The 116,697-nt window shown below is 55.4% G+C and overlaps 9 protein-coding genes across 15 annotated transcripts; 4 read left to right on the forward strand and 5 right to left on the reverse strand.

Annotated features, from left to right (window-relative positions):
* Positions 1-2,781: 2,781 nt before the first annotated feature.
* LOC125703106 (C-C motif chemokine 4-like) lies at positions 2,782-4,287 on the reverse strand. Its single transcript, XM_048967145.1, has 3 exons — positions 4,163-4,287; positions 3,547-3,658; positions 2,782-3,204 (listed from the first exon to the last, which is right to left on the reverse strand). The coding sequence occupies exons 1-3, from the start codon at positions 4,233-4,235 to the stop codon at positions 3,120-3,122; spliced, it is 270 nt and encodes an 89-aa protein (XP_048823102.1). The 5' UTR covers positions 4,236-4,287; the 3' UTR covers positions 2,782-3,119.
* Positions 4,288-10,398: 6,111 nt separating this feature from the next.
* Positions 10,399-11,436, forward strand: LOC125703105 (C-C motif chemokine 4 homolog). Its single transcript, XM_048967144.1, has 3 exons — positions 10,399-10,536; positions 10,721-10,835; positions 11,128-11,436. The coding sequence occupies exons 1-3, from the start codon at positions 10,467-10,469 to the stop codon at positions 11,213-11,215; spliced, it is 273 nt and encodes a 90-aa protein (XP_048823101.1). The 5' UTR covers positions 10,399-10,466; the 3' UTR covers positions 11,216-11,436.
* Positions 11,437-16,106: 4,670 nt separating this feature from the next.
* On the reverse strand, positions 16,107-21,637 carry LOC125703102 (E3 ubiquitin-protein ligase TRIM39-like). The gene is made up of 6 exons (XM_048967141.1): positions 21,130-21,637; positions 20,512-20,607; positions 18,772-19,002; positions 18,629-18,651; positions 17,994-18,106; positions 16,107-17,312 (listed from the first exon to the last, which is right to left on the reverse strand). Exons 1-6 carry the CDS (start codon positions 21,571-21,573, stop codon positions 16,744-16,746), a joined length of 1,476 nt encoding a protein of 491 aa, XP_048823098.1. The 5' UTR covers positions 21,574-21,637; the 3' UTR covers positions 16,107-16,743.
* Positions 21,638-22,189: 552 nt separating this feature from the next.
* On the reverse strand, positions 22,190-23,204 carry LOC125703107 (C-C motif chemokine 4 homolog). The gene is made up of 3 exons (XM_048967146.1): positions 23,132-23,204; positions 22,735-22,849; positions 22,190-22,289 (listed from the first exon to the last, which is right to left on the reverse strand). Exons 1-3 carry the CDS (start codon positions 23,202-23,204, stop codon positions 22,190-22,192), a joined length of 288 nt encoding a protein of 95 aa, XP_048823103.1.
* A 6,583-nt stretch (positions 23,205-29,787) lies between these two features.
* HIP1 (huntingtin interacting protein 1) lies at positions 29,788-64,019 on the forward strand. 2 transcript variants are annotated; one of them, XM_048967138.1, is made up of 31 exons: positions 29,788-29,963; positions 47,507-47,570; positions 48,124-48,266; positions 48,864-48,920; positions 50,101-50,181; positions 51,468-51,544; positions 51,752-51,813; positions 52,435-52,575; positions 53,098-53,155; positions 55,128-55,203; positions 55,566-55,697; positions 56,288-56,385; positions 56,617-56,689; positions 57,031-57,214; positions 57,291-57,379; positions 57,453-57,569; positions 57,698-57,799; positions 58,706-58,900; positions 59,014-59,161; positions 59,295-59,381; positions 59,562-59,669; positions 59,748-59,884; positions 60,009-60,119; positions 60,233-60,291; positions 60,482-60,575; positions 60,830-60,930; positions 61,089-61,194; positions 61,311-61,434; positions 61,594-61,655; positions 62,126-62,237; positions 62,383-64,019. In XM_048967138.1, the coding sequence occupies exons 1-31, from the start codon at positions 29,847-29,849 to the stop codon at positions 62,391-62,393; spliced, it is 3,126 nt and encodes a 1,041-aa protein (XP_048823095.1). In that variant the 5' UTR covers positions 29,788-29,846; the 3' UTR covers positions 62,394-64,019. The 2 variants fall into 2 exon arrangements, with proteins under 2 accessions (XP_048823095.1, XP_048823096.1); XM_048967139.1 differs by lacking the exon at positions 29,788-29,963 and adding an exon at positions 42,052-42,182 and having other exon boundaries at positions 62,383-64,018.
* Positions 64,020-64,381: 362 nt separating this feature from the next.
* Positions 64,382-76,103, forward strand: POM121C (POM121 transmembrane nucleoporin C). Its single transcript, XM_048966864.1, is given in 14 exon segments — positions 64,382-64,407; positions 64,409-64,696; positions 64,780-64,971; positions 65,074-65,244; positions 66,668-66,748; positions 67,061-67,232; positions 67,985-68,076; positions 68,904-68,974; positions 69,682-69,809; positions 70,205-70,307; positions 70,626-70,808; positions 71,097-72,740; positions 73,533-73,661; positions 73,840-76,103. Coding segments are annotated over 14 exon segments (3,375 nt in total). The 3' UTR covers positions 73,935-76,103.
* Positions 76,104-76,850: 747 nt separating this feature from the next.
* Positions 76,851-79,810, reverse strand: NSUN5 (NOP2/Sun RNA methyltransferase 5). The gene is made up of 10 exons (XM_048966865.1): positions 79,686-79,810; positions 79,476-79,598; positions 79,217-79,391; positions 79,043-79,151; positions 78,629-78,767; positions 78,076-78,191; positions 77,715-77,893; positions 77,418-77,622; positions 77,164-77,316; positions 76,851-77,043 (listed from the first exon to the last, which is right to left on the reverse strand). Exons 1-10 carry the CDS (start codon positions 79,776-79,778, stop codon positions 76,938-76,940), a joined length of 1,398 nt encoding a protein of 465 aa, XP_048822822.1. The 5' UTR covers positions 79,779-79,810; the 3' UTR covers positions 76,851-76,937.
* Positions 79,811-79,891: 81 nt separating this feature from the next.
* TRIM50 (tripartite motif containing 50) lies at positions 79,892-86,124 on the reverse strand. Of its 5 annotated transcripts, XM_048966987.1 has the most exons (8): positions 85,236-86,124; positions 84,100-84,491; positions 83,595-84,019; positions 82,639-82,734; positions 81,572-81,802; positions 81,211-81,233; positions 80,816-80,940; positions 79,892-80,574 (listed from the first exon to the last, which is right to left on the reverse strand). In XM_048966987.1, exons 2-8 carry the CDS (start codon positions 84,140-84,142, stop codon positions 79,976-79,978), a joined length of 1,542 nt encoding a protein of 513 aa, XP_048822944.1. In that variant the 5' UTR covers positions 84,143-84,491; positions 85,236-86,124; the 3' UTR covers positions 79,892-79,975. The 5 variants fall into 5 exon arrangements, with proteins under 5 accessions (XP_048822944.1, XP_048822945.1, XP_048822946.1 ...); XM_048966988.1 differs by lacking the exon at positions 84,100-84,491; XM_048966989.1 differs by having other exon boundaries at positions 84,113-86,124.
* Positions 86,125-86,680: 556 nt separating this feature from the next.
* FKBP6 (FKBP prolyl isomerase family member 6 (inactive)) lies at positions 86,681-104,885 on the forward strand. Of its 2 annotated transcripts, none has more exons than XM_048966765.1 (8): positions 86,681-86,906; positions 87,887-87,976; positions 88,503-88,705; positions 89,888-90,007; positions 90,592-90,807; positions 91,127-91,236; positions 94,236-94,323; positions 104,515-104,885. In XM_048966765.1, the coding sequence occupies exons 1-7, from the start codon at positions 86,735-86,737 to the stop codon at positions 94,309-94,311; spliced, it is 987 nt and encodes a 328-aa protein (XP_048822722.1). In that variant the 5' UTR covers positions 86,681-86,734; the 3' UTR covers positions 94,312-94,323; positions 104,515-104,885. The 2 variants fall into 2 exon arrangements, with proteins under 2 accessions (XP_048822722.1, XP_048822723.1); XM_048966766.1 differs by having other exon boundaries at positions 86,683-86,906; positions 90,613-90,807.
* The last annotated feature ends 11,812 nt before the right edge of the window (positions 104,886-116,697 follow it).

The raw sequence follows: 116,697 nt of genomic DNA on the forward strand, positions 1-116,697 counted from the left end.
CATCACATAGGTCAGAAAGGCAAAACTCAAAAACACTGAGCTGTAAGGTCGAGTTCAAACCAACAGCTGAAGAAGAGCTGCAAGAAGCGGCTGTGGCAGGATGTGCTTGCCCTAATACAGCAGGGCTTCCCAGAAGTAACCACGTCCCCAGTCCTTGTGGTGAGGGCAGTGAGGGCAAGCAGCCCCTGGGGCTGATGAAGAGAGAGATACAGAATGGAGTTAAGAACAACACGAGGGGACAAGGCTGCTTGGGGGCTGCTCACTGCCAGCCCCAGAGCTTTTCTGAGCTTCACTGGCACAAAGGGGGCAGCCCAATGTGGTTCAAGCTCCCCAAAAGTGAGGTGCTTCGGCTCTTTGGGTGGCTTTCTGTTTACTCTTAAAGCATTCCAACAGAACAGATAACTGAATCGTAGCTGACCACACAGTGCAGGAACAGTGCATTTGTCCGGGCTGTGCCTCCTCTCTGTCTCACCCAAAGAATGTCAATGGAAACAAGGAACAGCTGTGTAAGCTCCGAGGGCTTGGTGCTGTGCTGAGACTCAGCACCGTGAGCAGCTGCCGCACCTCCTGGGCACAGTGGAATCTCTGCCCTGCCCTGAGCCAGCAGGCAGCTGCCAGGTCCCCATTAGCAAACCGTGATGTCAAACCCTCCCTATTTCCCACTGCTCCCGCTTGCCTCATCTCCCTGGTAGGAGCCCTAGTGTGGGCTGGTAAGATGAAGCTCCGATAGCTCCAGTCAGGAAAACAAAAGAAGAGGCTGTGGGAAATTCCTGTGGCTGCATGGGCTGCTGGCCAGGGACTGCCCCGAGAGCAGCCAGCTCTGCACCAGGTTCCCCCCTCTGTGCCGGGCCTGGGCAGAACCCCCACACACAGCCACCAGCACAGCCATCCTTTGTTGTCCCCAGCAGCTCAGGGCAGGGTCTGTGTGGGTGCCCACAGGCCCCCTCCTGCACCAGGCACCTCTTCTCCATGCAAAAGGTGCTGAGCGCAGGTTTGGGTTCAGTAGAACCACAACCCCACAGCTCTCGGCCCCACCTGCTCTCTTCCTGGATGAGGGAACGGAGTGCACCCACAGTAAATATGCAGACACCAACCTGGGGGGAACAGTGGGTCTGTCTGAGGGTAGCAAAGCCCCACAGAGGGATGTGGACAAGCTGATCAATGGGCAGAGGCCAATGGGATGAGCTGCTACAGGACCAAGTGCCGGGTCCTGCACTTGGGTCACAACTGCCCCATGCAGTGCTATGGGCCTGGGGCAGAATGGCTGGAAAGATGCATGCAGGAAAAGCATGTGGGGGTGTGAGCTGATACCCACTGACCATGAGCCAGCAGCGTGCCCAGGGGGCCAAGAAGGTTGAGGGAGCTGGGATGGGTCAGTGTGGAGCAGAGGCTCAGGGGAGAGGTCAGGTTGGAGGCTCAGGGGAGACCTCCTCTGCCTGGGGAGATGCTCCTACAACTGCCTGAAAGGAGGTGGCGATTGGGGGGTTGGGCTCTGCTCCCAGATGACAGCGATGGAGAGATGGTGGCCTCACAGTGCACCAGGGGAGGTTCAGGTTGAACATTAGGAAAAAATTCTTCTCCAAAAGGGCAGTGATGCTGTGGCACAGCTGCCCAGGGAAGTGTCTTTGTGCCTGTAGGTTTTCCAGAGCTGTGGGGATGTGGCACTGAGGGCTGTGGTTATGGGCATGGTGGGGGTGGTCTGGGTTTGGATTTGGTGATCTTAGAAGTCTTTTCCAACCTTACTGATTCTATGATCCCAGTTCAAGACAGCCCTTTCAGCAGACTCTTCCCCCCATGATTATCCCCCAGCTTAAGCGGACAGGGGCCCTAGCACAGGACAGACTTTTTGCTGACCTACCCAGCCATGCTGAGAGTTGCCCCTCTCTGCCGTGCCCTCAGTGCAGTGCTGGGACTGTGGCAGGGCTGAGCAGAGCCCAGGCCTTTCCCCATTCCCCCAGCCCTGGCATATGGGAGCCCGTCCTGCTGCTGCTCAGGGCCCTGCAGCCTTCCTGCCTGCAGTCAGCACTGCTGCCGGGAAAACACAGAGCTGGCTGGAAATCATGAGGCAGCTGCGAGGTGCTTTCCCAGCTCTGGAGCTGCCAAGTCTGAGCTATAAGCTGTGGATTAAAAATATTAAACAATAGGAGAAATGTGTTTTGCATTAGGGAGAAGAAATGCTGTCTGAACAGAACAGATGTTGTGCAGACACGAGGCTGTGGGAGCACCTCAGTGTGCTGAGCATGATGCGAGCATGCTCCCTTGCAACCCGCTTGCTCCTATTGCAAAGCCACACATGAGCCACCCGTGTGCCCTGTGCCTGGTGCTGGATGTGGAGCAGGGCTGGCTTCCATCTGCAGCCCTACAGCAGCTCTCCTGGTTTGTGCCCTTTGTAATGTGCCCATCCCCATCCCATCCCATCACACACATAGTGCCCACTGGGGAGTCAGGCATTGAGCTGGGGTGCATGAGGAGCCCCTCCTTGTCTGTCTGGTTCATAGGGGATGTGGTGGGGAAACAGAGTCAGAGGATATTCATATGTCTGTAGTGTGGAAACTTCATGGGCTTATCTCAAACCACTTCCCATCATCACATGCCGTGTAGGGCGTGCTGATGGGCTAGCGGTGAGTTTGTCTCTGTGATGGTGTAAAGGACATCAAGGGACAAAAAAACAGAGGTTTTATCCACATTCTTTATTCTCCACAACACCTTCATATAAGTGAGCCGGAGCCACCCCTCCTTTGAAGAGGAGACTCTGTGTCACCCTCCCTTAAATACCCTCCCTGCCACTCTACCATAAATACGATCCAGATATGAGAATACTGCCTATCTCTTACTGTAATTTCTTAAATAATTTTAAATAACTTAGGAACAGTAGATGTGCCGTGGGCCGTTCTAGTCTGCAGGCAGGCAGAGGTGTCGAGCTACGTGCTGCTGGGGCTGCAGAGTGGGCTGTGCTAACAGCACCGACATGAGATGTCTGTAGTCCCCATCCTGCAGTCCCTGGGAGCTGCAAGCAGGAGACGTGGGCTCATGCAGCCGTCCTGAAGCCATGCTCCATGTCAGGAGCTCGTGGTGATGTGGCTGGCATGGCAGCAGTGTCCCATCCTGCCTGGCTCTGCTCAGTCCCGCTTGGCGCTCCGCAGGTAGCTCTGTACCCAGGGGTCGCTGGGGTTGGCACAGACTTCGCGCTTCTTTGTGACAAAGCTGTGGGATGAGACAGAGGTGAGACACTGAGATCACTGCTCAGAGCAGAAGCCTGGGTTTGGGGTTCACAAGAGGTTCTCCACCATCCCCAAGCTGATGCTGCGTTCACCACAATTCCACCACTCCCATTCTTCTCCCACATCAATTCCTGCAGGAACACCCCTGGGAGTCCCCAAAGAGCATCCCTGGCCACCCCTGCAGGAGCATCCCGGCAGTCCCCGTGTCAGCCCTTTCCCCTTGGTTCCCCCTGCCTTGTGCACAGCACACCCGCAGCCCCCTCTCTCTGACCCGCAGCCCTCGGCCGACCCCACACACCCACACCACGTCCATATCAGTACTTACATGATGGCTGGCTGCGAGCAGCTGGTGCTGCTGCTGTAGTGACTGCGGATGAGGTTCCGTGGGATCTTGTGTTTTATGTAAGAAGTGCAGCAGGTCGGGACGTCGGGTCCCACTGGAAGAGGCAGAGAGAGACAGCATGAGTGTGGGGTGAGCTCAGGAGCCATGCAGGGAGGAGGGAGCAGAGAACTAGGGGACAATTAAGTTTGAAAGGTGCACTGGAGATCACCTGGCTCAATGGAGCCAGGGAAGGGAACATGAGGGAGAATCCTACTCAGTTCCAGGGCAGAGACCGGAGTCTCTACGCTATGACCAGGAGCAAGGACCCCAGAATCAGAATGGTGGATGGATGAATGAACAGATGGACAGACGGATGGATGGATGGGCAGATGGACGGATGGATGGATGGATGGATGGATGGATGGATGGATGGATGGATGGATGGATGGATGGATGGATGGATGGATGGATGATTTTCCAGTTTGGAGGTTTCTAGATGAGCTGATCTAAGTGCAGAGCGGAGAGAAGCTGAAAAATTCCCTGCCCTCTGCCTCAAAGGAGAAATGACAACAAAGGCTCAGAGCTGTTCTTCCTTCTCAAACAATGGAGCAGGACTCACCTGGGGCAGAGGAGGCTCGGGAGCAGGAGGATGCGATGAGCAGAAGAGCGAGAACAACTGCAGAGAGCTTCATCTTCCCGTCGGATGAGGGCTGTTCGAGCAGGACCAGGAGCTCAGGCAGATGCAGGGCAGTCTGCAGCAACTGGATGCAGATCCCTTTTAATAGGAAGTCCTGGAGTCAGCAGGGAGACGATCCAGTGGAAATTCCAGGATGATGACAGAGGATGTCACAAAAGTGAAATAGTAAAAAAAAAAAAAAAAGGAAAAAAAAGGCAGAAAGAATGGGATGTAGTTCACACTGGAGCCAAGAATGCTGGGATACTAAGCTCTGAGTCAGCATTCGTTTTCGTTTTTATCAGCTCAAAAGGAAACTCAATTGTGCCAAGTGGCATGACCACAAAGAAGAGTTCTATTCATCATAATTACAGGAGGGATTTTCCCTATGAGTCTGGATAGCAAAAGAAACAATGTTTGGTTAAGATTACACAACTCTGGAAAAAAACCAAGCCCAAGGAGCGCTCGTGCTGCTGTTGTGCGGGTGCTTGTCAGGGGTTTGCTGCACGGCAGCATGAGGAGCACCGTGGGTCCGCATCACCCAGTGCCCAGCAGGGAGCAGTGGGGTTGGGACCCCCCTACCTTGTCCTGGATTGGGATCAAACTCCCTCAGGGGCAGCACATTGCACTGCTGAGCTGTGTGAGGTTCTGCCACCCCATTCCTAGCCTGCCCAGCTCTCTGCACAACACCACCACTCCTCCCAGCTCTGTGCTGTCTGCAGAACTGCCCAGGGTGCATGCTGTACCCTTCAGGTCATCAGGATATGGAACAGGGTTGCCCTCAGGGCTGCTCCCGTGGTGAAGCCAATGGGAGCCGTGCGTGCAGCTGGCCATCAGCCCACATCACTGCCTGCTGCAGTTTGCCTGTGAGGATGCTACAGTCAGAGCCTGGCAGAATTCAAAACAACCTCTGCTCCTCCTCCTGTGGGCTCTCAGGCTCTGCCTGCCCACAGCCCCCTAACAGCCATAGGCCACCACAGACTGCAGCACCCCAGGCATGAGGTGCAGGAGATCCCCAGCACAGGTGAGGATGTGCTCACATGAAGTTCCCTGCTGCAATCCGCTTTCCTGCATGTTCAATCCCAACATGGAGTTCGGGATGTCGGTGTGTGCAGCAGGCTGATGTACCCCCAGCAAAGCTGAGGACACACTTTCAATGAGCCAAAGTCTCTTTAGGAGCTGACAAAGGCATCAGGAAGGTGTGGGGCTTTGCTAGGCTCAGAGTGGGCAGGGCAGGGCTCTGCTTTCCCGGTGGAGCAGAGCAGATCCATATGGAGGTGCATGGCAGAACAGCAGGAGCTCCAGCCTTAGGATGAACTGCTGCAGAGTAATATCGAAATTCAGCTTTTTTGCCATGGAAATAAAGCGTGCATGAACAGACATTTGAGGCTTGTTCCCCTCTGCTTGCAACTCACGTGATAAGTGTGCACGGGGAAATCGCAGCCACCACACCCGCTGCTGGCTGCTGCATTTCCAGCGCAGGGGGGCTGTGGCTGGGAGCTCTGTGGCTAACACCAACGAGGGAGAGCTTTGCTCATGGAACTTCACACCTCCTGCAGTGACCAAGATGAGGGGCTGGGGCTTGCACTGTGCCGTCCTGCTTGGCACTGGGGAGGTGCAGTGGAAATACAGCACAGCGCAGAGCAGTGCCCTCGGTGCAGAAGCACTGAGATGCTCAGTGGAAAGAAAGGAGCCATCGTTTATGGCTGTTGAATTTGGCCAGGCTGAGCTGGAGAGAGGAGGAGACCCTGGAAAGAGCTGCTGCAACCACAGCTGATGCCGGTGCCACCAGCACAAACCTCCTGCGCCGCAGCCCCCAGCTCCCTGCAGCTCCTCCCGCTGCCCCTCGCCCACTTTTGCTTCCAGCTCTCAGTTCTCTGCCCTGTGTCTGCTGGTTGCTCCACCCTAGGGCTCTCTGCCATCAGGAGGCTCCTGCAGCTCAAGCAATTTCCAGCCAATCTCTCTATCAAGCTTTCCCTGTTCCTGGAACTGAGCTGCTTTTATTGCTTTGGGCCCACCCAGCCATGGGCATGAGGTTTGTTTGGGTGTGGGGACAGCCATAAAAGAAAGCTACCATTATTCACTAAGGAGGATTACGGGGAAGGATGCTGCAGGGTGCACTGCTCCTGGCACAGCGGAACCCTGGGGTCCTGGAGCTCAGCTCAGCCATCACACAGCACCCCAACCCTGGATCTTTAGGGAGAGCTGGGCTGCAGAACGGCTTCATGCAACTGCAGAACTTTCTTCTCCTCTTTGCTTGCAGATGCTGAGCGCACAAAGTCCAACAGGTTCATTGATAACCTGCCTGTACTTCCCATCCTGGAAGAGCTTTGGATTTTCTACCTGCTTTTCCTGGGGCAGAAATCTTCCTGTAAGTCTGAGCAATGCATGTCCTAGGGCTCCAAAGGCACTGCAATTCCGTTTTCCCTGTTTCTCTCTTTGTCCAAGGACTGAGAAGAGGCCAAAGCGAGGTGGATTTTTTTTATTACACTCTAATTTGGTTTGAAATACCTTACATTTAATCCTCTTTTGTTTGCTTTATTTCAAAACAAAGTCCAGGAAAAATCTGAGGCATGCATAGGGAAGCATTAGTTTTCCCCAAAGTATTTTTCCAGAAACTGCCCCTGCTGGAAGAAGCATCCTGTGATGAGATACAGCTTCTTATCAGCACAGTCAGCTTGCTGAATCCTGTCTGCACAGCTGGCACAGGCTGGGATTCCCACCACAACACGATTTAGGGGAAATGCAAAGCCCGGAGCGGCCGCACAGCCCCCAGCACTCACAGTGCTGCTTCTCTCACCAGAGGTTCCCACTGCAGTGGGTTGCAGGACATGACCTCATGCTGAACATTCCAATATTTCTCCACAAGTGTTAAGAACAGGGAAGAAAAGGATCTCTGGATGCTTCAGAAAAGCCATCTGCAGGCGAGCCCCGAGCAAAGGGAGATGAAAGTGCTGCAGGCTGCGCTGGGGGCAGTTTCCGAACTCAGGACAGCCGTGGTACTTCCTTCTCCAAATGAATGCCAACAACTCAGCGTTAAAAACTGCTAAAAACAGTAGCTTACATCAGCCTCATTTGCAGTGTTCCTCTTTCATTGGTCACATTAAGAATTTCCCTACTTCTGTTGTGAGTAAATGTATTTGGGGCTTTTTCTTTATTAGCACTTTCTCCTGGTAGTTCCCTGTGCCAGCAGACAAGCTCCAACACGCAGCATTATCCATGCAAATTAATGCAACACCACTCATTGCTCCAGACAGCCTGTCCTGCTGACTCCAAGCATCACCTGCCCATGGTGGGAGCATCGAAACCAGACGGAGCCAAAGTGGGAAAACATCACTTTCCACCACAGCCTCTCCTACACTAACCCAGTTTCCCCTCAGGAGCTCACCTTGACCCTTCCACAGCCATCCCTCCACCCCAGAGCATCACCAGGTAGAGGTCCTTCATCCCAGACCCCCGTGGCTTCTCATTTTCCCAAAAGGGGAAGAGTGAGAATAAAGGACTTTCTCATTTCATCATAATGGGGTTGTGGGGGTATGGGTGAGGACATGAGGACGCATTTTTTAGGCACTTGTTACAAAATCTCAGGGCATAGCTGATATGACTACAGCCTCCCACCTCTCTCCAGCACACGAATAGCTGGCAGGGTGGTGGTTCTGACAGATTTCTGGGGAAAAAACAGACTCTTAGGAAGTGAATACCCCACATTTGTCATTGTTTTTTGGCTTTCAGCAGTGGAAAAAAATTTGGCCTTTTCCTGGGCTCTGTAATAGTCATGCAATCATAGAACCATAGATTCACAGAATTGTAGAATGACTTGGATTGGAATGAACCTCGAAGGTCATGTAGTTGCGACAACTTATGTGGTTCGATAGTGATAGGATGAGGCGAAATGGCTTCAAACTAGAAGGAGGGAGATTTAGGTCAGATATGAGGAGGAAATTCTTCACCCAGTGAATTCACCCATTGAATTCTTCACCCAGTGCTGGCACTGCTGCCCAGAGCTGTGGGTGCCGCATCCCTGGAGGTGCCCAGGCCATGATGGGCAGCCTGAGCACCCGGCCCACAGCAGAAATGGGGCTGACAGGGGCTGTGAGGTCCCTTCCAACCCCAACCCTTTTATGACATTATGATTCAGTGACCTAATTTTTCAGTGTTAATGAGATCTTTTATCTTCCCCACCACTTCTCCCACCTGCCTTGCCTACGTCATGTACCTTAGGGAGCAGGACAGGACCAGATGGCTGTAGGTGGCAAATCTCAAGACACGACCCAGGAACGCTCAAAGTTACAGTCACAGGGAACAGCTCAGAGGCAAACCATGCTCTTACGTATGTCTGCAAGCTGCATTCCCTGAGCAACAAGAGAGAAGAGCCAAGAAGAACTCAGAGCTGGCTCCTGGTCCAGCTGGCTGAGCACCGGCTCCCTGCCGCCTGCCGGGCTGCGGAGGAACGCTCTCTCCTCATCTTCCAGCTTCTGGGGGCTGAGCACAGGCACAAGCAGTGACACATCACAAGGCTGTGCTCCATGTAACACGACCTGGGAAAACTGGAGAGTTGGGAAGGGAGGAACCTGATGAGGTTTAGCAACAGCAAGAGTAGAGTCTTGCACCCGGGAAGGAATAACTGCATGCATCAGTACAGATCAGGGGATGACCTGCTGGGAAGCTCTGTGGAGAAGGGGCTGGGGGGCTGGTGGACGACAGGTTGGCCATGAGCCAGCAGTGTGTCCTTGTGGCCAAGAAGGCCAGTCAAAAGGCTATGTCAAAAACTGTGACCAGCCGGTCAAGGGAGGTGATCCTCCCTCTGTGCTCTGCCCTGCTGAGGCCACATTTAGAATACCGTGTCCAGTTCTGGGCTCCCCAGTTTAAAACAGACAGGGATCTTCTAGAAGGAGTCCAGCAGAGAGCCACAAAGATGATGAAAGGCCTGGAGCATCTGTCATATGAGGAAAGGCTGAGTAACCTGGGTCTGTTCAGCCTGAGAGGAGATCAGTGTTTATCAGGGAGGTGAAAGGCAAATGGGTGAGGCAGGCTCTTCTCAGCACTGTGTAGCAATGGGACAAGGAGGTGTTTTAGGTGATGGCCTAAAACTTGAATGTAGGAAGTTCCATACAAACATGCAAAAGAACTTCTTTATGGTGAGGGTGATGGAGCACTGGAATAGGTTGCCCAGAGAGGTGCTGGAGTCTCCTTTTATGGAGGTCTTCAAGACCTGCCTGGACACCGACTTGTGTGACCTGCAAAGGGGTTGGACTCGATGATCTCTTGAGGTTCCTTCCAACCCCTGTACTTCTGTGATGCTGTTGGAGCTGGGGGGTGCCTGTGAGGTAGGCTCCAGAGACCCCTTGGTGATGAGCATTCCATGGGACCCATCCTGCTCACATCTGGGACTCCCCTGTTGGAGTGAGATTTGGAAAACATTCATCTTCACAGTTCCTGGTCTTAAGGAGCAGCGTCTTCTTCACCCTGCCCATAGATCTCTCTCCACTGTAGCTGCAGTCACAGTCAGCATTCCTGTGCTCCATTTGGCTCTGCACATCTTTGTGCCCAGCAATGACCAGCTGCACCTCACCTACCAGGAGTCACTGACATTCAAACATCTAATCTAACCTGGACATTTAAGGTCTTCTCCCCAGCAGTAGGAAACGTGCTTAAGCAGGGGGTTGGGCTTTACGATCCCCAGGAGTCCCTTCCAAACCCTACAATTCTGTGACTCTGAGACTCGTGGGACATGGATGAGGCAGGCATCTCCAGGAGCCCACGGCTGGCAGCCCCACATTGTGCTGCTGGGTCAGTGGGGGCTGTGCAGATCTGGGATGGAAGCAGAAGAGACCTCAGCCCCCTTTTTCCTAAGCTCAGTGTTCATCATGTGTGCAACTCCTGCTAGGATGCACTGTCATCTCTAAGCAGCTCATGCAGGTTAGGTAACACAGCCCTGTTGACAAATGCAGGGACCTCCAAAGCGGAACTTCTTACTAAAGGAAGATGCACGAGAGAAGCAAAAATAGATATGGCGATTGTTTCATATCCTGTGCCACTAGGGAGGCTGTGGCCACCGCATTGTTCCATCATGCAACCGTGCTGCGATCAGCTCCTTCTCAGGGGGAAATTCCACTGTTCTACGCAAGCAGCTGCCCAGAGCCACGCACCCTATAAATTGGGCAGTTGCTGAATGTCTCAGCATCACAGAGAAGAGAGACCTCCGAGCTCCACTTGCACTCTCCAGCTCCTGCCACCACTCCCATCTGACATGAAGGTCTCTGTGGCTGCCCTCGCCGTCCTCCTCATCGCCATCTGCTACCAGACCTCTGCTGCACCAGGTAAGTCCTGGCTCTCCAAACCTCTCCAAATGGGGACCAGGTAGACGCTGCTGCTGGGACAGGATCCTCCCTGCCAGCCCTTCTACCACAGCTCCCTTCCCTGACCCATGAGGGCTCTGCTCCCAGCTCCCTGCCACCTCTCCCTGCCCCATGCCCCTGCTCACAGCCTCCTTTGCCTTTGCAGTGGGTTCCGACCCGCCGACTTCCTGCTGCTTCACCTACATCTCCCGGCAGATGCCCTTCAACTTTGTGGCAGACTACTACGAGACCAACAGCCAGTGCCCTCATGCTGGTGTTGTGTAAGTGTCCCCCTGTTCACAGGGCTCTGCCTTTAAGCTGGGGATTCCTCTGCATTTTGGAGTTGGGAGGGAACAACTCCTTTCTGGGGGAGTAGGATGGATGTGCACCCAATGGGTGCAAGGGGATGCTGGTGGGGCTCACACTGGTCCTGCCCCAGGGCTCTGCTGCCCATGTGGCCAGCACCATGCGCCCAGATTGTGCCGACTATCAGCAGGAGGGGGTGAGGAATGGAGGAGGGGTCGCCTCCACGCAGGACTCTCCCATGGGATCTCACCTGGCTGCTCCCTGCAGGTTCATCACCAAGAAGGGCCGTGAGGTCTGCGCCAACCCTGAGAACGACTGGGTGCAGGACTACATGAACAAGCTGGAACTGAACTGATGCGCCAGGATGGGATGAGCAAGCAATGGCCGGTTACAGGCCCTGCCAGAAACACAACGTGACATTGAGAGCTGCCCAAGAGACTGAAAATGTCCCCGAATCTGCTTTACTATTTATGTATTAATTGTTTATAATGGAAGGGAGCAGGTGAAATAATACCACTCCAACCAAACTGGAAGATTATTTAACAGATATATTTTTTTTTAAATTAAGAGTTATGCTTGGATTATGTTTTCTGTATTTAATGAATTGTATTTTTGATATAATATTTAATTCAAACATTGAGAAATAAATATTTTTTGTAAGAAATTTCTGTCTTTGCTCTGTTTGCGTTGATCACAGCTGAAATCATAATTGTGATGACATCTTCATTTTTTGCCCAAGGAGGCTGTGGATGCCCCATCCCTGGAGGCATTCAAGGCCAGGCTGGATGTGGCTCTGGGCAGCCTGGGCTGCTGGTTGGTGACCCTGCACACAGCAGGGGGTTGGAATTGGATGAGCACTGTGGTCCTTTTCAACCCAGGGCATTCTACGATTCTATGATTGATTCTCTTTACTAAGCTGGCAAAACCCCACAAGTTTCCCTATCTTATGTTTTGCAAAATAAGCAAAAGAGAGAAAGAAAAAGAGAAAGGAAAAGGAAAAAAGAAAACAGTACAGAAAAAAAGAAAAAGAACAAGGAGGAGATGTGGGAGGAGCGCAGATGCAGGTAGTTTGGATCACTCATTTTAAGTTATTTAGTTACTGCTGATGTATAACTACTGGCACCCAATTAAATTCCTTTCAGCCCTCAGGGGTTGAAATCATAGAATTATTTTGGTTGGAAAAGACGGCCAGGATCATCAAGTCCAACCTCAACCCATCCCACCATGCCCTCCAACCATGTCCCTCAGTGCCATAATGTTTTCCTCCGTGCAGCTTCCAGCCGCCCTGCCCCAAGCCCGCAGAGCTGCGTGGGGCTGCTGTGCCCCAAGTACGGAGCTGAGCACTTGGTCCTGTTGCAGCTCATCCCATTGGCCTCAGCCCAATTCTCAGCTATTCCCAGAGCTGAGAGCTGAGAATGGAAAAAACATGCTTCACTGCCAAATTTGTAGAACTATTTGGTAAAACTCGTGTAGCTGGGACACGAGGCTTAGCAAGTGCATGTCTCTTCAGAGAGCAGCTGTTTTTCCCCTGTGCCACCAACACCTGCCCATCTCTGTACGGATCTGAAGCAGTGTGCTGTACATCTCCCCCAGCCCTTCTGCCAGACCCATACCCAAGTAGCTGGTGAAGATGAAGCCCATCAAGTGACTGCAGTGAGGCTGATGGGATGAGCTCTGGACACACACAGTTGTGTGAGAAATGAAGGTCTGAGTTCTGCTGCGCCTGGACCTCCAGTGCCCATCGCACATTCCAAGCAATTTGTTTGGATCTGGAGAACCCAGGTCCTTTCTGGAAGGGCTGTGCTCTATCATTTGTTCCTCAGCTTGTGTTGACAGTGGAGGTTGCTGTGACCCAGGTTAGTCGCACTGCATTTGTTGAACTTCACAAGGTCTCCTAGCCATGCTGCTCAGTCTGTCCAGGTCTCTCTGGATGGCATCTTATCCCTCGGGTACATCAACAGCACCCTCAGCTTGGTGTCATCCACAAACTGCACTTGATTCTGCTGTCAGTGCCATCAAGGAGATATTAAAGAGCACTGGTCCCAGTACTGATCTCTGAGGGACACCACTCGTCACTGATCTCCATCTGGACACTGAGCCATTGACCACCACTCTCTGGGTCCAGTCTGGCAAGCAGTTTCCCTTCCATCAAAAAGTCTGCCCACCCAATTCATATCTTTTCAATTTGGAGAGAAGGATGTTGTAGTGGACCACAAGGCCTTACCAAAGTTTGGATAGATGGCATCAGTGACACTTCCCTTGCCCATTGATGCAATTATGCCATCATAGAAATCCATATGTTGGTCAGACAGGACCAACATATTGGCGAAGCCATACTGACTGCCTTATATCACTTCGCTGCCTTCCATGTGCCTTACCATACCTTCTGGGAGGATCTGCTCCATGATCTTACCTAGCAGCATTCCAACACCCTCAAGGATGAGAGAAAACCTTGGCCGCCGTGTACCAGCCAACACCCTGCCTGTGTGCTGCAGCCTGTTCCTTCACCCACAGGCTGAGTCTGCCACAAAGCTGGGCACCAACAGCTGCCCTCACCCCAGGAGCAGGGGACAGAAGCCCCTATCCAGGACAGGGAGACCGACAGCAGGGATTCAGTTCTACACAGTCCCTTACGGTTGCAGCTCCCCAGACCTCACAGCACCAGGAGCCGTGGGGTCCTTGCTGAGGGTCAGCTACCAGCACCACCAGCCCAGCACTGAGTCCATTGCACACAACAGCATGCACCAGCATCCTTAGCTCCTGGGTCATGCTGGAGCCACCCACAGCAGACACCTACTCTGCGTACCTCAGCTAACCCACACCACTATTCTGGGAGCCCACAGGGAGCCCTGAATTGCTCATGTCGTTCTTTACACCCACCCACATGTGCCAGCTCAGTGCGTGCGAGGAGCGCAGCGCTCTGCTAACCCACACCCCTGGCACACGGCCGTGAGTCTGCACCAGCAAAGCGAGGGTGGTCGCAGCCCACAGCTGCCAGCAGAGCCTAGAAGCAGCATTCCTGGCACCGAGCTGGCTCACAGCAAGGGCAAGATGCAGCTCACAACAGAGTGGCTCATCAGGGCCACAGCTCTGCTTGTGCTCAGACAAACCCAGACAAGAGCGATAGCCTCAGTGGTTTCAGAATGTGCAAGATGCTGCAGAATTTGCTGCTCTGTTTTCTGAGCCTGCAAACAGAACGTGGTATTAACCACATGTTCTGTGAGATGCACACTTCTGGAGAGTCGGTGCTTTTTGTGCTCTGGTGTGTTTTGGACATGCAACAAAGCATCGTGTTTTCTTTGAGTAAAATTGAACTGTATTATTTGAAAGGAAGTCTACTGTATGTTTCATGAAAGTTTTTATGAAAACCATTTGAAAGCCTAAATGGGAACCAAGCTATAATCTCCATGGGCGTTTTGAGGTAGAAAGACACACGAGGAGCTGGAGATCAGGGTGCTTTCTGAGAGAACACATCTCTAGAACTGCCGGTCTGTAAATCTGACTGCAGAGAGTCCTACTGGGGACAAGCAGCCCCCAAAGCCACTGTGAGTAATGCACAGATTGCTCAGCAGAGTGGCACTGTGATCACACAGCTCTAGATGTGTCCTTCTGGTGAAGGGACGTGGAATCTTTAGGGTGCCTTCACTAGAAGCAGGCACGTGTCAGCAAGACACTCGCAATCCAAAGTGTCCCCACAAAGCACACATACATGCAGATCTGTATGTCCATCTTCCTTGGTGGTATAGAAATCAAAAGGAAACGGTGTGACGGTGATCATATAGATCTGCCTCTTATTAATAAATAACCCATGCCCAAGCATGAGGTTCACCAGGCTGCTTGGTGCTGTTTTCCTGGGAGCAGAAGCTGCAGGAAGACTCAACTGCTCAAGCCAGACCACGCTTTCCACATGCCTGAGGCAAGTGGGCTGAGCTGGGGTGGTCTTTGATGGGCAGGAGCTGTGTGGGGGCCAGAGCCAAATCGTAAGGAAGGAAATGCAAGGAAATGGTTTCAAGTTGCACCAGAAGATATTTAGATTGTACATTAGGAACCCTTTCCTCATAGAGAGGGTGGTCAGGCATTGGAACAGGCTGCCCAGGGAAGTGGAGTCCCCATCCCCGGGAGGTGCTGAAGGGCTGTGTGGATTTGGCACTGAGAGAATGTGGCTTAGTGATGGGACTGGGTAGGTCAGGCTGACAGTTGGATTTCATGACCTTGAAGGTCTTTTCCAATTGTCTATAAGCAGAAGTGCTTCCACAGAGGACTTGAGCAAGCTAAGTCATGACTTAGAAAACCAGTCTGCAAGCAGCTTTGGAAACAGCTGTAGCACGAAGTCAGCAGGGAGGTCTAAAAGCTAGGTCCCAGTGCTCCCAATTTTCTCTCTACCTGTGGCAATCTGGTCTGGGCATCTCAGGACAGAGGTGTCAACCCAGAGTGGTTTCTTACTTGCAGGTGATTCCACGAAATGGAAAACTGCACGGCATATTCAGAGATATCTCATGCCTTGGACCTTTACTCTCCTTCCATGGAGATGCAGATTCATGACTTCTAGGAACACGCTGGATGTTGTGACAGAGTGAGCTCACTTCCTTTCTGCTCAGCCATTCACTTGTTCCCTCATTGCACCCCTGCATATTTGCAAGACCTCTGATTGCATTTCCTCCTGTTTCATCTGAAATAGCTGCTCATCCCTCCTGCCCTGCAGCAGTGCTCCTCGTCCGGCACCTTGCTGCAGTGACATTGCTCTTGCTTTCTGGTGAGTTTCAACGTCACCATCTCCTGTCATCTTGGTGATGTTCAACCTGGTCTCTTCCCATCTGCCATCCTAAGCAGCGGTTTCCCCAGCTGTGCTCAGCTGCCTCAGCTTCCAGTCCTCTACCAAGCCCTCAAAGTCATATCCTTTCCATAGTTTTTCATACCCTCTATCTTTAAGATCCTCCTGGAGGTCAGAAAGAGGTGCAGAGTCCACCAAAACCCTTCCTGGAACGTGGCAGATCTGGTACTAGCCTCATGTACATGTGCTCTCCTCTCTGCTGCGCAGCCCCAAGAGAGAGATCCTGCAGTTAAGGGGAGCTGGGTGGGACTCAAAAAAAAGAAGTACCAAAAACCAGCTGAGAGGAATTGCAGAGCTGTATCCAGGGCCACTTTTCACTAGGAGTCTCCTAATCTCCAGCTAGACACCCCCAAAGAAACCATACCAAATATCTGAGACCATTCCTTATCAAATCTTATTTTATTCTCATTGAATCAGTCACTAAATTAAGATGCTTCATTATTTCTGTCTCCATTGCACAGGGCATAGCTGCTGGGCAGCACCTCCAGCCCCTGGATGCTTTCAGTGAGCATCACCAGCTGATGAAGCAGCTGAGCTGAAGGACAAGAGAGCTGCCACCTGGGAGAACACTGCTGTGGAGGTCCTCCGTGGGCCATGGCCAGCAGCACAGCACTCTTTGGACAATACACATGGTCCTCTGGGGCTGACAGTAACAGGGCTTCTTGCTCCTTAAAAGCCAGTGAGTGCACAAGGGCCTTTTCTCCAGAATTCAGCATTGAAATGCTGGGTGTCAGCCAGGGTTTGGGGTTAACCAGCAGGGATGGATGCACCACAGAAATGCACAGCTAATGGCTCAGGGCTCGCCAGATCATCTCTTTATTGCCTCGTGTCAGAACAACGCATACCCAAAGCATCACAACACAGCAGGCTGTGAGCCCCCACCACCAGAAGCCTGTGGATGAGCAGTAAGGCACCGGTGGACAACAGGTGCTACAATCCCAGCATGGTCCTGGCTGGATCCCCACTCCATGCTACACACATAGTAACTGCCAGCCAGCACCTCCTGCTCACCCGAGCAGCTCGTTGTGCCCCCACAGTTCTGCCTGTCCCTGTCACAGGACGATGCAGCTGGTCCCCTGCGTGTCCCTCATCCAGGAGATCACCAAGGGCTCTGCATTTTTGCCCCCCATAAAGGAGCCCAGGTAGAAGAAAGGCCGGAGTTTCCCCGAGAACTTGTCGGTGAAGGTGTAAAGGTGGGAGCGGTCGGACACGCTGTAAAAGGAGATTTCTCCTGCCTCATAGTCCAGGAAGATGCCAATGCACCGGGGTCTGACACTCGGGGTCAGGCAGGAGACAGGGCAGGTAAGGGCCTCATAGGCACCGTTCTGCAGCCGCAGCACCCAGTAGCCATTTTGGGGGGAAAAGACGATGTTTCCTTTCCGGCAGGCAGCCTCCTTGCACAGCCCCAGGCCCCACTCCGGCTTGTCTCCCACCTGCACCTCCCAGTAGCTGCGGCCCGAGAAGAAGGCCTGCAGCCCCAGCACCACGGGAACACAGCTGAACCTCTTGGGGCTGTCAAAAAACATCAGGAACAGCTTCCTGCTCCCGCGCCGCACGCTCTTGCGGTCCTCAGACAGGGTGAGCTCAAGGTGAGCCGTCTCAGGGTCCAGAGTCACATCCACTGGTGGGAGAGAAGGGAGGAGGACAAAAGGACTTTGTGAGTCCGTCACTGAGATGCTGAAGAGCCCCAGTCCCAGCTGCCAGCTGTGTGTAACCGCCTTATGCCTCGCATGCCACGTGGGGCTGCTGGCCTGGGGAAGTGTGATTCATAAAAATCATTTCAGCTGTAAACCATGTCAAAGCAAGTTGGCATGTGGCTGCAGAATGGGAACAACCAGGGCAGCCTGGCATTCAGGGTATAGATTAATAAGTAACAGTGAAAACAAGAGTCTGTAAGCAATGCCCTCCCAACCCGAGACTAGAAGGAGAAAGCTCTCCAACCATGGGAACCAGCCTGAACCCACCTGTAGCAAACTGGTAATGTCATCCAAAATCTGAGAAGAAAACTCTCTAACTCCAGTGTAGTGTTAGAGGGAAAAAAAAAACCCACAGCACTGGTGCTAACAAAAAAAAACCTGGTCTGAAACGGGGTCTGCTCTGAAGTCATGTCATTAAAGAGGAGCCTGAACCTGGATGGACTCCTGCACAGACTCTTGCAGAGCCTGCGGGGGCCAAAGGCTTCAGCCAGGATCCCACCCCAACCAGCAGCCCACCTGTGTGTCAGGGATGCACCCAACACTTCCCCACGTCCCAGGGCAGGGGCTATGACCACACACACAGGGAGCTGGAAGCAGATCCTCACCTTTGAACTTCCTCAGCATGTGTCTTATACCCATGCAGCGCTCTGGGATGCTGTAGTCCTCCTTCAAGTTCACAGACACAGGTTTGGGGGCCTGAAACTTCATTGTTTCACACCTGAAAGGAGAGCAATACTGGGGACCATATTCAGTGCCCACTGCACAACAACTCTTCTGCAGCATCATGGGGCTTTCTGATGCCTTTCACCTGGCTGCACAGATGCATTCCCTCCCTTGAACTCCTCAGCCATGACAAAGCACCAGGAATGACTACTTGGTAGTAAATGCGATGGGACCTTTGATCCAGAGTGAACTAGTGCACAAGAAGTGGATCTCAGGGAGGTGCAGAGCCACTGCCAAGTAGGGGTGCCTGGGAAATGGAGGAGACAGGCCAACCTGGCAGCACGGCCCTTAGGAGGGGACAGATCTCACATCTCACACCCCACAAGGCCAGACAAGACCTCAGTTCTGAGGCCCTGGAAGAGGAGGGTTCTGCAGCTACTTAAATTTCAGACCCCAGCCTTGTCAGCCCCAGGGCACTCTGTCTTTAGAGGACAAATGGAACACTGGGCTGGGAGACAGAGACACTGAGAGCCAGGAGGCAGCTGGGACTGTAAGTGGAAGGAGCACAGGTACCCACCTGCTCAGGATGCATCTCATGTCCTAGAAGAGAAAAGCCATTCTGGGTATGTCACTCCAGACTGACCCCAACCACCTGGCCACACAGCAGAGGCCTGGGGCTGAGGCTGGGAACAACTGAGAGGGCTGGTGGCAGAGCCTGACCTTGAGCAGCTCCTCAACTGGCTGCTGCATCTTCTCCTTTATCTCCCGGATCAGCTCAACCAGCAAGCACTTCTGCTCTGTCACCCTGGCCAGGTTTTCAGAGATCATCACCAGAATCTGTGATTCCTCCTCCTCCAGCTTCTGAAGCAGCAGCTTCTCCTCATCAGCCAGCAGCTGATGCAGCTTCCCAAACTCACACACAATCGTCTCCCGCTTTCTCTTCACTTTCTCCTTGTGATAGGAAAGATGCACACAGTGAAGGCAGGCGGTGTTAGCCAGCTGAGTCAGAGCCCAGCGCTATGCCCAACATGCAGGAAACCGCTGCATTTTTGTCTGTGTTTATTTAAAAGAAGAGCCAAGGGATAAATGCCGTGGTTTGACCTAGCCAGAGTTCCCACTTGACATCCAACAGAAGTACAGCCATGACCAGCTGGACCTCCGATGCCCACAGATATCTGAGTGCAGCACAGGGGTCTATGGAGACGTAACCAGGTGTCAGGTGGGGTTTTGGGCAGGATTTTATCAGGAGATGAAATCAACTTGCCTGCGTGCCAGGCTCAGGGTGAGCTCTGCTTTGCAATCCTGCCAAAACGTGACAGCACCCAGGGATGGGGTGGGTAGGGGTTGGAAGAAACCAGGCAGGACTTCCTGGGTCACTGAGAATTCTCGCTGAACACGGAGCAGTGACAGGTGGGGGCTGCAGTGCTTGAGAAAATTTTTTCCCAACACTTAATATTTGGCATCTGGCTCAAAACCTAAAGCCCAAAAGTTAACAAACTGCAGAAAAACATGCTGGGGTTAACTAGGACCAGGAAGCCTCAAAGCCCAGAGGGTAAATGAGAGGCAATCAAAGTGCATTTCCTCTTCATCTAAGCACGATTTCTTGGACCTGACTCACGAACTCCTGATAAGCCAGGACTGCAAGCCCAGCACTCGCTGGGGACATTTTTTCCTTTTTACTTAAGCAGGACGGAAGCAAGGGCAGCCTGGCGGTGACCCCACGGCCTCGACTCAGGCGGGGGTGAGACAAAGCTCTGTCACAACGCAGTGCCTGAGGGGGATGGTGGGTGCACTGCAGCACCCCCAAACTCCATCACTAGTGACAGCCCACACAGATAACTGGGAGAGCACTGAGAAACCTGTTTTCCCTGCCAAAGCTGATTAATCATCAGGTCAGCAAGGGTAAGCTCCAGCCAGAAATTTCATTTCCTCTTCTGCAGTTATGTTTCCTTCTAGGCCTAAACTGCCTCTGTTTTGCTGCTGTTCTGCCCCCAGGGCTGCTTGGGGTAAAGCAGAGGAGCAGTAATTTGCTTGTATTTTTGTAATGAAAACAATTTCAGCTCTAGTGCTGTGGAGCAGAGCTGATTGTGTGTCTCACACCTGCTTTTCACTTAAGCGAAATGCAAACAGAAAGCATCTATTTGTTGAACTGGCACACAAGCCCCCACAATTTCCTTGGAGCTGGAATGCTGTTTTTTTTTTTTCCCAAGCTGGGCTTTTTGATTTGCTCAGGATCGCGTTCACTGCAGTTTCCACACTCACTGATGCTGGTTTCTAGCACCGTGCTTGTGGCTCTGCCTGCTGTGATGGCTCAGGCTCCCTGGCAGATGTGGGTCCTCCCTACAGCAGCAGCACATGGGACATGTCCCATCCTGGATTCACAGCCCCAGACCATTCCGGATTTTTTAAATTCCTGATGTTATGTAAGCTCATGCTTTCACAAACAAACCGAGCACCTGCCTTGCACTCCTGGGTTTTCATCTTCGCCTCTGACTCACGCTTCTTCATATCCTCCACTTCCTTGGAAAGTTGCTCCAGTGATTTCTGGAGTTTGACCTAAAAACAGCAGAAGCGAGGTCGGCCCTCCCCACCCTGCATGCTCTGCCCAGCCCCTGAGCTCACAGCTGCTGGTGCCAGCATGCAGCAGGGGACACGGCCCTGTGCCAGGCAGTGCCATCTCTGGCACCCATTCCTAGCAGCTGTTCTCTTCACTCTGCTCACAGCATTAACCCCCTCCAAGCAGCTCGGGTCTTTCCCTATTTTCCTCGCTATTTCAGTTCAGAGAGCAAGCGAACTGCCTCCCACATCGCTGGGACGCGGCATTTGGGTACCCCCACGACACTGGGACATGGTGTTTGGGTGCCAGGAGTTCCACACCCCACTGCCCCGACTGTTTGCAGGGCAGGGAGCCAGGCTGTCCCACGCACACGGGCGGACGGGGGCACGGTGCCCCTTGCATTAGGAGGCAGCAAGTCCACCTTCAGCCCCGGCACCCGCAGCACAGTGGCTGCCACTCGCTTTGCCACCATTCTCACACCGCAGCGGTGCCCGGGGCCATTCGCAGAGGGGTGCCCGTACCTTGTACACCTGCGCGGCCTCCTCGATGGGATAGACGGTGTGCGAGCGGTGCTGCTGGGACTCCCGGCACACCACGCAGATGGGCTGCTCGTCCCCCTCGCAGAACAGCTTGAGGCGCTCGTCGTGCAGGGGGCAAAGCGGGCTCCCACTCCCCGCCCCCGTTCCCGTCCCCACGTCGCCCCGCAGCCCCAGCTGCCGGATGCTCTCCACGATGTTGGCCAGCTGCCGGTTGGGCCGCATGCTGCTGCGGCGGCAGGGCGCCCGGCATTGCGGGCAGGTGAAGGGCGCGTCGTTCCACAAGCCCTTGTCCTGGCAGTGCTTCCCGATGCAGCCGCGGCAGAAGTTGTGCCCGCAGTCGACGCTGACCGGCTCGCTCATGTACTCCAGGCAGATGGAGCAGACGGCCTCCTCGTGCAGCCGCTCCAGGGCTTCGGACAGCGCCATGGTGGGCGCCGCGGCCCGGCAGCAGCGCCGCGCGTGGCCTTGGACGATGCACCCGGCCGGGGCAGCGGCGGCCGTGGGCGGAGCGCGGCGCCAGCGGGGCGGCCCTGAGGGCTGCGGCCTTTCCTGCCCGGAGGGTGAAAGTGAAAGCGAAGGCCTGCGGGGAAAACGGGACAAACGGCCCGACCCCAGTGGGACGAGATGGGGCTCCGCCGGCCGCGGCAGCAGCAGGCCCTGCGGTGGCGGGGATGCCGGTGGTGCTGCCCAGCCCCTGCGTGGCCTGCAGCCATGGGGCAGCGACGGGGTCAGGTGCGGCCTGTGGGCCCTGGCCCTGCCTGACAGAGAGACAGCTGGACGAAGGGCAGCTTTCCTTTGCTTTTATATCGCAAAGCCAACCGAAAGACAGCCGGTACAAATCACAGTGACAGGTTTGTCCCCAAGAAGTAGAAATGCTTTTGCATACACTTAAATAGGTAAATAAATAAGAGTATGTACAGAGTCTGTAAAACAGTCTGCAAAACAGTCTGCCAAATGCACGGGTAAGGAGGTGACGGGGCTGTGATGGGAGGTGCCCATGAGAGGGCTGCAGCTGTGATGCTGGAAGGGATTGGAGCACAGCTCACTGGCTGCTGTCCTTGTGCTTCTCCACGCTCAGGATATCCTGAACCCACTTCTCTTCTGGTTTGGCACAGCACGTCTTCTTCTCAACCGTGGTGAATCTGCAGAAGGAAACACAGTTAATGGGTGGAGGAAAAGGGAGAGCAGGGCTGGGCGACTGCATGCTCCTTGCCATTGGGACTCCACCAAGCTGACACCTCTGTAACTGCACGGCGGCCCTGCAGATGCACAGGGGTGAGCTCAATATCATCATAGATGTCCTTGCTGCTTAGAGGAGAAAGCCACTCCCCCCCCAGCTGCCTTCCCCAGCCAGCACGCTGTCCTGCCTGGGACTCTCTATCTTGGTGGGGGTGACCTGCTCAGAAATAACAGGGAGGACCAGAAGCCAGCTGTTTGGGATGTGAGATTGGCCCCTGCAAAGTTTCCAGGTAATTCTCCTAACGTGGCAGAGCCCAGCCGGCTTATGCCCTTTGCCATGCCATGTGGGGTGTCTTGGTGCTGCCACCTTTCAGTGGGCAGCCCTGGGGTCTGGGCAGAAATACTCACATCACACCGCGGTAGGGGCACCCGCTTCCTGTGTACTCATACATCACCACCTTGCTTGGGGGAAGCGCTTTGTTTAAGAAATTGTAGCAGCAGGGTCTGCGGGGCCTGACAGCAACTGGGAGAGAAGAGAGGTTTTCTGATTAAAGCCAGACCAGGAGCAGTGCCGGCAGGGAGAAGCAGGCTTGCAGGACCTGAAGGGCCACACTGAAGAAGGTGCTGCTCCCACCACAGTCTACCACCAGTCACCCTTCCCTCAGCAAAGCAAAGAGCAAAAAGCAAAGATCTGCCTTTCCTTTCTTACAGCTGGTGTTCAGAAGAGAGAGCCAACAAGAATTACTGGGACTTGTACAGCAGAAAGAGCAAGAGAGTTCCTACAGAGTGGGGAGCTTGGACTCACGTGGACTTGAGGAGACCTGGTAGCAGAGAGCAGCCACAGTGAGAACAGCAATGGCAGCAGTGGAGGACTTCATGTTCCTGTTTGGTGGAGATTAATTGTAGGAGTCAGGCTAGACTGCTGCACAGGTCCTTCACTGGGCCTGATGTGGGATCCCTGGGTTCAGCTCACTATATAAAGGTGCACAAGGCTGGAAACATGATGAAATTCTGCAGAAAGACAGCATGATACAATGGAAGAAGTGCTGTGTCAAGAAATTCTATGTGTGTACAAAGAGTGTGGAGTCCTACACCATCCTGTGAAGGGAAGTACCCAGAGCCCTGACGGGCAGTAGTGCCCGGATGTGGCAAGTGATATGCCATGACAAGATACTCTGAAATAGGAGGGAACAGGATATGACCAACTCTTCTTTTTTTTTTCCTCAGACCAAAACCTAGAAGTCAAAAACCTAGAAGTAGTGTTTCATGAGATTTTGCCTAGAAGCCACATGACAACAGGGAATGAGCATGGCTGGCACACACATCTAGAATATCTGCATCACAGAAATACAGAGCAGTGGACTCTGCAGCCATGGCAGCAGGAAGAGCCATGGGTCACACCAGCTGTGCTGGCTGCCTGCTCAGCAGGTCAGCAAGGCACACGGCCACTGTGTCCTGCTTGCAGCACTGCGCAGAGTGAGGCTTTCTTCATGCAACCAGGACATCACCAGCACAAAACCACGCAGAGCAGAGGGTAGAGCACAGTGCTGTCCTAAGTCCGGCTTATGGATGACACCTCATGCAGGCAGAGGAAGAGCAAGAGCAAGGTATTGCTGGTGCTGGTGCAGTTTGTGGCTGCTGAACAACCACAGCTGCAGCCACTGGGCTCCTCTGTGGGGGAGGAACATTTAGACATGAGAAACCACTGCCCAACATGGTGGCCTTGTAGAGGTCCAGAGGAGGGACTCAATGAGTGAAGTGAAAAGATTCCCTGCAGCAGGTGAAGATGTTATTCTAGACCCAGGGCTCTTAAGTGCTTCAGGGTATCACCATCACCACAACTCAACTGACGGAACTTAGTGAGTCAGACCTTTCAGAAGGAGTGGGATAGAGGGCACTGAAAGATCTCTTATGCCCAGAGCCTTTTGCTTCACTAAAACACTGTGTTACTAAGCATCAGCAAAACTGGGCCAGGGTAAAACCACATGTGGGTGCTTCTCAGCTCCAACCCAGCCCACACCCTGCAGTCCCTCTGCAGCCTCACAGCTTTGCCTTTGCAGCGGTACAGGCCCTGACACATCCCTTTGTTTCTCTGTATCTCTCTTTCCCCTTTGCTGGGATTGCTGTCATCCTGTACTTCTGCTCAGGGATGCTGGGGAAGGGGTGGGTGAAGCACAGGCAGGAGCTGTGTGGACTTGGCAGGCCCCTCACACATCCATGTCCCCGTGAACCTGGCCACGTATGACTGACGGATGTGCCACCAAAGATGCCACATGGGATGCTCTGACGTGCCCAAGGTACCAGACCAAGCTGACTCACTTTCCTGCAGCAGCAGACAGCAGATTGAGGCTGGGGGTGCTGAAAACAGGCTTGGAGACAGATTTGACCAAGTGGCAGGCTGGGAAACCACATGGTGAGATGAGATGAGTTGAAATGAGACGATGATGAGAAAACCGTGACACTCTGGAGTCACAGTGACCTGCTAACCTATGCTGCACCAACACTTCCCACTCTCATAGCCCTGCTCCCGTAATTTCCACCAGTGCTTTCACACCCAGCATCTACACGCGTTCGCCATTCAGGCCAATCCGAGTGTTCCCGTTACACAGCTCCACATGGGGACCAGAACAAAATAGAAAAGGGAACAGGATGGAGGATGAGCTGGAGACATCCTCATCATGCAGCTCACAGTGACACAGCCCAGCTTGGAGCTGATTTTAGCTGAGTGTTCTGAATGTTCCTGCAATATTCAAATGTGATGTTGATGGAAATGTCACGATTCCTTTTGAAAATCAGTGTTTTCTATCAGAAGTATACATGAGCCTAGGCGTTTTGAATGAATTCTTGCTGCTGTGAGATATACTGGGCTGTGTTTCTTGCTCTCATTCATTGAGAGGGAATTCTTGGAGGTTTTGACACCTGTTATTCCCACATTTCACTGTTTTCCCCAACTCCATTCCTTCCTTGAAGGATGATTTTGTATTTCAGTCTTGGTTGCTCCTTCCTGCCAAGACAAATAATGCAAATCTCTAAATATTTTGATTTCTGAAGCCTCCTCCATAACATACATCCTAAACAGCAGCTATTTATGGAGTCTGTAAAACCTCTGCCGTATGGCGTTTCAGCTTTCAATAGAAACCACACATGGTGTCTTTGGACTCACTACAAGAAGAGCTTTGGGATGCAGGAGGAAGTCTTTTCTTAGCCCCGAGGCAGCCTGCTCCCCCACCCTGACTCACTTGTGGAGTTTCACCAAGGGTCCCCTGGGAGCTGCCCCATCACCACTGCAGGTTCAAACTGGGAGCAGATCAGCTGGGAACAGAAGGAGAAGGATTAGGGTAATTGGTGGCTGCAGCCCTGAGAAAGACAAGCAAGATCTCAGATGAGATCTCAGATGAGATCTTGCAGAGGGACGTGGGGATCTCAAGGAAATTCCCATGTGTCTGAGCCAGGGCACAGATTTCAAAGTAACAGGCTCGAGAAAATCTGTCAAATGAGAATGGCCGGAGGCTGTTTGCAGTCAACGGAGTCATCAGGAAGAGCTGGCTTTCTCTTCAAGAGATCTGCAGCGCCCACGTCTGGAGGCATCGCTGCTGGGCTGGATGGACCGTGAGCCCGCACGGATCCTGACTGCATGCAGGAACTGCCCGTGTTGGAATTCCTGGGCCAGCTGCTCTTTCAGGGCTGTAAGGTGCTCCTGTGAAACTGCACCGAAAGCCTTGATCTGGAATTTCTATATCAGGATATCTGCTGACATTTACCGAAATATGAATATGAATATTTGGGTAAATGTCAGCAGAAAAACACCAACTATTTCTCAACACGCAGCAAGGAGGAAATGCAGTTTCTGCCATTTCCCAGGGTACATGCAGGGCACCTAGAAAAGCCTCATTTTGAGACCAGGAACCTGGAGAGCAGGCTGCTGTGTTGGGATGTAGCCCCACAGGCATTGGAAGCACCTCCAACGCCAGGCTACCTTTGCCAAATTACAGCCATGTGGATGTGTCCCGGTTTCCCTGAGGCACCAACCTGCCCGGGGCTGGGCTGGTTTGCCCTGCAGCTGTAGCGCTCAGGGTCAGGTTTAGGATCAGCAGCTGAGGGTCAGAGAAACTGCAGAAAACCAGCTGAGCGCCAGCGCTGGGATAGCCGGGACCTGACCGGGTCAGCAGGCGTCTGCTGTCATGCGGTCCCACACACCACCCTGCACGCCCCAAGTCATACAGAAAACTTCTCTCAATGATCACGTCCTGATTTACAACAGAAGCAAAGCTGTCTCCTGCCCTGGGGGAGAGCAGCCTTTTGCACCCCTGCACAGGCAATGCATGTGACGCGCTCAGCCTAGGGTTGAACGCGAAGCTGCAGCGGCTGCCCTGCAGTGGAGAAGCTGTCCAGCAGATGGCAAGCACTGCTCACCTCCAGGCCCTGCCGTCCAGCGAGATCCTCACCTGGGCAGCCAGCCCAGCAAATTCCTGGCCTGAAAATGCAGCTGTAAGCTATGCTCAGCTTTGCTTTTGGATTCCTGGAAAAGGGAAGGCAGCTGCTGAGGCTTTAGCGCAGAGAACACACCTGATGATGCTTGGGTTTGTGTCCCTCCTTGTAGAACCTGTTCAGGTAGGGCAGCTCACCCAGGACGAAGGTAGGGAGCACAGGATGCCCTCAGGCTTCATAGCACCCTGTGCACTTGGGCAGTGACAGCCCTGCTAAGGGACAGCCATCCCTTCCCCTCCCTGCTCACTGCCCTGTGAAGCAGCCCAGGCCTGTTTCCTACAAAGGCTCTGTGATGGCTTTAGCTGACAAGGACTCAGCAGCAGCCATTTTGCCTGAAGTATCAAAAAATGGGATCAGAAGATAATAAAGCCTCATGTGCAGTCTCCACCTGCCTTAGAGGCTTCCACATGCCTTTTGCTTTGCGAAAAACTTTCCTGCTGGGTCTGAGCCACCACCCTGCACCCAAGACCCAGCCCTCACCTCACGACACATGGGAAACTTTGGCTCAGAAAACATTTTTGTCCCATATTTGTACACTCAGCCTCATCACCAGGTTTGTACTTATGGTGCCATTATTGCATTTGTGGGAGGACTGTCACAGCCACTTCCCTCCAGATGTGCCCTCCAGGGCTGGCTTCTCTGCTTTGGGAAGCTCAGGATTTTGTGTGTTATAGAATGTCTCCAGAAGCGTGGAAGCCTGTTACAGGGCTCACCTCCAGGGCAAAAAGAGCAGGATCTTTGCACAGAGCCCCGTGCCCGCCTGCTTCAGCCCAGCCAGCTGGATAACAGAGGAGGGACTGTGGTGCTCTCTGTGCCTCTATTTTCTTGCTGAAACAAGGGGGAATCTGTGCTCACTCTGAGCCGGGGCCAGGCCACAGGAGGGTGAGGAGCGTGGCAGCAGCACCCTGGGGCTCTCCCAGTTATGGCTGGGGAGGGTGGTTGGACAGGGAGCCTGCAGCTCCCAGCCCTGGGAACGGAGTGTTCCTTTGCCTGGTCAGGGCTCACAGCCCCTGATGTCCCTTCTGGCCATTCTCCTGCTATTTCCTGTCCCCTGTGGCTTGCAGGTCCTTTGGGTCAAGATTAAGCTGAGAAGTATCTGTCCTCACAGACACCGCCATGACAGGCTTTGCCCTTTGCCTCCAGGCTACAGCCCAGCCTCTTGGAGCTAGAAGAAGGAGCATCTGATCAGAGGAAACCCAGCCGTGGATTCTGAGGAGCTGCTGGGCAGCTGCAATGGTGCCCAGCCCATCTTCCCTCTGCCTTTCTTACTTCCAACTCTCCCCCATCACCTCCCCATGAAACACGAGGCACAGGAGCAGACCAACTCAGGGCAGCCCTGCGCCCACTCTGCGCATCTCATAACCTGCCTAACAGCAAGATACCTGCTCCCACCAGAAAGCAGACCCCCAGATTGCTGCGAAGCTCCAAGGCACAGCCCAGCAGCACCACAGAGTGCTCTTAACAGCCAACCGTGGGCTGGTTCTGGCTCCATGCTGCTCCAGCCCCTGCCTTGGAGCAGTTGGTAGGAAGAGACTGCTCTGGCTTGCATCCATCTGCCCTCCTCCAATCCTTCACAGACAAGGCACCTCCACAGCGGGCAGTCCAGGTCCCAGAATGGGGACCTTGCCACGGACAGAGAGAAGCACCTCAGTGAGAGACAGCAGCTGACATGAATCCCTCACATGGGCCCAAGGTGCAGCCAACCTCCAGCCCCAGACCTGCTTGCTGGGGGCCGTGCTGGAGCAGGGTGCTTCTAGCCAGGCAGAGTGGCGTGGGACTGGCAGGCATCCAATGGTCCGTTCCTCCCTTTTTCTCTGTGGTCATCCGTTCCTTCATCTCTATTCAGCAATGACTTCATTTATTCAATTATTAATCACCTTGCTGCAAGAGTGGCTGAACTAAACCCATTAAAGCTCCGTTGGGCGCAGCCCCAAGGAAGGAGGCAGGTTTCCAGAAAGCACATTAGAGGGAAGGCAGACAGGGAGAAAGAGACAAGCCGGGGAGCGAGGCGGCCTTCTGCACAGCACTGGCCATTTCCCAGCAGCTGGGAACCTGAGAAGCTCAGAGATGTGCAAATGTGTCACACCAGCAGCCTGCTCACGGCTGCGCTGTGTGCGCGGCAACTGTTCCAGCAGAAAATTACACCTCAGCACTGAGTTACACAGCCCACAACTGCTTGCACAATGGCTCGAGGCAACCCACATCCTACGCAGCTCCTCCTGGATCGTCCCTGTCACCTCTGCTGGGGCAGACAGGATGGCTTTGCTGTCGCCAGAAGTGGGGACGCTGATTTTACATCTGCTTTTGAGGTGCCAGAGCACGGCTGGTGCATTCCCAGCCCAGCTCCCCGCTCCTCCCTTGGCCAACGTCAGGGATCGACCACAGAGCGGCCACACAGCGCTGCACGGCGAGCCGTGCTTCCTCCTACCCCTGCTCAGCCGGAGGGGCCTGCAGCCGCCTCCCGCCCCAAAAACCCTGCGTACAGCCAGCTCACAGAAAGTTCCCGTCACCTTCCCACCCCGCTGCCCGCCGTCCCCCACAGCCCCGGCGCCCCGTGCCCGTTCTCAGCTCCCGCCCGCCAGTGGGCGCCACGCTCCATCGCCGCCACGCGCGGACGCCCGCGGACGAGGACGGAGTGTATGAGCGGCAGACGCCGCAGCCAATCATCACAGAGAGTTTGCTTGGGGGCGGGACCACAGGGCAGGGTGGGAGCTCCGAGGCGTAGCCCTTCTGGAGGGGCGGGATCTGGTGTTGAGCGGCGTGCGGACGGACCGATGAGCCTGGAGACGGTCACGTGAGCTGGCCGCCTGCACGGCTCGAGACCGGCCCTCCGGAGAGCTCGTTCTGATGGCGTTAGGAGCAGCCAATGAGAGTAAAGGGGCGGAAGCAGGGAGGGGAGCGGGCGGGGCGGGCGGGGCGGCCCGCTCCGTGAGTGGCAGACAACTTGGCCAATGGCGCGCAGCCCTGCCGGCGGCGGCGCCGAGCGGAGCGGTGGCGAGTGCGCGACGGAACAGGAGCGGCGCGGCGGGGCTATGGACCGCGTGAGCAGCTCCATGCGGCAGGCGGCCAACCCGCTGCCCAGAGTGCTGAGCCGGCGGGCGGGCGGCGGCGGCCTGGAGGCGGAGCGGGAGAGCTTCGAGCGTGCCCAGGTGCGGGCAGGGCGGCCCCGGCGGGTGGTGCCGCCCCGGGGGGCGGGGACTAGAGCGGGGGCGGGGCCAGCGGGTGGGCGGGGGTGTGGAAGGTGGGCGGGGGTAGTCACTGTGGGCGGGGCTTAGGGATGGGAGCGGTCGGGCCAGGTGTGCTGGAGTAGCTCCAGTGGGCGGGGCCTCTCAGGTGGGCAGGGCTACGTTGGATGAGCCAGGTGGTGGAAGAGCACAGCCCTGGGTGGGCGGAGCCGTTCCGGTGGGCGGGGCTGTCCCAAATGGGCGGAGCTCATGCAGCACCGCCAGGTGGGCGGCTGGCCGCCATCTTGGGTGAGGCTGTGGCGGTCTGGGCTATGCTGCCCATAGTGCCCTCGCCTTGGGGCCTGTTGGTGGGGCAGCCGTTGGGTTCACGGTCTGGGCCCCCACAGGTGTCACCCCTGAGGCTCAGGCACAGCTGGCACACCGCTGTGGTGGCCCTGGGCTGTGCTGCAGCAGTGGGGCCTGGCCCTGATCCTGCTGCGGGAGCTGCCTGGGGGAGCAGGGCTGTGCAGGCACTTTAGGGGGAAAAATTTGGGGATGAGGTGTGTGGAAACAGCTGTGGAGGTCCCCTGGTGAGGCACAAAGCACAGGGAGATGAAGGGACAGGGGGAGTGGGATGGGTCTGCTGGCTCCATGGTGACAGTGCACCAGGAGCAGCTCCAGCGGCCTCACAGGAGGAGAAATGTGAGGACTTCAGGTGGGTGAGGATGGCACAGCGGTGAGCGCGGCACAGGGAGTCCCTCCTGCACAGGACCCTGCAGCTGTTCTCAGTGCTGGCTTGGGCCCTGAGTGGCTCTCAGTTCCTGTGGGCGGTCAGCTCTGCAATTTCCTGCCCTGCTCCCTTTGCATAATTCTCTCTCTGTAGTTTAGGAACTTGGAGGCACCCCCCAGATCTTCCATGTTTGTCAAACTTCTTCTTTCTGAGGTTTTATTGTAGAAACCTCACGCTGTTCCTTTTTTTGTTGTTTCTTTATTGGAAAGTGACTTTTCTTAACCAAAGTTCCATACGCTCAGCAGCTTTCCAAGTGAATGTTTTCCCTGTATTTCTGCAAGCGCAGCCCCATCCCTTTCTTGCTTCCAAACCCACCCATCCCGTGGCAGCTGGGAAAATATTTGGGGCTGAAAGAGCCCCCCACAATCATGCCAGAAGGACTCGTGGTGACCTGGGTAACAGCTGCTGGGGTTGGGCACCATCACTTCATGTGGTCAAAGGGGAGATGAGAGCACCTCGCCAAGAGCTGCTGGTGGTTATGGGATGTCATACTATCTTTCTGTGCCAAGGCCCACCTGTGCTGGAGGTGTGTGGGGAAGGACTGAAGCCTGGACCCTCCCTTGGGTGTGTGCCTCGGGATCCTCCCTGCCTGGCTTCCCCTCTCCTCCCTGCTCCTTCTTCTGTGGGTGTTCCCATGCCAGCATGGGGCCGAGGAGCACATCTTGCTATCACAGTGCATGGACATGATGCACTGCCTTGGCAGAGATTAGATGTTCGACACTTGGGTGAGCCAAGATCTTGAGATGACGTCAGGAGGAGGAAGGATTTCTGTGGGATGCGGAGGACCTGCACAGATGGAGCTGAGCACGGGCATCACAGCAGGACACAAAGCCACCCAGAGCTTCTGCTGTGCCACCGGCTGCCCTGGCACTCCCACAGCCCGTGGCTTTGCCAGCCCCAGGAACGTATTCAGCACTGCGAGTAGGGATGAGCATCATCTGGAAACATCACTGTCTGGGAGAGTGTCCTGCCTCACCCTGAGCACAGTCTGCCCAGCTGCCTCTGGGCTTCTGCATGGCCTCTTTCCTCCTTTGGGAAACCAAATGCTGGAGAGGGGTGAATGGGCGTGGAAAGGGGTGATGTGGAGGCTTCCTCAATGGGTGTTGGTGTCCAGTGCAGCAGCGAGGAGTGGCTTGCTGTGGGAATGCTCCTGGGCTGCCTTAAGGCTCTCCCTCTGCGATGCAGCCTGGCTCAGGACAGCGCTGTTGTCATGGTTGTGGTTCTCATTGCTGCTGCAGGGCTGGAGCAGAATTGTGTTAGGAGTACATGTTGTACATGTACATGTCCTAGTGTACATCACTATCCTTGGGGATAGTGGTGCTGCTGGAGGTGGTGCCTGGCATTGGAGAGGGGACTGCTGTGTGCTTCGTGCCACATCCTGTGCCCATCCATGGCCTTGGGCATTCATTTTTTGGGCTTTCTCCTGATTGTAGCAAGTGTTAGGAGAAGACGTTTCTTGCTTAAAATTCTTCCAGGAAATCTGAAAAGTTTGCACTTCTCTTCTCTGTAAGTTGTTCCCGGTGAGAAGAAACGCAGATTGCTGATCACCCGCAGCAGCTGCCATGCTGCCTTGCATGCAGGTGTAGTGTGCTGGGTCCTTACAGCCCCATGCTGGTGCAGGACCAGCACTAATAGCAGCTTCTGGCTGAGAAATCCTCATGGAAAGACATCAGTGCGGCCACAAGTGGTGATTGAGCTCCCAAAACGAATCCTTGGGAGCTCTGTGCTGTGCCAGCTCCTGCTATACAAGCTCTGCTACCACCCCTTGCCATCCCAAATCCAATCTTCTGCTGCACCAAGCCTAGTCCATTACATCCTGCAGCCAGTTCTGCAGGTGGGCATGAGTGGGGAGCAGCCCTGTTCCCAAAGCACTCCAAACCTCATTGCATGCACTGCAGTGAGCACCATGACGTTCTCCACCCAGGAGCTGGTCTGTTGTGACTTGGCCTCATGGAGGAAATGCCATTTTGCTTCTGACATCTTCGCTTTTACAAAACAATTTTTGTGGTTCAGATGCTGCAGCCGCTGGCAGTTTTGCCAAGAACTTCAGTTCTTACACAGGAAATGAGGCTCCTTTCAAAGCACCAGTGTTGCTATATATATAGCCTCTCTGTACAGATATTTAAAGAAACATATTGACACTGGCAAGAACAGGAAAAAATAGCTCCTGCCTGTGGAGGGTGAGGGATGAAGGCAGCTGAGCCCATCCTGGGGGAGCCAGTGATACAGGGGATTAATTCTCTGCTCTTTCATCTCCAGGAAATCGAGCTCTTGTGCCTTGTCCTGAGTGATCCCCAATGCTCCCGGTGTCTTTTGTTGTAATAGGAATTAGAGGTGCCTGGGAGTGAATACAGCTTCAGCAGTGAAGAAATGAGTCATCCCGGCTCCTTTCAGTGAGTCTTACTTAGGAACTTATTTCCATCCCCACGGCTTCGCCTCTGTGAAAGAAAATAGTTTCTCTTCTCAAATTAGCTGCATGAGGTCTGCCTTTCCCTTAATGAAATCTAGGGTGGTGGGGTTTTTTATTTAAATCCATGCAGAAATAACTGAAGCTTTTCTGTGATGCTGGACTCAGAGAGTGGGTGCAGGGAGCAGGTGGGGCCACGGATGGCAGCACAAGGAGGTGCTGGTGGAGCTGGGTGTGTTGAGGCACAGCGAGACCCCGTGCTCCTTGGTCACCTCCAGTTTTACAGCTCAGTGTCTGCTATGCACAGGTGCAGAGAATCAATTTAAACCCACCCAATCCTAAAGGGATCTGGCTGGGGCAGTCGGGACACCCCAGTCCTGCTGCCATGACCTCAGCCTGGGTGATGCAGCAGCACGAGGAGCAGAGGAGGGCTGGGCCCCAGGCCCCTGATTCGTTTTGCCCAGTCACTATCTAGGAAAACTTCCTGGGGACAGAGTGTGTGGAGGAGGCAGGCAGTCAGCGGGGTTGCAGCCCGGATGTGCACGTCCCTGACGGCTGCTGGCCATGGCTGTGTGTTGCTTGCTGTTCGGGCTGACTGGGGTGGCAGGTAAATTACCCCCAGTAAATTACCCCAGCAAAGTTCCCGGCTCAAAGCTGTGTGCAGACATTTAATATTTTGTGTGCCAGCACATGCAGCTTCCTTTTGTAACGGCAGAATTTCAGTTCCTCCTTTGGTGGAGGCATTTTTGTGCTCATGCCCTGGGGATCCCAGCCAGGGACACCTCAGGTGAGTGTGTCTGCACCTGCCCGTGGGGCTCAGCATGTGCGTGCTGATCCCATCCTTGCCTTGCCTTCAGCCCCCTGTGCTGGTTTGGTGCTGGGACAGGCAGGCACCGTTGCATTCTCTCATTACCAGAGCTGCAACCATTGTTTTGCAGGACTTTCATCATTTTGCCTTCTACTTTTGTCTCAGCCTGACTGTTACCTGGTTTTACACTCCATCTCAGTTTGATGGCATCGCTCCCTGCACAGACCACATTTGTGTGCACATCCATCCCAAGGCACCCAGCGTTGCCATGGGCTGTGAGGTGTCCTTTGGGCCCCGTGGCTCTCACCCCTACTTTTTGCTTTGCCTCATGGTCCACAGACACAGACCCAAAAAGCACTTTTCTCCCAGCAGCCGGGCTGCCCGAGATGGCACATTAAATATTTACCATGCAGAACGAGGAGGCAAGTTGCTGCAAACAAAGGAACCCATTGGGAGCAGAGGCTTCTCTCATCAGGGCAGGGCTGGAGACTTGCTGTTATTGTTAACATTTGTCTCTTTTATTCCATGCAAGCAGCCCAGAGCTCTCTAGAGAGTGTATGGCATTGCTTTTTATTTTAATTAGCAGATGCTGGCTGGAAAATAGTGTTTTCCAGTCATTGTGTTCACATAAAGTGGACGAGCATACGGGGTTCTGTAAGCACAAAGCATGCTGCTGCACAGCCCAAGGATTGTCCCCATTCCTCCTGACAGCCCCAAGTCCTGGAGTATCCTGCTGTGGAAGGGACCCCAAGGACCTCGCAGTCCAGCTCCACGTGGCTGCCGTCACCCGTGCTGATGATTAGCAGCACCTGCAGTGTGCTGACATCGTGTCACATCCCGTATCACGTCCCATGTCACATCTCAAGTCTCCAGAAGTGCTCCCATCAGAAGTCGCCCTTCCTCTGGTGATGTGGGAAGGTCAGAAGGCATGGCTGGAGGGGAGGAGAGGAAGTCCTTGACTTCTGTGCTGCCTGGGAAAACCTCTGTTGGTGGCGTCGTTCCCAGTCTGTAACCTGATGGAGATCCCATGCTTTCCCAGCAAAAAGCACTTTGTTTACTTCACAAATGGGAATGAAATGTTCCTACAGAGCTAGCAAGGACTGGCTGCTTTTGTGGAGGTAAACACTTGTCTGGAGGGTGCAAAGGTACACACGCTTCTGGGTCCTTTGCTGCTGCTGCTGCTGCTGCTGCTGCAGAACCCCCTGCCCCCACAGGCTCTGCCCTTGTTCGTCTGCTCAGCAATGGCAGTCCCACTTGGGCTCTGTTTATAGCTCCAAAAGCAGTGCCTTGAATTACTGAGTCGCTGGGGAGGCCAAATGCACAGGGGAGGAGCCACAGCTAGAAATAGGCATCGTCTCACGCATTCCCGTTTTATTTTTTTAACAGAGATGTCCAAGTTTGCTGCAGATGCCCAGCTGGGGAAGGCGCCCTGTGCCTATTGCATCGTGGCTTCTTTCATCTTTTCTGGGGCTCTGCTCTGCCCGGGGTCCTGCTGGGGGTGCCCATGGGGACATCCCACTTTGCATCTCTTGTACTTTGCCAAAAGAATGCACCCGAGTCATAGCTGAGCCAAGTCTTCCTGCTCACCAGCCACCACGTGGAAATGGCAATCAGCCGCGCTGCGTGCATTGGATCGTTTATGATTTTAACCCTTCTCCCCCCTTCCTGCTGCTGCAGGATCAATTATTCTCTATATCTCCACCTTCTCTTCCCCTCAGGAGAAGGTAAAGGAGATTTTGCTGAGTGTGGAGATGTTAAGAGCTGCTGATTGCTATCGGAGATAATGGAGGATCGGAGTCTGCCGAGCTCCTTTCTTCTGATAAGTGAGTTCAGGGTGTCTTAGTGCCTCCAAATGCCCGTTTGCTTTTAGCCTGCAAGGCATGTGCTGTGCTTACAGCATCCAGGCACAGCCTGCTCTAACCCTGGGCAATTCCACCCTGCAGCCATGAGGAGTGAGGAGGTGCTCAGCTGCACACACCTCTGGGATGGGTGAGGCTGCACTCAGCCAGGAGCTGGCATCCAAAAATGTGCTCCAAGTCCCCATTGCCTGAAGAAATTGAGGAGGATTTTCTCAACAACAGAGCTGGGTGCTGCACTCCCTGGGGCCGAGCCCTCGCAGTGTATTTGTATGTCCCTTGTCCCATGGCTCTCCTCTGGACACAGTGCATCCCTTACAGAAGGATGCCCTGGAGGCAGTGAGGACCTGTGCTGGGACGGCTCTATGCCGCAGCCTGGGAGTGTCCAGAATGGCTTAAAAATAATTAAATTGGGCGTATTAGTATGATGATCTCAAGCAGTTGGAAGATTTCAGGGCTTCGCTGCAGCATCCCTGGGGTAAAGCCCAGGGAAACGCAGTGGGGTTCTCCCCCACGGCACCGCAGCGTGATGGTGGCCACACAAGGACCTCGCTGCCTCCAGACAGGCTCCTGATGGCTCCGGCTCCTCCGTGTGCAGTTCAAGTGCAATTTCCCACATCCTGCTGGATGGCACAGGCATGTGTTCCACACCCAGGGCAGGGTTTTGCCTTCTCGATTCCTCTCCAGCAGCGGTCCCAGGGCTGGAAGAGCACCACAGTGCAGCCCTTTGTTCTAGGGCTGGGAAGTGAAAGGGCTCACTAGCGCGCTCCAGGCCAGCGGCATTTGTTTTCAGAAATGGAAAATGAGTAAAAACTAATATTTGGATCTCAGGAAGGAACTTTGCAGCCTTTCGTGCCTGTGATTGCCCCGCTCGTAAGCCTCAGGCAGGCAGAAGGAGCTGTTTCCTCCCAGCACTGGGTTTTTTCCACCGCAGCGTTGGCTCTGAGGACGCCCTGCTCCACCCGCGTCCCGGCGGACGTCCCTTGGCACCACATGCTTTTGCTTTCCCCACTTGTAGCAAACAAACACACGTATCCTGAGCATGAGAGAGATCGAGCAGGGACTGTGGCCACTGCTGCTTCTGTCACAGCGCATGGAACGTGCACTTAGGTACCAGAGTGTGGCTGCTCTTCTATTCTCCCACTGTGAGTCCATCAGAAAATCAGATGTGAGGGGGAAATTCTTTACTCTGAAGGTTGTGAGGTGCTGCACTGCTGCCCAGAGCTGTGGGCTCCCCATCCCTGGAGGTGCCCCGGGCCATGGAGGGCTGTGGGCAGCCTGAGCTGGGGGCACCCAGCCCGTGGTGGATGGGGCTGAGGGTGCTGTGAGGTCCCTTCCTTCCCAACCATTCTGTGACTGTGCTGGGTGCAGGTCAGTGCTGCTCGCAGGGTCACCACGTGGGGACCACAATGCAGCCTGGGCAGCCTTGGCCTCGTCACTGTCAGCAATGCGAGGGGATTTTCTAACCTGAACCCAGGTTGTCTGTCCATCAGCTGATCTCACTCTGGTCGCTAATTCGAACTTTCACAGAGGGAAGGCAGAGGTGATGGTACCAGCAAATCTACACTGTAAAAGTACCGGTGTGTCAAGATCACTGTTACTGGGAACACCCATTTGTACCCATCATTCTGGAACCAGTTCCTTTGCCTTGTGCCCCATGGGTTTCATGGCCTCTGGCTGATGGCCAGAGGTGGAAGGGACCTACAAAAGATCGTAGAGTCCAACATTAGGGCTAACAGAAAGTTAAAGCATGTTATTGAGGGCATTGTCCAAATGCCTCTTGAACACTGCCAGGCATGGGGCATCATCTGCCTCTCCAAGCACCCAAGGACATGAGGGATGAGCTGAGGGATGGAGGTACTTTGGCTCTGCTTCCTCTGCAGCCTCTGGTGCTCCTCATGCTCCAGCCCTGCTGCCCTGGCTCTCTGTAAATAAAGCTGATGCTTCCAAGGCAAAACTTAAGTTTTGAAAGGAACTCAACGGGAGCCGCATTTAATCGACTTGTTTGCTGAATAATTTATGGCAACGATCCTGTTATGGACGGGCTGCAAAGTGGAGAAGTGAAGAGAAAGTAGGAGCCATTGATTTCTGCCTGGGAGCATTTAGCTGAGTACGCTCTGGGGGCACGAAGGGAAGACGGGGATGGATGAGCAGCAGTGGTGGAGGAGCACCTGGGGGATGGAGGAGCACCCAGTGTGGAGCACTCAGGTGATGAAGGAGCACTCGGCGGTGGAAGAGCACTTGGGAGAGAGGAGTAGCCAGGGGTCAGAGGAGCACCCTGGAGATGGGATGGAGGAGCACCAGGCTCCACGTGCCAGCTCTCTGACAAGGGGAGCAGTGTGAACGCACTGAGCTCAGCGCTGGTGTTCGGGCAGCTCATTGATGAACTCTGCTGACCCCGCTTCCTTTGCTGGGCGTTGTGCTTATCTCGTCGCATCAGCTCACAAAAAGGAAGTGCAAAACTCAAGCGGTGCATTGTGCAGAGTGGGCTGCATGCATGTAAAGGAAGACAGACTGTAGAGTCACAAGGGCTTTCCAGAGAACCCGCACGTACGTGTGGAGATGCAGGGGACACAGAGACATCTGCAAGTGCGAAGCAAGTGGCCACTTAATATTAGCTGAGGTTAGACGTGAGGTTTCACATCCTCCTGCTGCAATTCGGTTACACCCACGTGGTATTGATGCCACTGAATGCTGTCCTTTTGGCTCTAGCACATAAGCTAGTGCCTGCCCCATCTGCCCCCAGCAAGGCTCCATGCCCAGTGCCCAGTGGGACGCATGGTTTGCTCCTGCCCCGGTCCCGCAGAGCAGCCCTGCAGAGCTGGGATCCCTGAGGGCAGGCGCTGGTTGCTGTGCAGCTGCTGAGCTCCTGCTCACCCCACACCGGCCCCGGCTGCAGGCACTGGAACACGAGCAGACATCGATGGAACCGGCAGCTAAAAATAACACGTTATCAATAACAGGGGCAGGAACCGTGGCTGGATCATTTAATTTTTGAAGACAATCCATATATTGGCAGCGCAACAGAGCATGGTGCAGCCCCCCTGCCTGCAGCCCAGACTGCCCATCCCTGGCCCCTCAGCTTTGTGCCCTCACTTTCACATGCATGGGGAACTGCAGCATTAGAAAGCTTTTTGGTTTGTTTGGGCTTTTTTTAATGAGTTGAGCTTTTAAGTCCTGCGCTAAATAGGGTATTATCGAAAATCAAGATTTGCAGGTATTTGGGCATTAATAATCTGGCAAGATTTTCTGGTGTGTTGGAGCACCTGAACAGCTCAGAAATCTGCCCTAAAGTGCCACAGCATGGCTCATGCACGACTCGGAACTGGGAAGCAGCTGCTTCACCCTCGGTTGCACCCACTTCAGGCATACACTGTTCTCTAAATGGCTCCAGAATGGCACGGTGCAGCCAATGACCCCCACCCAGCACAAAGCATCCCCCAGCTCTGCAGACCAGAGCGGAAGCCCAGCATGGCTCAGCTCATCCCTGCAGCATGGGCTGCTGTGCGGAGCCATGAGAACAGGACTGGTGCTAAGAATGCCTAAAGCCTGCAAAGCAGAAAGCAAACGGTTTCCTATGTGCTCAGTGCTTGTCAGTGCCCTTCCAGCTCTGCATTATGCACAGGGCTCTGCCAAGAGTTAGGGTGAGCATCTGCAAACCCTTCCAGGCCCCAGCATGCCCAGGAGCCGCCAGCTCTGTACAAATGTTGGGTTGGGTGGCTCCTCCAGGCTGAGGCAGCTGGGAAACATTGCATCCCCCGAGGAGAGATCACTGAGGAGATAACTCCCAGCACGGGGACGGCATACGCTGCCCTCACACAGGGGAGCAGCCGTGCAAATTGGCTCCAACAACAGGAGTGGGGAAAAGACGACATCCCGAGCAATGGGAGATCAAAGTGCAAACAGGGATGATCCTGTTGTGGGTGCACTGTGAGGCTCTGGGGTGCCCGAAAGCTGCTCCAGCTCTGTCCTCCCAGGGCAATGTGGAGCTATCAGGAGGGAGCTCCAGACATCATTAGTCATGGAGCAAGGAGGAGGCTGCAAAAGAAGAGGGTTTAAAAGGTTTTGGAGTATTTTTAGACCTGGTAAAAAGGGCAGTGGGAGAGAAAAAGAGACCAGTGAACTCTGAGACACAAACGGTTCACATCGCAGGGTGGGCCCAGCTCTGCTGCATCTCCCCTTGGAGCGTGAGCTCAGAGAGAAAGAAGAAATGTCAAACCATGCAAACACAGCGACTCGTAGATCGGTGCTGGACTGGCCCTGTCAGCCCGCCTGCAGTGACACACAGCCCCGTTTGCCGACGTGTTTGCGCCTCACTCCCTTCATTTCGGTGGGAGTTGGCTGCTATTTTCCCTGCCCTGTCTCCTGTGCCTGCCCTTCCTCAGAGCCCTCCTTGCCGTGCAGCTCCAGAGCTGGGTCTCTCCATCCCCGGATGGTTCTGCTGTCCGTGCTGTGCTGGCACAGGAGGGGACTTGACCTGGACACAGGCTCCAGCAGCTCCATACAGGAATGTCTTTCATGGCACCAACTCATGCTATCCCTGATGGCAGCACCCATGGCAGGAGCTCACCCAAGACCGATCCAGCACTGTTCTGCTGGGTCCCTGCCTCCTCTCGGAGCTGGATGAGACTGAACCAGAGGAGGTTAATGGTAACGAGCTGATTGGGTTTGCTGTGAAATGCTGGGGATCTCGCAAATTATTTTAAAAGCTGTGTAACCCCCACGCGGGTGGCAGAGTAGGAAAATTCACATGCATGTCGTGGTGGAGGACAGAACTGGGCTTTTCTCTCAGTTCTCTTTGTTTTCCACTGTGCCCCAGGGCATGCCCATAGCACACTTACCTTAAGGTCTCTGTGTGGGTAAGTGAGGCATTAAAGCCCGGCTGGGAGGTGCTAATCGCAGGGCTGGGGCCTCGTGGTGCTCTGCATTCACAGGAGGAGCTTTGCACCATGGAGCCAGAGCAGCAAGCCAGGCACTGCCAGATCTGGTTCAGAGTGATGCTAAGCCCAGCTGGTGCCGAGTTAGTTAATCCTGGATCTCGTTAACTCAGGGGGACAGCAGGGCGGCGGTGCCACGTAGGCAGGGCTGCGTGGTGGGGACCAACATTCCCATCTTCCATCAACTCCCATGTTTCATTTTCCATGCAGCTCCCATGCATGTTCCATATGCTGTACGTCTTCCGAGCAGTTTCCATTTTCATGCTGTGTTCCCAGAAGGGGCTGCAGTGGATGCAGCATTTTCACACATCTCAGATGGTCTGTCTTCATTCATAACATCTACACACAAATTACCAAGGTTTTCTTGGGGCAGACGGTGGGCTATCCCAAATCCCATAAATGTTTGCTGAAAGCAGGACTCGCAGCTAGGAGGGAGCAGACCCAGCGTCCTTTGTCACCCCACGTCCCTCCATCCGGGCTTTGCCTCCTTTCCCTGAGCTGTGGTTGGTATCATGGAGACCTGACACATGGCTCCTGCCACGTGTGCTGCAAGGAGATGCTGGGACGGGGCAGGTGCCTGCAGTGGGGATGGTGCTTCCGCCCAGAGCGCTGCCTTGTGTGCACCTGTGGGCTGGGATGAGGAACCGGAACCAGAGCACCTTCTCCCGTAGGAACTAGGTTCATTGAAAGTGGGGATTTGCTCTTTGGGACTTTTTTCACGTCACCAGGTGTCTACAGGGTGAGGGCAACTGGTGAAAGCTGAGGATAAGGTGTGAAAACTGGGCGGTTGAGTCCCTTAGTGAGCGGCTGAGCCGTGAGCAGAGCGCAGCAGCCCGCGGCCGGCACCACACAGCATCTTTTCCCCGGGGCTGGGAACCTTCTGCACTGGGCCAGCTGCGTTTCAATGCTGCGATGCTTTTCCTTCTCCCTGCTTTGGGTTTGCTTTAAGGGAACGTAAAGAACGAGAGCGGAGTTGTTTGGGTTTCTTTCGTGCCTGCCGTGTGAAGCTGCTAAAGCGCTTCTCGACAGAAACGCGGACACCGACCCGCTGCCGCGTCCCCTGCTGCCCGGCTGCTCCCCGTCCCGTAGCCCCAGGCAGGGCTCGTGCGGAGCGGCCCCCCGCCCATCCCCGAGTTCGGAGCCGCTCCCGGCGCGGGGGGAGCTGAGCCGCGCGCCGACCCCGCGGCCGCCCTTTGTTGTTCGGCGCAGGGCTGAGCGCGCTCCCTCCTCCCTCCCCCCATTCCTCCGCGGGGCCACGCGGGAGCGCGCTTCGCCCCCGCCCCGCTCCCGCCCCGCGCCGCCGCCGTGGGAGCTGCGGAGCCGCGGGGAGCGGGGAGCGGGGCCCGGCCCCGCCGATCGGGCTCCGGCGAGGCCCGGCGGGAGCGGCCATGGAGGCGGGCAAAATGGTGAGCGCATCCTCCTCCGCGGGCCCCGCGTCCGTACGGGGCTCCTCGGGCCGCGGCGGGGCCGGGGGCGGTTCGCCGGGAGCCGCGATGCGGGGCGGCGCGGTGCCGGCACGGCGCTGTTCCGCCGCCGGCGAGACCCGGAACGCTGCGGTTCTGCCGCGCTCTGAGCGCGTTGCGATGCGAGCCGGGCTGCGGGGCGCCGCGTTCTCGGGCGGCCGATCCCCGCTGCCCGCGCTGCGGAGACCCGGCGCTGCCTCGCCCGGAGCCCGCGGGGCCGTGCGATGCCCCGGGCGCTGCGCGCGGTGAGCCGGGGCCGCGCGCGAGGACGGAGCCGAGCGGGGTGCGAGGGCCGCGCCCACCCGCGAGAGGGGCTTCGCGTCCCCCGGGGGCCGGGCGGCGGGCGCTGCGCTGGGGCAGGGCGAGGCCGCGGGGGCGCAGCGTGGAGCCCGAGGGGCGCGAGCTGCTCCCGGCTCCTTCCCTGCTCCGTGTGCCCGCGGAACGGCCGCGCTCAGAAGAGCGGAGCTCCCGGCGCCGGGTGGCTGCTGGTCCTCTAACGAATCCGTCTAAGGAAGAGGAAGGCTCCCTCAATTTTCTCTCGTCTGCCCACAGTGCTGAGGGACTCCTCGCTCCGTTCGCAGCTCAGCGGGTGGAGCTGCGGCCGGGAGGTTCCGCGGGAGCGCCTGTTGCTGCCGGCTCAGGCCGATTGCTCGCAGCCCGGCCCCATAGGGCTCACCCCACGGGGCTCACCTCGCCTGTGCGGTGCGAGCTGCAGCTTTGTCTCGAAGCTGTATGGCCGCAGCGCAGCGCTGGTGCTGTCACTGCATCCCGCAGTGCTTTGGGATGTGCTTTGCCATTGGAGGGACAGGTATCCTCGTGGTGACACCTGCACAGGTGTTACCGTTTCCCAAGCAGGTTTGGTCCTGGGATGGCTGCCGGTCACCTGAACGCTTGTCTGGGGATGAGCACAGGCCACGGGCGTTCAGGTTCTGCTCCTGCATCCTCCCCCATCCCATCCTGCTCCTGTTTTCTCCCGTTGCAAAAAATGCCCAAATGTTGGCAAGCGTGGGACTCCAGCTGGGGCCATGGGGAAAACATCATGAAGGCTGTGGAGGACCTGCCTGAAACTCTGACCCTGGGCAACCCCCACTGATATAAATCACTGCTGGCGGAAGAGATTATCTTTGTATAAAATCCCCACTTAAAATTAAAAGCCTGGCTAATGGGACAGCGCAGACGGACTTGTGGCCGGCACCGGCTGGGCCATGTGGGGCATGGGCACAGTTGGCTGCTGCTGATCTCATGCCCTTATCAATAATTAAGCACAGAGAGTAATGAGTGTGTGTTGGGGGAGCAGCTGCGTGGGGTGGGGAGGGGAGGGCTGGGGAAGCTTTTCTGTGTATTGAAAAAGTCCGTATTCCTCAAGCGGGATTAAAAAAAAAATCCAGAGTAATTGATCTGCATAAATTGTTTGTGGCATTTGAGAAATGGAACGTCCCAACTATCTGGGTTCTGGTGCCGCAGTGGTGCAGAATGCTGTGTTCTTTGCAGTGCGCTCCCATTCCCAGGGCCATAACCGGCCACCAGAGCCCCGCAGAAAGCCCAGCTCACCCCTGGCAGCAGCTAGGTCTCTGCCTCCCACAGCTCAGACATCCTGCCCGGTGCCCCAACGCCTATCACACCTGGGTGGTTTCCTTTATTCTTTCTGTTTGGCTGTCTCAAAGGCAGTGGTTCTGATGGGATCTCCCACCTCTGCCCTCTGCGGCGCTCCTGCTGCTGCTGAGCCGGAGGATCCCAAAGCCACCTGCCAGCAGCAGTGATGCATCCATTTCTTGTGCTGTTGGTAAGGCAAAGTGTGGTGTAGACCCAAATTACCAAGCCCAAGAGAGCAGAATCCAGGCAGAGAAGTTGAACAGCGTGGTGTCACCTTTGGCCACACTGTGTCCGTGCCAGCAGGAGCCCATGCGCTGCCCCTAGCAGGTGTCTGCCTGTGTTGTGCAGCAGCTCGTGAGCTGAGATGTTGTTTTCCCAACAGAGCATGAAGTACATCTCCAGCCCTGACAGCAGAGAGCAAACCCTGGTCGATAGAGCAAGGTTTCAGAGTACCTGTGTGCTGCTTTGGGGAGGATGTGGCTGTTTCTTATGGCCCAAGCGAGGGCAAACACTGAGGTTGGTGCCTGTCGGGGCATTATTCCCTGCCTGGTTAGGGCAGGTCACGGCGTTCGGTGCCTGGAGTGGCTCCAGCTCCCAGGCAGAGGGTGAGCGGCACTTTCTGAGTTCTCAGTCCAGCAGTGGAAGCTGCACACAGCGGGACGCTGGGGCCAAAAACCTGCCTGAAGCCCAAGGAGTCTGTGTTTGGCTTTTGGCTGCTGCTGGTGAGTGACGTTTAAAAAGATGCATGAGCTCTTCCAGCCGCTGTGATTTACACCTCTGGAAGGCTCCCGGGGGATTCCTGTGTCTCGTTCCTTCCCGCCCCATTGCCAGAGGCTGCAGCAGAGCTCTGCTGGACTGGGATTTGTGTTTTAATTATTTTCCCAGATTTTTTTCAGGCAGCTCTGTCCTGGTCAGATCTCATTTGCTTCCCCCAGAGCCCCTGTGTCTGCGGGGCTTGGTGGGGGGCAGTTTTCTGAAGGTATGCTCAATCCCAGCTATCCATTTATAGAAAGGAATTAAGGAGAAATGAGGAGCCATTACTAAGAGGATTTGCACTGCAACTTACTCAGTTTCTCCAAATAATTTGCAATAGCTCCGGATTCTTTAATCAACACTCATTTCCTTCTGGAAATGGAAGGCACTGCACAGCTACTGTGCAGAGCTGAACTGCTCTCTGCATAATGGGAGATTTGCAATTCAAAGGATGCTAAGCCTGTAATTTGGGGAAATCTGTAAGGGGAACCAGGGGGATGAGGCAGCTATCCACTGCCTGCCCCTGTACCCAACAGGTTTCCCACAAGTGCCCCTTTCCCAGTGGGATGCTCAATGCGTGGCTCAAGAGCCTCAAATCCATCCTGGGATGCACTGCAGGACCCGAGCTCCTGGGCAGATGATATCCTGGGGGCAGCAGGAGAGGAGCCCTGTGTGCCCCCAGCATCGCTCCCTCCGCTCAAGGTAACCAGAGCTGGCAGCGGCACCGCCGAGGCCATGATGTGTCCTGCAGGTCAGGGACAGCCGCAATGGCAGAGCAGCCCACAGTTGGCACATCATGGAGGCTGGGAGCAGCACTGTGCCTCTCGCTGCCTGGGTAACAGGAACGGGGCTCCATTTGAGGCACCTCAGCCTCCTGGACCTGGTTTGCAGCAAACCCTCCCACTGCTGCCCCACGTCTCCAATTGCTGTCACAGCTGCTGGCCAGCTCGCTGCCTGAGGTGAGCAGCACCAGGACTTGTGGCCCAAAGCCTTCCCACAGCCACTCGGGCTGGTGCTGGCCTCACAGGGATGGCGGGGCTTGAAGGTGGGGCTCCTGGAGGCCACTGCGTGGCTTCATGGCTGCAGCCCCGCCGCGCCGCAGGGCTCCTCGCTCCAGGCCTGCGCCGAGGCCGTGTCCTTGACTCGCCAGGAAGAGCCGTCAGGAAGTGACATCGTGAGCTCAGAGCTCCGCTTTCAGCCTTTCTGTAGGGACAGGGACCAGCAGGACTCCCCCAGCCCTGCTTCCCTCCACAGCCAGCCCTGGCCTGCCTGCCGCCATGGAACCTTCTGTCCAGCAGGCGCGGGGGTCACAGCGCAGCCCCAAGGCCTTGAGGCAGGCTGAGCAGCGAGTTCTGCGCTCCATCTGCACCTCAGCCCTCTGGCCTGGTCCAGGATGCTTGCGGCAGGCAGGGAGCGTGCCATGTGTCCTCAGCACAGCCCGCAGTGATGGGTGATAAAGGCAAAAACAAAGGGCTGAGTGGATTGGTTATCCTGCAAAGCCCCCCGCGCTGTCACCTGCTGCAGTGTCCCCGCAGCACAAGGAGGAAGGCAGAAGCGTCTCTGCCTTGGCAGACATTGAGGAACCCAGGGGCATTTCTGGGGAATGTGGGTTGTGACCAGCCCTCTTTCTGGGGTACGAGCTGTGCCTGCAGCTCCTCGCAGCCCTGCCTCCCCTCCAAGGACATCTTGGAGATGTAGAGCACTGCAGGGATGCAGGAAGGATTGTCAATGAGTAAGGCACTGGAGTCAGTCCCACTGCTTTAATTGACTCACGTCAGTGATTAGCTTCTTCTGACAGCACTGAGCCAGCCTGTTCCTCATCAGTAGCGTGGATCTTCACGAAGCACTGCAAACACCAGTGCGCTGGTTTCCAGTGGGTGCTCAGTGTGTCTGCAAGCAGGACACAAGCTTGGGTCCCTTGCCTGCTGGAGTTTGACTGGTGGCAGTGACAGGGTGCTGGGCTGGGAGCAGGCTCAGTCCCTCGTGGTTTGGGTGCCTGCAAGAGCCAGAGCATCTCCCAGCCCCAGTGCAGCTCCAGCCCTGCTCTGCACTTGAGAAAGCAGGTGCAGAAATGGGATAGAGTTAAAAAACGCTCAAAATCCTGCAAAGAAAACTCCTCCAGCAACTGCCTCTCTAAAGGCTACAGGGAGTGCACTGGCTTCTCACTCAACATTTACCCACGCTTCTCAGTCTGGGCTTTACAAGGTCCACAACGTTTGCATTGCAAACCATGCTTTCCTGGCAGGGGGTGCGACAGCAGTGTGAGCACACGGTGGGCTCACTGTACCAGCTCTGAGTGGGGTGGGAGCTGTGGAGAGACTCTGGGGACAGGTGTGTGGCAGGGCAGGGTACACAGGGTGGCAGCGGGGCTGGAGCTGGAGTGGGAAGGCTGCAGTGGGAAACAGGGTGAGCTAGTGGGTGTAAGTCTACTGCCCTCCTCCACTGTGCATGAGGCAAAAGCATCCTGCACAGGTGGGAGTTTGCAAGCCTGCAGTGATCTCAGCATCCCTGTGCTGGATTTCCCGTCGTGCCCAAAGCATCCTCTCTCTTCAACCTGCCCAAAAAAGTAGAGCTGGAGCTTCTGGCTGCTGCCCATGTTCCAAGGTCAGGGGAGGGATTTGCCTTCCTCTGCCTGTCCCACCACCTCCAGGGCAGGAGAGGGTCCTTTTGTGGTCGCTGCTTTAATTGCATCATTATTATGCTGAGTAAATGAATCCTGGCAGCCGCTGAACCTGGCAGATGCCAGGCACATCCCAGAAAGGCATCCGGGAATGGGCAGCATCCAGCTGGCACGAGGCAGCGGCCGCTTTGTGGGCCGGGGACCTGGATGCGACCCAGGCACTGACAGGTGCCGGCAGAGCAGGGGGACGGGGCAGCCCGAGCCCTTCCCATCTCACCCCCCCACCGCTTCTGTTTTTCAGACTGTCAGCATCAATAAGGCTATTAATACACAGGAAGTGGCTGTCAAGGAGAAACACGCCAGAAATATCCTTCCAAAAGTTGGCCACAGGACAAGCAAGCGTGGGAGTTGGCTGGGGCTGCCTGGAAAAGGGGCCACAGTGAGGCAGTGCATCGTGGGGGTGCCGCCGGGGCTTGAGGGGGATGGACAGATCTTGAGGGGATCTCCCTGCCGACTGGGGCTTCCTGCGGGTCTGTCCCTGCTTTTTCCTCTCCTTCCTGCTGCAGCCTCTGTCTTTGGGTTCCCAGGGCAGCAGTGCAGAGCTGCTGCTGGTACAGTGTGTGCCCAGGGCTTGGCTGTGTGTCAGCGATGGCCCCGCTCCCCTCAGCTCTGCAGGTGCTGGTTGGGAAAGGACATTGTGTCCCGCGTGCACAGTGCTTGGCACCGCTGCTCCTCTGCCTGTCTCCATGGACTCATCCTCCTGTCCTCTTCAATTCCCGAGGGTGGGCACAAACACTTTGCTGGACCCCATATTTTACACCAAAGTACCCCATACTAAATCATGCATTGCTTGGATCAGCCAGCCGGCTGTGGGGTGACCTCCATCCGTCCATCCCCCTTTCCTTGACCGGCCTCCACCATGCATCCTGGGCACACACCACGAGAAGGGGGCACAGACCTTCTGGTCGGTGGTGAACCGGCTGCCACTCTCAGGCAATGCTGTGCTCTGCTGGAAGTTCTGCCATGTCTTCCACAAGCTCCTCCGCGACGGCCATTCAAATGTGAGTGCTCTGCTCTGCCCGCAGCTGTGCAAGGAAATTTCATATTCATCAGCACCCTTCAGGCTCGTGACACTTTCCTTGAATTTCGGGTGTCAGAATCGGCACCACTTCTGTCCCCAGAACACTGCTGTCCCCCGTTCCCTGTCTCATCCCCATCCACGTCCTGCAGAGCTCTGCTACCACTGCCCCCACACCTCCCAGTGCAGCAGACTCAGCTCAGCAGCCAGCCTGGAACCAGAGCTCCTCCCAGGGCCAATCTGCCCCCAATCTCCCATGCCAACCCCCCATGCCAATCTGCCCCCAGTCCTCCATGCCAAGACCCCCATGCATGACCCCATGCCAAGACCCTGTGCTGCATTGCTGGTGCTGGAGGAAACCACTATGCCTGAGCTGTTGGCATGTATATGGGAGTCACCTGACAGGGTTCTGCCCTGTGCATGAACAAAGATAGAGGCACCCTGGGGATGTAAGGTCACTAATGTGTCCAGAACACCCGTTCTGTAGCCTAATTGCTGACTTATAGTAATGCTCACTTTGCCATCAGTGTCCTGCATGCCACTCTCACTTGCTGATTATTTTCTTCTCCATCCCTTGCAGGTCCTGAAGGACTCTGTGAGATACAAGAATGAGCTGAGTGACATGAGCAGGATGTGGGTAAGTGGCCGACCCCACAGATGCCCCAGGGAGGGTAAATCGGGGCTGGCTACATAGCATGAGCTGTGTGGTGCTCAGCACTGGGGACACACAGCATCCCTCACTCTGCCCATGACTGCCAGCTCAGCTCCTCCCTGGAGCCATCTGGCCTCGAAGCACTATCTCTGCTCCGTTCACTTTGCCGTGCTGCAGAGAGGGATGAATGAGAGAGAGTATTTATAGCCAGAAATACTCACAGCAGCATGAGTGACCTCTTTCCAGCTACAGTAGGTTAAATCAAGCAGCAGGGGAACAGAAGAGCAGGCAAGGCAGCTGCAGGAGGTGAGCTGGGAGCTGCGGTTCAAGTGGGGCAGAGGATGATGCTCACAGTGAAGGATGTCCATGGAATGACAATGAGAGGGGCATGGGGAGAGCAGGGAGGGCTGAGGGTCGTGGCATGAGCTGAGCTCCAACTCAGCAGGATGGTGAGTGCTTTAAGGTTTAGTGTGCTTTAAGGTGAGGCTAGGTTTGCAGGTCTCATTCTGTATCCATTTCCACCAAAATCAAACACATTGGGCAAAGTCAAATGTTATTCAGATGTGGAATACCTTCCTTGGGTACAGGTTACAGCTCCAAGCCTGCTGGAGTTCCAGAAGCATTTGAACAAGGCTGTCGGGTGTAGGGCTTAGTTTTTAGGTGGTCCTGTGTGGAGCCAGGGGTAATCCTGGCAGATCCCTTCCAGCTTGGGATATTCTTTGAATCTATAATGTTCCCTCTTTTTTAAGGTTGAAACTCTGACAGTCAAAAGCAGCACTGAATTGTGCAATAGGAGAGATGAGAAAGTGGTGAGCAAATCCCAGGCTGCCACCCCTTCCTAAGTCCACACAAAGCTGCTGGCACAATGCCCACCCGCCTGCAGCCACGCACAGGAGTGGGAGGGCGCAGGCACCTCCTGCATAGCCCTATCCCAGGCAGTACACCTGCCACAGAGGGCAGCCCATGTGGCAGCACATCACCAGCGAGGAAGAGGAGGGTGAGGAAGGTGCTGGGCTGATGAGCGCTGCTGGCACAGCAGCACAGGGCAGTGGGGTGGGCTGGGGGTTGGGCAGGCAGCGGTCGGGTCACTGCCCAGAGCCAGATGAGAAGGCTTTCTTGAAGGTGCAGGCTGCCCCAAGTGTGACCAACTTCTTGGTGTCCCCAGGGCCACCTGAGCGAGGGCTATGGACAGTTGTGCAGCATCTACCTCAAACTGCTGAGAACCAAGATGGAGTTCCATACCAAGGTGAGGAGCTCTTAAAAAATGGTGGCGAGTGACCCTTTACATGGTCTGATACTGAGAGGAGGGGTGGGGGTGGTTTTAAACTAAAAGAAGGAAGATTCAAAGCAGATGCGAGGGGGAAATTCTTCACCCAGTGGGCAGTGAGGTGCTGCACTGCTGCCCAGAGCTGTGGGTTCCCCATCCCTGGAGGTGCTTCAGGCCATGGAGGGGCCCTGGGCAGCCTGAGCTGGAGAAGCACCCAGGCTCCAGAAGGATGGGGTGGGAGGGTCTTTGGGGTCCCTTCCACCCCAAACCATTCAAGGATATGATATCACCATCACAATGCATCCCCAGTCTGCCCTGCCTGGCACTTAAGAACCTGCTGCCTTCAGCACGGGTGCTCAGGGCGTGCTCCTGGCACTTGGAGGAGCAGAATGCTTTTGCCCCATCTCTTGCGTGCCTGCCTCAGGAGCTTGTTTTGGGTCTCTGGAGCTGAGCTGCCGTGCAGGTCTCTTTCTTTGGGCTCAGTTTGGGAGAGGATGTGGCTGGAGCTGGCCGGCTCCTGGTCTCACAGCTCTGTGCCAGTGTGCCTGCACTCAGAACAGCCGGAGCCAGCTGCCAGAGGTGAGGGGAGTGTATTTATGGAAAGGAATGCAGTGTGCAGGGTTCTGGGAAGCAGCACACCATCGATGGAGTTCATTATTCAGGCAGACATTCTCTTATGCTTGTGGCATTAAACTAAAGGCGTGCCTCCAAGAACAAAACCAAACGTCACTGTGGTCTTGTACACAAACATTGCCCTGCATGGGTTCAAGTGCTCTAATCCTTAAAGTAACTGGCTGTGGTAATTTGCTACCTATGGTGCTTTCTTTCTTTTCAAGTTCTGCTGTTAAGATGCTTTCTGAACCCAGGCCATACCCTTGGCCCTGATTCAGCTATTTGGAGCCTTGGCCTTCATGGACCACTGTGGGCAGCCTGAAGAGGCTTTGCCTTCTGAGCAGATGGTTGCCCCTTCTCCTGCAGCTGCCCTGTGGTGCCTTGCAGGAGCTCCATCTCCTTCCTGCCAGCAGATTCTAAGCCCAAGGAGAGTTGTTTTTTCTTGCTGGAGGGAAAATGGGCTCCACAGGGCATGAGGGTTCCTCTGGCTCACCCAGGGCTCAGGAGATCTCTCGTTAGACCCTGCTTGGCAGGACCTTGGGGTGGACCAAAGGAGCCCACCCTGGGGACCCTTCAACTCAAGCTGCCCCGACCTCCTGCAGAGAGGCTGCAGCCCCTCCACAGCCCCTTCCCAGCTGTTGTTTTCCCCCCAGAACCCCCGGTTCCCCGGCAATCTGCAGATGTCTGACCGGCAGCTCGACGAGGCGGGAGAGAACGATGTCAATAACTTGTGAGTGCAGGCAGGTGGGAGGCGAGGGGAGGCTGGGGCATGGTTCCATAGCACCATGTCTGCTTTCCATTAACATGGGAGTGGGCAGAGCCACCAGCAGGGCTGGCACATCCCTCCTGGGCAGCGTCTGTACGTCCCTGGGGTGGCCCCTGGCATGGGGTGTGCTGTGTGGGGACCTGCTCGACTTTCCTCACCTCTCTTCCCCAGCTTCCAGCTGACAGTGGAAATGTTTGACTATCTGGAGTGTGAGCTGAACCTCTTCCAGACAGGTAAGCCCCTCATTGCCATGCTCTGCCAGGTTTGGTATGCGTGGTGTGGCGTGGGATCCAGGAAGGAGTTGTCTAAGGGTGTCTGAGCTCATCTGTTTGCCATGCACTTCCCTGGAGTTATTCTTAGCCAAAGCGATCCCGTGTCAGAGCTCTGCCTGCCTCCCTGCAGCCCTCCTGCAGTGCTGAGGAACGCGTGGGGCTGGCAGCGCTGCGTAGCTCCACTTCCCCCCACACCTCCAGCTTCACCTCCCCACCTCAGGCTCCCACTCCGCAGCCTCTCCAGGCTGAGTTTGTTCTCTGCCTTGCTTGTGACAGCTTCTGGTTTTTATTAGCAGAGAACACAGCTCCCCTGGGTGCTTGCAGTGTGCTGCAGCTGGAAAAGGTGTGAGAATTTAGATGCACTCAGATGCAGTGCGGAAACTGGAGGCTGTGGTGCTGGGTCACTGCACTGACCTCCAGCTCCTGCCATGTGCCCAAATGCACACAGATACTCCTGCTTAGGCCCCACACATCACCCCGAGCCACGAGACATGCCTCAAAGAGCCAGGGAAGACAGTGGGAAGCCTGCACTCCTGTCAGTTAGGTCTCCTGCTCCCTCTGAGCCTCTCTCCTTCCTGGCAGTGTTCAGCTCCCTGGACATGTCACGCTCTGTGTCGGTCACTGCGGCAGGGCAGTGCCGCCTGGCTCCGCTCATCCAGGTGATCCTGGACTGCAGCCACCTCTACGACTACACCGTCAAGCTGCTCTTCAAGCTCCACTCCTGTGAGTACCTCAGCACCTTCCATGGGGACCGTGAGCCATGTGTGGAGCATTGCTGGACACTCAGTGCCCCCAGCCTGGCTTTGCAGCACCCTGGTGCTCAAGCCACTCTTCTCCAGCAGAGCTTCTAATTCCTGCTCAAGTTGTTCCTGAGCTCCTTTGCAGCCTTTCGGGGCAGGAAGCAGTCTCTGGAGCTCTTTGCAAGGGCCAGGGAGGCCACAGGGTGCGCACAGGCCGAGAAAGCTGCATTCCTTGAGGACCTTGGATTGCAGCCACAGCCTCCTTAGTGCCAGCTCAAAGCCTTTTCCTGCCCCAGCACCGCCCAGGGCCATCTCTGGGGACATGATCCAGCAGTGAGCCCCTGAGCAGCAGGAGGCTGTGCTGAGAGCATTGGGACGCTGGCAGGAGGACAAACACCCTGCAGAACACCTATCCCCACACGGCCATACTCACAAGCTGGCCCCAGAGCCGTTCCCTCCTGGGATGGGGACACAGGGTGAGCTTTGTACCTGCTTCTTCTCACAGGTCTGCCGGCCGACACGCTGCAGGGCCACCGGGACCGCTTCCTGGAGCAGTTCAGAAAGTAAGTGGGGACTGCCCCCCTCTGCAGGTGATGTCTGGTACCCAGGGCCAGGCAGGGAGCACTGTAGGCACTGCAGCCCTCTGTGCTTGAGCTCAGTAGCTGAGCAGTGCAGGAAAGGGAAATACATGAATCTGGCACAAGGCTCCGAAATCAGCCCTCATGGAATCTTCTGCCGTTGCTCAGAAGCAGCTCTTCTGCAGTGGGGCTGCTTTTTCCAGGGCACCTACTCTGTTTGCCTAATCCACTGCTATTGAATTACCAGATAACTGCCTTATTAATTCTAAAGAGGCATTCAGCCACTAATGGCATTTTATGTGAAGCGTTAGCTGGTGATTTAAAACCCTCAAACCGTTTAATTGCAGTTTTAACTGCAATTTGCACTTGACTCGCTGAAAATAAGTCTCCTTGCTGCAGAGCACCTGGTCCTGCCCTTCCTAGCTTCGCCAGGGAGATTTGGTCCACGCAGTGCCCACTTAGCAAGGGCTGAGAGCTGAGTGCAGCGGGTTTTCTCCAGAGCCAATATCCTTTGGGTAGTGCATGGACACAGCTTGAGGTGCTGCTGCAGGAGCATGGTCTGGTGTGCCTCTGGGCACATGGGGCTGTGGTCTCTGGGCATGTGGAAAAGGGAAAAAGGAGGTTTCCCTGAGTGGTGCTTGATATCTGAAAAAGGCAGAGTGTGGGAACGTGGTAAATGGAGCAGCCAAAGGAGGATACCTCCAGGTGTCACTGAGGTGTCATCCTCTGCAACATCAGGCTGTGCAGCCAAGCAGAGGAGGCTCTAGAGAGGGAAAAAATGTCCCTTTGTGGTACAATTGCAGCTAGAGGAGATAAAGCTGCTCACTGCATGAGTGCCTACCCATTCAAAATATCAACAGTGGAGTTTCTAATAGCAGCAGATAGAAGTATAGGAGCAAACAGCCAGAGCCAAGCTGCACATACCAGTTACTCAGGAACTCACATGTGCAGTGCATCAGCAAACATTTGTTTCCAGAAGCTAAGGAAAACAACTAAGCTGCCTTGAGATGCAAGGACAGGTCTGCTCAAAAAGCAGCAGACAGTCAATCAGCTTTGTACCAGTGGGTTTCTCGAGGTCGTCCCCAGTGACTGTGCTGGAACTGGTGCTGCTCACAGTATTTTAAATGAGATGGAAAGCAAGTGAACAGTGAAGTGCCATGGGCTTCCAATACACAATTATTTAAGGTAGTAGAAACAAAAAACAACTGCAGATATCTGCAGGAGGACATCACAGTGCTGAGGCTGCATGATAGTAGGGCAGCTTGATTCAAGGTCAGAAGCTGCAAAGCCTGGGGGGAAAACACTGGGTGCAGCCTTCAGCAAAGGGCTGGGCTGAGTGTGGGCTCTGAGTACCCAGGACAGACCCAGAGTGAATGTGGCACCAGGCTGGGTGCTGGGTGGCTGCAAAGGAGGGAGCTGTCAGCATCTACGCCGCCACACTGTGCCCCCAGCTGTACCTGCTCTTCTTGAGTGAAACCAAGCATAAAACCAAGGGTGGGGAGCACTTATCACAGGCTGCTTTTGATGAAAGAATTGGAAATCAATTCAAAAGGGAGGCAGACTGCTTGTGGGGGAGATGCTTGTGCACAGAACTGCAGGTGCTGTTGCCGTGTGGTCTCCAGACAGGCAGCCTTGACTGCTGGTGGTGGGGCTGCCATGGGAGCGATGCTGCTGTCCTCCTATGATTGGTGGCTTTAGGCCCTTCTTTGTGTCCTGTGTTTATTTGAGAAAGCCTCTATCCATCAGCTTGCCAGTGGTGGGATTGTAGGGGCTGGGGTGTTCCAAGAGTGGCTGTGGGTTTGGTGGCAGCATGCTTCCATCCCTGCCAGCATGGCACAGTGCCATTGTTGGATGGGATATGTGAAGATGCCTGTGTGGGAATGTATGGGAGCAGCAACAAGAAATTGGGGCAATGGCACATGGAGAGCCTTCTTTAACCAGCCTCTGCCCCTTCCAGGCTGAAGGACCTCTTCTACCGCTCCAGTAACCTGCAGTACTTCAAGCGTCTGATTCAGATCCCGCAGCTCCCAGAGGTGAGGTCCTACGGGGCTGGTACCAGCTCTCCTTGTCCCCATGGCCAGGAGCAGCCTGATGGCATGTTCAAAAAGCACCACATGCCACCTGCTTGGCTTCCTGGGAATGGTGGCAGCTCAGGGCTCACAGAGCTCATCCCTGCATCCTCCCTGAGTCGGTCACTGGGGGATGGAGCTGCTCCCTGCCCACGTCCCTGGGACTGGGCTCCAGGATCCCTCCTTGTGGCAGCAAAGCTGGAAGGAATGAGGAGGGAAATAGTTTTCTAAACAGGACATGGTGCCCAGCTCCCAGGGCCACTGTGCCTATGGCTGTGTGCAGGGCAGGGCTCACACCTTCTGGCCTTGCTGTCCTCCCTCTCCAGAACCCTCCCAATTTTTTGCGAGCCTCGGCGCTGTCAGAACACATCAGCCCTGTGGTGGTCATCCCTGCTGAGGCATCCTCACCTGACAGCGAGCCCATCACAGACCTGGTGGAAATGGAAACAGCATCACAGGTAAGCTCTGAGGACTGCTCATGGCTGACGAGAGAACAATGCTGTCCTTTGGGTCCATGTCCATCATACCCAGGGCTGTCCTTCCAGACCATTCCATGATGAGCTCTTAGTACTGAGTATCAGTGTGGGGGCTGTGATTGCTGCATGCTGCCAACGGGGGCTGCTGGGTGCCCAGCAGAGAGCCTATGTGCTGCTGAGGCTGAGTCAGGCTGAACTCATCCCATCAGTGCTTCTCATAATAGTTTGGTGCCCTCCAGTGATGGCTGCCTGGAGATGTTTTGCTTCCCAGCATCGCCACACAGCTCACTCACTGTGCTGGTGTGGCATGGAGAGGAATCTTTGCACCCTCTTTGTGAAGGGTTCTGTGTGGGCACTCAGCATTTTAGGAAGGAAAGGAGTGTGAAATGGCTCTGAGGCCCTGCCCCAAGGACTGCAGGTGCCCCTCAAGGGCTCTGGGCAGGCAGCACATACAGGCAGCAGCCCTTCACCTCCAGGACACCAGCCTGGGGTACTGGGGGGCCACAGGCTCTGTTGCCCCTCGCAGGGCAGCAGTGGGGCTCATCCAGTCCCTTGTGCTTCTCTTCCCACAGAGCCTTTTTGACAACAAGTTTGATGACATCTTTGGCAGCTCGTTCAGTAGCGACCCCTTCAACTTCAACAGCCAGAACGGGATGAACAAGGATGATAAGTGAGTCTCCGTGCTGATGACTGCTCCTGACACCAGGGACATGTCCCCATTGAGGCCATCTCAGTGCACAGTCCTGGGAGCCCCAGGTCCCCTTGTTTATAGGCATAGAGTAGGAGACAAGGGTGGACTCAGCTGTCCCCAGGGGACACAGTGGTGCTGTGGGGACCTTCTCTTCATCTCCATACCCTGGTGCCAGGAACACTGATGGGATGCCTGCTGTCTCCTCCCCAGGGACCGGCTGATCGAGCAGCTCTACAGGGAGATCGGGGCTCTGAAGGAGGAGCTGGAGAGCTTCAAGGCTGAGGTGGGTGACAGCCCCTTGGTCACAATGTGCCGCGTGTTGGATGCAGGCCCGCAGCACCAGGCTGGGGGACTATAGTGGGCCTTGGGCAGCTCCCACTGCATAGGGACCGGTGGGGCAGTGTGAGGTGACAGCCGAGTCCCTGCAGTGTGGGGTGGCAAGGACACAGCCGCCCCAGCCCTGACACCAGCCACAACCTTCCCCAAACCAAGTGCCTCCAATCCCTGTCTGTCCGGCACGGGAAGGGCCCTGTGGGCTCTGCAGCGTGCCTTGCTCACTGTCTGAACTCAGATGGAGTGTTTGGGGCTGCCAGGTGCTGAACAGTGCCATGACTGTGCCCACAGAGTGAGCGGCGTGGCCTGCAGCTGCGCGGGCGCATCAGTGAGCTGGAGGCAGAGCTGGCCGAGCAGCGGCACCTGAAGCAGCAGGCACTGGATGACAGCGAGTTCCTGCGCACGGAGCTGGAGGAGCTGAAAAAGCAGCGGGAGGACACGGAGAAAGCACAGAGGAGCCTGACGGAGATCGAGAGTGAGGAGGGGGCCTGGGGAGGGCAGTGGTGGGCCATGGGGTGCACCTAGAGCTCACCTGGCCCCGTGCACGGCAGGGAGGGCGCAGGCAAATGAGCAGCGGTACAGCAAGCTGAAGGAGAAGTACAGCGAGCTGGTGCAGAACCACGCCGACCTGCTGCGAAAGGTGGGCCTGCAGCCACCCGCCGGGCACAGGGACCTGGCCGGGCCAGCTGCTGAGCATCTGCTGCCATCCCTAGAACGCAGAAGTGACCAAGCAGGTAACAGTGGCAAGGCAGGCTCAGGGCGATGTGGAACGGGAGAAGAAGGAGCTGGAGGATTCCTTCCAGCGGGTGAGCGAGCAGTCCCAGCGGAAGGTGAGTAGGGTGCACAGTGGGGGTGGGGATGGCGACCCCTGCTTACACTCAGAGGAGAGGACGTGAGCTCGGCAGTGGGTGGGCACCCCACAGGGACCGGCTCAGGGTGACGTTTCTCCTGTCCACAGTCCCAGGAGCAGGCGGAGGTGCTAGAGGCGTTGAAGCGGGAGCTGGCAGCCAGCAAGCAGGAGCTGCAGGTCTTGCAGGGAACGCTGGAGACCAGCATGCAGGTGAGAGCCAGGCTGCGGCCCCACTGTCAGCACCCTGCTGCAGTTTCAGAGCCTAGTCCCAGACCTTTGCTCAGGCTCAGATGGGACTCATGGCATTCATCCTCCCCTAAACTGAGGGTCAGGTTTCCCTTTTCTTGTCTCAGTGCTTTGGCAAGGCAAGGCATTGCCCAGCAAGTTGCCCTTGGGGTGACAAACAGCATTGCACCCTTGTCTGTTCCAGACGGGGGTGGGTTTCATGATCATATCATGAGGTTCACACCCATGGGTGTGAGGCTGTACCCACACAGCCTCCTGCAGCAGGGACTCATGGGACAGAGGGGACAGGATCCGAGAGCTCGTCACCTGCCTGCAGCCTGCCTTGGAGCCAGCAGACAGCCCTCATCCCCATGTCTTGTAACCACTGACAGATTGACAGTGTGGCTCTGCCCACTGCAGAGCTCTTGCAGGCAATATGCCCTCATGTCACAGCCTCTGCATGCTCTGCCATGCTAGAAGGTCCGTTGTGCCCACTGTGACATGGCCCTTTGCTACTCAGGACTGCAGGGGTCTCCAGGCTCCAGAGCTGGCAGGGAGTGGAGCTGCTCTTTCCAGGGTGGGCAGACAGGCTTGCAGGGGTCAAGAGCCCTTCGTGTACTTGTGCATCAGGATGACGACAATCATCACCCAGTGGCACCCTGTGGAGCCTCAGCTGGCCTCGTGCAAGGCCATCTCATGTTGCAAGGCACCACCAGGCTGCCCAGATGTGGGTGATGCAGGGCTGTGCCCTGCCCACAGCTCTGCGCACTGCGGCACGCTGAGCAGTGCTTGTGCCTGGACCATGAGCTACATGCAGTTGCCCACGTGCAAGGGATGGTTCTCTAGCCATGCTTTTAGCACAGCCCTGATGGGATTCTTGTGCCCGGCCAGGCGGGAGCAGAGCAGAACGCCCGGATAGCAGGCCTGGAGCAGGAGCGGGACAGCCTGAGCCATGCAGCAGCGCAGCACAGCAAGGAGCTGGCAGCCCTGCAGGCTGAGCTGCAGCAGCTGCGGGACGTGCTCAGCAGCGAGAAGGAGAGTAACAGGAAGCAGCTGGAGACACTGCAGACACAGCTGCAAGATAAGGTACCCCAGAAGCACTGCAAGCACGGGCATCCCTGCACTGTCCTGTGCTGAGCCCTGGTTTGGCAGCACTGGGTGTCAAGGTGTGCAGCCTGACGCTAGTGCTGCCCCGGCAGGAGGCTGCAGAGCGGACCCTGCAGCAGCGCCGGGCCGAGGAGCAGTTTGCTCTGCTGCAGGGCAGCGTGCAGGAGGCAGAGCGCATGGTGCAGGATGCCCTCGGCCGCCTCGAGGACCCCGCTCATATCAGTTGCACTGGCTCAGCAGGTGAGATCCCCAGTGCCTGCTGAAGGTGGCATGTCCCAGAGAATGTCCCTAACTCTAACCTGATTTCCCCTGGAACAGCCCAGTGTGGCAAGGTGTTGTCCTATGTCTGAGTCCTGTCTCTTTGTGTGTGCAGATTACCTCCTGTCCAGGACATCGGCAGCCTCTGAGTGCATTGAGAGGCTGCAGGATGCACACAGCAAATACCTTGCCAACCGCACAGGTGAGGCAGGGCTTGGCTATGTGGGAGGGGCTGCTCCTGCATGATGCAGGGTGACAGACAGGGGCTGGGACCCACAGCCAAGGCACTGCGGAGCCCAGAAGGGAGTTGGGGAAGCAAACGTAGGAGCCAAAAGGGCTCCTGGGCTGCTTCAGCTGAGCCATGCGCCCCCTGTGCCTGCAGACGTGAGCGCCCTGCTGCCCTGCGTGGCACTCTTTGCCCACCTCATCAGCGACACCATCCTGCAAGGCAGTGCTACCTCCCACATGGCTCCAATGGAGCCCGCTGACCGTGAGTGCTGCCTTCCGTGGGGCTGGGAGTCCCTGTTCCCACAGACAGCCCCCTCAGCCCCTCCTGCTGCCTGCACAGGGCTGCTGGAGACATGCAAGCAGTGCGGCAGTGAGGCCATCAGCTACCTCAGCTCCCTGCAAGACCCGGGCAGTGTGGCAAGTGCTGACTGCACAGCAGTGACCGACTGCCTGCGCCGGATCAGCACCATCGGGGAGGTGGGTGCATGGGCATCACCCCAAGTGTGAGTGAGGAATGGGGATAGGGGTCAGTGGCCCTCATGGAGCAGGCAGGGTGGCGGCACTGGCTGTGCCATCCCTGGATGCTCCATGCTGTCCCCAGGAGCTGCGACCCAGAGGGCTGGACGTGGAACAGGAGGAGCTGGGAGATCTGGTGGACAAGGAGATGGCGGCTACATCGGCAGCCATTGAGACGGCAGCTGCCAGGATCGAGGTGAGCTGTGCTGCTGGGGCTGCCCCACAGCGTCACCCCGTGCCACCTGCACAAGGCCAGGTATGGCAGCTGAGCAGTGCGGGCAGCCCAGCATGGCTCTGTTCCTCTTCCAGGAGATGCTGAGCAAGGCCCGGGCTGGTGACACCGGGGTCAAACTGGAAGTGAATGAGAGGTAAGTGGTGATGGGGCACGTGGGTTAAGGGGCTGGTTTAAATGCCAGTGTGAAGAGAGGAGGACAAAGTGTGTAGGGATGTAGGAAGGAGCTGAGGAGACACAACAAGCTGCAGTGTTGCAGGGGTGGGTGTCTGCCCCAAGGCTCTGGGGTCTCCCCACCCCACAACTCACTGAGGTTTATCTTGCAGGATCCTGGGTTCCTGCACCGGCCTCATGCAGGCAATCCAGGTGCTTGTCCTGGCATCCAAGGACCTGCAGCGGGAGATTGTGGAGAGCGGACGGGTGAGCATCAAGGATGGCAGCCCAGAACCACACCCTGGGTCTCCATTATGTGCCCCACAGGTGTGAGTGCCATCCTTGCAGACCTCATCCTGGAAGCATGGCACATAGGGGAATCTATGACACACAGGGTTAGGTGTCACTCCCACCCACAGTCTGAACAAAATCCTAAGAGCTGAGGTCTGGGTTCCTGTCACCCTGGCGTGTGGATATGTCCCCTTGTTCCCAGCATGTGATTGTTCCTGTCCCCCACACAGGGCGCTGCGTCCCCCAAGGAGTTTTACGCCAAGAATTCCCGCTGGACGGAGGGCCTCATCTCTGCCTCCAAGGCCGTGGGCTGGGGAGCAACCGTCATGGTGTAAGTGTCACTGTCATGGTGTGAGCATCACTGTGATCTGTGGAGGGTGGTGGAGTCCTGCTATACCCAAGGGGAGGGGACTGAAGGCAAGAAGGGTGAGCAGGTAGCAGCACAGGGCCGGCTCGAAGGGTGCTCCAGCACCTCCTGTCCTCCTGCAGGGATGCTGCTGACCTGGTGGTGCAAGGGAAAGGGAAATTTGAGGAGCTGATGGTCTGCTCCCACGAGATTGCAGCCAGCACTGCGCAGCTGGTGGCAGCCTCCAAGGTAAGGGCCCGCTACACTGTTCCCCTGTCTGTGCTCTGGGGCTCTCAGTATTGCACCAGGTCCTCAGTTGGGATCGTGGTGCCCCGCGAGCATGGCCCTCCTCTCGGCCCCGGCAGGTGAAGGCAGACAAGGACAGCACCAACCTGTCTAAGCTGCAGCAAGCCTCTCGGAGTGTCAACCAGGCCACAGCTGGCGTGGTGGCCTCCACCAAGTCTGGGAAGTCACAAATTGAGGAGAAAGGTGAGTACGGGGCTGTGGGCCTGCACCCACATCTCTGCCTGCTGTGCTTGTGGCACTTGGCTGGCTGTAGCCAAGCACAGGATGGGTTCTGCCTGTGGTGCTGGGCAGGGGGTTGAGTTGCAGAAGTGGCCCACAACAGTGATGTCTGTTCCTCTGCAGATAGCATGGACTTCTCCAGCATGACACTAACGCAGATCAAGCGCCAAGAAATGGACTCTCAGGTAGGAGCTTCCTCTGGGCTTTTGGAAATGCAGCCGCAGTGCATCCAGCATGTTTGGGCTTATGAGTGGGTGCCCAAGCTGTGCTGGGGAGGGGAGCACCACAGCTCATCTGAGCCATTCCCCCACTCCTGGGGCAGATACTCAGTACTCAAACACGTGACTGGGGGCACTGTGCCCATCTGCTGCCCACACAGAGAATATGGAAACGGAATGAGCCCAGCACCCAGGCAACAGCAGCTTGTAGGGGAAGAAAGGGGCATGAAGATGAAGGCTGGACTTAGCAAAGACCCACTTGTTCCTTGAGCATTCCCCAGCCCCACACAAATTTGCTCCACCCCCTCTTCGGACCTTTTGCTGCCAGAGCATCAGTGGGGGGATGTACCTCAGGACGCTTGGGCTTGGGACTGGTTGACAGTGGTCATGCTGCTGAGACATGAGGTGACAATAGCAGTGTGTGCTTTGTGCTGAAGGTGCGAGTGTTGGAGCTGGAAAACCAACTGCAGAAAGAGCGGCAGAAGCTGGGGGAGCTGCGCAAGAAGCATTATGAGCTGGCAGGAGTGGCGGAGGGCTGGGAGGAGGATGGTGAGTACTGTGGGTGCTGCAGGAGGGCACAATGCTGCGTCCTGCTGCCCTTGAGCCATGCCATAAAGCCTCGGGATCTTGGGGTAGCAGGACCCTCAGGCAGAGCTCGTTACCCACAGCCCCTGACTGCCCATCTCCTTCCCAGGCACCGATTAGCCTCCGCAGCAGGAGCAGCCAGCAGCAGAGACCCCTTCGGTCAGCCGGGACCCAGCTTGGTGCAGCCCTTTTCAGAAGACACACAATAAACTGGTGCAAAATTCACCCTGAAGCACATGCCCTCCGCATTCCCCGAGAGCTGCCTCCAGCACTGAAGGACCAAGAGCCGCATCGCTGCTGATGGAGCCCCTGGGGCTGTGAGCGAGGGCTGCCCGGCCTCACGCCAGCTGCAACCTGCACGTGTATTTATTAGAGCTGCTTGGGGGGTCTCTGGGGTGGTCTCTAACCCTTTAGTTTCGTTTTTGCACAGATTTCTCTGAACTGTTTGACCCAGCTCTGGCGGATCGGGAGCGTTCGGGTTTCCTTCGCCTCTTGCTGCTTCTCCAGCCTTAACATATTCACTGGTGCAGTGCAGCTTCCCCCCCCTGCTGAGGAGCCTGGGGCCGTGGGGATGCAGCAGGGCCAGGACAAGCTCTGCTGGTGCTGCTGGGCCAGCCCAGGTTCTGGTGCTAGGCCTGGTGCTCCCATGGCCCCAGCCCACACGGGGGCCCCGAGTGCCTTTGGCCACCGTGAGAGCCAGGGCCTGCGTTGCTGCCTGGGGCTCATTTGTGGGGTGCTGAGCTTCCTCTGGGGAAAGCCGCTGCCCCTCTGAGCCCTGCAGAGCTCACAGCCCCGTGCTGGGGGGTGGCCAGCAGTGAGGAGGGCCTGGGCTGGCAGCAGGAGCAGGGCAGCGATGGGCTCCAGGCCCCGCGTCCCCTATGTGCCCTGTGCTGAGCAGTGCCTGGAGCAGAGGAGCTGGGCCACCCTGGCACATCACTGTGTTCATGCCAGCAATAAACCATGGGCAAGGTGCTCGGCTCACTGCTGGGCAACATCTACTTCCAGAGGCACAGGATGGCCCAGGGCGGCACAGACAGGTCAGGGAGCAGCAGCCAGCTGCCCCAAAGCCGCAGCGAGCAGCCCTGCCATGGCTCTGTCCCCAGGTAGGGGTGGCTGTGGGGCGGGACACCAAGCCCCAGCCGGGAACCTTTGTGCCTTGGAGCAGGGGGCTCACAGGGCAGGGGGGAGCTCTGACCGCAACTCCACTCGTTGCGCTGGCGGGGTCAGATCGGTGCACAAGTACAGCCATGCCCTCGGCCACCCTGCGCACCCGGCCGCCTCGTGGATCTGGGGCCGATTCGGGGAGAGGAACAGCCGCGTGGGGCCCCGCGGGTGCTGGGGCAGCCAGCCATGTCCTTGGCACCTCCTGGCCGACCGAGACCGGAGGGGTCTAAGCGGCGACATCCCCCCATGTCTGTGCCCGGGCCTCCCCGCAGGCAGCACGGCCCCGAGGTCACCCCGAACCGCAGAGGGGCGACAGCACCTCGCGACCGGCCGCGCCATCCCGCACCTCCGCGTCCCGGCCCCACAAAGCAATACGAGCCGAGCCGCCCCTCTGCTGCGTGGCGCGGGGCCCCCAGCTACCTCAGGCCTGCAGGCTGCGTCCAGCAGGGCCCGGAGTGCCGGGGGGCAACGCGGGGACGCGAAGCCGCGCTCTCAGAACTTCTTTTCGTTTTGTAACTCGGCCGAGCGCGGGGCGGCAGCAGCACGCGGTCGGCGGCGGGGACGGGCACGAGGCCGCGGGATCGTTTTTCCATTGTACGATAACGTCGTGTGGTTTCGATTTTTAAATAAAGCCTTCGGCCCAGCGCGCCCGAGCCAGGAGATGTGCGGGTGGGACGCGGGGCCCGACGGCGCTCCTCCGCGTCCCGAACCCCCTCCGGTACCGCGGGCTGAGATGGGGGGAGGCGCCGCGGGGGCGGGACGGAGCGGGGCTGCGGGGCGAGAGCGGCTAGGTAACGGCGCGGGTTTTGTAGGCGGGGGACGCGGACGCGCAGCCCCGCCGGCAACGGAGCGCGGCACGGCGACGCGCGCGCAGCGGCGTTCCCGGCCACGAGGCAGCGCCGCCGCCCCGCCCCGCCCGCAGGCCCCGCCCGCCCGCGCGCTGCATGCCGGGTTGCCGCTGCTGGCGGGCGGGCGGCGCGGCGCGGGATGGCGGGGGCCGGGACGGGCGCGGGGCCGTGGGGGCGGCGGAGCGCGGCGCTGGCGGCGCTGGGTCTGGCGCTGGCGGCGCTGGCCTGCCTGGCGCTGTGGGGCGCGCTGCTGAGCGCGGCGGCGCTGGGCGCGGCGGGGGCCTGGTGCGCCACGAGGCCCGGCCCGCCCGCAGCGCGCCCGCCCGCCAAAGCCGCCGCCAACGGAGGCCCGGCCGCCCCCTCGGGCCGCTTCGCGAAGGCCGCTCCGCTCCGCCCGGGCTCGGGGCCGTGGTAAGCGGGGCGGCGGGGCGGGGCGGGGAGCCGGGGGACGGCGGCGCGGCGGGGCCGTCGCTGAGTGTTCCGTGTGTCCGCAGCGCTCCACCGCAGGCCCCACGCCGCCGCTATCCGCTGCCGCCGTCCCGGAGCGCCGTGCCGGGCGCGCTGCCCGCCGCCTGCTGGGACGGCGTCTTACGGAGGAGCGCCGCCTGGACGCGCCGCGCCGGCCCGGCCCGCAGTCCCGTCACCGTGCGCATCGGCCGGCCGAGAAGCCCCGCCCGCAGCCCCGTGTGAGTACGGAGCGGGGACCCCGCGGGGCGGAACCGGGGCTCGTTGCGGCGGGCTGTCCCGCCGCCCTTTCGCTCACCCCGCTTCGTCTCGCCTCCCCCCAGGCTGGAGCAGCTCCTCTCGCCGGTCGCCCTCCTGCCCGGCGGCGGCCCGGACCCGTGCGCGAAGGAGACGGTGCTGAACGCCATCAAGGAGAGCAGGAAGAGGGTGGTGGAGGAGGAGGAGGATGAAGAAGAGCAGCAGGCACTGGGTAGCGATCAGGAGAGCAAACGAAGGTACCGAGCCGGCAGTGCCGCCCGTGTGAAAAGGGCCCGGCGCTTCAGTGTTGATAGATGCTGCGTGCACAAGAACTGTGCCTGTGGTGGAAGAGTGCCATGTGCCCCTTTGCATGGCCTTCTTGGCCGGGTCAGAGATCCTTCTGGCACTCCTCCTCCTCCTCTTTGAGATCAAAAGGATGTGATTTAGCCTCTGCCTGGACGTGTCTGTGGGTCAGGTGTGTGCCCCGTGCCACTGGGATGGAGAAATGTGGAGGTGGCCAAGGGATGCCTGGCAGGGAGCCTCCACTGGAGGGAGGTGACTGCTCTCCCCATGGGATTTGAAGGCTTTTGGGGAGCTGCTTGTGTGAGGGCAGGCTGAAATTCTGCTTGTCGGAGGTTGCTGCTCTCCCCAGGCATTAGGGCTCCAGGTAGAAGCACTTTAAAAGCTCTTTGTGCTTCCTGTAACTAGCAAAAGCAAGGTAAGGCAAAGGGGAAGACAGGAGAGACCTCTGTTTCCATTAGGCAAGATCAGTGATTTCCAGTTCTGAGCTATAAGAGAGGAGGGTGCAGTGCCTTTGCCAGCACACTGGAAGGATGGACGTATGTCCTGGATGCCGAGCTCTACTGCAGCCTGTGTGACCTCCCGTACAACACACTGCCTTGGTTCTGTGCTCCTTGAACTCTCACCTTTGCTTGGTGTGTCTGAGACCCACCGGAGCTGAGCTGGATGATGCAGGATGGGCGCATGAGCTTTTTTTTCCCAACATGTCAATATCTGTATCTGCCACAAAAGCCAGTCATTGACAACTGGCCTGCATGAAGAATGCTTGTGGGTAGAAAACCTGTAATTTCTGAGAGCAGAAAGGAGCCTGCATCAGCTGGAGAGCACTGGATCAGCTGTGCAATGGGATCAGATCACTCAGGGCTGGAGGGGACCTGAACTAAGTGACAGGGCTTGCCTGATGCCCCCAGCACAGCATAACAGCAGGCTTGTTGTATGGCCTCCAGGTTTCACTGTGGGAGAGGAGGACTTCATTTCTGACTCAAACCATTCAGGAGCTGGCTAGGATGGGGTAGGAGATCTGAACTACAAGGCTCCATTCAAAAAATGTGTAGCTCAGCCCCTCTGAAACATTTTAACTTTGAATAATGGATTTGAGCGAAGATTTCTTTAAATCAAAACTACTCAGCACAGCAAGCAGCTGATAGAGCTGTTGGAACTTGGGAAGCAGCTGGGGTTGAGAATCAGTGACACAGGGCTGGGTGAAGGGAAAATCTGCAGGACTTGGATGGTGGAATGGGGATGTCTTAGGTGTTAGGTGGCAGAAGAGCAGTGCTCTCCCAGTGCCAAGCCTGCCTGGGAGGAGTTCTGTGGCCAGGCTGAGAGCACGTGCTCCTCCTTGTTGTCTTCTCCCTGTCACAGCTTCCCTCTCTCCTGCAGGCGCCATGACAGCAGCGGAAGCGGGCAGTCGGCATTCGAGCCCCTGGTTGCCAATGGTGCCCCCGCCTCTCTCATACCCAAGTGAGTATCCATCAGGCCAAAAACAATTAGCTGAGGGACGAGTGTGAAAGCCTGCAGGCTCTGGACGAGGTGCTGGTGGAGCCCAGCTTCTGCAAAGGATGGCAGTGGCCGTACCTCATGGCATCATTCGGCCTCGCAGCTGTGCTGAGCGGGTGCAGGCTGGGGGCTGTGGGGCTGCTCTGCTGCAGGGGTCTCTTCCTCAGCTCTGTGCTCAGAAAAAGAGCTGCTTTGCTTCCTCGACGTGCCCTGCGATGAACAGGCCTATGGGTAGGATGGTGGGGAGATGCTGAAATCTTCTTTAATGTTCTGCAGGCCTGGCTCTCTGAAGAGAGGCCTTGCTTCGCAGTGCCCCGATGACTGCTCAAACAAGAGGTCACGCACCTCCTCCATGAGCTCCCTCAACAATACGTACACCAGTGGAATCCCCAGCTCTCTGCGCAATGCCATTGCCAGCTCATACAGCTCCAGCCGGGGCCTGACACAGGTAGGAAGCACTCCTGAGGGCACCACTGCAGCCATGTGTGGCACAAAGCAGCTCGACCCACCGTGTGACTCAAACCTGGCGCCAGCTGTGGGGTGAGGAGGTGTCACTGGGATGACAAGATCTAGGGAAAAGGAAGGCGATAGAAAGAATCCCTTTGGTGTGCTGCCACCTTTTCAGCTGGAGTCGGCATGGATCACAGCCGTGTGTTCCTGCTCTGACCCAGGTCCCCTTGGCAGCTGCAGAGCTGTAGTAGAGCACTGCTTGAATAGGTAGGCTTGTGGGTGTGATGGTGGGATGTCATCGTGGCTAGCAGAGCTGTGCTGTCTCTGTGGGAAAGATAACACAGAGGAAGCCTTGGGAAGGGTGGGTTTCCTGTGAGAGGGGTGAGGTTGAAATCCTTGGAGCGGGATCTGCCCTCTGGCAGGGACAGGTGGCAGCACCTGAGGCCACCAGACAGCTCTGCGCTGTGCTTTGGCCACAACTGTCCCTGATCAGCAGCATCCCCCCTCCTGTCCTTGTGGCTGTCAGGGCCCAGAGGCTGCTTGCTCACAAAGCAGGTTTCCTTCAGTGTGGGCAAACCTTGCAGCACTCCACGAAAGGTGGAAGGGAGCTTGGTGGTGATGGAGGGAAAGTGAAGCTGTGAGTTCATTGGGTGCAGTTCTGGGAGGAGACGTTCAGCATAGAGCAGGAAAGTGGAATGCTCTCCTCCCTCCCTGCCTGTGCACTGAGTCACTGCTCTCTCTGGGTTCCAGCTGTGGAAGAGGAGTGGTGTGAGCATGTCCCCGCTATCCAGCCCCGCATCCTCCCGTCCCCAGACACCAGAGTGGCCTCTCAAGAAAGCCAGGTAACCAGCCGCCCGCTGTCCCAGCCAAGAGGAGGGCAGGCACCGTCCCAGCTGTCCCACTAGGACTGTTCATGAAATGTTGGCTGCTGGTGGCCCTCCAGTGTGCTGGTCCCATTGGGTTTGCACTAGTTCAGGTCCCTGCCACCTTGTCACACTGCTGTCCTGGCAGTGCTGGAGCAGCGGCGCTGCGCCATCCTCATCCCTGCCCTCCTCTGGGACTTGGTTAGAGATGGAAGTGTTGTGAGATTGCCACAGAAGTGGTGTTCTGCTGTGGCATTGCTGTGGGTTCCCCGAGCCGCCAGAACTCAGGAGGAGACAGGTACTGATTATTGTTGTCTCCTCAAAGGTAATTTACAGGAGCTACACAAAATATGTAAAAATAAGATTGCATTTTAGGGCTTTCCTTGTAGTGCAAGCCCTTGTGCTCCTCTGTCCTGGCTCAGAGGACCAGGCTCCAATGGGAAAAGCTTCAGTCAGAACCAAAATTGGCACAGCCTTGTGCACTGAAAGGAGAGGAGCCTGTAAGAGGTGGATTTCCCATCCAGAACTGCTGGTTGCCACTCTGAGGTTGATTTATCCTGCAGAACACTGGGGGTGTGTAGACAGGCACCAAGCTGTGCATTTAGAGGGAGAAGCAGCTCTGTGCCTTCAGCTGCTCTTGGGCCAGTGCAGGAAGTGCAGTGCTGTGCCCGTGTTGTCTCAGGGTTTGTTGGATGGCTGCCTCGTGGGCCAGGGCTGCTGGTAGGATTCTGTCATGTGTTTGGCCTCTTGGGGGATGGGGCTACATCTATGGCTTGATCCTAACTGGCTTTCTCCCACTGGTGCAGGGAGGAGGAGTCGCATCGCTCCAACACTTCCACCCCAGTGAAATCAGATAAGGAGCTGCAGACAGAGAAAGGTGAGCATAAGCACAGCAGTTCTGCGTGGGTTTGGATGGGCGTTGGTGTACACAAGCAGTGGGGTGGGACATCTCTTAGGTCTGCAGGTAAGATTGGCTTGAGACATCACCAGGCAACTTGGAGTGTGCTGGTCCAGGGGTAGTGGCAGTTCTGCTGCCCTGAATGAGTTTCCAAGTGGTGAACAAGAGATGCCATATGCCAGCAGATGCATGGGAGCTGGCTTACAAGAGGGAGCCCCTCAGCTGCCCCAGGACCTACTGTCAGCCTCAGGGCAAGGTGTGCCATGCCGAAAGAGCCCTGATCATATTCCAGGCTGAGCCCGTTCCAATGCTTTCTTAGCCGAAACGAACAGGACATCCTGTGTCCATCTCAATTAGCTGCCTGGGTCCTGTGGTGCAGCACTAGATGTGGCTCGTGTAGCCTGCCTGGTTTGTGATTCAGGTTAGGCAGATTGCAAGGGCAGTCTGGAGAGTAGAGAAGGAGTTACTGCCCCGCTGAAGGCTGGCAGGCTTTTGTACCAGGCTGCCAAGCTGTGCTGCAGGCAGCTGCTCTTCAGGCTCTTGCAGCCTTGTTGTCAGCTCAGAGCTGTATCCCTGGCTCTGCCTTCAGACTGGGTCATGCGGAGAGGAGTTGGAAGGGACGAAATAGCCTGGCACGAGCCAGGCTGTTCCTCTGCCCAGAGCTGGCTCTGACTTGTCTCCTTCAGCAGTGGTGGAGACACCTGTGCGGAGGAAGCGCGGCTCCCTGAGCCCTCCAGCTGCATCGGGGAGCAGTGGCAAGCGCAAGCGGAAGATCCAGTTGCTGTCGTCTCGCCGGGGGGACCAGCTGGTGCTGGTACGTCGCTGTCTCGCAACCCCTTTTGCCCTCCTCTGGAGATAGAATGTGCTCACTGCAATTTCTGCAGGGCTGGGGGGAGACTGACCTGCCTGCCCTCAGGAAGGAGGCCCTGTCCTTGGCGGAGTGGGAAGTGACGCTATCCCCAGCCCCAGTGTCTGGTGGGCTGTGCGTGATTGTGCCGCCTGCTGCCGGACCAGGTAATGGCCTGGGGAAGGCCGTGCCCTCAGCGCCAAGCCGGGGTCTTGCGGAGTGGGGACCGGAGCTCCGCGGTAGCGTGCTGCGGCAGAACCAGCTGCTCCACGGGTCTTGCGACGGCCAGCCTTCACCACACCTTCAGAGAAGCTCTGCCGGCTTCCCTGAGAAGGAGCTAAGCCGCTGCTCTCTCTTGGCAGCCCCCGCCGCCTCAGCTGGGCTACACCATCACGTCGGAGGACCTGGATGCGGAGAAGAAGGCAGCGTTGCAGTGGTTCAACAAGGTCTTGGAGGATAAGGCTGGTAAGGGCTGTGGGCAGACGGGGCACCTGGGGTACAGCAGGGAACGGGGAGGGGTAGGAACAGGGGGGCATGAGGCTAGGTGGCAGTGGGGCATCTGTTCACAGACCAGGGATGCTCCCAGGCGAGTCCTATCTGGTCCTTGGGTCTGAGGGTGCTGACGGTGGTTGTGTCCCAGAGCCTGCAGGGTCATGGCTGAGGTCCCCCAGGGCCAGAGCAGTGGGATGTTGGTGTGGTTTTCCTACCTTTGGAGAAGCTCTCCTAATGGATAGTGCCCTACAGCAGGCTTACAGATGCTGATTTCTTGCTTCCTTCTGTTAGATGCAGTCCCCAGTAGCACCACTGCAGAGACCACGCCTGCGTCCAGGCCATTAGTGTTCACAGTGACCACAGAGGCCTCCTCCTCAGCACCTGTGTCAACAGCTCCTGTCGCATCCAGCAGCAACTTGCTCCTGGACAGCCTGAAGAAGATGCAGGGCAGCCAGGCTGCACCTGTGCCAGCAGGTGAGGAGGAAAGGGGTCAGTGGGATGGGATTGTGGCAGAGCAGACTCAGCAGCAGCTCTGTATTCCCTTTGGGGGAGGCACGCTGGAAGATCCCTGTTTAAATGCTCTTCTGGACCTGAATCTGGAGGAAAAATTGGGGGGTGCAGCCAATGGTCCGGGTGTGAGCTTGTGGGAGTGCAGGGGGCTGCATTTCTGGGGACGTTTGCAGAGGCAGAGCGGCTGCCTGGCAGAAAGTCTTTCTATATGTTACTTGTTATCCCTAAAAAAAAGAAAATTGACCTTTCTAGACTCTTCTGGAGCTGCGATAGCATTCCAGCCATCTTCATCAGCATCACAGCTGCCTGCTCCTGCCGTGTCACTGGAGTCAAGTTCTCTACCTGCAACCTCTGCTGACACCAAGCCTGTGTCTGTGCTAAGCACAGCTGCCCTTTCAGTCTCCCCTGCCTCAGGGGCACAGCCTACCAGCAGCGTGGCACCTCCCGCAACCACAGAGCTGGGCCCAACCCCCAGCAAACCTCCCTCCGTGCTGAAGCCGAACATCCTTTTTGGGGCACCAAGCTCCCCTCCTGCCAGCCAGCCGGCGATGACTGCAGCTGCTGCAGTGCCCACCACGACCCCTGTCTTCAAACCCATCTTTGGTGCTTTGCCGAAAAGTGAGAGCGCAGCACCGGCTACAACAGGCATCTCTGCTGCAGTCACTGTGTCTGTGAGCTCAGCCCCTTCCTCGGCGCCTTCCACCACCACTGTGTTCAAGCCCATCTTTGGCAGCGTGACGGCGACTTCATCTCCAGCAAAGGTCTCTCCTTTTGCCTTCAAACCGTTGTCACAGCCAGCTTCAGCTGCGGAAGTGCCAGCAGCCTCCACAACCACACTGGTGGGATTCACAGCTCTGCCAAACGTCATCTTCACCACCGCAGCTACGACTGCCACCACACTCAACTCCTCCACGGATGCCACCATCAAACCAGTGTTCAGCTTTGGACTCAATCCGCCTGCCTCCACCAGCACCAGCCTGACAGTGACCGCCACCGCAGCCACCAGCGCGTCACAGCCCTTCACGTTTGGTGGCCTGTCCAGCTCTGCCACCAGCACGGCACCCACCTTTGCTACCCCAGTGTTCCAGTTTGGAAAGCCCGCCGCAGCCACTGTCTCTGCCACCACCAGCGTCACAGGAGGCCCTGCGTTCGGCCAAGCACCTGCAAACTCAACAGCAGCCACAACCACTGCGGGCTTCAGCTTATTTGGAAGCACCACATTGACATCTTCTGCCCCGGCCACCACAGGCCAACCGGCGCTGACGTTCGGCTCCTCCAGTTCAGCTTTTGGCAGTACTTTCAGCACAAATGTGAAGCCACTGCCTCCGTATTCAGGGGCAGCAAGCCAGCCCGTGTTCAGTGCCGTTGCTGCAGACAGCCAGCTGCCCGCCAGCAAGCCCGCTGCGGGCCCTGTCGGCTTTGCTCCCCCGTTCAGTTTCGGGGCGCCCACAGCCCAGTCCACCGCTCAGCCGGCGTTTGGCAGCAGCGCTCTGCCGACCTTTGGCACCGGTGGCACCCAGGCGGCATTCGGGACCACCACGTCGGTGTTCTCCTTTGGGACGGCCACCTCTACCGCAGCCAGCTTTGGTTCCGGCACCCAGACCACAAGCAGCGGCGTTGGCACCGCCGTCTTCGGCACCGCGCCGTCTCCTTTCGCCTTCGGGGCGACCGCCCAGCCGGGCCCTTCTGCCGGTGCCTTTGGGCTCAGCACACCCGCCCTGAGCGGCGCCTCACCTGCGGTGCCCTTCAGCTTTGGGGCTGGGCAGAGCGGAGCGGCTGCAGCTGCCACGCCATTCGGTTCTTCCCTGACGCAGAGCACGCTGGGAGCGCCGAGCCAGAGCACGCCGTTCGCCTTCACTGTGCCCAGCACGCCCGATGCCAAGCCCGTGTTTGGAGGTGAGCTGCTTTCTGTCTGTCCCTTTCCATGGGCTCTGCTGCAGCCCTTTGAGGGGTGATGCTTGTGGAGCATGTGCTCCCAGATCCCCAGCCCTCAGTGGTGGAGGAGAAGGGTCTGCAGCCCTTCAGTGTGGTGCCCCTTGGCCCCTCTAAACGTGCCAGGCCTCTGCTGAGCCCAGCTAGCTGCTCTCCTGCCTGAGAAACCACAGTTTAGCTGATGTTTGAAATCACGCAGAATCACAGAATGGCCCGGGTTGGAAGAGACCTCAAGGATCACGAATCTCCAACCCCCTGCCACACGCAGGGCCACCACCCTCCCGATTTCATACCAGGTCAGGCTGCCCAGGGCCCCATCCAATCTGACCTTGAACACCTCCAGGGATGGGGCATCCACAGCCTCTCTGGGCAGCTGTTCCAGCACCTCTCCACTCTCATAGTAATCAATTTAAGAGTTCCCTGGCGAGCAGAACCCCTTGCAGCCAGTGATTGCAGTCTCCTTGCTGGCTCTCTGGACTGTTCTCTCATGGAAACATCTTGCCTCCCATGAATTTGCAGCCCACATGCTTGGAAACTTTTGGTCTAGAAAGATGGAAGCCTTTGTGCTTCCCCCTGTTGTGGGAAGGCACAGGGATTATGATGAGAAAGCAAGGGAGTTTCTTAGTGAAGAGGCTGTGCCTGGTGGGGCGGCTTGGCTTCAGTTCCTGAAGGAAATCTGCATCCCAATGCCTGCGAGTGCTGCTGGCCGCCAGAGGCTGCGCTCAGCCCAACTCACAGCAGTTTGTTGCTTTCCAGGAACTCCTGCCCCCACCTTTGGGCAGAGCACCCCTGTCCCAGGAGCAGTGGGGAGTGGCAGCAGCAGCCTTTCCTTCGGGACGCCCAGTGCTCCTGCCTCGGCCTTCCCAGGAGTCGGCACGTCCTTTGGTAAGAGCTCAGGGCTGGGGGCTGCAGTGGGATGGCAGCAGGGCCGGGCTGGGCTGTGTGAGCTGGCTGTGACACAGTTCTGCGTGACAGGTTCACGAGCAGGCTTTGCAGGAGGCCAGCTCTTCGGTTCCCCGTCTGCCAGGCTGTGCTGTGACCTGTGGCTCCTTTCTGCTTCCAGGTCCATCAACTCCAGCGTTTTCCATTGGGGCAGGATCCAAGACCGGCGCTCGGCAGCGGCTGCAGGCACGGCGACAGCACACCCGTAAAAAGTAACCTGGGGCTCAGAGCCCCGCTGCTGGCTGTGCGAGGAGCACAGTGTGTCCCCAGGGGCTCTGCTCAGAGCGCTCTCCAGCACGTGAGCGATGGTGCCGGGCCGTGTCTTCGTGGATGCCGGCCGGGACAAGATAAACCAAACTCTTCTTACTTGAACAGTTCCACAGCCAAGGCTGGATGAACCTCTGTACATATCCACCATGTTTCCTCCCTCCCTTTGTTTTGCCATGTTTCATAACGTGTAAATTTTTCCCTGTTGCTTCTTATAGATGTTCTGAGCCCCTACCCCCCGTCACCGTCACCCCCAGCATGGCGCCAGCACGTCCACACTCAGAGCCTGAGGCTCCTGTTCTCTGCCACTGGATGTGGTCTTCACCAGGCCGAGAAATCTTTCCCCACTGTTGAATCTCATGGCCTGGTGAACACGATCCCTCTGCTTCAAGCCACTTGTTGCCATCTCTGCAGAGCACGAGGCTGCGTTAGCACCCAGCTCTGTGAGCGTGGCCATCCTGGTGTCACAGGGGGTGACACGGCTGCGGATGGGGGCTGAGCCCACTGCTGCCACTCAGCAGCTCCTGCCAAGCCTCTGGTTGAGGTGTGGGGTGTGGAGCTGGCAGCTCTGTGCTGCCTCCCACCTCTGTTGGGCTCCCCCCACCCGCTCGCTTCAAGCCCTGTCTGTTCTGCTTTGTTTGTGCTCCTGTTTTAATGCGCTCATTGAATCGAGTTTGGAGGAAGAACTGAAGCGTGTGCGTGGCGGCATGTTGGTTATGCCGGATTTGCTGTTTGGAGTTATTTTTTGGGGCGCCCATCCCTTCATGGGATGCACCCTGGCTAATTGGATGTTGACAGTAGCATCACTGCGTGGCTGCTCATGCTGGGTGAGTTCTGTCCCTTTGTCGTGACTGAAAGAAAGGCAGCTGGGGCGGGGGCCTGGCCTCTGCAGCCTCTTCTCTTCCTGGACCCCTTCTTCTGGGCTGGAGCCATGTTACCACCTCAAGTTCCTTTGGCACCACCAAAGAAAGGAGCCCAGAGTGGGTGGGTTTGTCCCCTCCCCAAACTGGAATGGATTTTCACTTTGAGCTCATCCCCATCCATTAGTTCCTATGAGCTCCAAGGAGCTGCGGTGCTGCCCCTGTGCCCGTCACCCCTGGGAGCCCAGTGAGGAAGAGGTGACTGGAGCTCTGGTCCCCGTGGCTGAGAGCTGTGCCCGCAGCTCCCCTCTGCCTCCAGTAATGCCTGGCTGCCGGGTTTTTTACTCTCCGAGCCGTGTGAGTGTGTGTGTCTGCTGAAGTCTAAATTAAAAAGGAAAAAAAAAAAATATTTAAACATTTTTTAACAAAATAAGAATTTATTTTTATATTTAAGCTAAATTGCCTTTGAATTCCTTCAAGCTTGGTTCAGTGAGGTTGCTGACTGCAGCGCTGTTGGTAGTTCCCCGTTCTGTCGCGCCCCGGGGCAGTGGCTGTGCTGTGGGACAGGGCTGTGCTGGGGAAAGGCAGCTGTGTCCCAGGGCAGGAGCCATCTGCTCCTCCCAGGCTGTAACAATATGTCCTTGTTTCTCAAATGTGATGTACGTGGATGTGAATAAACTTTTTTTTTAATTCCCCTGAAGCTGAGGAGCAGGAGCTTTTGCAGGGCTGGGAACAGATGAGGGGTATGGGGCAACCCCCCCCAGCTGGGGGAGGAGGGCTGGGGGGTGCAGCTGCAGGCTGCCACTTCTCCTGGGAGCGCTCCCAGCTGCTGCAGTTGGTGCGGGCTGTCCTCACCTCTGCAAGACAGAGAGCTGAGGGCATGTAGGAGCCTACTGCAGGGTGGCCCCCAGCATGGCTAAGGATGCTTCAGTGCTGAAGGAGCCAAGCTGTCTGCACGTGCCCTTAGGGGTGCAGAGAGGTGCTTAGACGAGCTGGTGCTGGCAATTCCTCCCTCTCTCCAGAACCACAGTTGTGGTGTTAAGGGATGAGTGAAGACACAGAGGGAGCTGGGCCCAGGGCTGGTAGGCTGCTTGGTCACACAGGGCAGGGGCTGCCCCTTCTCAACCTCCCTCCTTAGGGTTCCAGCCACCACCTGTGTGCAGAGAGGGCTGACAAGCAGGAGCCAAGGTGAGAGCACCCTTGGGGCACGCTGGCTGCCTCCAGAGAGAGCAGAGCTCCAGCACAGCCCCAGCTTTTGGCAGGGCCAGGCCTGAGGAAAGCTCCCCTCTCCTTGGGCTGCAGCATGGGGATGGCTAGGCTTGGTTCTTACTCAGAACTGGAGGCTTGGACCATTCCTGGTGTGGCTGGTAAGGATTTAGAGTGAACATGCAGTGTTTTTTTCCTTGCTTCTTATGTCTCCAATTTAAAATAAAAAGACTTTCTTGTCTGGCTTGCTTTTGTGTGAGGGCTGAACTGTGCTCAGGATACTGTTTTTCAGCTCCCTCTGCTTTGCACAGTGCTGCACTCCCTCCTCATTCAGGCAGGATGCTGCAGGGCCAAGGCAGCATTCACCTCCCCTCCCACCTCACCTGGGTCTTGGGATGGCTGTCACACAGCTGCCAGCCTGAAGGCCACAGAGGGGCAGGTCTGGGCAGGGTGCACTGCACACACATAGAGAAGTCCCCCAAAGGATGACTAACCCCCTAAAGGAAGGGCTTATCACTGTAAGGCAAAAGCCTTTTCTGAAACCCCAGATAACGGTTAGGTATGGAGTTCTAGGGGCCTATAAAGTACTACACTGCCATTACTCCAGCTGGAGGAATCCAACTCCAGAGGATAAGGAAACTGCTGTTGTTTGATTTGTTTTCCTACAGCTGCCCAGCTTTGGAGGCACCTATACATGTGCAGGAGCAATTTCCACTCCTTTGCCTGTGCGTGCATCAGGGAGCACCAGCCCTACTGCTGAGGCCTGGGTCAGGAACTTACAGAAGCTCACCAAGCCAGCAGCTGGTGAAAAGCTTTATTTCTGTTTCTCAGTGCAAGGGCCACAGCACAGACCAGCTCCAGAAACCAGCACTGTATGCTCCTAGAATTATTTCACACGTTGCTTTTTCCTCCTCCTCTTCTTGGGAGGAGCTGCTCCTGGCTCTACTCCCTCTTCTTGCTGTAGGCTCTCTTCAGTGGCTGCAGGCAGGGAGCTGCACACAAGAGCAATGACAGTTGAGTGGTTCATGCCACCTGCAACACCGCAGCCCTCTCAGCAAGAAGACAATGCATTCCAGGCAGCCCTGGGCCCACTTCTCCCCCGTTTCCTGCACCTGGGGACAGCAGCTTCCTCCCCACGGCGCTCCAGGACAGCCACAAAGAAGCCCTGTGTGAGCGTATCTGCAGGAGAGGCGCGGAGGCAGCACTCAGCCCCTGGGAAGGTAGCAAGTCCTCGACAGGGCCAGGATGGGAAAGCATCCACTAGCCTGCAGAGGGGACAAGGGACAGCGCTGAGTCCAGCAGCAACACACAGAGCTACCAAAGGTAACAGACTCCCCAAGGCCTGTTCCTCCCCGGAAAGGAGCACCTGAAGGCCGATCCCTGCTCCTGCAGCACTGCGTGCACCACGTCCTCATTCTCCTCTCGGTGCACTGAACAGGTAGAGTAGGCCAGACGCTGCACCGCCGGGAAGCGCAGCGCATGGCTCAGGACCCTGCGCTGGAAGCCAGCCAGCGCCTGCAGCCGCTCTGCACTCGGGGCAGCTTCCTCCAGTGGCAGCCGGGCCACCATCCCTGCAGGGACAGCAGCCGTTGCCTGTGGGTCTGCCCACGGAAAACCCAGCTGAAGCCTCTAACGGACGAGATGGCTGAAGTCCCCACATTACCCGAGCCGCTGCATGACGGGTCCAGGAGGATGTATTTTACTTTGCTGTATTTGGGATCGTGGGGATCAACTGTCAGGAAGTCCTGCTGGGCCAGCTTGAAGCTGGTGACCCCTGCCCGCATCAGCATGGTGTTCATGGTAGCCAGGCGCTTGGTGTCCACATCAAAGGCAAAGATATGCCTGAAAAAGAACCCAAGGGGTGTGAACACCCAGGCCAGCCCAAAGGCCATGCTGTGTAAGCTGCTCGGATGCATCCACAGCCTCAACATGCATCTGCAGCTCCTTCCACATCGGCCCTGCAACCTTCTCCTCAGAACTGGGCCACGCAGTCTGTTCTGGCCCTGCCACAGCCTTGCACTCACCCCTTGTTCTTCAGGATGGCAGCCAGGTGGCTGGTTTTGTTCCCAGGGGCAGCACAGGCATCGATCACATGGGAGCCAGCAGAAGGGCTAAGGAGGAAGGCTGGCAAGCAGCTGGCCTGCAGGAGGACAGGGCACAAAGAAAGGTGTGGGCTGCCAGCAGTTTCTGCAGTAGCCACTCCCGCATCCTCCTTGGGACACAGCAGTTGCTGTGGAGTCGCATGCTTGCACACCACCCAAACCCAGCTCTGGGTCTGGAGGCCTCTTACTAAATGGTGGGAGCAACATTGCATGACCATAGCCCAGCTCCCTCTGGGGAACTCCTACAGTGCGTGCTAAAGCCACTTATCCCCTACCCACAGGCTACGAAAGCAGAGCTGAGGGGGATCCCCACTGCCTCAGCCTGTGCTCATAGCTTCTGCTTAAGCTGCTTAAGCTAAACGCTGCAGCAAAGCAGCTCCAAGCCCAGTCTCAGCATGTAGGAAAAGGCTGAGCCCCCGCTCCTGCCAGTGGTTTTTACCCCTGTGTCGCAGCCTCCCGTTCCCCAGCTCCCAACCTTGTCCTGCAGGATGATGTGTCCTGACATATAGAGCCGGTTGTCATGGAAGTCTGTCTGCGGAGGGAAAACGAGCAGCTCCGGGAGGTGAAGATCCAACAAGAATTTCTTCCCAGAAAGGATTTTCAGCTCTTCCACACTGCCCACACAGACAGAGGATGAGCACAGCTCAGCCTTATCGCATTCAGCACCAGAGCCCTCCTCCAAAGCCCAGGTGCAGAAATCCCTGCACCCCACACCTCTGCCCAACATCATTACCAGGCAGCACCCAGAAACAGAAGGTAGGAGCACACCAGTGAACACCTCAACCACCAGCACCACCTCTCCACCACTCACCCACCGCACCCCACGGGGGGTCACTGCCCACCCATCCACGCTGCACAAAGAACCCAAACAGTACCAGGCCCCGCTCACCTGCTCGCCCTGCCCAGGAAGGAGTAGCCCTGGCGCTTGAAGAATGCCACCACATCATCCACGCATGTTTTCAGCACGTTCACCCGGACGTAACGTGGCACCTGAGGGGCTGCAGGGTGCGGGGTCAGCCCCGGCCCCGCCGCGGTGAGCAGCGCCCGGCCCGCACCCGCTCACCTTCCGGCCCGGTTCCCGGCGCCGGTTCCAGGAGATCCTCGTTGCGGCTCACCCCGCGCCGCACCTTTAGCCGGGCCAGCTCGGCCTCCAGCCGCGCGCGGTGCCGTCGGGCCAATGCCTTCCAGCGGCCGCCGCACTTGAGGCCCTTGCCGAAGAGCAGGTCGTACACCAGCACCTAGGGCAGGCGGTGAGCACCCACTGCTGGGGAGAGCCGCGGCCCCCAGCCCGGCTCCGGAGCCCAGCACGGCCCGGCCCTCACCTTGGCCAGGAGCGGCGGCAGTTTCTTCTCGACGCGCAGCAACGCGGCTCCGTCCAGCAGCGCCTCCAGCACCGGGCCGTAGCGCAGCGTCTCGGCCACCAGCGCGTACAGCTGCCGGGCGTGCTGCGGGGCGGTGGCACCGGGCGTTCAGCGCCGCCGCTCCGGACCCTTCCCCAACCACCTGCCCTCAACCCCGGCCCCGCTGCGCACCGGGAAGTCGCTGCCGTACACCAGGCTCTTGAGGCCTCCCTCGCCACGCTCCAGCCCGCTCAGCACAGCAGCGGCCGCGCTGTACAGCGCCATTGCGGCGGCCGAGTCGCCCCACGTGCGCCAGATAATACGTCACTTCCTCCTCAAGCCACGCCCTTCCCGCAACATCGAGTCCGCCTCCGTGACCCCGCCCCCCTTCCGCCGCAGCCCCGCCCCCCGCCCGCTCGCAGCAGCTCGGCTCGGGCAGCACAGCGGCAGCTTTATTCAGGACGGCGCCGCGGGGACGCGCGCTACGGCTTGGGGGGCTCCTCCGCCGCGGGGGGGCCCTGGGTGTGCCGGCCGGCAGCGGGAGGGGGCAGGATGATGGGAGGGGAGAAGGGCCCTCGCTCCGGCCAGCACAGGTCCACGATGGGGTAGAGCTGGCCCTGGAACTCCGCCTGGAAGGTGTAGATGGGGCTGAGCTCGTCGGGGCTGTCGGCGTTGTAGAAGGTCAGCTCGCCCTTCTCGTAGTGCAGGTAGATCCCTATGCGCTGCGGCCGGGCGGTCAGCGGCAGCGTGGCCCGCGGGGTGCTGAAGGCCTCGTAGACTTTCCCTTCCTTGAGGCCGATGAGCCACACGCCGTTCTCGGGAGACTTGCTGAGCTTCCCTTTGCGGCTGACCGTGCCCTTGATGATGCCCACGCGCCAGTGGTTCCTGGTGCCCACAATCACCTCCCAGTAGTGCTGGCCACAGGAGAAGCCCTTGCAGGTGAGGATGCAGTTGCTGGAGTCAAAACGCTTGGGGTTGCTGTCCCGGCGCTGGTACAGCCCGCACTGCACCACCGTGTCACCCTTGAAGAGTTCCAGCAGGGGATGTGCCGTCACCGGGTCCAGTTTCAGCATCTCTGGAGCTAAAAGGAAAGCAGGCAGACTCCAGGCATGCTGCTGGGAGTGCTGCTGAACCCGAGCGGACTGCTCAGACACCAGAGCAGGCGCTACCAGCATGAGATGCTGAACCAGCCAGTGCTCCTGGAGCTCTGCTGCAGGTGAGCAGAGCAAGGCAGAGGCCAGGACATGGGACGCTGGCTGGGCAGTCTGTCCTGGCAGCACAGCCAGAGCTGCCCACACGATGCCGGCTGGGGAAGCTGGTACCTGGCAGGACGTGGCGGTGCAGCCGCTTCCACACGGTCATCTTGATGTCATCTTGGTGGAAACAAGGCTTGAATGATACGGGACTGAAGATGGCATCACCTGGGTGTAGGCTAGGAAGCTCTGACCTGAAAAGACAAGTGCAGCCATGACAGAGGTTGATGGGAACAGCATGTGTTCTTTTCTCACCTTCTGCTGCGTATGATGGAGCCACTAGTGTCTCTGCAGCTGCTTTTGCCCTCTTCTGGGGCTGCCTACATGGCTCTGGCTGTGGCTCTCCATCTCAACAGCAATGCCCACAGAAGTGAGCAGGGCAGAGTGCCCACACCAGGCTGCCCCCGCAATGCTGAGGTGCTCGCTGACCTATGTGCTGCATGCTGCTGGGTCCCATCACTCACCTGAACTGGTAGGAGCTGTATTTCTGGAAAACAAAGAGAAAAAGTTAGTCAGTGGTGATAGACTGACACAACAGCAGCTCCTCTGCATGGTCACAGCTCCACACATCCATGTCCTGGGTCAGAGAGGCCAAGGCTCTCCTCTCCTGGGAGATGAATTCTGATGGACAGCTCTCTGCCATCTGGGGAAGCCCGTGCTGGACAGAAGGCACCTCCATCTCACACCTCATGGTGTGCTAGCTATGTTTGGTGAGGGTTCTCGCTGCCCAAGGAAAGGCCCAGGGCTATGAGCAGTGGCTGATGGTGGGAGAGCCTGGCTGAGCCTTGCCGCCTTCCTGAGGCAGTCGCTGGTGGGCACACTCACACGGATGAAATCAAGCTGACTTTCGTTGCTGAGTGTCTCCAGAATGCTCTGCATCTCCTTCAGCCTCTGCAGGGTGTCTGATGTCTGCTTGACCTGAGACTCAATGGAGGCGATGAGCTGGGCCGCCTTCCCCTCCACACTCTCCAGGAAGGTGGCCTTCTCCTCATCGATGTACCTGTGCAGCTCCTCAAACTCCTTCTGGATCACCCACTTGAAGACATCTGCCTCATTCTGCAGGGAGACAGCAAGCGGCTCTGCAGCACTGCCTTCCTACATTTCCTGCATCCACTTTCCAGTTTCAGAGATGCCACCAGCAACTTCTACGTGTCCCAGCATGCTACCCTGCATTTGTCTTCCAAATAAAGAGCAGCTCTTTCACAGAGGCTGGATGTTATTTCACCCGGCTGCCCTCAGCACCGTGGCACCCCTGCCACATACCTCTCTCCACCCAGATTTTGTCTTGATGTCCCAACTAGCTTGATCAGAGCCTTGAAAGAGCTTTTGGATTCCTCTGCTCCCAGGGAACAACCTAGGTCCTGCACTAAGTTGGGGGAATTCAAGCTCCAGTTTCATTTGGCTTCTAAGGAGCCCAATTCAGAAGCTCAAGCCTCAAAAAGTGATACTGAGAGATTCCTTTGAGATGTCTACTGCATGGAAAATGGGTACACAGCCAAATGAAACGTAAATTCATTGTGAAATTCTCAGCATTCTGACAGGGAAGCCTGCTCTGAGCAGGGTGTTCTTCATGTGTTATCATCTCCAAGGGCATGTGGGCAAAAAGCTCCTGCCAGGACACTCAGTGAGGTTATGTCTCCCCTGCAGAAAACCCCTCTGGCTTTGCCACCTGAGAGGGCTCCGTCACCTATCCTGAAAACAGGGCTATTTTAATCCCCAGTATTCCTGGAGAACAGGAATCTCGGTAGGAACAGCCCTGCCTACTGTCCTAGGGAAGGGAGAAAAGGGAGAGGAATGGAGGAAGTGAGCTGAGGAGACCCAGGAGCAGAAATTGCTCTGATGGTTGTGTGGGAGGCAAAGAGCTCTGGGAAGCCGGCTCCTTTGGCACTCACCGCAATGCGGATTTTGTTGTTGATGAGCTTGCTGAACTGTTCATCCAGGTTCCTCTTGCACCGGTGGACATCGGTTAGCAGCACAGACAGCTCCTCCTAGAAACACAACAGCTGTCTTGAGGAACCTTGTGGCATCCTGCTTGATCGCAGGCTCTGCCCCTGTGCCTGCCGGCCTCCCAAGGAGCCCCGAGAAGCCATGCCCTCCCAAGCTTCCTCTAAGCTCTATGGGGTTCTGCACATCCTGCTGATCTTTGGTCTGACCTAGAGGATTTGGGGGTGCCAGAGACAGAAGAGCACTCAGAGCACAGCCAGGAGCACTGCAGCTCCACTCCACATCTGGCACCCCATGAAGACAACACTCCAGGTGAGCAGCTGCAGCCAGCATCAAGTCTGCAACGCTGTGTCAGTGCTGGTCCTGGAGCCTGGCTCAGGCAGTCACGTTCCTGGTGCCTCCTGCTCTTATCGCCTTGGTGTCGGGAGCTGAGGGGAACGGTGGCCCTGTGCCTTTCCACTCCTTGGGCTTTCATGTGATGTTGGGCAGGGGACACCAGCTGTTTACTCTGCCAGGCTGGTGCTCCTGTTTTCCTCCCTCCCTGCTCTCCTTTGGCACCTTGCCTCAGCCCTTATCTCCAGACTCCCTTTGATGGTATTTGTAAACAATCTTGAAAGGCCTCTATGACTCACCCTGATCTTCAGCTCCCCTCCACTGTGGTTCAGCCACCAAAAACACGTCTCCTCAGCCAGGGACATACTTGGCTTGAGAAATGGCTGGCCCCAGCCCAGGGTCCCTGCCCCACATCTGCTTGTGCTATGGGGCCGTGCTGCCCACACTGGCACCATTTTCAGCCTCTTTACTGAAGGACAGGAGATGCTAATACTGCCATACTCGGGGCTGAGACTGCTACAGATGTCCTAATCCTCACCCCAGGGAGCCCTCGCCACCCCTGCCTGCCAACCTTCATCCGACAGTATGCGGTAGAGATAGGGGTGATCTTGTGCTGCTTGTGGTTGCCAATGGTGCCGCACAGCCCACAGATCACCTCTCGGTCAGCCTCACAGAAGAGGCTCAGTGGATTGTGGTGCATTGGGCAGGACTCTGGGGTGGGCTCTGTCTCGCCCCTGCTCTGCAGTGCCTCAATGATGCGGGCCAGCGTGACATTGGGTGGGGAAGCGCTGCAGTCCACGGATTTGCGGCACACGGGGCACAAGAACTGCTCATCCAGCTCTCCAGACAGTGACAGCACACAGGACTTGCAGTAGGAATGCCCACACTGCAGCATCAGGGGCTCCTTGAAGACCTCCAAACAGATGGGGCAGAGCAGCTGGTCCTCCAGATTATCAATGCTCATCTTCCGAGCCATGCTGCCACCTTCCAGCAGCCCTAATGCAAAGAGCAAGGTAAACACAGATGAGCAAAAACAGAGCTCGGCACTTGAAGAAGTGAAGAGATGCCTCAAACACCTTTGTGTCCCACCAGCAGTTCAGACAGTTGTGAGCTTGTCATTAGACTCCACAGATAGCGTGAGATGCTCGTTTAAATCTGCAGTGTTCTGACAACAGGAGGCTGCACATGGTCAGGCCTTCTGGCTCTGCCTGCAGTGGCAGAAGGCACCACCGAGCTGATCCTCATCCAGAACCTTTCCTTCCCTGGCAGCTGTGTCAGCCTGTAGCTCCCTCCAAGGGAGACCTGCCTGCATGCCAGGACTTGGCAAGGCTGGAGACAGAGCCAAGAAGGATCTTTGCTGAGAAGTTCTAGCACTGACTCTGGCCTGTATGAACTTCTACAGATCTCCTTGGTTCATTGTCTGAGCCCCTGCATGTCCTCAGGACTGGCATTAGATCAAGTGATGCATCTGAGCAAAAGCAGAATGAAATCACAAACAGCATTTTTATGTTCAAGACAGAGAGAAGCCACACAATACAACTTGCAAAGTTAATTTTGACTGATATGAGGGTTGGGAGTTCGAGCCACAGTGTGCAGGGCTGTGACTTCAGCTTACCCCCTTGAAACAATGTGGTTTCTGATCACCAGTGTTCCACACTTGGCCAGCACCCACAAAAGACACAAGTCAAAATCTCTGCATCTCCCACCAGTCTTACAGCCACACGTGGCCATTCTATTTAAGAACTGTGTGGTTCATGCAACATTGATTTCCACACAGCATTGGTGGGACATAGCCACCAAGATCTAGAGTCCCATGGGCTCTGCTGCAGTCAGACAGGTCGGGCATCGCCGGGCAGACAAGCCTGGGTGGCCCAGCCCTGGAGGTGACCCTGCTCTAACTGTGACAGCATGATAGAGTGTGCATGCTTGCTCCTGAACAGAGGCTGGCAGAGAGCACACATCAGAGCCTTTGTGGTCTCCCTGCTCACATGGAAATAAATCTGAAGTCAAAGACTTGGTAGTTTCCCAAGGGAAAGGGGAGGCTGTGACCTGAGCTCAGCTTTTATCAGGCATTGCTTATAGGAGCTCAGCAGGGAATCAAGAAAAGCGCCATTGTCAGCCCACGAATGGTCAGCCACCCACACGAGACCAGCTTCAGCTGCTCTCACTGCTCTCAAGGAAACCCCGTTAGGTCCGACTCGCCACCACTCACGTGCCCTGTGCCGCCTCCTCTCTGCCCTGGCTCGGCTCTTCCTGGTGCACCACACCTGATGGATGTCCCTCGGCTTCTCCTGACTGAGCTGAAGAGTTCAGCTCCGTCACAAGGGCAGACGTGGCAAGCAGTGGGTCAGTGGCCCCTCAGTGTGACAAGGCGCAGTGCCGGCCACCTGGCGACTGCTCCACTGCGTCTTCAACCCTGCAGAGGCTGCTCCAGGGTCATTGGCAGTGTGCGCAGCAGTGAGGCCGTGAGTCCTCCTCTCCTGGGCTGTGACGATGGAACCACACCTCCTCCTGGCCCCCCAAAGGCTGACCAGCGCTCTGTGCACCAGTACAAACACACATCATATGACTACAGAACCTTGATAAGAGATGAAGGTGTTTGCCAGGCTGAGGGGTGGTTTCGACGAGTCCCACTCTGGTTTCAGTCATCCACACCACTTGGATCAACAGAAACATTTGCACTAGAATGCTTTGTTATCAACTGAAACTCTTCTTTGGTTGAAAGAGTGTTGGTTTTTTTGTTTGTTTGTTTGTTTTTGACTGGCTGGTTGGCTGGAACTACTTCACTGTTTTGGAGAAGACAGAAGACCCATAGTAATAAAATCACAGAATAATAGGAGTTGGAAGGGACCTTTGGAGCTCTCACAATCCCCTAAAGCAGTCCTCTGCAGTATGCTGCACATGACAGTGTCCAGACAGTCTTGAATATCTCCAGAGGAAACTCCCCCAACTCTAAGCAGCCTGTTCCAGGGCTCTGGCACCCACATAGGAAAGAAGTTCTTCCTCATATTTGCATGGACGTTGCACATTTTCCCTGTTGCCCCTTGTTCTGTTGCTGCACACCACAGAAGAGGAGCCCGGCCCCATCCACTGAATTCCCACACTTGAAGCATTTACAAATAGTGATGAGATTTCCCCCCCCCCCCCCCCAGCATTCTTCAGGCGAGCAGCCCCAGGGCTCTCAGCTTTTATTCATACGGGAAACGCTCCATCCCTAAGAGCCCCGAAGCATTACTGCCCCCATCTGAGGCACGGCAGCGCTCAGCTCCTGGGGCCGCACGGACGCTTTCCCCAGCGGGCAGCACACGAGGAGGCCACGGCACTCCCTGAGCTCCATCCCCAGAACACCAATGAGGAGAGGCGGGCCCGAGCCCGGAGGGGACCCTCAGCAGCCGCACGCGGCGGAGGACTCGGAGCTCTCTGCAGGCAGCGGGGCCGGCGGTGGGGCACGGACCGTGAGCTCCGCGACCCGAGCGCGGCCCCGGCGGGACTCCATCCCCCAGAATGCACCGCGAGCCTCGCGCCGCTCCCGCCTCCCATTGGCCAGGAGCCGCGCGCGCTCTCCCTCCCGAGGCGCCGGCGCGTGGCTTTTTAGCGGCGAGGCGGAAAGCGGGCGCTCCTCGGAGCGCGATTGGCCGAGGCTGCGGCGCGGCGCGGGCGGTGATTGGCGCGGAGCTGAGGGGCGGGACCGGGCGCGAGGCGCGGCGGGCGATGGAGGCGGACGGCGAGGCGCGGGCCGGGAGCGGGGTCTCGATCTCCTCTCGCTTCCGCTGTGCGCTGCGAGCCCGCGGCCTGCAGGACATCAGCGGCGACGGCGGGGTGCTCAAGGAGCTGCTGCGGCCCGGCACCGGGCAACCCGTGCCGCCGGCTGCCACCGTGGCGGGTACGGTCCCGGTCGGACCGGGCGTGGCGGTGCGGTGCGGTGCGGTGCGGTGCGGTGCCCCGCGGGGCTGCAGGCTCCCCGGCGCCGTGCCGCGGTGCTGCTCGCTCCGTCTGGCCCTGCGGTAGCACGGGAACGAGCAGCCGAGCCCTCGGAGGCTGCCGGTGCCGTTGTCCGCCTCTCCGTTGGGCCTCGTGTTGGCTGGGCCGCCTGGCCAGGCCCGGGAGCCCGTTGTGCACCGCCCTGTTGGCATCAGATCGGACGAACTTCCAGATGCTGTCAGCATACAGCAGTGAGGCTTTCTGCTTCGGGGCTGTGCTGTGCCTTATTGGTTTCTGCTGTGCATGGGGCAGCCTCTGCCACTTCTCGCAGCTGACAGATTAAACGGAAGGGCGTCTTGACCTGGAGCGGAGCGGGGCTTCCGGGACCCAGCCGTGTTCACAGTACAAAGAAGTTTAAGCTGGAAGCGGTTCCTGTGCAAGGGCCTGATGAGTGTCAGGGGAAGCTCGTTATGGTTTTTCTCCTAAATGAATGACAACTGGAGTTGGCCCTGCAGCACTCAGGCAATAGCAGAGCTCGAGGCCTACGTTTTCTCCTTTGTTTTTTTTTTCCTAGGGCTCAAGCTGTGCTTTGAGAACAAATTTGTTAAGTCCTTCTGCAGATAACTGGGGCGTTTTAATTTCTGTGGCTTAAGTTCCCATTCTCCTCCTGCCTGCAGCTCACTAGTTCTTGACACAAAATTGCATCTCTTGTTTAGATAAGAATAAAGGCTTCCAAGCAGCTGTTTTATCTGGTGCTGATGTGACCAGGTTTTTGTTAGCGGTTTGTGCTCCCTCTGCTGTTTTATTTAAAGCATCAGGAAAGAAAAAAGAAAGCATGGTTGCAAAACTGACTGTGAGAGTGCTAGTGACAGCATTGTTACCAGACATAATAACTAAATCTTGCTGTTCTCTCCTACCTGCTCCTTGTTCTGGGTTGTGCAGTGAAGTACTCTGGGTATCTGGAACATATGGATAAGCCCTTCTGCACAAACTGCACCAAGAAGCTCCCGAGGCTGATGAAGCTTGGAGAAGGTAGGTTTGTCCTGGATCTCTCAGGGCTATAATGAGTATCTGTTAAGGCATGTGAATTTAAATGCTGTTTGCTATCTTGAGGATTTTCTTGAAATCTCTTAAGCTTCTGAATGGAATCAGAAAGCCTCCTCCTTGTAGATGGAGGTCAATCCAGAACTGATCACACAACGTGCTGGCAACGAGCAGCAGCGCCCATGCTGTTGGTGGCGGTGTGGGTGCTTTCTGCTGCTGTCCTGAAGCAGTTTCTCACCTCAGTGTTATTAAATCACCCAAGAGGAGTGATTTAACAACAAGAGGAGATGAGGATGTTTGCTGTGTGCTTGTCCCACAGCAGATTGCCTCGTTAATCCAGAGATGAGTTGTGCAGCAGTGTGTGCCTTGAGTTGTAACAGTGGGGAAACTCACCGCTGTATTGATCTGCTACCTGGGATTTCCTCTTAAAGCCTAGAGGAAAATTCTAATTTGGAGCCGGAGATTGGATGCTGGGTTTGGGATTCTCCTGACCTTCTGTTTCTTGTTGTGACAGACATTACGCTGGGGGGTCTGGAAATTGGTGTGCTCACGATGAAGAAGGGAGAGGTGGCAAGGTTTATCTTCGCACCAAATTATGCCTACGGCCAGCAGGGTTGCCTTCCTCTGATCCCCCCAAATGCCACAGTCTTATTTGAAGTGGAGTTGATAGACTTCCTAGACTCTGCTGACTCCGACACGTTCTTTGCGTTGACAGCTGTGAGTTGCTTTAATAAGGCTTGGGGAAAAAACCTGGAAGATAAACTTTGCTGTCTTTCCCTTCAGTTGCTGAGGATCATGTGTTACATATGTTTGTTTAATGCAGGAACAGTTATCCGGACCTTGGGCTGCTGGATCCGTGCAGATGCAGACATGTGCCCTTTAAAGCTTATCCTGCACGCCTTGCCCTGTTTACAACCCAGTGCAGGGTGAGGAGCTGGGTGCTGTCTTTGTTTGCTGCACCGTAGTGGAGTCAGTGAAACAAGTTGCATTTATTTTTAGCTTTACCAGAAACCTTAGGGTTTCACTAGAGGGCATCAGCTTCCTGGAAGTTCTCCGCAGTGTCAGAACAGCACCTAGCTGTCTGTTTAAAAACAAAGTCCTTGTGAAGTCTGGAGCATTCAAGTGTCCCCCGCCCCCCACCCTTTGTCTTTGCTTCTTGGCTGCTTTCCCAAGTGCTCCTTCACTGCCCTCCCTCCTCCCTGGTGAGTTACCGTGTTATTGTTAATTCTCCCTTTTCATGTAAGAGGCTTTGGGTTGTAGTTGTGGGTCAGTGATTGGGGCACATACTGCAATGCTGATGGATGGAGGCCCTCCTCATTCCCTCACTGCCCTTGCAGAGGCTGCTTTTTCCACACCCAGGCCTGAGATCAAACCATCTGTTGCATGGGGGAGAGCTTACTCCCTAATTTGCTAACTCACCCCTCTCTGGGAGCTGATTCAAACTTCAATATGCAGGGGACAACCTGCCCCTTTTTTGTTGCTGTTCTTTTTTTCTTTTTCTTTTTTGCTCCTTCTTTGCTGGATTGATGTCCTGAGCTCTGTCAGGCTGGTCATGGAGCCACCCAGGGTGCTGTTACAGCAATGCAGCTTTCCCTGTTGTGCCAGGAATATGTTTTTGTCTTAGCTGTCTGCTCTGTGCTAAGCAGTTGAAAGAGTTGGGCAGAATTTAGGAAGAGATTCCTGCTTTTTTTCGTGCAGGGTCCCTTTGCTTCCTGACTTGTTTTGTAGTACTCTTACCAAGAGTTACCAGCACAGCAGCAGTGCAGAAGGGAAATGCTGTGTGGTGGTGGCCTGGCTGGATGCTGAAGGGCCTTGGCAACGGTGCAGGACTCTCCTGCCTGTTGTCTCTGCTTGATTTTTTTTTTGCTTGAGCTGAAATTCAGGTATTTCTTTATACAGGAGCAGCAGGATACGTTTCCTCTACAAAAGGTGTTGAAAGTGGCAGACGTGGAGAGAGAGTTTGGCAATTATCTCTTCCGTAAGCAGTGCTTCGAGGGTGCCAAAGACAGATACAAGAGGGTATGACACCAGAAGAAATGTATTTTCCACCCATGGCTTGTCAAAGTGGCAGTTTGGTGGTAGCTCACTGTAACAGATACACTTCAGAGATTACAGAACTTCGTCATATATTCAGGCATAGTTCATTATTTAAGAACTGATCTGAGATGCTTGCTGTTGTATGAGCAGCAGTAGTAAATGAAAGAGGAGGACAGCTGGCAGAAATCTGCAGGCCCTTCTTTCAGGCCTGCTCCCTTCTGGCCTCCCAGTTGGGAACAAGAATACTTGGGGTTGGAAGAAGCCTCTGGATTTTGCCTAACCTGTGCTCAAGGTCAGCTGGAGCAGCAGGTTGCCCAGGACCATGTCCATCTAGGAACATCTCCAGGGATGGAGACTCCACAGCCTGTGTAGGGAGTACCTTTTTACTTTGCTGGCTTCTAGTTCCTTGATGGGTTGCTGCAGTCTTGTGACTGAGCAGGCTAGTCATGCTGATAGGCGTGCAGTATATTGAGGAGTTTGATTACCTAGTTAAAAATAATAAGAGAAACATGGATGTAGCTGGCTGATTGGGATGGATTTCTCATGGTCGATTTGTTGTGTGCTAGTTCTTTTCCCTGTCTGCTCAGGCGTACTCCATCCTTGGTCGCAGCCCCTCCAGCGAGGCAGAGCTGTGTCAGATTGATGCTTCCAAGTTGCTGGTGCTCCTGAATCTCTCAATTACCTGCCTGAAGCTGGAATGTCCTGCCCGAGCTCTGATGTATGGGGAAAAAGCCTTGGAGATTGACAAAAGAAATGTCAAGGCGCTGTTCAGGTGTGGCCAGGTGGGCAAAGATAAATTCCTCTGGTAGCCACATCAAGCAGTGATGACTGACTGTGACAGTCTGACTGGCTGTGTAATAAACTGAGGAGAGCCACTAAATTCTAGGCCAGACCTCCTAAGCTCCTGCAGCAGTTGAGGTGATTTGTCAGCATCTGAAAATCTGCTTCTCAGTAAATCTGTCACACAAATCTCCTCTCGAGGGATTCCTGAGATACCCATATCTGTCTCTGAAATGTTTGTAGTTGTACATATCTCAGTCCTGAAGAGCAGCAGCGAATCTATATTTATCTGTTAATGCATCTGTCTTCTTTCAATGGCAGGCTTGTCTCTGCATGGCAGAATACGAAAAAGCTCGGGACTTCCTGATCAGAGCTCAGCATATAGAGCCATTTAACCACGATATTAACAACGAACTGAAAAAGCTGGCAAGGTGAGAACTCCCTTCCATTGCTGTGCTTAGACACGCTGAAAACATCCACTGGAAACTACTAAAATACTCGAGTGTTTGTTTAAAAAATTAGTAATAATCAAGAGCCAAAGGTGGTGGGTAAGTGACTTGGGAAAATGCAGAGCGTCTTTTATTGTGGGAAAGGCTGATTCAAGGCTTTGCACACAGAGTGGTTGCAGGTGATATGTGAGAAGCTGTAGAGTATTCATTTTTTCCGTAGGGTTTCTCAGAGGGAGGGTGTGATCCTCTCCATCTGAGTTAAGTGGGTCAGGCTGATGGCAGGGAGGTGGGGGGCTGCTGAGATGCCTCAAACCCAAGGAGTAGGCTGGCACTCGAGATCGTGTTCTGAATTAATACGTGATTTTCATTTCCTTTATGATGTGTCAGTTGATTACAGCACTTTTTTGCACTGCAAGTGCTTAGCTGTACAATGCTACAAATACCTTCCCATCTGTGGGAAGATGTTAAAATTGAATTTCTTGCTGCCTTGGTGGTAACAGATGAGCAATCCCAAAGGCAGACTTTCCCTTTGCCCACAGACTGAGTACAGCACAATCCTACCAGCCTTAGTCATGCCCTGCCCCCACGAAAACATGACTAACACTGGCCTCCATCCTCACACTGTTCTTTTGCTTGGAACTGGCAAAAGCAGTAGCTGGTTCCCATAAGTGTGTGCTGTACTTCTGGCACTGTTCATGGACACAGAATGTGAGGAAGTCCTCAGCTTCAGAGATTCCCAAAGCAGCCCCTGAATCGGAGCCCTCTTCTTTTGTGTTGCTGCTAGGCAATAAGGCTTGTAGGGAGCAGTAACATCTCTAATAGGAGGAGTTGATATGGCTTGAGCCAATCTGTAGGCTAAGGATCTTCACCTGGTAACTTTCTGGTAGACGGCTGGGCTTGCACATGCCCTATATATCTGAGTAGACTTTAATACCCTGTGATGAAACCAAGTCTTCAAATTTGTTCTGTTACATCAGAAATTTGGAGAACCTGAAATTAAAATTAGCTGCTGGTCTGAAAATGTGCAGTAAAATACTTCTATTGAACCTCATTTGTCCCCGGTACCTTGCTACCAAACTGCTAGGTGAACACCTGCTTATCAGAGTTCTGGATGGCTGGGTAGAAGGAGTAGTTGGAGGCTTGGCTTGTGGGTGGTGTCCAGGACCTGTGGTACAGTGCAAGAAGACCTGATCCAAAAGCCTCAAACATTCTCTTAGATTCATTCAAAGTATGTTGGCTGGTAGGAGAAAAATCTGGCTAATAATTGAGCTTCTTCTGCCAGGAAGCAACAAAGCATTCTGCCTTCAGGGAAGCAGCAGGAAAGCTTGTCAGCTCTGAGTCTAGAGACAGCAGCAGGTACTACTAACGTGTGTTACAGTGAGCTGAGTGTGCACTGAGCATCTCTTGTCCTGGAGCTTCTGCTTTGCTGCCAGTTAAAATTGATGTATTTCTTGCTTTTACAATGACAAAAAATGGAATTAATATAAAATAGATGGAGACAACAGTGCAGAGCGATGTTAGTCATGACGTAGCTCAGTCTGGATCTCTGTAACGTTACCAAACTGCCTTGCTTGTGGAAGCCTGTGATGTGATCTGACAGATGCTTCAGAAACTGCATATGAATTGAAATTCTGTTTTAAGAGCTTTTTACTTCCTTACTGGATGCACTTAAACTTTGCAAAAAGGAATGTTGTTTGTTAATCAACAGCTACCTTCAGCTGCATGAACGGAACTTTGGCAAGTACCTGCTAACAGCTAAGCTGGGCTCTTGGCAAAGTTCACCTTCACCAGAGAGAGACAGGCAGAGTCCTGGGCGAGGACCTTATGGAACTTGTCTGGTATCAGCTGCAATGGTACAAATTCTGATGCTGCCTTTGGTGACTTTTTAGAGGGCATGGTTTGTATCAAATATGAAATAACAGAGTTGTTCTGACATCTGGCTTGAAATTGTGCCTCTGGGTGAGGAATTCTTGGATTCCTGCTTTGGTAGGCTTGTGAGCATGTGTCATCCAGTCTAGGCACACATCACTGATCTTATTGTGGGCACTTACGGCAACATCTGCCTGCAGGACTTCACAGCAGAGATGTCATGAACTCAAGTTTCATTGAATGATGAAGTTGTGGACACACAGGTAGTGTTCATGGGGGGCTGAGAGAGCGTTAGCCAGCACCACCTTCTGCTGTTTCTACTGTTGCAACAAAAACTTTGCTTTTGACCATATAAGGTAGCAGATGCAGTAAAGCTGTCTTTTGGGCAGCCATTGATCCCTGGGGCAGTGTTGAGCTGAGTCACCTTCTGCTCACAGATTCCTCACCAGTGAGGCTTCGTTGCCTGCAAGGTGGAGTGTGGGGTGCGGGGACGCCGTGCTGCTTGCTGCCACTGCTGGGGCTGCCAGAAGCAGTGATTCACGTGGAGTGGTCTGCATAGCTTGTGCCATGTAAATGGGATGCTGGCAGGATGCATTTGTCCTGCTGTCTACATAGTCTGGACACGCAGCCTACTGTCCCTTCCACGTCCTCTGCCTGGATTTGTGGGGTCAGTGGTAGATCACCATTAGCAGTCGTTTGCTGAACAGTGGAGCACCTGCATTGTGTCCTGCTGGGCCCTGTAATGGCTTGCATGAGGAACGGTGCAGATGATGGGCACCACAGTAGGGCTTTGAGTACAGGTGGGAGTTCTGCATCACCGTGTGCTTGCAAAGGTGCTTGCAGAAAGCATCTGACTACCAGAGGTCAAATGCTCCTACTACCTAATAGATACCAGCAGAGAAGAGGCTCAGGGTCTGGTGATAAGACAAAATTCATGTCATGGCAGAAAGAGGTGGGGGGGGGGGTTGGGGGGGAGCTGCTCCCTCTTCCAGCAGCACTAGGCTAGTTGCCTTGAAAGTCTAAACGTGTATGTATTTTTTTCTGACTGTGCTGCTGATGGTTTGATGGGCAGTCAGCAGCTCTCAACTCCATATTTGTGCTCTACTTTCCAGCTGCTACAGAGACTACTTGGACAAGGAGAAAAAAATGTGCAGCCGAATGCTTGCTGCTCTCAACTCTTCTTCGTGACCAGGAATAAAGGTACTCAGCTCCTGAAAAAGTTTGAGGTCTCCTAAAGCCGTGCAATTCTTGGGTTGGGCTTTGTGGGGGGGAACACACTTTTCTTCTGTGTAGGAGGATTTTGGAGGCATAATACAAGTTAATGAGAACACAGAGAGGGGAAGGGGCAGGATGGCAGTGTGAAACCCAACTGTACTGTGTGCTTGGAGGATCCTTTCTGCCAAGCAGGCTAGAATGGGATGGGAACCTGAAACTGGCAGCACTTGAATAAGTTTATTTTTTTTTTTTCCTGTGCTGCTCATCCCAGTTATTCCTTGTCAGAGCCAGGGGCAGAAATAGCTGTGTAGTCTTGTTTCTCTGCCAATTAAAAGAAACAAAAAAAAAAATTGTTCCTGTCAAACTTAAAAATTGGATTTCCTCCTCCCCTCCAGCACTCCTGTCTGGAGCTGTTGGAATGCCTTACTTCAGAAAAATCTAAATATTTTATTTCTGGCTTTTGCTTTTTTGATTTAAATATTAAAAAACCTGTTTGTATAGAATATTTCAAATAGGTGTTTTGGACTCTTTAAAAAGCCTTAAATCCTCAAGCAAAATTGACAGGTTTATAAATGCACAAAGGCTCTTTGATCATTGGGTTTTTTCTTTTTTTTTTTTTTTTTGTCAAAACCTTTGGAGGGGGTGCAGGGGGGACTGGCAGTCTGCGCTGGTCTCTCGCCTCGGGGTAAGCCCTAGGGAGAGGGTTGTGGAAAATGACAGCAGCCTTCTGTCAGAAGGCATCAGCAGCTCGGGGCCGTCAGCCATTCCGTCTCAAACAATGCAGGCAGTATCCTTCTTCCTTCTGAAAATGAGTATGAGCAGCTTTTCCATCACTGGCAGCGCTGAGCGCAGGATGCAGCTGTGCTGTTTTAAGGTCAGCTCTTTCTCTTGTCTGTGGCTTCGAGGAAGCCACCCAGTATTTGAGGGAGAGGTCTGACTGAGCGGCTGCTTCCCAAAGCAGTGCATCCCCCTCCCAGCTGGATGTGCTCCTTGCTGCAGCCCTCTCTCTCCTGCCCTCCACTCGTGGCTGCTTGTTGCGAGCTGCCTCAGAGCACAGATCATTCTGCTATGGGTTGGGGATGAGACTGTCATCTCTGCACTGCCCCCAGGCTGTGCTTTGGGATGGGGGGCTATGCCCCACTTGTGCAGGAAGCCCACAGCGTGGGTTTGGCAGGGAGACTCTCAGAATTCTAGAGATTCTGTAGATAGTTGCAGTGTGAAGGCCTGCAGGACTTGCAGAGATGGGGAAAGGCAAAAGGGAAGCTTAAAGATGAAGCCGATGTGCCCATCAGCCAGATTTTCTCCATGGCTCCTGCTGATGCAGCCCTTCCCTGGAGCTCTGCCTCCTTTCACAGCTGTGTGACAGCTGTCAGTCAGATTGCTGGCCTTTGAAATTAAGTTTAGTTGAAGCATTTTGTTTTTTTTAGTCTTCCAGACAAATTTACATCACTGAGACCTACATAACAATCCACTGTTAATTCCTTGTGAGAAAAATCTCTTTTGCTGGAGAAAAAAAAAAGTCATTATGTATTCAGAGAGGAGCACAGCAGCTCCTGCTCCAAAGGCACAGCTAACTATCCAGAACTGAGGCAGAACATTCCTTAGTGTTTTCTGACAAGTTTGCACCAGTTCAGTTTAGGGCACAAGCTGTTCTCAGTGGCTCTGGCAGCCGCCTTTGATCCGTGCAGTGAGCGGAGGGGCAGTGGGCTGTGCTGGGAGCTGGTGTCTGATGATCGGTGGAATCGCACCGCTGTGCAAAACCTCTGTGTGCAGCGGTTGGCAGGTGGTGCTGAGTTGGTCTGGCCACAGCCACCTTACCAGCTACATGACTCACAGCTGGAATTGGGCATTTGCTCCCCCTGACTCACTGCTGTGTTTTGCTGGCTCAGCTCTCCTACCCAAGGGGCTTTGCTGGTTTTTTTTCAGCGAGATTTGCAGTGGCTGCTTTGGTTCAAGGGCAAATGGGTTCATTTGTCTGTGCTGGGTAATCCAGGGCTCTGCTGTGTTTTCCATAATAATACTCAGAACCGGACACACCTGAATACAGTCACTCTGCCCAGTATTTCTGTCTCTCTCACTGTAGAGTCTATTCCTGGAATTACATCTTGCTCAGAGCACACTTTCTTCCTCTTTAGTGGAGTTTCAAGTCAGAAGAAGCATCTTTGGTGAAATGAGGCCACCTGTGATGCTTCCTAGGGGAATTCACAAATACTAAGCAGTAGAATCAGAAATATAAACGCTTTCTTAAATCTTTCCTTCAATAGTTCCCTGCAAACACAGTGGCTTGCGGTCTTATGCCTGCCCTTCTTCAGGTCTGAGCTATTTGCTTGCCTCTATCTTCTGTAGTGCAGCATAAATCAAGCCAGGTTACCTGGCATGGCTGAAAGCCCCCTTTGGAGTTTGGAGCACCCTAAGCTGGATGGACTGAGATCACTGCCTCAGTAGATTTCTTTGTTGCAGTGGAAAATGCAGGCTTTTGGTGACAGACTTTTAAACGCCACAAAATAATGGAACTTGTCTTTGTGCAGTTGTGGTCCTTCCAGATGAAGAGAACTTAATCATGAGATGCGGGTATGGATTTCGTGGAGATGCCTGCATCCTCATAGCAAGTCTATGGGAGTTTAATCCCAAAAAGACTTCTTTTAATTAAAGGTGGGCCAAGGCTGAAAGCGTGCTTCTAATGTGTATCAGAATTCCAGTAGACAGGAGAAGTGGTCTCAGTAGCTGACAGCATACGGGGAAATGTTCCAGTGAAAACAAACAATACTGAAATTATGGCAGGAATCTATGAGGTCGAACTTGAGACTGCTGCGAACAGCAGGATCTAGCAATTCTGAAGCCATTAATTGGTGAGAATTGGCTGCAGAACTGGGGCTGTGTCATCAGGTAGAAGAGACTATAATTGGACTTAAAAATCAGCAGCAGTTGCTAGTTAAACTGACCTAATAGTCTAAAAGAGACTGGCAAATAAACTGAGGCATGTGTGCATAATAGAGTCGCAGCTCGTGCCTTGGGGAGGCTCCAGACTTTGAGCAGACAGCAGCTTGCTCCTTCCCCTCCTGCTCTCCCCTATCACAGAGCTGAAGATCTAAGATGTGCCTCCTGCTGATACTGTCCTTGCCCACTGTGTGAGGCTGAACAGCAGAGAAACAGCAATTTTGCTTCTCCTCTAGAATACACACACTGCTGTACCATTGGGATGTCCTGTGCTGCAAAGGAAACTGTTAAGCACTGCTTTATGCTGAGCATTGCTGGAGCTAGTGCAGAGGCTTGGAGGATGACTTCAGTGAGCATTCTCCTTGCTAAGCAGAGGGAGGAGGAAAGCTTTAAAAAGGTGGTTGGGTGTTCTGGGATGCTTTGGTGGGGGTTTTGTCTGGAGGTTTTTACCCCCCTCTGGGTCTTCCTTCCTGTAGCATCATCTTCTTTTTTTAATTTCAGAGGAGTTCTGCAGTTTATATCTGCAGTAATGCTCATCTCCCAGAGAGGTACCACAGCTATGCTTGGGCCTCTTCTAGAGACCAGCAGTGGGGAAATGATTCTACTGGCTCCATGCACAAGGTGTGGAGGGAACAGAGGACAGGGACCAGAAGGAAACAGCTGCGTGCTCCTGTGCTCTTTGAACCCTGGTAGGACAGGAGGGCTCGGTTACAGAGGTCCTTGGTGAGGGCACTTGGTGTGCTGGGTTGGTGTTGCCCGTGCTGGCAGGAAGACCTGGGCAGTCTTGCAGTGCCCTGCTGTGCCAGTGTTCCAAGGTGAGGTGGTGAAATTCAGCCTCTACAGAACGGTGCCTCAAGGCCCAGCCCAGCACTGTCTGCCCTGAAACTTTGTGAGCATCTAAAGCCTGGTGTTTCCCTGTGTGTGCTCGACCCTGGGCCACCTGGTAAGGTAGGAAGGAACGCATGGCTGTGCTCCTCAAGCTCCTGTCTATCTGCTCTGCATACTTACTCTAGAAAGGGATGGCTGAGCCCTGCTGGATATTCCTATTCTGCACTTCTTTTTTCATTACTTTAGCCAGCAGCAGGAAGATAAAACGCACTAAATTGTCTGCTGCTGTTACAAATCAGTGGATAGTGAAAAAGGTGCTGGGTTCTTTTCATCATATTTATCATGGAGTTAAAGTTCGAAGAGAATGGACAATGTGTAGGATGTGAATGTCTTTACACAGGAAATTTTATTTTTGCAGAATCTTCAGAGTTAGTGCCCTTCAATTCCAGCAGCAAGGAGATGGAGGAGCTTAAAATAACTGCATCTATGAAACATGACTTTTAAAGTCTCCTTTCTCTACCTCTCATGTTTCAGTTGTACAAAGCACGAGTTTTGTTACCGTGGCGAGTGTAAAGGCAAATAGGATAAACCTACCTAAAGCAATTAGCAACCAAAGAAACAGATTTTGGATGGCAGCCTGCTGCAGGTGCCAGTGACTCGTGCCTGAGGTCAGATTACTGCTTAATTGTGCTGTTGTTGAGGCACAGAAGCCCCCAGTGCCACTTAGTCCTTGTAGCAGCTCTCCCTGGGCTCTTGCCATCCCATACAGGCACAGCTGGCGTGCCTGGCTACCAGCCCTGCTGATCTGGAGCACTTCAGACACATCTTTATCCTATCTGTTTCTTTTAATCTTACATCTGGGGATTTAAATGTGTCATGCGCAGCCTTAGACAGCAAAACAAAGGATCCTTTTCCATATTCTCTTGTGTGCTGTTCTTCTAGTCTGGTTTCTTGGAGAAGCATTTGGGCGTGGAGATCTGAGCTCAGAGGATGCTTTTCACTCCTTTTGTAGTTCAGTGTTAAGTTATCCTGAGCAGAAACACAAAGGGGCTTAATCCTCTGCGTGGCTGTGCTGCTGTACCCACATGTGCTGCCTGCACCAGGCAGGTTGCTGTCATTGGTGTCCTGCTGTCTCAGGACTGGTGGGGCTCACAGTGCAGCAGAGGGTAATTCCAATACAAGAGAAGGGGAAAAAAACCTTCAGATGATAGTGGTGCACACCACACAATGATGGCTGATGTATTTATCTGTTAGTAGCCTTCCGAGTATTACAGGCTTATTCCACAAACACAATGTTTAATGTGTTTAAATGAAGCTACAAACTTTTATTGTCCAGATGGCTGCAATGCTGAAGGCCCCCAAAAGTGTTTTTTTGCTTTTGGGAGGGCTGTTTGCTTAAGACACTAGGAGTGCCTTGGCTCTACTGTGAGTCAGTTTGCAGATCTGCAGAGTTATTTGCAGTAAGGGAAATGTGACCTTCATGTGCCTGTCCCAGTGCCCACACTGCTTTATCAGGGAACTGGTGATTTGACAGAATGCTGAGCATTGTTGACATGAAAATTTGAGCTTTTGAAGGACTGGGAGCTACTGTTAGGAACAGTTTCAGCCCAGACTTGCTAAATTAAGTCCTTCCTAAGTCACAAGTAGGTGTTGAAGAGTTCATCCCTTCCTTTCACCCTCTTGTAATTGCCCCTCTTATGAGACATCTTGCTCTCTGAGGAAGTGTTGTTGCTCTGTCTGGGTGCTGTTTGAAGGGGTTTCCTTTTTTTGGAAATGCTTGGGAAAGTGCTTCTCTTCCTGCACTTCTTTGCGTTAGGATTCCTTGGCACACAGTAGATCTGAGCAGACTTGACAGACCCTCTCTCTGGCACCTTAGATTCAGGTCATCAGTATTCAATCTCTCTGAAGTCAAGTGTTGCTAACAGTCTGTTTAATTCTTCCTTCCACTGAACTCTCTCTCTGTCTACACACTGTGCTGGAGACTCATGGTGGATCCTTTGCAGAGCTGAGGATTATAATGGACCAGCTAGCAAAAAACATATCCTAAGGGAAAAAAAATGCATAAGCACAGATGTTCAGTTGACACCGGAGGTTTGTATGGCTTTATTATACAAACAAGGAATAGAGAATCTTCTCCTTCTACCTTCACCCTTGAGTGCTGACATTGCTTGCACCTGTAGTGGGCTGTTCCAGGCAGCTGCTGGGGTCTTCTCTTGTCTTTCTCTTCACGACCTGGAGAGTCTCTGAGCTTCTGCACACTCGTGTGCTACCTGAAGGTAGGCTTCACTTGGCTGTGAAAGTGAGTCCACTTGAAGCACTAACAGCTGGACATCCCTACGTTACATCTGAGTGAGGCAAATGGTGTATGGCAGACTGCAGAACTGCTTGCACAGACAGTAGACAAGTGGTGTCCTAATTAGGTAACTTTCTGAAGGCGTGCTGAATGCGCCAGTGATGGTGATGTGTGGCATTCCCTCTAATAATTGTCCTGACAAACCATGATAGCCTGGTGGTGTAGATGGCCCTTTCTTCTCGTCCTATCAGGGTGGGTTGCCCAGCACATCCTGTTATCAGCGGGCTGATAGCAAGCAGGCTGTAGCTGGGCTTTGTTCTTGCCTTCAGAAGAGCTGCAGCATGTCAGTAACCTCTTGTGGGCTCCACATGATGCTTTTCAGAAGGAGCTCGTTCACCTCTCGGTGGCAGCCGTTTTCCTCCAGGCTGTCATTTGGGAGTGGCAGTTCTTTTTGGACTTGTCAGGTCTTGAATGAAGTGCACTTCTCAGGCGATTGCTGTTCAAGAAGGTTTTAACTTCTTTGCTGATCCATGCTCCAAAAGTGAGCGTGTAACGTGCTCTTCCAGAGTGCTGGAGTTAAGACATGCTGTCTTCCCGATTAACAAGTCAAGCTTTCCTTTCTTCCCTGCAGTGACCACAAAGTTTGAGCTGAAGTGCTGAAAGTGAGATGTTCTGCTTTGTGTTGGCAGCACCTGGAGGCTGCATTTCTCTGCAGGTAGCTGCTGGCTCTGGGATGGATCAGCCAGACCAACCTCCCGGCCTGTCTGCCCTCCACAAAGCTGACGACTCGACTGCTTCTCTTGAGAAGTGCCTTCTCACTGGGGTTATGAGTTAGGAGTGAGGAGCTGCTGCTGCACTGGGGTTATGAGCACAGTTAGGAGCTGCTGCTTCAAAGTGTGGGTTTCCCAGGGGCTGAACTGGTGGGAGCTTCTTCCCAGCTTCCCCATGCTTTGGCAGAAATATTGCCTGCTGTGCTTGGTGCCTACACAGTGCTTTCATACAGCTCTTCTGGAGACTCAGCTGGGAAGGAGATAGCCACGGTGCTTTATGCAAGAAAGCAGCTTAAACAAATTTTAAAGCCTTAGTTAAACATTAACAGTTAATTATGGCTTTGATGCAGAGTAAAGGCGATTGTGATTATGAATGACCTGTGACCTGGCATGTTGTTTGCTGTAAATCGATGCTCAGCTGCCTTGTCTTTCCCAAGCACGAATTAAAATAGCTGGTAGCGACAGACTTCTGTCTGAACTTCAAAGCGAGCGCCTGCGTTTCTGCTGCGTGTGGCTGAGCTGCTGCCAACCTGCTTTTAAGGGAAGGAAACAAACGTTGGAGCGGAGCCCTGCTTGCAGCGTGCGGCTCCTCTACCTGCAGGAGCTGTGGGGGCTTTGAACGCCGCCCAGCGCGCTGCGTCTCCAGGGCTGAGCGCTTTCCTTCCGCTCCTCTTCTGTCTGCGTCGCCATCAGGTGCACATGGAAGAGGTGAACTGATCAAACGCTCCTTGAGATGGCTTTAGGGTTTCAGATTGAATATATATATTTTTTTAATTAGTTCCATGTAAAGACTCTTACTGCTTCAAATAGCAGCCATGAAACCAGCAGCCTGGCAGTTTGATCCTTTGTTTTTCCTGGTGCACAGGAAATCTCAGTAGCTGTAGGTTTTAGACCCAGCTACACACCCCAACCACAACTAACAGCCTGCGGAAACATCAAGTGATTATCTTCTAAGTATGCCTATCAGGGACACATGAAAGGAAGTGCTGTGTGGGTACAGTATTAGACTGACAAGTAGCAGAGCAGTCTGTTGCATTTTAACAGGAGCAAAGATACTTTTCTCTAATAAAGCAGAGGATGCCACAAGAGTATGCCACAAGTAGCACAAGTTAAGGAATTTTGTTCACCTGAGAAACCTTTCTTTCCTTATCCTAGTTGCTACAACTCTGCTGTGAAATGGAGAAATGACTTAAGCATTTTTATCTCTTCAATTCTCAAAGACCAGTTGCAGGGCCCTTTAGTAGTTCTCTTTCTGAATAAACTTTGTCTCCCCATTCTCCTGGTTAGGGTAGGTGCTTGACAGAGCTTGTCAGCCCAAAGCTGGGTGTAACACAAGCTACTCACAGCAAGCTCTTGATTTTTGGAAGGTTTGGTGATAAAAATGGGGCTGTAACATGGGATTTAATGAGTCTGAGTGAACGAGGGTGGTGACTGTGATGGTGGTGGCTGTTTCTTGATGCTGTCAATCCTAATTCGTGCTAGGCTAGCAATCTACTGCTGGTGCATTTCTGACAGTCTTGAAAGTTGCTTCGCTGTTCTGTGTGACTAGGTGATCTTGCAGGTCATTTCCAACCTTGTGACTCCATGATCCTTTTGTTATCCCAAGGTGTATTTGGGGGCAGCCTCAGATAGGGGTGGACTCTTTTCTGGCTGGATCATGTGAGCCATGGGCTCTGAACATACTGGCTGAATGAAGCCTGGATTCTTCAAGGTCGTTGGGGTAAAATGGGTAACCCAATCAGTCTCACAGCTCACTCTGCTATGAACATGTTGTGGACTGGAGACCAATTCCTTGCAGTCCTTACTGTCCTGTGGTACTGTGGTGCAAGAGCAAAATAGTTGCTTTCCAAGAATATAAAGTGAGGTCTGTATTTTGAGCATCGTGTGGTGTTTTGCCTTCTCATCTTTTAGCAGGTAAATGTCTGTTTTCCTGTCACTGCTTTTTAGCCTTCTGGTTAGCACTCTGTAAGTTGATATCCCCTCAGGAGCAGGCTTCCTTATTTTGCTGCTAGTAACTTGATTTTAATTTGCATACATCACCGTTGCAGCTGAGCTGGCTGAACAAGCTCAAGAGGCTGTAGCTCCTGAGAAAGCAGCAGAAGTTGGACTGGGCTGCCAGTATTCTTGAACTGAAAGGTGGTGGGGATGTACATCTTCCTGGTGACTCTCAGGACTTCTGTAGGAAACAGATAATGAGTTACCTTATGGAGAAGGTTCCAAGGATTTTGCTTTATTAGTGTTAATTTTTTCCTTTCCTTCCACCGTTCAACCTATAAATGCTGGAGGGATGAATCTGACTTCTCAGCAGTGTTTCAGTATCATCTACACTCAGACAAATCATGGGAACTTGTCAGGATTCTGTTGTGAGTGATCTCAGGCCAGGGAGCAGGAGGTGCTGGGGCTCTCTGCAAAGGGCCAGGGTGGTTGGAAGAGGCACTGGAGAAGCAGGTGAGCTTTTGGTAGTAAGGTCAGTGCTGTGGAATTGTAGTCACATCTGTGAGACAGATCTGAGTGGTGAGCACTGAACCCAAGAGGTTCCCCTTTGAAATACAGAGGAAAGAAAATCACAGCTTAGGGGTAGGTCTGGCTTATATCCAGAGAAAACCTGTGCATAGATACTGCTTTCCTTCCAGTGACCTTAAAGAGTTGGATGGGTGGGGTGGGAGCTGCAGGTGAGAGATGGAGGCTTTTCTGGGGGCAGGCTCTGCCATCGTAGAGTGTGCCAGGACTCCAGGGCTGGTAAAGGCCCAAATACAAATGAGAGTGGTGGGTGAGGGGTGCTAGGAAAGAGCAAAATGCTGGGAGCACTGTGTTCCTTGGCACGCTGCACGTGCTGTCATGTTGTGGCTGGGCCTCCTGGAGGTAATGGCCATTGCAAAGAATGATTTGACCAAGGGAGGAAGGTGCAGGGAGAAGCAATAGAAGTCTCAGAGGGGAAGGGTGAATCTGGGAGAAAGAGGACTGGCTTCTCAAAACCAAAGAGGAAACGTCCAGGTACCAGGCTTCTCAGAAGGCAGCTGGAAAAATGCAGGGTAGTGTGCATCATGGGTCACCCAATATGGGAAGGGAGATGACCTGAAGGGCCCTTCTGGGCTCTCTGCAGTGAGCTTGCTGTTTTTGAATTCTTATCACTTAACACTCAGTTTCTTCCAAGTCTAAAGTGAGGAAATTGAATTAATTTTATGGGAACGCCGCCATGCCTGATCCACTTGTACTAATCTACAAAACTCTTGGATGGCTCTTTCAGGGCACTGTAGAGGCGTGCTAGCAATGTTTGGAGCTGCTAAAATGGAGTAACACGTACAGTGTTTCCTGTGGGAATGATGACTGTAGTCTTTGTTATCCTAGGACTTCTCCAGCTGACGAAAGGAACGGTCCTTGGATGAAAAGGAGACCTGTCCCTGGGCACGTGGAGGGTTTGATGTTGGATCTGTGTGTTTTGGGAGAAGCACGACGTGGAGGTCCTCGTGGTGTGTGCACAGCGTGGTTTTCCTGAATTTGGTTTATTTAGCAATTCTGGGGCTGTTTGTAGAAGAACCGAGCCCTTTATTCTTCCATGAACATTCCTTGAACGTTCCTGACATCCTGGGCTGCTTTAAGGGAATCTGAAAGTACAAGTAGGATGCCATGAGGTTTTGTATTGCTTATACAGATTGTTCTTTAAAAGGTTATGTTTAATATTGTTTTTGTTCTGAGAAAATAAACCGATCTGAGAACTAGTGCTGGCAGGACTTGTGCCAGTTTATTGTGCAAGAGTGATTAATGTCTCTTTCAGTGTAAGGAACTGGAATTTGGAAATAGAGTCCAGTTTGTTAATGTAGCTAACTGCTTGGGCAACAGCATGCTATGCTCTTTGTTTTGGCTGAACATTCCAGTGAGTGTTAATACTATATTTCAAATTACCTCAGAATACCATCTTTTCCCCTTCAAATATTGCTGACTTTACTAGCATTGATCAAGTTGGTTTCCTTTCGGAGCAGAACACGCCGTGTTCCCCCTGCATCATTCTGAATGCAGGCACGGCTGGGCTGATAAATGCAAAACCTCTTGGTGAGGTGGCAGCAAAGCAGTGTAGAAGCTGCAAGAAGCCACGTGGATTCTGCAAAGAAGGAACCTGGTAACACGGAACACTGTTTTAATGATATTTCTCCCATCCGTGTTTGACTAGCTTGGATAATGTCTTCTAAGCATAATTCAGTGCCTTGTTGTTGACTTGCAGGGCAGGGAGAGTTGCCTGTGGTCAGTGTGTGTTCCAAGGTGGCCTCTTGCCAGGAGAGAAACGTCTGAAGTGCTCTTGTTTTCCCCAGTTCTGCCGACATCTTTATGGCTTTTTGGACTCAATACCACCACGCTCTGATGGTATCTTAAAATAAAATGCCCTCTTGGTAGGACATACTGGAGAGGAAAAAAAAAAAAAAGAAAGAAAAGAAAAAAAAACCAACAGTTGGGAAATCTTGAGTTGGCAGCAGCCTGCAAGCACATCTTGGAGCTCTCTGCCTGTTGTAGTCCTCTGTGCTTCTGGAGAACCATCTTGATCTCTGAGAGGGGTGCTCAGATCCTGCCGCACTGCTTAGCGGGAGGAAAGCAGATCAAAGGGGAACGTGGGCTTTGGGTTTCTTATGGTTTCCTTAAGAACAATCTGATTAATACTGCTTTTTGTCAGACCAGCTTTTTCCAAAAGCCTCCAAGAGTATAAACAGGAAGGTGGAGGGGAAGGAGAGTTCTATAATACTAATTATCTTAATTATAGAGCGCAGGGCTTCATCTCGTTGCAGGAGTTTTGATGTGCAGTGATAACACACAACTGAAAAAAGCAAGCGTTGCGTGGAAGGCTGTAACTGAGCTGCTGCCCAGCTCAGAGCCCTGGCAGGTGACAGGCCTGGGCTTCACTGGAGAAGCGTGGCTGCTTTCCTGTGTTTGGGTTCCTGTAGCTGTGTGTGTGTGCTTCCAGCTGCTCTGCTCACAGATGGCACAGCAGCCCTGTGTGCTGTCCTTGCCTTGCCATGTCCCGTCCCCTTTTGGTTCCCAGCACCAGCGCCTTGCTGGTTCCTCTTTGCAGGGCCGACACTAGATGGCAATGCCTCCCTCGTAATACTGCAGCACGGCAGGAATCCCGGGGTTTGTTTTTGGTGGGCTCTATCATGGATAGTAGTCCTTTTCTGCACAGATTGCTCCACTGGCTTCCTTGCGTTGGAAGCTGATGCCAGTTTCCAATGTGAAGCAGAGGATTGTGTTTCATGACAGATAGGATAAGATGGGAGACCTGAGGTCAGACGTGTGGCAGAGTTCTCCAGCTCAAGGTTGCCGTGCCTCTCGGGGCTCCCTCAGCATCCTGACGTTTTGGCACTTGGCTGCTGGCTTTTGGCTGCTGGGTCGGGGGAGCACGGCATCCATTGGAGCAGATTTGCAAATGGAAACTTGGCACAGCAGCGTAAGTGGGAGATCTGGTGGAGGCACAACGTGCTGCTCCCCAAACGTGTATGGACAAAACCCATCACCAAAGGCACCATCCAAGGCACAGGCATTTAAATGCATAAGTAGACCTGGATGGGATTGCTCACTGTGTCCCAAAAGGGATTCCTGCAAATCTCTGCTCCTGTTGGCTGCCAGCTGAGCACGCTGCAGTGCTGCAGCAATGGGGACTGCAGGTCCCACACCACCTCCCAGCCCCACCACATCTGACCTGCAGGCCGTCTCTAGCTTGAAGATTGGTTTACTGGGGTATTAAAGACTTTGAGTTGTCAGCTAGAGTTTGTTGAAGGGAATTTTGGAGTTCTGCAATTTTTCTATGCAAGGTGAATGTGAAAAATGACTTTGCTGATATTTTTTATTATTATTATTTTGCTTTTATTCCTCTTGAAGAAAAAGAATAAAACTTTCCATCTCTGGGCAAGATCAAAAATGCGTTACCATCTTTAGTTGGCATTAGAACAGAAATACAAGTCCGTGAGCAAAACAGAAAAATTTCCACAAAGAAACACAGTTTCTGATTGTTAATGGGAAAATGTGGGCCTTTGAGAAATTTGCTACTGAAATATTTATTTTTGGCCCAAAAGCCACTTTCCCCCCTTTCCCCTTCCCCCCCCCCTCCCCCCCACCTTTCTTTAAATAGTTTGACAAATATCTTCAGGGTGTTTGGTGGAGGAACCGTTCCAAAGGCAGGTTACCTCTCACAGCTCAGAAGTGGTCTTGTATTTCCAGTTTGGGTTTATCTAATGTCAACTTGCAGCTTCTGAACTTTGCCGAGCAATTAAAATATTATCTGATATTGTATGATGTTTTCCCAGCCTGGGTGTGCTCAGCTTTAATCTGAGCCCAAGATGCTGGGTGCCCTCACGTCTCCCTGTCTCTTTGGTTTCTTGGGCTGTGAGGTGAGGATCAAACTGATGTGAGCTGTGTGTAACAGCCCCTGCTCCTGCGTGTGCCGTGCAGCTCCCAGGCTGTCTGTGGGCACCGTGCCCCTGCTGCTGCCTGCAGTGGTGGCAGTCAGTGCTCTAACCCTGGAGCGTGTTGGTGGCATTGATGGCCCCGCGCTGCTACGTGTGGGCTGTGCACACAGCTCTGCCACATTTGGGTTGGTGCAGGAGCTGCCCATCCCTCTGTGCCGGCCCTGGTGAGGCTGCATTCAGTGCTGCGTTCAGTGCTGGGCTCTCACTGCAAGAAAGACGTGGAGGCCCTGGAGTGTGTTCAGAGAAGGAATGGAGCTGTGAGGGCTGTGGAGCACGCGTCTGATGGGAGCGGCTGGGGGAGCTGGGATGGGTCAGAGTGGGGCAGAGCTCAGGGGAGGCATCACTGCTGCCTGCAGCTGCCTGAAAGCAGGTGGTGGGGATGGGGGTCGGCCTCTGCTCCCTGGTGACAGCGATAGGATGAGAGGTGATGGCCTCACATTGCACCAAGGGAGGTTAGGGATGGATATTAGGAAAAACTTCTCCAAAAAGCAGTGGCACAACTGCCCACAGAGTGGTGGGGTCACCATGCCTGGAGGAGTTCCAGAGCCGTGGGGGTGGGGTGCTGAGGGATGTGGGCAGTACTGGTGGTAGGTGGGTGGTTGGACTACGTGACCTTAGAGGTCTTTTCCAACCATAACAGCTCTACAAAGCATGGGTTTGCAGAACTGGAGATGAGGCAGCACGTTGAGGGCATGTGGGAACCCACAGGCGTTGGTGGTGATGGGGGCACCAAGCTCAGCCCTGCAGGCAGATCTCCCCATCACTGGTGGGCACTGGGGGGGGACAGAGAGTGCTGAGGTATGGCCATCACCTGTCCAGTGTTCCTGCCATGCCTTGGTGGCCAGCCCCAGGCTGGTGACCTCTGCTCAGCACCCAAGGACAGCAGGCACACTCCCATGTACTGAGCACCCTGTGGCCCATCACTGCAGCCCGTTCCCTGCTCAGCCGTGAGCCCCGTAGTGCAGGGCAGCCCCAGGCTGGGCTGCTTAAGGCCTTGAGCCCTTTTTATTTCAGCAGCCAGGCCTGGAAACCACTCAGCAGCACGGGCTGCCTGGCCAGGGCCATGCGGGCACCCAGTTCCCTGCCCTGAGTTTGTGTTGGCACAGGCTGGGGAACGAAGCTGGTTTAATTGGCAGTTGTGTTTGTGGCCAGGGTGTTATGAAAAGGTTTTCTGTCTCCCTCTGTAAGTTACCCTGAATATGTTTTCATTCTTAATATAATATTCACTTCATTATTAGCTGAAAGAGGCTCTTTTGAGAGAGGGTTTTTTTTTCCCCTCTTCCAAAAATATATTAAACGGTCTCTTCATGCAGCAGCACTCTGAGGGCTGGGATTGTCTGCTGGAGGGGAAGTGAGAAACCCGCTGGTAAATGGGATTTATACAGAAATTCCTTTCTTTCACCGTGCCCCATGTGCCACAGCCTGCAGGCGCTGTTGGACGGTGCTGTCTGCAGGGAGACCCCCTGGGTGCAGCCCCATGGCACGCTCTCTCTGGTCCTCCAGCAAGCCTCTGCCCTGGCTGTGTGCTCCCTGCCTGTGGGAAAAGCCCTCTGACATCAGTGTGGGTCTTCTGAGGGTCAAGGCTGGTGCTAATATTGGGCTTGTGGGGTGCCCAGGGCTGGCCAGCACCCATGGAGCCATAGAATCACCTGAAGGAAGGGATCCCTGGGGATCACTGAGTCCAACTCCTCACTCCGCACACAACCACCCAAAATTCAAACCACGTTTCTGAGAGTCTTGTCCAAACGCTCCTTAAAATCCAGCAGGCCTGGGGCCATGACTGCTGCCCTGGAGAGCCACTGCAGTGTGCAGCCCCTCGCTGGTTAAGAACCTTTTCCCAGCAGCCAACCTGAACCTGTTCCCTCGGGTTCCCTTTCTCTCCCATAGAGGAAGGTGAACCCAGGCGGCAGCATGTTGCTGTCCTGGAGGGTTTGCCACCACCAGAGACCAGCAGCTCCAGTTTGGATCCAGTCTCCGCCAAGGGTTGGTTGTTGGGGAGATTTCCCCCAGGTAGGCTGGGCAGCTCTGGCTGAGCACGCAGCCCCACTGCCCCCTTCTGCAGCCAGCAGCAGGGCCTGATGTGCTCGAGTTGCAGGAGGGGCATCCTCGCACACAGCAGCCTAGTGAGGCTGGGGTGTCCCTGGAAGGGTCCTGCTGCCCTGAGCTGCAGTGTTACTGCCGGGGGGGGCCGGGTGGGAGGAGCAGCATCCTTGCAGACCTCCGGCACCCTTCCTCCTTCCCTGGAACACATTCAAATCATAATTCACACAGCCCTTGCGGTGCTGCTATGAGAGCACAGAGGAGCACGGAGCAGCTGCCCTCCTGCAGCTCATTTTCCTGTTCCAGGAGGGGTATGAACACAGATCCCCTCTGCCTCGGTAGCATTGCAGGAGCTGCAGCACTGCTCCCTCCCTGTGGTCAGCTGCAATCATTCCTTGCCATCCTGCAAAACACATTAGGGATCGTGCCACGCACTGATGAGTATTCAAGACCTGGCTGAAATTGGGAACAATTAGCAGTTGTTTCAGCAAGCATCTGTTTGCCTGTTGCTCTGTCTCGTGGCTGACACAAACAGTGAGCTCCCTGCATGCGGGTCAGACTGGTTGGTGCAAATTGTGGATAAAAGGTGCCCTTGGGAGCAGTTCTGCTTGTGCAAGGTGGGAGACTGGGCAGCTCCCCGTTTCTCAAGCAGCTCTATGTGCACACCTCTGTCATCACGGCCATCCCTCTGCAGACATGAGTGTGTGTGATGGGCACTGTGGTGGCAGGGTGAGCCCCTGCCTGCTGCAGGTGAGCTGTGCCAGCCCTTTGTGCTCGCTGGCAGCACGGCCCTGAGCTGGAGGGCCTGTAGCAGTTTGGGGTGTCCCTCCTTGGTAAGCTGCAGTCAGACGTGGGGGAGCTGTGGAAGTGCTGCTGGTGCTGCACCTGGGTCACTCTGTGTGGACCTTTCTGTTGCTCATCCACTGCTCGGCTATGAGGTGTGGGAGTGTAAGGGCACACGGGGTGCTGCTCTGGTGGGGGGACCTGCTCAGAGCAGCTGTGTACGGCCGGTGGGATGCAGGCTGTGGTGTGTGGTGCCCCGGCAGCTCAGTTGCCTGGGGTGTGAGCTGGACTGTCCTCATCCCCAGCCACCAGCAGGGAGGCCTGGGCCCTCTAAAGCTCCCAGACTTTTTTTTTTTTTCCTTTTCAAGTGTTTTGGAAAGGGCAAATCAAACTTACCTGCCTTCCATGGGCTTTGCTGCTCTGCCCTCCCCTTTCCTTGCACTCCTCTCGTTCGGTGTACCCAGCTTCTCCATTGCTCCCATTAAGGAACATCCTCATGGAAGAGGCCATGAGAGCCACACTGGGCAGACAGGAGGGGTCCAGGGAAGCGTTCAGGGCTGCAGACAAGAAATCTGAGGTGAGTGGGAAAATGGAGGGCCTGGATTTGCTTTAAAACAGGGCTGAAAGCGGCAGCTGGGACCCTGCCCTGGCACGGGGAGCGTTTGACGCACTGCCTGGCTTGGCCAGAGACAGGAAAAGTGAGATTTACAGCTCTGCCTTCCCGCAGTGGGGTGAGGGGGAAACGCCGGAGCTTCCCACACGCAGGGGCTCGGGGTGAGGCGGGGTGCTGTGTGTGCTGTGTGTGTGAGCACAGAGAGGATGGAGGTGGAATGCAGGACGTCCTTGGGAGCTGTCAGGGAAAGGGCTTCCAGTGTGAGCCTCAAGTGTGGCCGCCTCTTGGAAGGGCAAATGGGAAAGTGCCGAGTGCCACGGAGACCCGGAGGAATCACAGGGGCTTTCCAGGCAGCGCCGAGCCAGCGTTCCTGAGTGCTTGTTGCCTGCCCTGCGTCGGGTCTGGGTCTCCTTCAGGACAGCCTCAGTGGGTGTTGAAAGCCACTCCTGGCAGCAACACATGCTGGGGATGTGGGGACAGAGCCTCTGAGCCATGGGTTGTGGAGGGACAGCAGAGGGGTGCGGTGTCACTGCTTGAAGGAGGGCTGGATGCAGGCACAGGGGGTGTGAGATCTGCAAGGAGAAGGGGGTGAGGAGAAGGACGGTGGCACGGCTGCTGGGAGTGGTTTGGTTTTCCATGCCCTCACATTTTCCTGCGCTGAAGCACTCATGGGGTGGAAAATGTGGAGGCCTGAAGGGGGGAGAGGGTGGGAGGGGAGTGGGGACAAGGCTTCTCTTTTCCAGCATGTTTGGGCCATGGAATGCCTACCTGGGCAGAGTCCAGTGTGTCCAGTCGTGTTTTTGTAGGACCCAGAGCAAATCTGTGCATGGTTTTGGGGTGGCATGAGCTATGCTGTTGCCATAGCAGGGCAGCCCCGGAGCCCAGCGGGATGGGAACCTGCAGCTGCATCCCAGGGCTTCCCCGGCCCGGCACAGCCTGTCCTGCAGCACCAAACCCACGTGGGTCCCTTGGTGCTATTATGGAATAGGGACCTATGACTGCCTCCCTCCCCCCCTCCCTCCCTTACGGGGTTTTGGGGCAGAGCACAGCTCTTTGTTCCCAGCTCTGCTTGGAGCTCACACAGGCTGGGGGCACTGGAGGGAGGGCAGCTGGGACCCGTGGTGCTCACTCACATAAGCTGAGGTTCAGCCTGAGCTGCAGACCCACATGTATTCCTGTCCTGGTGTTTGGAGGCACAAGTGCTGCCAGACCTGCTAGCTCTGCTTACCATGCAGGGCTCCAGGGTACGTCCCTGCCCCTGGTCCTCTGCCCTCTGAACAGGGCAAGAGGATGACGGCTCTGAAAGCAAGCTCAGGTTGGGTAAAATGCTTGTTATTGCTAACCGTGCCTGCAGGAGGACACTGGTGGCTGTGAGAGGGGTCAGAGCATTCCCTGCTGTTGTCTGACCTTTAAGAAGGGTGGCTGGAGGGAGGGGGCATCCTCTGAAAGATCACTTGTTTCTCATGAGCTATTTTGGGCACCATTGGCAAAACCCAAAACTGCTGAGTCCTGTTAAATAAATATTGGAGTTCGGTGTTTTTTTTCCCCAGAGTGTCAGGATTAGTAAGTGAATGGTAAATAGTATTTTTGTTTAACATACCTGAGGGTTTCCATTCCAAATTCCCTCCTTGAGCTCCTGTGCTGCGTTGGGCCCTAAGGAGGCGCAGCCCCATCTCGTGCTGTCGTTCAACTTTGCGTTCTTCAGTGTTTTCTTAAACATTTGCATCTGGGGATGCCTTGAAGCTCAGTGCATGACGCGGCAGTGCTGCTCAGGTAGCAGCATGCAGCCCTGCTGTGCAGCTTTGGGTTCGGCGCTCCTCAGCAGCTCTGATCTGAGCACACTGCTACAGACCGCGCAGTCACTGCCTGTGTGTGAGCCTGGCTGCAGGCTGCCATGCACGCTGCTGAATGCCCCTGGTGCTCGGGACAGAGGCCAGAGACACAGCTGTAGGACGTCCCTCTGGAGCTGCTCCTCCAGACGCTTTGCAGGTGACGGTCTCATAGCGTGCTCCACACAGAGGGGAGGAGGTGAGTGAAGTGCTGATGGAGGAGCCGGATAGGAAAGGAGGAACAGCAGGCCAGGAGCAAGAAGAGACCGAATGTTGGGCTGGAACCACCAGAAAGAGGAAGGGCTGTGACCTGAACACGGGCTGACCTGCGCCAAGGAAGGGAAAGAACCGGCGCAGTGCAGCGTTCCCCAGTGCCAGCGAACTCTGTTGGCAGTGGGATGTTGGGGAGAGGACAGTGAGATCTCAGGGATGTGCAAATATCAGCTGGTGTTGCTTCAGCCTTGGCTGCTGCAGCCTGATTGCAAGGCTTGGCCTGAACTCTGCCGGAGAAGCTGAGTTCAGCCCAAAAGCACCAGGAGGAAGCACCAGAATTCTTTCCAGGCCACCCCTGCACCACAGCAGTGCCTGCAGCAGTGGGGGCTGGCCTGGCTCCCCAACGTGTGCTTTGGGGAAAGGTTTCTGTATCCCACTGCCAGAGTTTGCAGTGAGCACGAGGCGGACTTAATGATCTTACAGGTCTCTTGCAATTGATACAACTCTATAATTCTGTGACATCCTAGCATGTGCATATGGGGCTGCCCAGGGGCTGCTCATGCTTACAGGCATGGGGAGGTTGAAAGGGCTCCACAGATTCAGCACATCCATATTTCACCTCGGTTTGAGCAAAAGGACAGCTTGGCCCATTCAGTAATAAGTTACTCCAGCATATTCTGGTCCTCGCAGCCATCTGCTCTGCGATGTGATGCGGGCTCGGACACATCCCTGCCAGGGCTCAGCCCCACCACCCCGGCCCAGTGCAAAATGGTTGGGCTGGAGGAGCGGGGCTGCTGCTGGGGCGGGGGAAGCGGGGCTGCCTGGAGGAGCCCAGATGACAGTGGGGGAGCACAGTGTGCAGTATGGGGGCAGGGAGGTGCAGGGACACAGCACTGTGGGGCACAGCTCCTGCGGGGACAAAGCGGGCCTGGGGAGCCCCTGCCCACTGCCCTGTGCCGGGGTGCCCCAGTTTGACGTCCCCCCCATCCCGGCCCCACCGTGGGGCTCGGCCCAGCCCACGTCCTGCCTGGCTCCAAGCTGCCCCGTGGTTCTGCTCTCCTCCTCTGAATTGTATTTATTTATTTATATGGAGATGTAATAAAACTCCAGCAGGAAACGGAGGCGATTCCCTGCCATTCCCCACAAGCCGGCCCTGGGACGGGCTGAACAAGGAGGCACATTGTGCAGCACAGACCTGCCTGCCAGCGCCGGGCTGTGTGCGGGGCTGAGGGGCCCGGGCCAGGCAAAGAAAGAGCCGAGTGTGTGCCTGCGCCGGGCCGGTGCCGACTCCGGCGTGCCGGGAGCACCGCGGGGCTGTGGGATGGGGCAGCCTGGGGCTGAGCTCCATTTTGGCACCGCAGGTGGGTGCAGGCACGCTGGAGCGGGCAGGCAGTGGGGCTGGGGATGAAAGGGCTTCTGTGCTAGCCTGGAACGTCACCCGGGAGCACAGCGTTGCCTGCTCCAAACTGCGCTCCTCCTCTGCCTGCTCTGCCAGGAAACTGGGCAGCGCAGAGGGTCAGCCACAGGGCAGTCGCCCCATGGCCTGGTCTGGTGGCTGTGACCCATTCCTCCCGGGCTCAGGCAGCTGGCAGTGAGCGACATCCTTTCACCGGCCCATGGGAGGCAGCTGCTGTGAGCGGGGATGTTGCCATCAGTAGGGCTCAGAGTGAACGGCCGCTGCCGAGGCCTGCGGGTGGTGAGTGAGGGGATGGGGGCTGCACGTGGCTCAGCCTGCAGCTCCTCCAGGCTTGCCACCAGTGTGGCTCCTGCTGACCTTCTCCAGCACGGCTCTCACAGCTGCTAGAGTTACTGAAATTACATGCCAAAGGGAAAAGGGGAAAAAAATCCCAAATCCTCCAGGAAATGTCTTTGCAAACCTCCTCTGTGATGCAGCAGAGGCACTGGCATCACTGCCTGGGAGCAGGTGGGCTGTGTCTTGCACGGGGACAGTTGGCACAGCAGGGTTGTCCCTCTGCGCCGGGAGACAGGGAAATATTTGGAAGGAGATGGATTCTGGGTCAGGCCATGTCCCGGCTCTGGGCTGGGAGGACATGGATGTGGCTCTGCAGCCCCTCGGGGACCTGCAGCACCTTTGGCACCACCCAGCAGCCTGGCACTGGGACCAGCAGAGGGTGACAGCTGTGCCATGCCAGCCAGGACATTGGTGTGCAGATGGCAGGGGGTGACATAAGGAGGGGACAGCTCTTCCTGCAGGGGACTCATGCCAGGCTCTGGGTGTTTCAGTACAGAGCTGTAGGGTGTGGAGCTGGACACAGCAGGACCCCCAGGGCTGTGCCCATCACTCTCTGCCCACAGTGCCCGCAGTGCCCTTCCTGGACAAGGCTGCCTGGTTGGTGACATGCTGCACAGTCCCATGAAGCCATAAAAATAGCTGCAGCTTGGGTGTACGATGAGCACGGCTGTTAATTCCCCCCTGCCAGGGTTCTCGTTGCATTGCTATAATTAATGCCTGAGTCAGGGAAGAAATGGCTTTTCCTTTCTGCTGGTGCCAGCTGGGGCAGGGGCAGTGCCATGAGGTCTCTCTGCTTTGCCCATCTCCCGCCAGTGTCAGGTTCCTGCCCCATTTCCTTGCTGTCTGTCCCCAGAAACCCCCTGCCCTTCCAACCCCACTGCTGCACCCCAACGGGGAGATCCCAGCACTGAGCCACAGAGCCACAGGGTGCAGAGCAGAGCCTGCTTTGCCCCAACCTGTGTTTGCACCGTGCAAGAAAAGAAGGGTTCAGGCTGGAGGACCACTTGTGCCCCCAGTAATGCTGGCACGGCACAGCATGGCCAGAGAGAGACCCCTCATCCGCATGGGTGCCCAAGTGGGTGCCAGCCTGCAGCTGGGGGGGCTCTCCCAGGATGGACCCCTCCAGCTGCTCCCCATCCCATCCGGCCCTGGTGCTGGCATCCCTTTGAAATCGACCCAGCTGGCCTTTCACACAGCTATTCCTGTGAAATTCTTTGGGAAGGGAAAATTTGCTGCCCGGATCCTTGCAGAGCTGCGCCCTCGCCCTCCCTTGGGCTGGCACCGACAGCGCAGGGTCCTTTGGAGCTGAAGGTGCTTTTGGGTCTTTCAGTCCTTACCGCAGCCCCCACCTGAAAGCACCGGGGAGAGCCTGGAGTACCGCAGGCTGTGCCCAGGGTGGAGCAGAGCCATGCAGGGAATGCAGAGCCCAGTGGGTGCGTGGGGCTGTGTGTCCCAACAGATGCCCCAGACGCCCCTGCCAAGGTGCAGAACCCATGGGACCGTCTCCTCCTCCACCTCCTCTCCTCCATTGTGCCCCCTGCCCTGCTCCATTGCTCCCACTGAGGCAGGGATTGTCCCCACTGCTGCTGCCACGGGGGATGCCCAGGAATCCCGTGCCCACATCCCATCCATTCACGTGCTGGGGGCAACTCGCAGCCTCTCCACGCAGCCAGGCAGCGCCAGGCGACTGCTCTCAACCCGTGGCCTTCCCGCTCCTTCCCCCTCCCCTCGCTGAGGATCTCGCACAGGTTTGCAAGTGCTGTTGACGGGAAGAAAGGAAATGGGGCAAAGCTGCTGCCAGGAACCACAGGCTCCTGCCATACGGCCCCGCTCCGCCGGCCTGGATGCTTC

This window comes from Lagopus muta, chromosome 20 (genome assembly GCF_023343835.1).
Source record: "Lagopus muta isolate bLagMut1 chromosome 20, bLagMut1 primary, whole genome shotgun sequence".
Lineage (NCBI taxonomy): Eukaryota > Metazoa > Chordata > Aves > Galliformes > Phasianidae > Lagopus > Lagopus muta.

Bases quoted from the DNA above. Each gene is read 5' to 3' on its own strand.
- LOC125703106 (XM_048967145.1), bottom strand. From the start codon at position 4,235: ATGAAGCTCTCTGCAGTTGTTCTCGCTCTTCTGCTCATCGCATCCTCC. The intron at 3,659-4,162 runs GTGAGTCCTGCT...TGCCTCTTCCAG, and splicing joins CCGAGCCTCCTCTGCCCCAG to TGGGACCCGACGTCCCGACC. The intron at 3,205-3,546 runs GTAAGTACTGAT...CTCATCCCACAG, and splicing joins TGCTCGCAGCCAGCCATCAT to CTTTGTCACAAAGAAGCGCG.
- LOC125703105 (XM_048967144.1), top strand. From the start codon at position 10,467: ATGAAGGTCTCTGTGGCTGCCCTCGCCGTCCTCCTCATCGCCATCTGC. The intron at 10,537-10,720 runs GTAAGTCCTGGC...TTGCCTTTGCAG, and splicing joins CCAGACCTCTGCTGCACCAG to TGGGTTCCGACCCGCCGACT. The intron at 10,836-11,127 runs GTAAGTGTCCCC...TGCTCCCTGCAG, and splicing joins TGCCCTCATGCTGGTGTTGT to GTTCATCACCAAGAAGGGCC.
- LOC125703102 (XM_048967141.1), bottom strand. From the start codon at position 21,573: ATGGCGCTGTCCGAAGCCCTGGAGCGGCTGCACGAGGAGGCCGTCTGC. The intron at 18,652-18,771 runs GTCAGGCTCTGC...TTTCTCTTCTAG, and splicing joins CAGTTGAGGAGCTGCTCAAG to GACATGAGATGCATCCTGAG. The intron at 18,107-18,628 runs GTGGGTACCTGT...CTCTCCTTTCAG, and splicing joins ATGAGATGCATCCTGAGCAG to GTGTGAAACAATGAAGTTTC.
- LOC125703107 (XM_048967146.1), bottom strand. From the start codon at position 23,204: ATGAAGTCCTCCACTGCTGCCATTGCTGTTCTCACTGTGGCTGCTCTC. The intron at 22,850-23,131 runs GTGAGTCCAAGC...CTTCTCTCCCAG, and splicing joins CCAGGTCTCCTCAAGTCCAC to TTGCTGTCAGGCCCCGCAGA. The intron at 22,290-22,734 runs GTGAGTATTTCT...TTCCTTCTGCAG, and splicing joins TGCCCCTACCGCGGTGTGAT to ATTCACCACGGTTGAGAAGA.
- HIP1 (XM_048967138.1), top strand. From the start codon at position 29,847: ATGGACCGCGTGAGCAGCTCCATGCGGCAGGCGGCCAACCCGCTGCCC. The intron at 58,901-59,013 runs GTACCCCAGAAG...CTGCCCCGGCAG, and splicing joins AGACACAGCTGCAAGATAAG to GAGGCTGCAGAGCGGACCCT. The intron at 59,162-59,294 runs GTGAGATCCCCA...TTGTGTGTGCAG, and splicing joins CAGTTGCACTGGCTCAGCAG to ATTACCTCCTGTCCAGGACA.
- NSUN5 (XM_048966865.1), bottom strand. From the start codon at position 79,778: ATGGCGCTGTACAGCGCGGCCGCTGCTGTGCTGAGCGGGCTGGAGCGT. The intron at 78,768-79,042 runs GTGAGCGGGGCC...CTGTGTGGGCAG, and splicing joins TTCCTGGGCAGGGCGAGCAG to TGTGGAAGAGCTGAAAATCC. The intron at 77,623-77,714 runs GTAATGTGGGGA...CTGTCCCTGCAG, and splicing joins CCCGTCATGCAGCGGCTCGG to GGATGGTGGCCCGGCTGCCA.
- TRIM50 (XM_048966987.1), bottom strand. From the start codon at position 84,142: ATGACAAGCTCACAACTGTCTGAACTGCTGGTGGGACACAAAG. The intron at 82,735-83,594 runs GTTGGCAGGCAG...TTGTGTTTCTAG, and splicing joins CCGCATACTGTCGGATGAAG to GAGGAGCTGTCTGTGCTGCT. The intron at 80,941-81,210 runs GTGAGTGATGGG...TTGTCTTTTCAG, and splicing joins TACAGCTCCTACCAGTTCAG to GTCAGAGCTTCCTAGCCTAC.
- FKBP6 (XM_048966765.1), top strand. From the start codon at position 86,735: ATGGAGGCGGACGGCGAGGCGCGGGCCGGGAGCGGGGTCTCGATCTCC. The intron at 87,977-88,502 runs GTAGGTTTGTCC...TTGTTGTGACAG, and splicing joins GCTGATGAAGCTTGGAGAAG to ACATTACGCTGGGGGGTCTG. The intron at 88,706-89,887 runs GTGAGTTGCTTT...TTCTTTATACAG, and splicing joins CGTTCTTTGCGTTGACAGCT to GAGCAGCAGGATACGTTTCC.